Genomic DNA, 139,311 nt, shown 5'->3' on the forward strand with positions numbered 1-139,311 from the left:
CTGTTTTGGGGTGGCTGCCTAACTCTAGTGAAAATTCTTTCTATATTAACGAAAATGTGGTGTTTTAAATTCCTTAATGTTTTGCATTTTTAAAATTGTTTTTAAAGAAATATTCTAACTGCTTGCACTATTACTGTTCTTTGCCAGCCTTTTCAGGAGCCAAAAAAACAAAAACAAACAAACAAAAAAATACCCAGAGAAAAAACTTTCCTTCTTCCCCCTTCCTGATGATGAGTGAGAAGTATTGAGAACTTTCGGGGTCAGTGCCCTTCTAAACTCCCCTTCCCCCAATAATGCAGCTGTAGAATGAATGGTAAATGCAGCGGTTTGGATTCAGGCACAGCCCCAGGCTGCTGGCAGGTAATTTGATTCTTTCTCCTTTTTTTCATCACAAGGCTAACTTTACTTTCTTTTAAAAATTTCCTTTCTTTTATGTACTTTGAAGGCACCAATGGGTTTGTAATAACTTTGATTTCAAAAAACAATGTATAAACATATCTAGCAAATAATTTGGTTATAGAAAAAGTTTTGGGGGTAAAGTTTGAATTGGTTGGGATGAACCCAGGACTTTCTTTGGGGATTTGTTTTAGCCATTTAGATATCTCCATTCCTTGCATATATGTCTATAATTATTTCAGCTATTTTTTAGCTTTGTTTTTGTTTTGGGTTTGTATGTTTCTTCCATTGTGCTACTCTGGCTTAAGCTTTTTCAGGGGTTGGTGTTCCGAATACACAGTGAGCTCACAGTATAAAGACATCAATTAGGAGTTGACAGGTATGGAAAACTAGAGTTTTGAAAAGGTAAAATTAGGTTCTAGGTTATATATATATGGTAAAAACTCAACATAGCCTTCAGTTGACCTTAGTAGTGCTTCTCTTTCTGTGACTTCATTATAAAAGTGAAAGGTAATGAGACAAAAGATAATAGCATTTCAGTTATTTCAGGAGCAGCGTGATTTCAGAATTAATGATTTTAGCATTTCTGATACACTAATTCTAACGAAGAGATAGATGTCAGCCGTTTGAGATTATCATTAAATAATGGTTTAAATATTCAAAAGTTATAGGTTTGAACAGATTGGAGGGCATTTCTGAAGCACAAGATCTTGAAGCAGATTAATCAAGCCCATAAAACAAAGTTAATGGCAGGAACAGGAATACAGCTTACCCATTTTAGTAGCCTTCCTGTTAGTTAATATTACTATCCCTTCCTGTCTACCCCAGTCCCCTCCTTTTTCCTGTCCTTCCCAAAGTTCTAGCTCTAATATGAGTTATTATCATTATGGGAGATAATCCTCTTTCTGATAGGTAGAATTTTAGTGTCAGTAGTCAGGACCTTTTCAAGATACATTTCTCTTTGTATGTCCTATCCAAGGAGGCTGTAAGTCTAGTAACTCACTAGTTAGAGTATAGGAAATCCTGGCTTGTAATGCTGTTTCTACAGCTGAAGGCATAAAATAAGTCATAAACTTGTTTTGTGCTTCAGTTCACTCATATGAGGTAGGGACAGTCATTCCCCTAAGCATCTTAAGATAAAAATATTTGTCTTGAACTGAAATTTACCAACAAAGGAATCCTGGCTGCACTCCTGCAGTAATTTATGACGTATGGAAGGATCTTGTTCTCTTGCTGATGAGAATGGCTAGCATTAGCATGTGTGCACTCTGTGATTGCATGGGATGTGGAGGATTTTTGCACCTCCATTCCACTGCCCCGCCCCCAAGATCACTGCCATGTTAAAAATGATCTTGCTTTCAGATTTCACCATATTCAAACTATATTAGATGGTCCTTATATAGCATATATACCTGGCTGCTACTGTGGGGTTTGGGAACATGAGGGGTGGGGTGAATTGTTGTTGTTTTAGGTTTCAGTCAGACAGCCATCCCTGTGCCCCAGTTCCCAGAAGCACAGCAGGCCTCTAGGAGCATCCGTGGGAACGGCGCAGTCCTGACATCACCAACTCTCCTGCTCAGGCTCATCCCATATACAGAGGTCAAAGGGTGGGGCTTGAGATGGGGGAAGGAATGAGAAAGTAGAAACAATGTCACAGCCGGGCCACTGTTGACTAGCCTTTGGTGCTTATATGTCAGTGTTTGTTTTATTTTTTAAGTTCACAAAATACGTTTTTATTTTGGGGTAAAGGTAGTGGGAGGGTGGAACAAAAGCCATTATTACTAGTTCATCATTATCACTAGCTCATTCTTGCATATTGTTCTTTAGTAGCGAATAAAGAACAAATTTGAAACCTAGACTTCAATAATAAAGAGACTGGGAATAGAAATGAATCTCAGGATATAAAAAGACAAAACATTTATGTGGTATTAATTTCCAGTTCTACACCTGCTTTTACCTTTGTCACTCTCCCTTTTTTGCCCTAATTCTTTTATGTATGTATACAGTTTGAGGAAATGTGCATTTGTGGTCAGTCCTTTTAAAAGGACCTAATGAAATTACTACTCTTTTGCAAAAAATATACCCATTGCTTATATGGGCATACAAATGCTACCCTATTTTAAATGTAGGTGGCGTATGTGTTCGTGTTTTAATGTATTCAGAGCCATTGGGCAATAAGCAGTCCAGAACATGAAAACTCAAGCAGGTAAAGCGCCTAACACCCTTAGTTTCTAGAATTACTTTTAAAAACTCCTTTATTGCTGCATCTTCCACAAGTCTTTTGGTAGTCTCTGAACTTAAAATTTGGAGGAGTTGACTACCTAGTTAAAATTTTAAGTTATGCATTTATTATTTGTAGGGACAGTTGAAGAAGGAAAGTAACAGAAAAGGAATGGCTCCTTGAGATGGCAACTGCTGAGTGTCTAAATCTTTCCAGCTCCCCCTCCTCCAGCTTAGCATGAACATTGATCATACATGTTTTGATCTTCTGTGATTGGGATTTTTGTTGTTTTAACTTGGAGGGGAGGTTTCGGGGAAACAGGAACTTCATACACATGTGAAAATATGAAATGTTAAGGAATTTTTCTGTTTAATATGAATAGTAAGCAAGAACTTTTTCTATATACTCTTCTGCTGCAGCAGAGAAATAAACTGGTAGGTGGCAGCAGAAGAAAGAATTCTTCAGATTGATGGCTACTGACAAAATCTGCATAGGAGAAGAGATAGAGCATGACGTACCACGACAAGCAAAGGGGGCAAAAATGGAAACAGGACTACGATCCCTGATCTTGACTCTTAAATGGTAAGTTAATTTCAAGAATGTGTTTTCAATATGATACCAGTGTCCCGTAAGTCACTGTGGTGTGTAATCATGAATGCCTGTAAATTCTTGACGTAGGATGAATTTATCCTAACTGGGGTACTATCATTCTTTAATTTGGAAAAAAAAATTAGCAATATGTAAAATTAGGGATTTCCAGTATATTGATACATGTGAAACCTTTTTTTTTCCCCCAGCATTATTGAGGTATAACTGACAGATAAAATTGTAAGATGATGATTTGATATACATTGTGAAAGGATTCCCCCCCCATCGAGTTATTATCGTATCCAATATGTAGACCTTAATGATGGCAAAAATTATGCTATCTCACAGTAAATGTGATTTTTTTAAAAAATCTGCAAGGTAAATGAAATATGCATTGTTAATCATTTTGTAAAAATGAAAGTGTCCCCTTTTTAGTGTGAGTACTGGGGGGATAGCTACAGAAGTATGTCACTTTACAATATTTTGTGGTAAAAATGATCTTTTCTTCTGGCTGTCTCTTTCCTTTCTACTCCCATTTCCTTGTCACTGTACCTGCCCATCAGTTCTGTTCTGCATATTCACCTTTCTGTCTTGCTTATCTGTCTCTGCCCTTCTTCTCTTACTCTTTCTTCAGTTGTGCTTCTGCTTTCCTGGTTTGGTATCTCTCTCTTTAGTCATTCAGTCCCTCTGGATTTTATTTTTCCAATGTTGTCATTTTTTGTCTCTGCCTGCCTATTTCTCTATGTGTGTGTGTGTGTGTGTCCCCATTTTCATTTGTGTTCTCTCTGGTAAATAGCTCTATTTCCTTTCCATCAACAGCTGCCTTCAGCATGTGCATCAGTACCAGTATTGTGATTTTCTACATTTTAGAATTTGATGAGGCTGAATAAAAGAAATGAAGTGATATTTTGAATTCCCTAGATTTAAAGACTGTAATTTTCCATTCTTTTAGTAAGTTGCAGACCCGTTTATTCACTTAACTACTTGTTTTACTGTAGTATCTGTAGTAACAGATTGAACTACTGGCCTACAGAGGCCTACCATAGAAGTTTAGAATTTTTAAAGTGGAAAGCTTAGAGGTCATATACTGTAATCTTGGATTTACTGGTAAAGAAACTAACGTTCAGAGAAGTTAGTAACTTAACCAAGATTACAGAGCCAGGACTACATCTGAAGTGTCCTAACTGCCAATATGGTGCTCTTTGCATTATGTGCTGTGCATTCTTCAAAATCTGCTGTAGTACTGAATAAGTGAAGTGCTCTGCAATGAGACCGCTGTGAGTTAGAAAGAAAGTTGTCACTGTTTGGGCTTGTGGTTAGGATACTAAGGCAAGCTGTGGGCAGCCATTTTAGGTGGTTTGTACGTAGAATTAATGAGTACATCATTTACAGGGTTTGAGAATAAAAAAGTGTCCCTTGTTAAGAGAAGATGCAAAGAGGTTCTTTGCAATTTCTGGTCAAGAGAGAAGAGAAGTGGATCTCTTAGATCTATTATACCACTAACCCTCTACCTCTCCTCTGGCCTACCTTTATTTCTATTCTGGATAATGAATCAATCTGCAACAAAGGTAAAACATTATATTCTGAATTTTTTTTTTCTGACAGATTTTTAGGTTAGCAACGGGAAGTAGTTAAATGAACTTATTGTGCATACTTGGAATAAAGGATTTATAGTAACATGAAGCTAGAGTAACTGATACTATTGTTTAAATACATGGTGAATTCTGTTTCTTTTAAAAAAAATAGTATAGAAAGTCACCTTTTATTAAAAAATTGTTTAATGCTAAATACAGTTTTACATATATTAATATGGAACACAAGAATACATGCCTCAGTTAATATGGTTAGATTTCTAAACTTTTAAAAAGAGTTTTGTCACAAATTTTGGTTATTATATGGAGATGTCAGTGCTTTAGAACTGAAAGAAGAAGCTTGAAACTTAATCTGAACCAAAATTTATTGCTCATTATATAATTTATTGAAAATGTAGTCTTGAGCACTAGAGTAAGAGCATTTAAGTTTAATTTTGTTTGTTCAGGCATTTTGCTACAATAACTTTCTGTGATGTTTTAGAAAAAGTGTTCTTACCTCAATTTTTTCCTCTTGGTGCTAAAATAAAACACAATTGTCTATATTATAGGGTTGTCAAGGAGTAATATTACTGACACATCTTTTATAATGGTTGTATTTTTTAATATGAAATTCAGTGTCTAAAATTGGGTTGATTTTTGTAAAATATAAATTATCTCTATAGTACAGTTTAAATCAATCACTAGGAAAATATGCTTACCTGGATGTCTAACTGAAATAAGTCTCACAAAACTCCAGTGATAAAGACCAAAGTTTTGGCTTTTGTGTTGGCAGCATCTTGAAAAAGTAGGTAAAATAATGGACCTATAAATTGAACTGTTGATTCTAGAGAGAAGAAATTTCAGGAAATAAGAATAGTTTCTCCTGAAGAAGAGTCAAGTAAATCTGGGAAGTAAGGTTGCTCTTTTAAACCTGTTACAGGTTTAAGCTTTTAATTTTTAATGAATGATATACCTTAGTATACCTTTGTCAGCTGAGATCACCAAGATGAAATGTGGTAATTATAAAAAGGGTTATGATTCTTTTTGGCAATCTAGACAATTTGTATTTTTTTATTGTCACATTAGTTAATTTTCTTATTTTCCTTTTCTTTTTTTCTCATCCTAATTATAAAGACTGTTTAAAACTGTGATTTAAGTGAGCTCTGTGTGTTTCCCCCCTAGGTTCTTTTGATCTCGCAGAATGGATGAAGACTATATGTTTTTTCAAATGGAGGATAGAAGTACACAGAACAAGGAAGCAATAGCTCTAACCTGTTTAATTCAGTGTGCTTTCTAAAATAAAAACACCAGAACTGGAAATGAAATAGCATGGAGTATGGTTTGTTCTTTTTTTTTTTTTTTAATTTTTATTTATTTATTTATATTTATTTATTTTTTGGCTGTGTTGGGTCTTCGTTTCTGTGTGAGGGCTTTCTCCAGTTGCGGCGAGTGGGGGCCACTCTTCATCGCGGTGCACGGGCCTCTCACTGCCGCGGCCTCTCTTGTTGCGGAGCACAGGCTCTAGACGCACAGGCTCAGTAGTTGTGGCTCACGGGCTTAGTTGCTCCGTGGCATGTGGGATCCTCCCAGACCAGGGCTCTCAACCACTGCGCCACCAGGGAAGCCCTGGTTTGTTCTTTTGTCAGTTATTTCTGCTCACTCCATTTTGTATGGGTTCACTTCAGTCTGCATATCTAGACTTGATGTCTAGCTCCACACGTGTCATTCTCTTTTTTTCTTCACTTTTTGAAAGATTAAACTCCTTGGTTCTTGACAGACTGATCTCTCTATAAAATATTCTGATATGATTACTCCTTTTGGCACAAAGATAGGCACTAAAATGTGTATTATGTGGATTTTCTCCTGCCCCTTTCATCTCAGTTTATCTGTCCATGCTGAATAATTATTGCTATGTTTTTATCTCTGAAGAAATGCAGGCTTTTTTCTGTTTCACTCTGACAAGGCTCTAGCACACACTTGTCATAGCATTGCTCACTATATTTTAATCTTGTGACTGGAGACCATGTCTGACCTACTTTATTTGAACTATAGGGGATCTAATAATATACATGTGTATTCAGAGGCAGCCCTAGTACTTTTGACAAGATAGGCTTTGTAAGCTTTGACAAAATGGGCTTTGTAAGCAGATACTGATACAAATTCAGATTTCATTACTTACTGTTTAAATGGTCTTTGGACAAGTCACCTTCTGCAAGCCATAAAGGAGTGTTTGTAAAAAAAATGGGAAGAATTGTACCTACTTTGCTAGTCTAATGTGTAAGTATTAGCTAAGCTATAATACGTGTATATTTCTTAGCACACAGTTGAGCATTTAATAAATACTGTCTTTTAATTCTGTAAATTTTGGTTATTGAAATCTTATTCAAGACCTACCGAATCTTTTTTCATCTTGGAAGTCTGTAAGGTTTTCTTTCCTGATTTTCGTTTTTTAAAAAGTTAATTTATTCATTTATTTTTAGTACGTTGGTTCTTTGTTGCTACGTGGGCTATCTAGTTGTGGTGAGCGGGGGCTACTCTTCATTGCGGTGCGCGGGCTTTTCATTGTGGTGACTTCTTGTTGTGGAGCACAGCCTCTAGGTGCACAGGCTTCAGTAGTTGTGGCACTCGGGCTCAGTAGTTGTGGCTCGCGGGCTCTAGAGAGCAGGCTCAATAGTTGTGGCACGTGGGCTCAGTAGTTGTGGCATGTGGGCTCTAGAGCACAGGCTCAGTAGTTGTGGCACACGGGCTTAGTTGCTCTGCGGCATGTGGGATCTTCCCGGACCAGGGCTCAAACCCGGGTCCCCTGCATTGGCAGGTGGATTCTTAACCACTGCACCACCAGGGAAGTCCATGATTTCCTTTCAGTTTTCTTATTTAAGCTCCTTTTAAACTCTTTTGGTTGGATCATTTTGTGTGCGCGTGTGTGTGCGTATGTGTGTGTGTGTGTGTGTATGTGTGTGAGAGTTCTCCTAATATAGATGGATTATTCCTCATTCCCACATTTCATTGGCTGAGGAATTGTATATTTCTTTAAAAAACCTTTTATCTCATTTTTTTCCCAGGTTTTTCCCCCGTCAGCTCATAACATAAATATTCTTTTCTTGCTCTTAAACCGAGAGAATTTAGGAAAATGCATACCATGTACCATAAGGAATAGTTTAGGATAGTATGACTTGTTTTCCCAAAAATGACTTGAAGAGACTTAATATAAATATATTAAAACAAACAGAAGATTGGGATGAAGCCAAAATAGAGAAAAAAATAAGGTGAAAAAAAAGGGTTAAAACGCATATGCATGCTATCAGATCCTGTACATTTGCTCTGATAGAGGTGGACAGAATTGACAAAGAGTTGAATAAAATTAGAAAATTCATGGTAACCTTAAGATAGAAGCAGATATATTGTACAGGAAAAGCAATGTTTCCTGATCATGAGATGTCCCACAATGCAAATCAATATGACACTAAAATTTACTCCACTAAAGTCAGTCCAGTAAGAAGTCTTTTTGATGGTCTGAGCTGATCCCGTGATTAAATTTTCTCGAAGTGTCCTTCGAACCACCTATATCATGATCGCATGGATTATTTGTTAGGTTCCAGGGTCCTAAACCTGAATTTTTGGATTGCCAGGAGTCTGCTTTTTGACAAACTCCTTAAGTGACTTATTTATAATAATGTTTGAGAATCGCTACCCTAAATCTTGTCAGTGACGGTGCCTTTAAGAAACACTGCTCTTTGGAACAGGAATTTTACTCTCTGAAAGGACAAATTCTAAGTATTTTAGGCTTTGCCGTCCATATACAGTCTCTTGCTTAAAAAAAAAATAACCCTTTAAAAATGTAGAAACCATTCTTAGCTCAGTTTGTACAAAACAGGCTGATCCTTACTCTATAGAGGAATGGGTGGATTGAATATACCTTAGGCAATGATCCGTGAATTTTACTTCTCTAAATTGAGGCTTTGTTAGCAGTAGAGTTTGAGGTTATTTGCTGTGTTAGGAAAACAGATGAATTGAAATTCTTTGTAATGAACCAAGAATGGTGCTTTGGTAGTTACGGAAGGTGGAAAAGTTGATATTCTCGTTAGTGTAAGTAGAAATATCAGGACAGAAGGGCGTACGTTTCTAAAAATATTAAGACACCGAATCCTTCAAAGTTTTTCAGACTTGAAAGCTCAGTAAATAAGGACTTCAGTACTACAAACAGATGGCCTTAGTGGGTTGTTTAATTTTTTAGTTCTGTACTCAGCTACTAGTTACACAGGAAGAATAATTTAAAGGTGAGGGCTTCGTGAAACAGGCTTCTAGAGGTCGCCTGAGTACTCAGTTATTCCATGATCTCTAAAATGGTACATGGTATAAATTTGAGAGACAGTATGGATTAAGCCATTGAAATCTATGTTACTGAACGTTGTGTAGAGTCATGAGATGCGAATGGTTTTGGATAATCTCCCCCTCTTGTTTAATGATTGTTGTAATTTTAAAAGTTTATTGTTAGAGCTGGAGGCTGTTTGCTTCAGGTTTTCTTTTTTCCCAGCTTAATTGAGATATAATTGGCAAATCACATTGTATTAAAGTGTATAACAATGATTTGATGTGTGTAAGTATTGCAAGATATTTACCACAAGTTTAACATCCATCACCTCACATAGTTATAATTTTTTTTCTTGTAATAAGAACTTTTAACATCTACTCTCTTAGTAAATTTCAAATATACTATACAGTATTGTTAAGTGTAGTCACCATGTTGTACGTTACATCCCCAGGACTTTTTCATCTTATAACTGGAGGTTTATACCTTTTGACCACTTTCACCCATTTCCCCCATCCCCCAACCCCCAGTCTCTGGCAACCACAAATCTGATCTCTTCCTTTGAGGTGTTTCTTTTTTTCTTCTTTGAGATAGTCATTTTGTTTCCTTCAGGTGTATACCCAGAAGTGGAATTGCTGGATCATATGGCAGTTCTATTTTTTTAACTTTTTGAGGAACCTCCATACCGTTTTCCATAGTGGCTGCACCAACTTACATTCCCACCAGCAGGCACAAAGCTTCCCTTTGCTCCACATCCTCACCAGCATTCACCTACCTTTTTTTTTTTTTTTTGAGGATAGCCATTCTAACAAGTGTGAGATGACCTTCACTGGAGTTTTGATTTGCATTTTCCTGATGATTAGTGATGTTGAACACCTTTTCACGTATCTGTTGGCCACTTGTATGTCTTTGGAAGAATGTCTAATCAATTCCTCTGATCATTTTTTATGTTGGATTGTTTTTGCTATTGAGTTGTATTTATATTTTTTCAATATTAACCCCTTGTCAGATATTTGATTTGCACATATTCTGTTCAGTATGTTGCCTTTTCATTTTGTTGATGGTTTCCTTTGCTGTGCAGAACCTTTTTAGTTGGATGTGGTCCCACTTGTTTATTTTTGCTTTTGGTGTCTAATCCGAAAAATTATTGCCAAGACCAATGGCAAGGAGCTTACTACCTATTAGTTAAGGCCTAGAAACTCTTCTAGGAGTTTTATGTTTTCAACTCTTAAGTCTTTAATCCATTTTGAGTTAATATTTCTGTATTTCTGTATGTGTATAGTTTAAGGTAGGGGTTCAGTTTCAGTCTTTTTGCATGTGGCTGTCTAGTTTTCCCAACACCATTTATTGAAGAGACTGTCCTTTTCCCATTGTCTGTTCTTGGCTCCTCCATTGTAAATTAATTGACTATATATGTATGGGTTTATTTCTAGGCTCTCTATTCTGTTCCATTGGTTTATGTGTCTGTTGTTATGCCAACACCATACGGTTGTTTACTAAACCTTTGTGACCTGGTTAGAAATCAGGAAGTGTGCCTCCGGCTTTTGTTTTTTTCACATCAGGTTTTCTTGAAGAGATCTGAGTGGCACACCTGTGGCAAACACATTCCACCTCTGATATATGCTGCACAGATTTCTCCGCACATACGTTTGGGGAGCAGCCTGTCCACAGTTCCATGAACTTCTGACAAAAATGGCTGCATTGCATCATTTTCTACCAATGGTACCTAGAATACCATAAGGTCCACCAGATTATATGGCCCAACTTGCAGGGCTACCTGCATCACAGCCCGAATCTTCTACAGAGCCCTTTCTTGCTCCAGACCCTACTCAAACTAAGTTGCTTTTCATACCATCCAGTATATAGGCTGGGATAGTGTTTCTAGGCAAAATGTGTTGCCTCCATAATCTAGAGAGATCCACCAGGCATTGTGCGTGTTTCCATGTAGCAGGTGATGTAAATGTAACAAGTTGTGTTTTACTTTGTAGGGGATGTTCCAGATGGCTCTTGGTACAGGTCATCTAAAAACTTCATAGGAATGGCAGATCCCCAAATCTCTGTAGAGTTTATTTCCCACCCTCTGGAACACGTATCTCAGCAAGGCCTCTGGTATGCTAAGCTTCCTTTTGCTCATTTGTCCGATAAGCATGATGTCATTGATGTAATGCATTTATGTGATGTTCTGTGGAATGTCCAGATGGCCTATAATTTAGATTATATCATATCCTTGGAGCAAAGCTAAATGAATATTATCCATTCCATGTGGATGCAAACTATTTCTAGTCTTCTTTCCTGATGGAGATAGTGGGGGAAATTCACTTACCATACCAGTGGTTGTATATTATGTCCCTGAGCCCTAGTATCCCTGCTGTGTGCAGTCATTGGCTAGGAGTAAACCAGGAAGAGAGTGGCCTTGGTGCAGAATACGGAGGTGGATCCAAAAGAATGTCAGCTGGAGGCTGGCAAGCCAACTACATTTTTCACAGCGAGTTATAGGAGAGGTCTGATTGGCAAACTTGTATGACTGCCACAGTGCTCTTGGTAGATAAATAGTTCTCAAGAAGAGAATAAACTGAAAAGAAAAATCTACTGACACCTCTCCCACTCCTCCTGACCTTATTCCCTAGAGGGAATCACTGTTAATATTTTCTTGCATACCCTCCCAGTATTTCTGAATTTATTTTATAAGCATGTCTCTTTTTCTTAGCCCAATAGGATTATGATATAACCGTGTTCCATAACTTTACAATATATTATATTGAATATCTTGCCATACAAGTGTGTATACTACTACCTCAATTTTTCTAAACAGCTATATAAAATGCTATTATTTGCTCCTACCATAATTTAATTCCGTGGCTTAGTTACCTGAAATATCCCAGTATTCTTCCAATAGATTTTTGCTCTTTGTTTAAATTGTTACATGCAACCAAAGAGTTCTGATACAGGAAAGGAGACTGAGAACACGAAAATAAACTTTGACAGATTTTTCTTAGGATAACATTGAAAATAACTTGAACATAAATTGAGTGTTGCTAGAACACCTAATCTTTGGGGGGGAAATATATGTATACTAATGGTAAAAAATAGGACCTGGGAAAACTACAGCGAAGTTTTCCATGGTTATGTTCAAAGTGAATCCCACAATTTGGTCATGTGCTTAATTACCAAAGGATGGGAAAAAAAGACGTGAGTTGATTTTTAAAAAGTAATGGCTTGGTTCCAGAAACCAGGCAGAGTCTTGGATTGGCCTGAGTGACACTAGATCTAATGGAGGACAGCTGGCCCATAATAGGGATGTGGTAGGATTAAAGAATTGCCAAGTCTAATTAACATCCAGGGACTATAAAGTGCCAACAAGAATAGTGAAGTCATTTTATACCAGTTCAATAAAATCAACTGAGTATTTAAACACACACTCGGAATAGTTTCAAAATCCATATTTGGCATAATTAGGGTATCATAATAAAAGCAGAAAAAAAGGCTGCCAACCAATTCAATATTTTGAAAACAGTTTTAATTTTATTTCAGTATATACTCCATCTCCAGGAAAACCCATTTGAGTGAAAACACATGCCAACATTAGTCAGAAACATTTAATGTATTTGCTGACATAGGTAATAAACATTTTATAAGTTCAATTTATGTGTAAGATGAATTAGCATAATTCCAGACCACTTTATGTAAGGCATCTCTGCCAAAGAGCCTGAAATATACTGGGTCTAGTATACATTGGACCAGACCTGACTTTGGATAACATGAATATATTATACTTGGAGTAGATCTATACAGATTGCCCAGTTCAAGGAATTTGCAATGAAGTAAACTAATGAGACCAGTCAAGCCTATGATTTGTCCAATAATCTAATAACCCTAGCCTAATCACTTCACAAGTATTGTCAAAGTCAAGTTAGAACTGAGTCTAAATTTCAGCTTTGCCACATGCTAGTTCTGTGATTGTGTGGAAGTTAAGTTCTCTTTGCACCAATTTTTCTATGGCAAAAAGGATCAATGGTAGGTTTTTCTTTGATTTAAAAGTAAACCTAATAGCATTTGGAACATAATTGATGTTAAATAAATAGCTCATCTAGAATTTCTCCCCTTTGCACTGAAGGATAATGAAAGAACTATAAACGATAATCTCTGTCTTCCACTAGCCTGTAATTCAGCTGGGAGATGGAGAGAAGAAAAAATACTTGTGAACGATTAAAAACAAATTTGCATAATATCAACAGTAAAACGGTAATCCATAGAATGGGGGAAAATATTTACAAACCTATGTCTGATAAGGGATTAATATCTAGAATTGAGAATTTCTAAATTGCAACAACAGAAAAATAACTTAATTCAAAAATTGGCAAAGGACTTGAAAAGACGTTCTCCGAAGAACATGGAGAAACGGCCAGTAAGCACATGGAAAGATGCTAACTAACATCACTAATCGTGAGGGAAGTGCAAAACAAAACTACACTGAGATATCACTTCAGATCCATTAGGATGGCTAATGAGTTTTGGCGAGCTAGATCAGCCCCTCCTAATACACAATAGAGCGAGTTTCCCACAAGAATAAGAGGGAGGGGAGGGCAGTTTTCTTCCCTAAAAAGATAGAAGAGACAATGAATGGAATGAAAATGGGGAGTATTAATATAGAGACTATTATCTTGTTTTACTGGAGACAGTATTTGAAAGATTAAGACATAGATTTAGAGGATTTAAGTGACCTTCCAGTGGTTACATAGTAGCGAAGCCAAAATGTTAAAAAAGGTATCCTTAGGTTAACTCTTAGTCTCTGTTCTCAGAGTGGGGATTTCAAGCACTTTGGTCTGTTTTATGATGATCTGGTAAAGGGAAATTAATTGCAATAGCTCTGGATGCTCAGGAAGTGAGAAGAATGATATATCTTCCATTAAACCCCCAAGATGCCTATCCTCTGGTATACATGCTCTATCTCCCTTTAAATGGGACCTCTGAGTATGATGAACTATCATCTTGTGATTAGGTTATGTTATATGACAAAGGTACAGGGATTTTGCAACTCTTAAAACCTCTAATCAGTTGGCTTTAAATTAATCAAATGGGAGATTGTCCTTGGTGGGCTCAACCCAATCAGTTGGGCTGGTTAAAAGAAGCTCTAGAGGACAGAGAGGAGAAATTGGATTTGAAACAGCAGAGACACTCCTGTTGGCCTTGAAACAAACTGCCATGTGGAGGGGAGAAGAGAGGGCGAGGAACAGAGTCAGAAGGAACTGAATTCTACCAAGAAATTGCAAGAGGAGCCTGAGACTCAGATGAGATTGCAGCCTCATGACACCCTGAGAAGACCTGTGCCCAGACTCCCTACCCGTGACAACTGTGAGATAATAAATGTGAGTTGTTTTAAATCCCTAAATTTGTGGTAGTGAGTTATACAGCAATAGAAACCTAATACAAGTATCTTTATAGTAAAAATATGTATGTAAAATAAATATAAACTTACTATAAATATATATTTACATGTATTATATTTTCAGTATAAATAATGTTTTAATCTAATGTATAAATATACTTTGTTCTATATAAATATTTATAGTATATAGGCACTGTGGCAGATTTGTGCTGCCTTGTCTGATGGTGGGATAACATGTACTGGGCATAGCTTATAGCTTCCCAGGCACAGGGGTCTAGTACATTGAATGATTTAGGGCAGTAGCATTGTGTAATGGAAAGAGCAGTGGATTGAGAGACAGGAAATAGTATTCCGTGCTGCCTCAGCCATTGACTAATTGAGTAACCCTAGATAAATCACTTACTTTTGAGAAGCTTCAGTTTCCTCATCTGGAAAGGGAAGGAATTAGACTGGGTTAATTCTGATGTCCCTTCTAGCTCTAACCTATATTAAATGTGTCAGTTATATTGTATGTAGGATGTAGTTAAACCTGGAAGGGAGGATAAGCTTTCCAAAGTGGTGACACAAAAATATTCAAGAACAAAAATGTCCTGTGTGCGTACAAAGACCAGGTCCAAAAAGAGAAGCAGCAGGGACAAATTTATGAGAATGATGAGGGATGAGGACGGGGAGATTTGGGGGTGGGGGGAGGGATGGAAAGAGAATCTATAGGAGGTGAGTGTGAAAATAAAGGCAGACGTGAGTTTCTCCATGCAGCTGAGATGTGAGTTGTGAGAAATTGAACTTGCCAATTTATGGCCACTCAAAGGATGACAGGCAATAAATATTGTGTACCTTCTATAATTCTCTGGCCTAAATGGGAACACCAAGGTAATTACTACCTTGGAAAGCAAAAAACATGTTTTAGAACTGCTGTGGGTACTACGTGCTGCTCTATCTTGGGCAGATGGAGACCTCAGCCCACAAACTGCTGCCAGCTTCAAATGAGGTGGCCCACTGCATAGAACTCCACCCTTCTCAAGGCCAGGAGAATTGGTATTGGCAGATATCACAGAATGAAAGAATGGAGGAACCTCCAAGCAGTCTTCCTAGTAAGGTATATTTGAAAGAAAAATGAGATCTGATGTTATGAAAGAGGATTGAGTCTAGGACACATGTTTTTCTTCTTAGACAAAGAGACCTGTAAGTCTTTCTGCTTCAAAGACAAAACACAAGATGTGGTTGAAATGTACACACAAGGAATTAGGAGGTCCTCTGGGCTTTATTCATGTTTTCTCCTGCTTTTACTTATACTGTATAACTAATCTCTTCAGGATATTGAATGAAGAAGTTTCTTTTTAAGTCAACAATTATATAGGTGGATAAATACTTTTAGAAAAAAATTTTTGTTGCACTTTTTTTTTTGTTTTCATTTAAGAATGGTGGTATTGAGAGAGTTTCCCGGCAGTCCAGTGGTTAGGGCTCAGTGCTTTCACTGCCGAGAGCCAGGGTTCAATCCTTGGTCAGGGAACTAAGATCCCACAAGCCCAGCGATGCAGCCAAAAAATTTAAAAAAAAAAAAAATGGTTGTATTGAAACAGTTCTGGAGATGGATGGTGGTGATGGTTGTTGCACAGCAACGTGAATGCACTTAATACCACTGAACCGTACCCTTTAAAATGGTTAGAAGGGTAAATTTTACGTACAATTTGCCACAATTTTTTTTTTTAAAGTAAGTGGCACCTTATTTATTTATTTATTTATTTATTTATTTATTTATTTATTTATTTATTTTTGGCTGTGTTGGGTCTTCGTTTCTGTGCGAGGGCTTTCTGTAGTTGTGGCAAGCGGGGCCACTCTTCATCGCGGTGCGCGGGCCTCTCACTATCACGGCCTCTCTTGTTGCGGAGCACAGGCTCCAGACGCGCAGGCTCAGTAGTTGTGGCTCACGGGCCTAGTTGCTCCGCGGCACGTGGGATCCTCCCAGACCAGGGCTCGAACCCGTGTCCCCTGCATTGGCAGGCAGATTCTCAACCACTGCGCCACCAGGGAAGCCCCACAATTTTTTAAAAATTGAAAAGTTTGCAACACAGTTCTACCGTTAGTTTCTAAGGTCCCATTTCACATCTTCATCAGCATTAAAAATCTTGACAAATCGGTTTTTAAAGAAGAATGATGGTCTTATATAACAAGTCTTCAAATAATTCTAGTAGGAATAATATTTTCCAAGTACACATCCAAGCTCCCCCTGAAGTTCTGCTATTAGACATTTTTGCCCTTTGAAGTCATGTTTTTGAGGTATTTCAGGCTGAGCTTAATATCAGGTCCTGCTTCCCACAGTTTGCGTCACTGTATCCCCATCTCAGCCCAATCTCTAGGTTAAATTCTGCTCTTTGGTAAAACACATTAAATATCTCTCATCCAACAATAACACTTCGCATCAAATGATTTTTGTTACTGGCAAGACTCTGATATTATACTCCATTTTTGATAATTGGATTTCTGTTTTGTCTCCTGTGGCTGAGTGCCTGTTTTGTAACCTTCCTAATACCCTAAATGCTCTATGATTGGGCTCAGAGTTTCATCCAACAAATATTTAAGGGATCTACTATGTGCCACACACTATTTTAGATGTTTGGGTTAAATCCTTGCCATCATTTGCTTTATGGTACAGTAGGGGAAACAGATAGTAAATAGTAAATGTTCTTAAGCTGGAAGTGTGCCTGGAATGTTTGAGGAACAGCAATGAGGTCAGTATGGATGGAGCACAGAGAGCAATAGTGGAAGAAAGGTATTTAAGGACCAGATTAAGCGGGCCTTAAGATAACTGCAGAGACATTGTTTTATTTTGAGAGAAATTGAGAAGCATTGGACAGTTTTGAGCAGAGAAGTAATATGATCTAACTTACATTTTTAAAAGATCATTTTAGCTCCATTGTTGATAATAGACTCTGGACAGGTAGAAACAGGAAGACGACTGCAGTAATACTGGCAAGAGGACTTCAGCTTCTGGCCAAGATGAAGTAACAGAGACTGAATTTACCCTGCCATCTGAAACAACTGAAAAATAGGACATAGTATATATAACAGTGGTTTTCAAGCACTGGACATCAGTTAGCCCATGGTAATGATCCCTTAGAAATGGAAAACAACTCGGGTGAGCCCTGTGATTGCTCCATCTTACTACATGGGGAGTTTTCAGGTCACAGTGCAGGGGAAGGCAATCTTAAAGGAGCTTAGTGGGGCCACTGAGTTGAAGAAATGGAGTTGAGGGTTAGAGGCCCAGCCTGGTGGAATTCTCAGGGCAGAGTACCAGAGAGGAAAGATGACCACAGAGAGAGAATACAGAGATTTGCAGAGGGTCTTGCTGAGTTTTTCAGATGAGTCTTACCAGCATATGCATGTGAAGAAACTACCCAAGGGTAGCAAAAGAACCACCTGAAATTATTAGTAGGAATGGTCCCTGGGGCTCACAAAAGGACTGGAATAGTTTTATTCCCACCAGCCACAGTGGAAAACCCAAATATATCATGGGACAAAAAGTAGAGAACTCAGAAGGGTATTGCATCAGGAGTGGGAAAAAATTGCCACAGACTAAAAGCCATTCAGGAACTTCCCTGATGGTCCAGTGGGTAGGACTCCACGCCCCCAATGCAAGGGGGCCTGGGTTCGATCCTTGGTTGGGGAACTAGATCCTGCATGCATGCCGCAACTAAGAAGTCTGCATGCTACCACTGAAAGATCCCGCATGCCACAACAAAGATCCTGTGTGCTGCAGCTAAGACCCGATGCAGCCAAATACGTACATACATAAATAAATAAACAAATAAATAAAAGCCATTCAATCACACTTAACAAAGCTTAAAACCAAGCCTTACCAACAAGGACCTACTGTATAGCAAAGGGGACTCTACTCAATATTCTGTGATAACCTATATGAGAAAAGAATCTAATAAAGAATGAATATATGTATATGTATAATTGAATCACTTTGCTGTACACCTGAAACTAACAACATTGTAAATCAACTATACTCCAATAAAATTCAAATATTAAAAAGACAGGGCTTCCCTGGTGGCGCAGTGGTTGAGAATCTGCCTGCCAATGCAGGGGACACGGGTTCGAGCCCTGGTCTGGGAAGATCCCACATGCCACGGAGCAACTGGGCCCGTGAGCCACAAATACTGAGCCTGCGCGTCTGGAGCCTGTGCTCCGCAACAAGAGAGGCCGCGATGGTGTGAGGCCCGCGTACCGCGATGAAGAGTGGTCCCCGCTTGCCACAATTAGAGAAAGCCCTCGCAGAGAAACGAAGACCCAACACAGTCATAAATAAATAAATAAATAAATAAAAGAACGTAAAAAAAAAAGACAAAAAAAAGCAAGCCTTGATCACAGCTGGGGCAAACAACAGATTAACCAAAAACCGTAAAAGGGAAAAGCTGAAGAATGAATTGACCATAGGGGCTTTGAAAGCTTCAACATATTCCTGGAATCTAGGAGGCCATGTGCATGAGTCAGGCTGTGCACATGCTCAGGAAAGACCGTAAGGAAAAAAAAAAAAAAAAAGAAAAGAAAAAGGGAATTCCCTGGCGGTCCAGTGATTAGGATTTGGCACTTTCATTATTGTGGTGCTGGATTCAATCCCTGGTCAGGGAACTAAGATTCTGCAAGCCACACCCCACGACAAAAAAAAAAAAAAAAAAAGGAAAGACCTGAGAAGGCCCTAAGCTCTCACCTCTGACTGACCTTGAAACTCTGCACAAGCAGGAAGTGAAGGCAAAGATACTGTTGCAAACTGCCTGGCTAAATTTGAAGATATGCTCCAATATAACCACAGAGCTCCTCAGCAAGACTGAGAGATTTATTGGTTTAAGGACATTTTTTGCCTTAAAGAAATCTCTCTCCAGTTATTAGTTGACCACTAAGCTAACTGAGTAAGGACTTTGGTGGCTGCACACAAAAAAGAATATAGACTTTACAGAATCGGTACAGAAGAGTCACTAAACCATCAGCAATTACAAGAAGAAACAACAACGAACTGGGAAGAGGAGAGACTGACTGCCAGAGTTGCTACATTATATTACTTGAAATGCCCAGTTTCTGACAAAATGTTAGGACACATTAAATCAGCTATTTAAAATATTCAAAGAACTAAATGAAAACTTTGTCTAAAGAACTAAAGTTTGAGAACAATATCTCATCAAATAGAGAATACCAATAAAGAAATAAAAATTATAAAAGGAGCCAAACAGGAACTCTGGAGTTGAAAAATATAACACCTGAAAGGAAACAAGCACTAAAGGAAATTTGAGCAGGAATAAGAATCAGCAAACTTGAAGATAGGTCAATTGAGATTATACAGCATAAAGGTAGGAGGGAGTGGAGCTACGTAAGAGCAAAGTTTCTGTAAACTGTTGAAATTTATATTAATCCAAGTTAGATTGCTACCAATTAAGGTGTTAATAGTAATCCACAGAGCAACCACTAAACACATAATTTAAACATGCTGGGACGTAGTGAGAGAGTAGCATTGACATATATACACTACCAAATGTAAAATAGATAGCTAGTGGGAAGCAGCTGCATAGCACAGGGAGATCAGCTCGGTGCTTTGTGATGACCTAGAGGGGTGGGATAGGGAGGGTGGGAGGGAGACACAAGAGGGAGGGGATATGGGGATATATGTATATGTATAGCTGATTCACTTTGTTATACAGCAGAAGCTAACACACCATTGTAAAGCAATTATACTCCAATAAAGAAAAAAAAAATGTAGTAAAGAAACAAGGAAATTTAAGTGATATCTACAACAAAAGGGAATGCAGTAATGGAGGAATTGAGGAACAAAACGACATATAATAAGCAAATGGCAAAATGGCAGACATAAATCCTAACATCCTTTTTTTTTTCCTTTTAGCTTGTTTATTTTTTAATTTTTTCTTTTTTTTGGAATTTTATTTATTTTTTTATACAGCAGGTTCTTATTAGTTATCCATTTTATACATTAGTGTATATATGTCAATACCAATCTCCCAATTCATCACACAACCCCCCCTCCACCCCCCACCCCCACCACCTTCTCCCCTTGGTGTCCATACATTTGTTCTCTACGTCTGTGTCTCAATTTCTGCCCTGCAAACCGGTTCATCTGTACCATTTTTCTAGGTTCCACATATATACGTTAATATATGATATTTGTTTTCCTCTTTCTGACTTACTTCACTCTGTATGACAGTCTCTAGATTCATCCACGTCTCTACAAATGACCCGATTTCGTTCCTTTTTATGGCTGAGTAATATTCCATTGTATGTATGTACCACATCTTCTTTATCCATTTGTCTGTCGATGGGCATTTAGGTTGCTTCCATAACATGGCTATTGTAAATAGTGCTGCGTGAACATTGGGGTGCATGTGTCTTTTTTTTTTTTTTTTAAGATTTTTTTTTTTTAAAGGCATTGTTTACTTTGTTTATTTATTTATTTTTGGCTGTGTTGGGTCTTCGTTTCTCTGCGAGGGCTTTCTCTAGTTGTGGCAAGCGGGGGCCACTCTTCATCGCGGTGCGCGGGCCTCTCACCATCGCGGCCCCTCCCGTTGCAGGGCACAGGCTCCAGACGCGCAGGCTCAGTAATTGTGGCTCACGGGCCCAGTTGCTCCGCGGCATGTGGGATCTTCCCAGACCAGGGCTCGAACCCGTGTCCCCTGCATTGGCAGGCAGACTCTCAACCACTGCGCCACCAGGGAAGCCCCTCATGTGTCTTTTTGAATTATGGTTTTCTCTGGGTATATGCCCAGTAGTGGGATTGCTGGGTCATATGGTAATTCTATTTTTGGTTTTTTAAGGAACCTCCATACTGTTCTCCACAGTGGCTGTATCAATTTACATTCCCACCAACAGTGCAAGAGGGTTCCCTTTTCTCCACACCCTCTCCAGCATTTGTTGTTTGTAGATTTTCTGATGATGCCCATTCTAAATGGTGTGAGGTGATACCTCATTGTAGTTTTGATTTGCATTTCTCTAATAATTAGTGATGTTGAGCAGCTTTTCATGTGCTTCTTGGCCATCTGTATGTCTTTTTTGGAGACATGTCTATTTAGGTCTTCTGCCCATTTTTGGATTGGGTTGTTTGTTTTTTTAATATTGAGCTGCATGAGCTGTTTATATATTTTGGAGATTAATCCTTTGTCCGTTGATTCTTTTGCAAATATTTTCTCCCATTCTGAGGGTTGTCTTTTCGTCTTGTTTGTAGTTTCCTTTGCTGTGCAAAAGCTTTTAAGTTTCATTAGGTCCCATTTGTTTATTTTTGTTTTTATTTCCATTACTCTAGGAGGTGGATCCAAAAAGATCTTGCTGTGATTTATGTCAAAAGAGTGTTCTTCCTATGTTTTCCTCTAAGAGTTTTATACTGTCCAGTCTTACATTTAGGTCTCTAATCCATTTTGAGTTTATTTTTGTGTATGGTGTTAGGGAGTGTTCTAATTTCATTTTTACCTGAAGCTGTCCAGTTTTCCCAGCACCACTTATTCAAGAGACTGTCTTTTCCCCATTGTATATGCTTGCCTCCTTTGTCATAGATTAGTTAACCATAGGTGCATGGGTTTACCTCTGGGCTTTCTATCTTGTTCCATTGATCTATGTTTCTGTTTTTGTGCCAGAACCATATTGTCTTGATTACTGTAGCTTTATAGTGTAGTCTGAAGTGAGGGAGTCTGATTCCTCCAGCTCCATTTTTTCCCCTCAAGACTGCTTTTGCTATTTGGGGTCTTTTGTGTCTCCATACAAATTTTAAGATTTTTTGTTCTAGTTCTGTAAAAAATGCCATTGGTAATTTGATAGGGATTGCATTGAATCTGTAGATTGCTTTGGGTAGTATAGTCATTTTCACAGTATTGATTCTTCCAATCCAGGAACATGGTATATCTCTCCATCTGTTTGTATCATCTTTAATTTCTTTCATCAGTGTCTTTGAGTTTCCAGCATACAGGTCTTTTGTCTCCCTAGGTAGGTTTATTCCTAGGTATTTTATTCTTTTTGTTGCAATGGTAAATGGGAGTGTTTCCTTAATTTCTCTTTCAGATTTTTCATCATTAGTGTATAGGAATGCAAGAGATTTCTGTGCATTAATTTTGTATCCTGCAACTTTACCAAACTCATTGATTGGCTCTAGTAGTTTTCTGGTGGCATCTTTAGGATTCTCTATGTATAGTATCATGTCACCTGCAAACAGTGACAGTTTTACTTTTTTTCCAATTTGTATTTCTTTTATTTCTTTTTCTTCTCAGATTGCCATTGCTAGGACTTCCAAAACTATGTTGAATAATTGTGGTGAGAGTGGGCAACCTTGTCTTGTTCCTGATCTTAGAGGAAATGCTTTCAGTTTTTCACCACTGAGAATGATGCTTGCTGTGGGTTTGTCATATGTGGCCTTTATTATGTTGAGGTAGGTTCCCTATGCCCACTTTCTGGTGAGCTTTTATCATAAATGGGTGTTGAATTTTGTCAAAAGCTTTTTCTGCATCTATTGACATGATCATATAGTTTTTTCGGTGTATCACATTGATTGATTTGCATATATTGAAGAATCCTTACATTCCTGGGATAAATCCCACTTGATAATGGTGTATGATCCTTTTAATGTGTTGTTGGATGCTGTTTGCTGGTATTTTGTTGAGGATTTTTGCATCTATATTCATCAATGGTATTGGTCTGTAATTTTCTTTTTTTGTAGTATCTTTGTCTGGTTTTGGTATCAGGGTGATGGTGGCCTCATAGAATGAGTGTGGGAGTGTTCCTTCCTCTGCAACTTTTCGGAAGAGTTTGAGAAGGATGGGTGTAAGCTCTTCCCTAAATGTTTGATAGAATTCACCTGTGAAGCCATCTGGTCTTGGACTTTTGTTTGTTGGAAGATTTTTAATCACAGTTTCAATTTCATTACTTGTGATTGGTCTGTTTATATTTTCTATTTCTTCCTGGTTCAGTCTTGGAAGGTTATACCTTTCTAAGAATTTGTCCATTTCTTCCAGGTTGTCCATTTTATTGGCATAGAGTTGCTTGTAGTAGTCTCTTAGGATGCTTTGTATTTCTGCGGTGTCTGTTGTAACTTCTCCTTTTTCATTTCTAATTTTATTGATTTGAGTCCTCTCCCTCTTTTTCTTGATTAGTCTAGCTAAAGGTTTATCAATTTTGTTTATCTTCTCGAAGAACCAGCTTTTACTTTTATTGATCTTTGCTATTGTTTTCTTCGTTTCTATTTCATTTATTTCTGCTCTGATCTTTATGGTTTCTTTCCTTCTGCTAAATTTGGGTTTTGTTTTTTCCTCTTTCTCTAGTTCCTTTAGGTGTAAGGTTAGATTGTTTATTTGAGATTTTTCTTGTTTCTTGAGGTAGGCTTGTATTGCTATAAACTTCCCTCTTAGAACTGCTTTTGCTGCATCCCATAGGTTTTGGATTGTCGTGTTTTCATTGTCATTTGTCTCTAGGTATTTTCTGATTTCCTCTCTGATTTCTTCAGTGATCTCTTGGTTATTTAGTAACGTATTGTTTAGCCTCCATGTGTTTGTGTTTTTTATGATTTTTTCCCTGTAATTGATTTCTAATCTCATAGCGTTGTGGTCAGAAAAGATGCTTGATATGATTTCAATTTTCTTAAATTTACTGAGGCTTGATTTGTGACCCAAGATGTGATCTATCCTGGAGAATGTTCCGTGCACACTTGAGAAGAAAGTGTAATCTGCTGTTTTGGGATGGAATGTTCTACAAATATCAATTAAATCTATCTGGCCTATTGTGTCATTTAAAGCTTATGTTTTCTTATTAGTTTTCTGTCTGGATGATCTGTCCAGTGGTGTAAGTGAGGTGTTAAAGTCCCCCACTATTATTGTGTTACTATCGATTTCCTCTTTTATAGCTGTTAGCAGTTGCCTTATGTATTGAGATGCTCCTATGTTGGGTACATATATATTTATAATTGTTATATCTTCTTCTTGGATTTATCCCTTGATCATTATGTAGTGTCCTTCCTTGTCTCTTGTAATGTTCTTTGTTTTAAAGTCTATTTTATCTGATATGAGTATTGCTACTCCAGCTTTCTTTTCATTTCTATTTGCATGGAATATCTTTTTCCATCCCCTCACTTTCAGTCTGTATGTGTCCCGAGGTCTGCAGTGAGTCTCTTGTAGACAGCATATATATGGGTCTTGTTTTGGTATCCATTCAGCGAGCCTGTATCTTTTGGTTGGAGCATTTAATCCATTCACGTTTAAGGTAATTATTGATATGTATGTTCCTATTACCATGTTCTTAATTGTTTTGGGTTTTTTTTTTTTTAATTTATTTATTTATTTTTGGCTGTGTTGGGTCTTCGTTTCTGTGCGAGGGCTTTCTCTAGTTGCGGCAAGTGGGGGCCACTCTTCATTGCGGTGCACGGGCCTCTCACTCTTGTGGCCTCTATTGTTGCGGAGCACAGGCTCCAGACGCGCAGGCTAGGTAGTTTGTGGCTCACGGGCTTAGTTACTCCGTGGCATGTGGGATCCTCCCAGACCAGGGCTTGAACCCGTGTCCCCTGCATTGGCGGGCAGATTCTCAACCACTGCGCCACCAGGGAAGCCCTTGGGTTTGTTTTTATAGGTCCTTTTCTTCTCTTGTGTTTCCCACTTAGAGAAGTTCATTTAGCATTGTTGTAGAGCTGGTTTAGTGGTGCTGAATTCTCTTAGCTTTTGCTTGTCTGTAAAGCTTTTGATTTCTCCATCGAATCTGAATGAGATCCTTGCCGGGTGGAGTAATTTTGGTTGTAGGTTCTTCCCTTTCATCACTTTAAATATGTCATGCCACTCCCTTCTGGCTTGTAGAGTTTCTGCTGAAGAATCAGTTGTTAACCTTATGGGAGTTCCCTTGTATGTTATTTGTCATTTTTCCCTTGCTGCTTTCAATAATTTTTCTTTGTCTTTAATTTTTGCCAATTTGATTACTATGTGTCTTGGCGTGTTTCTCCTTTGGTTTATCTTGTATGAGACTCTCTGTGCTTCCTAGAGTTGGGTGGCTATTTCCTTTCCCATGTTAGGGAAGTTTTCGACTATAATCTCTTCAAATATTTTCTTGGGTCCTTTCTCTCTCTCTTCTCCTTCTGGGACCCCTATAATGTGAATGTTGTTGTGTTTAATGTTGTCCCAGCGGTCTCTTAGGCTGTCTTCATTTCTTTTCATTCTTTTTTCTTTAGTCTGTTCTGCAGTAGTGAATTCCACCATTCTATCTTCCAGGTCACTTATCCCTTCTTCTGCCTCAGTTATTCTGCTATTGATTCCTTCTAGTGTATTTTTCATTTCAGTTATTGTATTGTTCACCTCTGTTTGTTTGTTCTTTAATTCTTCTAAGTCTTTGTTAAACATTTCTTGCATTTTCTCGATCTTTGCCTCCATTCTTTTTCCGAGGTCCTGGATCATCTTCACTATCATTATTCTGAATTCTTTTTCTGGAAGGTTTCCTATCTCCACTTCATTTAGTTGTTTTTCTGGGGTTTTTCCTTGTTCCTTCATCTGGTACATAGCCCTCTGCCTTTTCATTTTGTCTATCTTTCTGTGAATGTGGTTTTTGTTCCACAGGCTGCAGGATTGTAGTTCTTCTTGCTTTTGCTGTCTGCCCTCTGGTGGATGAGGCTATCTAAGAGGCTTGTGGAAGTTTCCTGATGGGAGGAACTGGTGGTGGGTAGAATTGTGTGTTGCTCTGGTGGGCAGAGCTCAGTAAAACTTTAATCTGCTTGTCTGCTGACGGGTGGGACTGGGTTCCTTCCCTGTTGGTTGTTTGGTCTGAGGCAAGCCAACACTGGATCCTATCCGGGTTCCTTGGTGGGGCTAATGGTGGACTCTGGGAGGACTCACGCCAGGGAGCACTTCCCAAAACTTCTGCTGCCAGTGTCCTTGTCGTCATGATGAGCCACAGTCACCCCCACCTCTGCAGGAGACCCTCCAACACCAGCAGGTAGGTCTGGTTCAGTCTCCTATGGGGTCACTGCTCCTTCCCCTGGGTCCCGATGCGCACACTACTCTGTGTGTGCCCTCCAAGAGTGGAGTCTTTGTTTCCCCCAGCCCCGTCGAAGTCCTGCAATCAAATCCCGCTGGACTTCAAAGTCTGATTCTCTAGGAATTCCTCCTCCCGTTGCTGGACCCCCAGGTTGGGAAGCCTGAGGTGGGGCTCAGAACCTTCACTCCAGTGGGTGGACTTCTGTGGTATAAGTGCTCTCCACTTTGTGAGTCACCCACCCAGCAGTTATGGGATTTGATTTTTTTGTGATTGCGCCCCTCCTACTGTCTCATTGTGGCTTCTCCTTTGTCTTTGGATGTGGGGTATCTTTTTTGGTGAGTTCCAGTGTCTTCCTGTCGATGACTGTTCAGCAGTTAGTTGTGATTCTGGTGTTCTCACAAGAGGGAGTGACCTAACTTATCCTTTAATACATTAAATGTAAGTAGATTATATTATCAAAAGGCTGAAATTGGCATACGGCTATATAAAAGGAAAAAAGTGATCCAGTGATACGTTGTCACTTTTGATTCAAAGATGCAAGTAGGCCCGAAGTGAAAGGACAGAAAAAGATATGCCATGAAACAGTAATCAAATGAGAGCTAGAGTAACTATACTAATATTAGACAATACAGACTTTCAGACAAAAATTGTTACTAGAGACCAAAAAAAGGACATAATGACAAAAGGTCAATCTATGAAGAAGAAATAACGATTATAAATATATGCACCTAATAACAGGTCTGAAAAACAAGCAAGAAATGTACAAAATTGAAGGAAGAAATAGACAATTCAACAATAATAGCTGTAGAATTTAGTATCCCACTTTCAATAATGGATAGAACAACCACAAGGAAAATCAACAAGGAAATAGACTTGAACAACAGTACATCTAACAGACATCCATGGAACACTTCAACACCCAGCAGCAGCAAAATACATTTTCTCTAGTGCATATAAAACATTGTTCAGGATAGAATATATGCTTTTCAACTTCAGAATCTCTATTTAGGTCCTTTAAAAACTTTCTATCTCTTTATTGATATTCTCTATTTGATGAGACATCATTCCCATACATTCTTCAGCTCTTTAGGCATGATTTCTGTTAGCTCTTTGATCGTATTTAAAGTAATTGACCCAAAGTCTTTATCTAGTAAGTACAACATCTGGGCTTCTTCAGGGACTTTTTCTTTCTTTCTTCCTTTCTTCCTTCCTTCCTTCCTTCCTTCCTTTCTTTCCTTATTTCTTTCTTTCTTCCTTCCTTCCTTCCTTTCCTTTCTTTTTTCTTTCTTTTTTCTTTCTTTCTGTTTTCTTTCTTTCTTTCTTTCTTTCTTTCTTTCTTTTTTCTTCTTTCTTTCTTTCTTTCTTTTTTCTTTCTTTCTCTTTCTTTCTGGCTGTGTTGGGTCTTCGTTGCTGCACACGGGCTTTCTCTAGTTGCAGTGAGCCAGGGGCTACTCTTTGTTGCAGTGAGTGGGCTTCTCATTTCTCATTGCGGTGGCTTCTCTTGTTGTGGAGCATGGGCTCTAGCCACACAGGCTTCAGTAGTTGTGGCACACGGGCTCAGTAGTTGTGGCTTGAGGGCTCTAGAGTGCAGGCTCAGTAGTTGTGGCGCACGGGCTTAGTTGCTCCGTGGCATGTGGTATCTTCCCGGACCAGGGCTCGAACCCATGTCCCCTGCACTGGCAGGTGGATTCTTAACCACTGAGCCACTAGGGAAATCCCAGAGACTATTTCTATTGATTGTTGTTTTTTTTTTCCCCTGTGTATAGGTGATACTTTCTTGTTTCTCATATTTTTTTTTTATTAAACATCTCAAATAATAATATGTGGCAGCTCGGGAAAGCAGATTCTCCTGCCTCCTCAGGGTTTATCATTTTGCAACTTCTTAGACTAGTTATTTGTTTGTTTAGTGGCTTTTTCAAATAATTCCAAAGAATTTTTCAGTGTCAGAGTTTTTCAGAGTCCCTATGGATATCTCATGCCTCAGCTTTTCTTGTTAAGCTTTCTGGTTAGTCTACTGTGTGTGTCAACATCTCAGGCAGCTGTGATGTTGAAACATTCCGGAAAAGCTCTTCCCTCCCTCCCTAAGGTGGTTAGTACCAGGCAAGTTTGTGTGAAGTTGAATAAAGAGCCTTTCCAGTGCTCTTCCAGGGAACCCCTAGCAGATAGATCAAATAATGACATTTTTTTGGGAATGAGATCCTTTCTGCTCCCTGCCAGTATTAGAAATGCAGGCTGTTATTTTAAGGCTGCCATGGAACTGGGGGGATGGGACTAAGGTGAGTTAAAATGCCACAAGGCTCATTGCTGTTACCAGGGTTCAGCTCTTTTTCTTAACTAAATGTTCCTTGGATTGCTGAAAGCCTTAGGTTAATTTTGAATTCTAGAGCTGATTCTGGCCATTCTTGCCAGGCTTTTTGGTTGCTTTTGTGGAGGGACAAACTTTTGGAGGTTCTGACTGTATGATTTTTGCTGAAATCACCTTAATTAGGCCTTTTTGCTCTCATTATTTTTTTCATTCATTCCTATTTATTAAATGCCTACCACAGCCAGACACAGTTCTAAGAGGCCTGAGGATACAGTGTGTTCTTCCCTGGGGCTCACATGTTATATAACCACAGTAATAAAATAGTGGCTGGTGGTATAATGTAATTTTATCCAGTATCTTGCTGTGAAGAATTTGTGTCCTGTTGGTTAAGTAGTCAACAAAAATGTATTGAATGCTTACAATGTGCCCAGCATTGCTGACTTTCCAGGAAAACTTTTGTTCCACTCTTACATCAATCCCTTATAGTCTAGTTCTCCAGAAGGAAGGTTATACTTCACAGGAAGCACTTACATCTGTTCTGCTACCTCTCCCCCTCCTCCCCCCTCCCCCAAATAGTCCAGTCAGATTCAAAAAGAGTGGCTTAGTATGTATAAGACAGTGCCTCATAGTCAAAATAATATGGTTAGGCCTGAGGAGGAAGGTCCTGACTTTCAAAAAAGAAGATTTTCTTTTGTTGAGGCAGGGGGGTGGTGGGTGGGTGGTAAAGGATTTAAAGTTAAAAAGTAAGAACGATAAAGGCATAATGAAAACCTGTATGAAAGAGGTTCCCTGAAACTTCTCAATTACACAGTATACTCCTTTGAACTTTTCCTTATAACTCTAACCCAGCCCACAGGTCTGTCTTCTAAATGAGTAATACCTGTAGCATGCTTTAGGTACTAAATCATATGCTATTTAAGGCATTTCTTTAGTATTTTTCTTATTTGTTATTAGACTTTTTGTGTGTATCTTATGTTATGAAATATTTTCTTTGAAGTCAAAGAAAAGGTCTTCAAATATTTCCCCTATTATGTCTGACATGCTGAAGGTGTTTTATATATATAAATCAAATACACACACACACATACACACACACACACGATTTATAATTGGCTCATGTGATTGTGGAGACATGTCCAAAATCTCCAGGGTCAGCTGGCACACTGGACACTAGCTACAAACACAGTCACACTCTGAGGCACTGATTGATTGGGGTTAGTGCCTCAACATATAAATTTTGAGGGGACACAATCCATTCTATAACATTGATCAATAGATAGTTGTTGAAAAAATGTCCTTTTCCCAAGTATAATCTGAGCACGTGATCTCTCTGTTTCTCCTTTGCCTCTTTTATTAGGGACTTTCAGTTTTCTTTCATTTCTTGCTTAGGAAACTAAATGCTGGTTCAGGTACTGTCGAAGCTTGGGTGGGGTTGGGTGGCAACTGCATTTGCCCTGATGCATTCATATTTGAACGTTGACATATTGCGTAGTTCACTTGAATGGGTTTGGGAAAGAAAGAATTGAACCTATAATTAGTAGGGAAGGGTGGAGGAGACCCAGAGGTAAGCAAGGAGTGGCCCCAGCTCTGGGTGGTTTTTCCCTTGCTTTTCCTCAATAATATGACTTGCTTTGGTTACTTCCTGCTCTCCAGAGGTAGAGTCTCAGATCAGCAGACCTACAGTGGGACAGAAACAGGCCTTTCTCTGCTGACTTCCTCTGGAATGAGGAGAGCAGAAAGCTGGCTTGCTGAGAATATCATAGTACTAATGTGTATCCTAGGAGACTACCAAGTAAAGAGAGCTACTCACATTTTGGACAGCAAAGTATTCAAAGAAAATGTTAGCAGAGGGAAGACCAAAGAATATGTGTGAAAAAGTGGCAATAATCTGGAAATGAGAAAATAACATCCTGGAGTAGAAGGGTGTGGGACAAAATATAAAATATATAGAAAAGGATCAGGAAAGCTGGGATGAAATAAAAAAAATTCCAAACACACCAGGACAAATTTTTTCCTTAGTTGTACTGAGTACTTATTACCACTATTTTTTTGTTTATTTTTTTTGAGGGTGAATAGGAAATTTTTATGAGTACTCCTTAGTTATGCCTAAGATAATACATAGAATACTATAATGAGCTATTAGGATAAGATAATAAGATAATCTATAATTATATGATATACTATTGATATAATTCTTACTCCAGAAATACTTTTATTGTTTACAGTAAAAGGTCCATGGACAAGAACTCTTTCAGATAATATATTATGACATCTATTTAGGCTAACACCCTCAAGTCAGGATTCTAATACCCAAACAAAACCAAGTGAGCTAACTCTTTACAAAATACCCTTTAACACAGCTGCTTTATCTGTTTGTACCACATGATATGCCAACCATAAGACTTTATGCAGCCTAACTTTTGGAGATTTTTACACCCTCAACATTTTCCCCTGCCAAATTCCAGGCATATTATCAGGCTGTTAACTACATTTAAATAGATTTTTAAATGGATCAGAAAAGAAAAAATAATTGGTGGGCCAATTTGACTGACAAGAGTGGTAAAGGAAAATAAACAACTTCCAATGGAAGATCAGTTAGGCTTCTACAGAGGAGCTGGTATTACTGGAGCTGGGCGATTCTCCTTACACAGAAAGCAGAGACAGAGTGATGGACAAAGGAGAGACAGAACTTGCTAAAATCAAGCTTCAATCATGTTCCTATCACATGCCAGTGTTACAGGCAAACCACATTCATGGGGACTTCAGGGAGTGTTTATGCTCTGGAGTTTATTCAAATTCAGCTGCAGTTTGATTGAAATTGAGAGCAGAAACGGTTTCCTGATTTTAACTCAAAGTAGTGTATTTGGGCTATATTAGTATTAATATAATACTTAACTAGTGAAACATGTTTGAAGTTTCTTTTTCTCCCCAACCTTATTGAGATATAATGGATAAATAACAATGTGTATGATGAAGGCATATAATGTGACGATTTGATAAATGTATATGTTGGTAAATGATTACCACAGTAAGGTGAGTTACCACATCCATCACCTCACATAGTTATCATTTTGTGTGTATACGGTGAGAATATTTAAGATCTGTTCTCTTTGCAAATTTCAAATAGACAATACTGTATTGCTAACCATAGTCATCATGCTGTACATTACATCCCCAGAACTTATTCATCTTATAACTGAAAATTTGTACCCTTTGGCCAACATCTCCCCATTTCTCCCACTCCCCAGCTCCTGGCAACCACCATTTTACTCTGTGTCTATGAGTTTGAGTTTTTTAGATTCCACACATAATTGAGATAACACAGTATTTGTCTCTCTCCATATGACATTTCACTTAGCATAATGCCCTCAAGGTACATCCATGACATCTCAAATGGCAGGATTTCCTTCTTTTTATGGCTGAAAGTATTCCATTGTGTATATATATATATGTATATACATATACCACATTTTCTATATCCATTCATCCACTGATGGGCACTTAGGTTGTTTCCATGTCTTGGCTATTGTGAGTAATGCTGTGCTGAACATAGGGGTCCAGATGAACCTTAGCAATAGTGATTTCATTTCCTTTTGATATATGTGATATATATATAAGTGGGATTGCTGGATCATATGGTAGTTCTACTTTTAATTTTTTGAGGAACCTCCATACTGTTTTCCATAGTGGCTGCACCAATTTACATTCCCATCAACAGTGAACAAGGGTTCCCATTTTTCCACATCGTTGCCAACACTTTTTGTCTTTTTGATAATAGCCATCCTAACAAGTGTGAGACAATATCTCATTGCAGTTTTGATTTGCATTTCGCTGAAGATTTGTGATGTTGAACACCTTTTCATGTACCTGTTGGCCATTTCTATGTCTTTGGGAAAATGTCTATTCAGGTTCTTTGCCCATTTTTTTTTTTTTTTTTTTGGCCACACTGCACAGCTTGTGGGATCTTAGTTCCCTGACCAGGGATCAAACCCGTGCCCCCTGCAGTGGAAGCATGGAGTCCTAACCACTGGACCACCAGGGAATTCCCTCTTTTGCCCATTTTTAAAATTCAATTGTTTTTGCTATTGAGTTGTATAAGTTCCTATATATAGTGGATATTCACTCCTTATCAGATATATAGTTTGCAGATATTTTCTCCCATTCCATAGGTTGCCTTTTTATTTTGTTGATTATTTCTTTTGCTCTGAAGAAACTATTTCATTTGATGTATTGTTTATTTTTGCTTTTGTTACTTATGCTTTGGGTGTCATATCCAAAAAATTATTGCTAAGACCAAAGTCAACGAGCTTTTCCCCTATGTTTTCTTATAGGAATTTATGGCTTCAGATCTTATGTTTAAGTCTTTAATTAATTTCAATTTTTGTGAATGTCGTAAGATAGTATTCCAATTTCATTCTTTTGCATGTGAATATCCAGTTTTCCCAACACCATGTGAAAAGACTATATCTTTCCCAGTGAGTATTCTTGGATCCCTTGCCAAATATTAGTTGACTGTATATGCATGGGCTTATTTCTGGGCTCTCAATTCAGTTTCATTGGTCTATGTGTCTGTTTTTATGTTAGTACTATACTGTTTTGTTTACTATAGCTTTGTAATGTAGTTTAAAAATCAGAACGTGTGATGCCTCCAGCTTCGTTCTTCTTTCTCAAGATTGCTTTGGCTATTTGGGGTCTTCTGTGGTTTCATATGAATTTTAGGAGTGTTTGTTCTATTGCTATAAAAGTGCCATTGGAATTTTGCTAAAGATCACATTGAATCTACAGATTGCTTTGGAAAGTGTGGGCATTTTGACAATATTAGTAATTCTGATCCATGTATATGAGCTATCTTTCCATTTATTTGTGTCTTCTTCAATTTCTTTCATTAATGTCTTATAGTTTTCAGTGTACAGATCTTTCACCTCCTTAGTTAAATTTACTGCTATGTATTTTATTGTTTTTGATGCTGTTGTAAATGGGATTGTTTCAATTTTTTTTAGATAATTTGTTTTTTGAAATTTCTAAAGTCATGACTGGCCCTATCAGCAGTTAGAAAGCTATCTGACACTACCCTTCATGGTCACCTCAGGGAGGGGTAGATAGAAAAGGAAAAGGTTGGTTTAGGATAGAAGCATATACTTAAAAGGAAGTAGTTATTAATAATAGAAAGAAGATGAAATATAGTTCAGGATATCTCAGAATTCTGATTTCATGTTTCTCTAAATTGGTATTCATTTTCATATAAACTTTCTGTAGACTATGATTGTATTTGTAATAAAACTGATTATTTACTTAAGAATTTATTTAATGTAGAATAAAACGTAAATTTGATGTACTGGTACTCCCTTCTGTCCACATCAGTCAGAGCCTGCAAGAATCAACCACAAAATGTTCCATACCTAACAAAAAGCTTTGGCATGTGCATGTATGTGTGTGCCTATTGTGTGTATTTGTCCTAGGATCCCACAAGCCACGCAGTGGCACAGCCCTGGGAAAAAAAACAAAAAACAAAAACCAGCAACAAATACAAAATTGCAACTGAGAAAAGTGTTACAAAAAACTTGTAAGAGATTTTATTAAAGGAATTTGCACAAGTAAATGGATGTCAGAGGAGGTCTTTGTGAGCAGAACTTCCCTCAGACCCTGGGAAGTGGGCTCCTGCCCAGGTTCTGTGCCTCAGTGGACCCAAACTTTGGAATGCTTTCCTCAAAAATTTACAAGTCCCATTCTGATGCCTGGGACAAGCTGAGGCTGTAGGAATGAGGGGAACATGGACGGATTATTTTAAACTGTAGATAGGAGTTCCGTAGTACATTCCTAACAAGGAGCTGATGGGATATTTATGGACGATCCAATCATGATCTCATCAATACCCACCAGTATTGACTGATTAACTGAAGGTTCCTAGGTGCCAGGTACTATATTAAATGTGGGAGATACAATAATTAGCAAAACAGGGTCCCTGCCCTTACAGCTTATATAGTCTGACTGTGCACACTGGAGAGGTTTCCAAATGAATTTAGATGTGACTCTTACATTCTGGGCCTTCGAATGCTAACTACTCCAGGGTGTAGGTTTAAGTTAATATTCACTGTTTTCCTTATGCATCATTGCTTATATGGTTATATCTTAAAGAAAATTGTAGACAATAAAGTACAGAGGCAGCCCTTTGTATTTTTCTGAGCAATTCTCCTTTCCCATCAAGGGAGAGTTCATTTGGATTCATTTCACACGGACCTCATTAATGTTGGCATCTTATTTCTTCTATCCCATATGGTTACTATTTTCATTTTATTCCAGGTAGCAAAGTACCAAACTAGAGAAGTCCTGGGAGGACCAAACTACAAGAGACAGAGGATGAAGAGAGAAGGAAGACAGTTTCATGGCCTCTTTCTTTTTAAAAAAATTTTTTATTTTTAAATTTTTTATTGAGGTATAGTTGATTTACAATGTCGAGTTAATTTATGCTGTACAGCAAAGTGATTCAGATATATCTATATCTATATCTATATCTATATCTATCTATCTATCTATCTATCTATCTATATATATATATCTTCTTTTTTAAAAATATTCTTTTCCATTATGGTTTATCATAGGATATTGAATATGGTTCTCTGTGCTATACAGTAAGACCTTGTTGTTTATCCATTCTATATATAATAGCTTACATCTGCTAATCTCAGCCCCCCACTCCAACCCTCCATCCCTCCCCCAACCCCCTCCCCCTGGAGTCTCTTGGCCTCTTTCTATTGGGCTTTGGTGGGAGCAGTGCAGAAGAGAGTTTGACATTCTGTGCCTTTATTATCAGAACTTTGCTCTAAACTCCAGGAAGTCTTTCTGACTAAACTACTCTTAGAGCCAACATTACAGTGCAGTTCTCAAAGCTGCTGGACCAGCAGCATCGGCATCACCTGAGAACTTGTTCAAAATGCAAATTCTCAAGCCCAGCTACAGACCAATGAATCAAAAACTCTGGGACTGGGGCCCAGCAAGATGTATTTCAACAAACATTTTTTTGTGTCTCCCTTATTAATAAATCAATTAAGACAAAAGATGGGTTCTTCTCCCTATAGTATATGAAGTATGTGAAGTTACCTATAAGAAAGAATAATTAGTTAATAATGCCACAAATCATAAAGTCATACCAAACAAGAGCCCCTAAGAGGGAAGGACCATTGAAAGGGTTTGGGAGAGCAGGAGCCAAGTGAATTATTTTGAAGGTAATGAAGAGATGGATAGGATGAAGGATAATTTTTGCCCTTTACTCCTCATTTATGTGTTTATACTGAGTACCCAAGCTAGGAGAAGGAAGACGGATAAGCTTTAATTCTCACTCTAAAGAGTTTGACAGTATGGGTGGGGAAAAGAGGCATGTAAAGTAAGTGACAAGACAAGGTAGATAATGCTGTGGTCAATTCACTAGGTAGTGAAGTTTGGGGTAGAGAAAAAAGGAATTGGTTCTGTCTGGAGCAGTGGAGTATATGAGGTGGATTAGAAATGCCTTCATAGAGGTATTAGTTGAATCTGGAAGGACAATGAGAAATTCTCCCAGTAGAGAAGAAAAGGCAATTCAGGCAAAGGGAATGGCATGGGCAAAACCATACGTATGAAGAAGCAGTCTTTCAGGTTTTTTCCATCTGCTTTGCTGTGTCACTCTGCCTTCTGCTGATCATGTGGAACCCTCAATGCCCCAAACAGAAGTAAACATCTTTCTACAGATCTTTTTCTTTTTAATGAAAGTTGCAAGTTTTTTAATTTAAGAAATACTAGAACTAATTTAATTTGTCCTATTTTTTCCAACCTCCAGATCTTTATTGATTATCAATTATTATATTTTAATTTTTAATTGCATTAAAATACATAACATAAAATGTACCCTCTTCACCATTTCTAAGTGTACACAGTTCAGTATATTCACATTGTTATGTCACAAGTCCACAGAGTTTGCCTTATTTTACTCTTCAAAATGTTAATTGCTTGAAAGTTGCTAACCCTACGAAAGGGTGCTCCATCATAATTTTTAATAACACTAAAGCAAAATTTGCAGAAAGCTTACTATGTGCCAGACACTGTGCTAGGCACTTTCCATTCATCAAGTCATTTGATTTTTATACCAACTCTATAATATAGGTGCTATTATTGTTCTCATTTTATAGATGAGGAAACAAAAGCACAGAGAGGTTAACAACTTGTCATGGGTCACACAACTAATAAATGGCATCCTCTGTACAGATTCTTTGCACAATTATCTTTCTTCTGCAAGATTGGTGTCTTATGGTTGCTGGAGCAGTAAATAGATGTTTTAAATCTCCCTTAGCAGTGAAGTCAACTTCCTAGGTATCCAAGTTAAATACATGCAATGTAAATAAGCACCCCTCCCTAGCTTAGGTATTACTATCTTTTCATTGCATAGCTAATATATTATTGGACGTGCATAGCTGGAACCATACCTGTCTCCATTCTCACTTCTCTTTTAGATCCACATGGTTGGAAAATGTTCAGCAGAATCCCAAAGTTAAAAAATCTTATAAACTAAAATCAAAGGGCCAGGGTAAAAGAAGATTCTTGGCTGAAGAGAATGAAGGTGTATTTCTGTGATTTTAGAAAAGCTGTGAGAAGTAGACATGTGTAGTGGTGGGCCCTGAACATGTTACAAAGGGAAGAAGAGGGGAAAAATTTAGAATCAGAAAATTCAAAATAGGAGGAGAGAAGGAAAAGGTGCCAAAGGAAGTATGCTAAGCAGGTTCTATAAACTTTCTTTCTTCATTTTTCAGTTCCTTTGTTTTGACATGTAAAACATTACCTCTACATTACAGCTCAGAATGAATTATATTTTTGCTTTAGGCAGTCATTTATCTTTTAGAGTGATTAAAAATTGATTTAAATGCCTTTTATATTTTATTTGATATCATTTCCAGAGATCTTCATTTATTTGTGCAGTTTCTGTATGGTGTGTTATCCCAGGGATTGGCATTTACTTTTTTCTGTAGATAATCAATCAGATAGTAAATAATGCAGGCTTTGCATACAACATAGTTTCTAATAATCCCGCAAATCTACTATAGCACAAAATAGACACTGATAATATGTAAACAAATGAATATTACTGTGCTCCAATAAAACTTTATTTACAAAACCCGTGAAAGGCTGGATATGACGAACAGGCCATAGTTTGTCAACCCCTGTTTTATCTTCTGCCTTAATTAAGAGCTCCCTTTAATATTGCTTGTAGCATAGATCTGCTGGCAGTAAATTCTCTCAGCTTTTGTTTGTCTGAAAAACTCTTTTTCCCCTTCATTATTGAAAGATATTTTTGCTGGGTACAGAATGCTGATTTCCATTTTTTTCCCCCTCCTTTTAGTACTTTAAAGATGTCAATCCACTGTCTTCTGGATAATATTGTTTTTCATGAGGAGTTTGCTGTAATTCTTTTTTTTTTTTTTAGGTAATGTGCCTTTTTTTCTCTGGCCACCTCCAAGACTCCCTATTTATCTCTGGTTTAGAGAAGTTTGAACATGATGGATTAGGTGTGTTTTATTTTAGCATTTATCCTGCTTGGACTTCTCTATGATTCCTGGATCTATTGTTTGATGTTTTTCGTTACTTTTGGAAAACTCTCATGTGTTATCTCTTCAAACATTTCTTCTGCTTGTTCTTTCTCTCTTCTTCTAGGATTCCAATAACTTGTACATTAAACCATTTGATATTGTCCCACAGCTCTTGGATACTCTGTTCTATTTGTTTCTCCTCTTTTCTCTTGATGTTTCAGTTTGGGTAATTCCTAGTGACCTACCTTCAAGGTAGGTATTGGTTTATTATTTCCTCAGCTGTGTCAGGTTTACTAATGAGCCTTTAGGAGGAGCTGCTCATCTCTGATACCATAGTTTTTATTTTCAGCATTTTTATCTGACTTTATCACTTATGTCTTTATTCTCAAATTCCCTATCTGTTCATGGATGTTGTCCACCTTCTTCATTAGATCTTTTATTAAGATTGCTCCCAGCCATTTGAAAGTCCTTCTTTGATACTACTAACATGTAGATCATCTCTGAACCTGGTTCTGTTAATTGCTTTGTATTCTGAAGACAGGTGGTTGTATTCTTTGTTATTTTTCTTTTGGTAGATTATATAATTTTTGATTGAATGCCAGACATCTTGTGTAGAATAGGAGGGATTTAGGTAAACACTATTTGTGCCTCTTCTCAGGCAGTTTAGCATGGTGGATAGAGTCAATCTAGTTAAAAGGTGAGGTGGAGTTAGGTTTTGCTATTGCCAAGATTACTTCCAGTGCACCATAAGCTTCAAATTCCTCTTACAGTATCTTATGCTTAGGGTGGGGTCTGGAATGCTGGAAAGATTTCTCAGTGTTTGTTCTCTGCCCTCAACTCTCAACCTTCTTTATACACCTTGTAGGAGTATACAGAGGTAGTTTCTCTCCATATTCATGCTCCTCTGCCAGTGGCAGACTGCTACTACTAGTCACTTGGTGTTTGCTAGGGTAGTGGTGAGGGGTAGGGTGGTTCTCTGTGGTCCTCTTCATTTTCAGTCTTAGGTAGTTTTTATATACCTGGACATTGGAGAATGAGATTTCTCAGGATTCCTGCCTCTACTCCCTGCCTACCTCTGCTGTGTATCTGTGGCAGGTCTTGTGTGGGAAAGATTTTCCTGCCCCTCCTTCAGTTTTAGGAGACCTCTGAAAGTACTGGCCTAGAACTCTTGGCTGAGGACTGTTTCTTTTCCCTCCCCCAGGGTAGATTTTTTCCCCCTCTATCCTTCTCTTGGCAACAATGGGTTTTTACCTGTGCAACAATGCGGGCAACAGTATTTGCTTCTCCTCCCCAGAGGCTTAAGACTTTTGAGAGAAGAGTATGGGCATCTGGGCCCTTTCCTGCAGTGATAGATAATATTGTCCACTCTGCCTGTACTACTAAGAGAGACTTAATTTAGTCTGTCATCCTCTCCTAGTCTTTCTTGTGAGCACCTGGTCAAGGTCTTGGAAAAGAACCCGTGAGTAACTACAAACTTCCCTTGCTTCTGTGGCACACAGAGGTTTTTTTGGTAGTTACTCAAGCCCACATAGACCTTTAGTAGTTCATTAAAACTTTAGCTGTATTTTTCTTACTTGCTTCTATGATGGCCCAAATACTTCCCATGTTCTGGCACAGATGAGACAGTCCACACATCCAGTCTCTGCTCTGGAGGAACTGTGTCTCCTTAGATTTCAGGCTACTTAGTTGAGCTGCAGCCTTGACTCAGCTCTCAGATTCAACTTTTTGGTTCAAGAAAAGTTGTGATTTTGCAGTTTGTCTGGCTTTTCCTCACTGCCAGGGAGACAGAAATGCTCTCTCCAGTTTTTTACATCTATAAAGGAAGTGGAAATTCCTAAAAATTGTTTTGTATCATATTTCCTCCCCCCACCCCTTCAGTTAGTATTGCAAACAATTCCTTTTGTCCTGAAAACATTATTTTAAATGGCTGAATAGAATTGCTTTGTATTAATATGGCAGTTTATTCAACCAAGCTCATATTATTGGGCATTGTAATAGACTTAATGTTTTATTTTCCCAGCATCTTTACCCCAACTCACTTCTTTCTTCCTTTTTTTTAAACTGTGATTTTCTTCCTCCCTCCCTTCCTTTCTCCCTCCCTCCCTCCCTGCCTCTCTCCCTCCTTCATTCCGGCTGCACCGGGTCTTAGTTGTGGCACACAGGATCTTTTAGTTGCAGCATTTGAACTCTTAGTTGTGGCATGCATGTGGGATCTAGTTCCCCAACCAGGGATTGAACCCAGGCCCCCTGCAATGGGAGCGTGGAATCTTACCCACTGGACCACCAGGGAAGTCCACAACCCACTTCTTTCTTTAGAGAATTTCTCCTCCCCAATTCCATGTGGCTCTATGGGGCTGTCAATCACAGTAGCCTATCACTCAGGCCTCAGAATGACCCAGGAACTCCCAGTCATAGTAGCCTGGCTACAATGATTGATTCAGAAGTGAGCATGTGAAAGGAGGAACAAAATCTTCAGAAATTTCTCTAACTTAGATGAAAATTTTTATCTACCAGGATCCTAGAGCTGGAGATTCTGGATTGATGACTCACAGCTGCCATCTTTCCCACCACTTGAAGGAAATCCTATGTGCGGCAGGAGATGAGCAAATAAGACAGAAAGATTGGGGGGGGTGGTGGATAATGAGTCCTGGCAGAATCAAGACTCTAATTCCAGGTCATGAAGTTTTCAGAGTTTCTCTGGTTCATTTCTTTCTTTGTCTGATCCTCCCCAGTTATTCAAAACTCTTTTTTTTTTTTTTTTTTTTAAATCAGTCATCAATTTTATACACATCACTGTATACAAAACTCTTTTTTTGTTTAAGTTGGCTTGATTTGGGTTGGTCATTGGTCCTAGAAAGTATCCTCACTAATTTATACTTTAGGTGGCTTTCAAGTCTTGCCATTATAAAGAACACTGGGAAGAATCTCAAGAGTGGACACATTTTCTGCATACGTGCCTGCTCTCATTCCCCATAAAAATACATTCCCAGAATAGGAGTGACTAGGTCAAAGAATATGCAAATCTGAAAGGCTCTTGATGTGTATTGTGAAATTGCCCTTTAAGATTGTCGCCTTTGTATTTCTTCTATGAGTTTGTATGTTCCTATTTCCATACAGTCACAATAATACTTATTATTAATCAAAAAAATTCCCAATTAAATAAATGTATACTACTTTTGTATTGATACTGCTCCCATTCCTGTGCTCCCAAATATGTCTTTTTTTAAATGATTTATTTATTTATTTATTTTGGCTGCGTTGGGTCTTCATTGCTGCGCGTGGGCTTTCTCTAGTTGCAGCGAGCGGGGGCTACTCTTCGTTGCGGTGCGCGGGCTTCTCATTGTCATGGCTTCTCTTGCTGGGGAGCACGGGCTCTAGGCATGTGGGCTTCAGTAGTTGTGGCTCGCGGGCTGTAGAGCGCAGGCTCAGTAGTTGGGGCACACGGGCGGGCTTCGTTGCTCCGCGGCATGTGGGATCTTCCCAGACCAGGGCTCAAACCCACGTCCCCTGCATTGGCAGGCAGACTCCTAATCACTGTGCCACCAGGGAAGTCCCCCAAATAAGTCTTAATAGAATAATAAAAAGAGAAAAAAAGATCCAATGGGGATGGGAATTTAGAATGAAGCCAGAAAAAAGGGAAGGATCTAAAATGTGTTCTGAGAGCTTTACCGCTATGAATACTCAGCACGTTTTTTTTTTCCCCAAACAGGTTTTATAGACTGGCTGAGCCAGTGTGAATGTTTCAGGGAGAAAGAAATTTGAGGAAGTGAATAGAAGCCCTACCCTGGTATACCACCTCCGCCTGAGGCCCCAAAAGGTGACTGGCTGTGGCATCAGCCATAGCTCCATATATATGTGGGTGAGCAGACCTCTGGTTCCTGGTCCTGAGGAGTCTATCCCACCCACAAAGATGTGGGCTCAACTCCTTTTAGGAGTATTGGCCTTATTGCCAGCCATGGCAGAAAAAAGCCTCCTGTAAGTGGATGGTGTCAGCGTTGATTTAGGGCAGGCGGCTTCTTCGTCTATCCTTCTCAAATATAACTGTGGGGAACAGGAGATAGCCTCTGGTTTATTTTAATTTCCTTCTCATCTTTTCCCTTCTTTGGTTTCACTTTTCCTTTACCCAGAGAGAAAAGGTAAGATGACAGGAAGAAACTTTAAAAAAAAAAAACGATATTAAAATATAGTAGCCTCCCAGTACCCTGTTCTCTGTAAGAGAACTAATTTCCTCCTTGGTACCCTAGGTCCAGGTTCTCAATGATGGTCTACTGGTGGGAGGTTTAAGGCTGTACACTGAGTTATTTGTTGCTTTTCTGCTTCTCCCTTATAGAAAATAAGGTTCATAAAGACAGGGGCTTGGTCTGTTTAATTCATTGCTATATGCTGAGTGCTCAGAAGAGGGATTAATTTTGTATTAAATAGATGAATCATTACTGCCCTGAAATCCTTTTGCTTCTTCAATAGAAACTACCTGGTGACATTACCAGCCCAGCTTAAGTTCCCTTCTACTCAGAAGGTTTGTTTGGATCTGAGCCCTGGGTACAGTGATGTAAAATTTACTGTTAGTCTGGAGACCAAGGGCAAGACCCTCACATTGATAGAACATTCTGGATCGAAGACGGGGCACTTACATTGCAAGTCCTTTTTGGTAAGTACAGGCTTAGCCCAACTGTAGTCCTCAACTTTCCTATTCTCCTCCCTGGGTATTCACTATAATTTCTCTTTAAGTATGTTTTCTGTAATTTTACTTTTGCCATGGCCTTTAAACCTATCTCTCCTAAACTTCAATTCCTGGACATAACTTCTGATATTATTCTCTGGCAACTTTTTAATGGCTCTACCCTTGCTACCCCCATCTAACTCATTTCTTTCCTTTGATTCTCCCTCTTGGGTTGAGACGGGTTGATTCTGTTCCCCCAGTCTCCTACTCCTCCCAGAGCTCCCTTTTCTTGGCCAGGTACCTGTTCCTTCTGGTGGCATAGAAGAAGTAGCCACGGTCCAGGTGAGAGGAACTGGAAATAAAATCAACTTTGAGGAGAGGAAAAAGGTTCTAATTCAGAGGCAGCAGAATGGCATCTTTATACAAACTGACAAACCTGTCTATAACCCAGGGCAGCAAGGTAAGAGGCACACAGATAGGATGAGACAAAAGCCTGGGAAGAGCTGCACCCATCGGTAGAGGGGCTTTGCAGGTTGGTGGCAGGCTGATGGACCAAGGAAGAGAGGGGGGTCTGGAGGGATGAAGGGTTATGTGTGTTGAATACATGCAGTACTACAAACGCGAAAGACTAGTTGGTGGAGTTGCTACTGTGTGTGTGTATCTAAAACAAAATACAGGGAATTCCCCTGGTGGTCCAGTGATTAGGACTCGGTGCTTTCACTGCTGTGGGCCTGGGTTTGATCCCTGGCCGGGGAACTAAGATTCCACAAGCCGAGTGGTGCGGCCAAAAACACAAATAAGTCAATAAATAAAATAAAACAAAATACACATTTCTCTTGGAATGGAATTTGGCAGGTGTAACTGGATTCCTGGTTCTCACAGAAAGCTGCTTGTGTACAAATCAGAAAACATCACCAAGGGCATTTGGCCGGAGCCCTGTGATTCGTATTTGTTCCTTCTGCCTTAGAAGGGGATTCCATTCTGAGGTTTCAAAGTCAGGAGCCATGAAGAAAAACTGTTTGGGGCGTGAGCTCTCTCTCAGACTAGGTTTTATTACAAAAGTAAAACCTGATGGGATTTTGCTGACTAAGAAGTATGTGTGAGGAAGCATAAAGGGTGGAAGAAAGAAAGATTCTGAGAGGGGAAAAAAAAATCCCCTTTGCTAATGATGCCTGTTTCCTTCTAGTGCATTTTCGCATCGTCACCCTCACCAGCAACTTTGTTCCAGTGAATGACCAGGTGAGAATTTAGTTGGGAAGAGGGACAGGGAAAGGGAAAGGGGTAGGGCTGACTGAGAGAGAACAGGGAAGAGGAGAAGAGATTCTTTCCAGGGGGGGAGGCCCTCTAGGTGCAGAACGCTTGTGGGAACTGGAGTTCTAGACTCCTGGCACACATCCAAATCGTCCCCGCCCTTGTCTGCCTGAAAACATGCAGAGGCATCTAGCTGTCATGTTTGATAGCTGAGAACATCAATTAGGTTAACATTCCTGAGAGATGGTTCCATTTGCTGCTGTTTTTTAAAAGAGTTTCTTGCAAACTTCAAGACTTTCCCTCCAGGAGTGACACCTAGTGGCTTTGCAGTTCAAATACTAAGAAATAATTCAGGAGTGTATTTAACAGATGGAAGAAATAAGAATATCCACCCCCACCATCTTTTTTTTTTTTTTCTTGCTATGAGGCAAGGTAATTTATAGAGCAGACAGTTCTTTTAAGGCAAAGTTCTGTTGCCAAAGGTAAAAATGTGGTAACGTTTGGTGAATACTTAAATTTTCCTTGAACTACCTGATTGCTAGAATCATTAGCCTTATGATAGGTTTGCTCTCAATTTTTTTTTTTCTTGTGTCATTTCTAAGTGCTTTTGAAAGACCTCTCAGACACTCCTGGCTGTCTTCTTTTTCCTTCAGTTACAGCCCATGTATTCAAATGAAAATTTTAAAGATAATTTTGGAGAAAGCATTACTTATATTTCCATCTCCATGTTTTCAGAACTGCTGTTTCCTTTCCCAGTGCACAGGGAAGCTATAAGCTTATTATTAATCGGTAGCCTCCTCCAACCACTACTTTCTTTCCCGATTTAGAATTCTTTTCAGTTTCTTCTTCCTATCAGCTGTATTCTTTATCAGTTGGGTATAATATTAAGTACTTACTTCTTAAACGGAGTGTTGATTCCAGAGCTGAAAAGAGGGTATGCAAGGGTTAAAGTGTAGCCACAGCCAGTTATTTTAGACTCTACTGCCCCCTGGAGGTTGATCTCATTAGCTACCCCTGTTACATTATCTTTCCTCAGCTCAAATTGGGCCGAATTGCTGAGAGGTGCCCTGATTTCCATAGCTATGCTCTATTTCTGTTGTCAAATTACTCCTTCTTCCTCCTCACACCATTTCTTTAGTCAGCCCCCGCTCCAAGTTCCAACTTGAAATACTGAAAATTTGAAACACTGAATTTGAAACTCCAAATGAAACACTGAAATTAACTAAACATTTTTTACTAGGTAACAGAGTGGCAAAAATTGTGAGTTTACAAAGCTCAAGATTTTATCCTCAAGCAACTGAAGCATACATGATACTAACTGATTCTATCTAGCTTGGTTGCTACACCCATTTATTCAGAAACCTCAGGCAGCTTCCAGTGCAAATGCTATCTTCCTAGTTGAACACTTGTTTCCTTCCAGAGACTGCTTCTGCCTGACTCGTGTCCAAATCTGCTTCTTGACTCCCTGCGTGAGAAAAGTACTTTGCTATCTGAGGAACTGGTCTTTTTTTGTTTGTTGTGTTTTTTTTGTAGAATTTATAGCAATCCACAGTAATCTCAGTGATACTTGCCTCCTTATTGTGTAAAGAGCCCGGTTTGTACATGTCCTATTCTTCCCTTCAGGAAGGAGGGCAGAATATTCTCCCCACCCCTTAACTGCCACCCCAAATGTGCCACTTTGGCATGTGGATTATTTTGAGCTGAAGGCAATCAAGGTCCCAGAGAGTCAGGAGAAACTTTTACTTCTTTCTTAAATGCCTAAAAGAATGTAGATGGGGGTGGGGGTGGGGTGTATGGGTGTGACTGGGCCAGAAAGAGAGCTATTACCTAACTTTTTTTTCCTTTCCAGTTTTATTGAGATATAATTGGCATACAGTACTGTGTAAGTTTAAGGTGTACAATATAATGATTTGACTTACATCATGAAACAATTATCACAATAAGGTTAGTGAACATCTATCATCTCATATAGATACAAAATTAAGGAAGTAGAAAAAAATTTTCCTTGTGATGAGAACTCTTAGGATTTAATCTCTTAGCAACTTCCATATATAACACGCAGCAGTGTGAATTATATTTATCAGGTTATATATTACATCCCTAGTACTTATGTTTCCTGTAACTGGAAGTTTGTATCTTTTGACCATCTTCATACAATTCCCCATCCCCTCATCCCCTGACTTGGTAGCAAAAAAATCTGATCTTTTTCTTTGCCACGCCACATGGCTTGCAGGATCTTAGTTCCCTGACCAGGGATTGAACCCAGGCCTTTGGCAGTGAAAGCGCCGAGTCCTAATCGTGTACTGCCAGGGAATTCCCAAATCTGATCTTTTTCTATGTGTTTGTTTGTTTTTTAAGTATAATTGACCTACAACACTATGTTAGTACCTGTTACATCACATAATGATTTGATATTGCTAAACATTTCAAACTGATCTCCATAAGTCCAGTTGTCATCTGTCACCCTACAAAAATATTACATAGATTTGGACTATGCTCCCCACACTGTACATTTCATACCCATGACTCATTTATTTTGCAGCTGGAAATTTGCACCTCTTAATCACCCTCACCTATTTCTTTCCTTTCTGCACCCCACACCCCTCTGACAACGACCAGTTTGTTCTCTGTATCTATGACTCTGTTTCTGTTTTGTTATTCTTGTTCATTTGTTTTGTTTTTTAGATTTCACATATATGTGAAATCGTACAGTATTTGTCTTTCTCTGTCTGGCTTATTTCACTTAGCATAATGCCCTCTAGGTCCATCCATGTTGTTGCAAATGGCAAGACTTCATTCTTTTTTATGGCTGAGTAATATGCCATTATATATATATATATATATATATATATATATATATATATATATATATATATATATATATATATATATATATATATATTACATCTTCTTTTTAAAATTTTTTGGTTGCATTGGGTCTTCATTGCTGCGTGGGCTTTCTCTAGTTGTGGCGAATGGGGGCTACTCTTTGTTGCGCTGCACAGGCTTCTCACTGTGGTGGCTTCTCTTGTTGTGGAGCACGGGCTCTAGGCATGCAGGCTTCAGTAGCTGCAGTGCGTGGACTCAGTAGTTGTGGCTCGGGGGCTCTAGAGCACAGGCTCAGTAGTTGTGGCACATGGGCTTAGTTGCTCCGTGGCATGTTGGATCTTCCCGGACCAGGGCTTGAATCCATGTCCCCTGCATTGCCAGGCGGATTCTTAACCACTGTGCCACCAGGGAAGTCCTGCCCATTTTTTGTTTTTTTTTATCGGGTTGCTTTTTTTGATGTTGAGTTGTATGAAATCTTTGTATATTTTGGATATTAACCCTTTATCAGATATATCATTTGCAAATATCTTCTCCCATTCAGTAGGCAGCCTTTTCATTTTGTTGATAGTTTCCTTCACTGTGAAAAAGCTTTTTAGTTTGATGTAGTGCCATTAAAATTTTTTTCCTTTTTCTTCCCTTACCTGAGGAGACATATCCAAAAAATAATTACTAAGACCAATGTCAAAGAGTTTACAGCCTATGTTTTCTTCTAGAATTTTTATGGTTTCAGGTTTAACATTTAAGTCTTTAATCCATTTTGAATTTATTTTTGTGTATGGTGTGAGAGAGTAGACTACTTTGATTCTTTTGCATGTAGCTGTCCAGCTTTCCCAGTGCCATTTATTGAAGAGGATGTCTTTTCCCCATTATATATTCTTACCTCCTTTGTTGTAGATTAATTGCCCATATACGTGTGGGCTCATTTCTGGGCTCTCTATTCTATTCCATTGATCTATGTATCTGGTTTTGTGCCAGTACCATGCCATTTTGATTACTATAGGTTTGTAGTATAGTTTGAAATCAGGGAGCATGATGCCTGCAGCTTTGTTCTTCTTTCTCAAGATTGTTTTGGCTATTTGGCGTCTATTGTGTTTCCATACAAATTTTAGAATTATTTATTCTAGTTCTGTGAAAAATGCCATTGGTATTTTGATAGGGATTGCATTGAGTCTGTAGATTGCCTTGGGTAGTATGGTCATTTTAACAATATTAATTCTTCCAATCCATGAACATGTTATATCTTTCCATTGTTTGTATCATCTTCAATTTCTTTTATCAGTGTCTTATAGTTTTCTGAGTACTGGTCTTTTACATCCTCAGATTTATTCCTAGGTATTTTATTCTTTTTGATGTGATTGTAATTGGGATCATTTTCTTAATTTCTCTTTCTGATAGTGTATAGAAATGAAACAGATTTCTGTGTATTAATTTTGTATCTGTAACCTTACTAAATTTATTGGTGAGTTTTAGTTATTTTTTTGGTGGCATCTTTAGGATTTTCTATGTATAGTATCATGCTGTCTATAAACAATGACAGTTTTACTTCTTGCTTTCTGATTTGGATTCCTTTTATTACTTTTTCTTGTCTGATTGCTGTGACTAGGACTTCCAATTCTATGTTGAATAAAAGTTTTGAGAGTGGGAATCAATGTCTTGTTCCTGATCTTAGAGGAAGTGCTTTCAGCTTTTCACTGTTGAGTATGATGTTAGCTGTGGGCTTGTCATATATGGCCTTTATTATGTTGAGGTATGTTCCCTCTATACCCACTTTGTTGAGAGTTTTTTTTTAATTATAAATGGATGTTTAATCTTGTCAAAAGCTTTTTATGTGTCTATTGAGATGGTCACGTGATTTTTATTCTTCAATTTGTTTGGTGTTTCACATTGATTGATTTGTGGGTATTGAATCATCCTTGCATCCTTAGGATAAATTCCACTTGATCATGTTGTATGATCCTTTTAATGTACTGTTGGATTTGGCTTGCTAACATTTTACTGAAGATTTTTGCATCCATGTTCATCAGTGATATTGGCCTTTAATTTTCTTTTTTTGTGATATCTTTGTCTGGTTTTGGTATCAGGGTGATGCTGACCTCGTAGAATAAGTTGTAAAGCATTCCTTCCTCTGCAATTTTTTGGAATAGTTTGAGAACTCTTCTCTAAATGTTTGATAGAAGTCATCTGTGAAGCCATCTGGTCCTGGAGTTCTGTGTGTTGGGAGTTTTTTTTAAATTACTGATTCAATTTTATTAATGATAATTGGTCTGTTCATATTTTCTATTTCTTCCAGTTTAGTCTTGGGAGATTGTACAGTTCTAGAAATTTGTCCATTTCTTCTAGGTTGTCCATTTTATTGATGGGTGATTATTCATGGTAATCTCTTACAAACCTTTGTATTTCTGTGGTGTTGATTGTCACTTCTCCTTTTTCATTTTTGGTTTTATTAATTTGGGCCCTCTCTTTTTTTTCTTGATGAGTCTGGCTAAAGGCTTATCAATTTGTTTATCTTTTTTGAGGAATCAGCTCTTAGTTTCATTGATCTTTTCTATTTTTTTTTTTTTTTTGCCTCTATTTCATTTATTTCTGCTCTGATCTTTATAATTTCCTTCCACTAACTTTGGGTTCTGTTTGTTCTTCTTTTCTAGTTCCTTTAGGTGTAAGGTTAGGTTGTGGGGTTTTTTTGAGATTTTTCTTATTTCCTGAGGTAGGCTTGTATTACTATAAACTTCCCTCTTAGAATTGCTTTTGCTGCATCCCATAGATTTTGTATCATTGTGTTTTTGGTTTTGTTTGTCTCCAAGTATTTTATTTTTTGATTTTTTTCAGTGATCCATTGGTTGTCTAATAACCTGTTGGTTAGCCTCCATGGGTTTATGTTTTTTGTTGTTTTTTTCTTGTAGTTGATTTTTAGTCTCATAGTGTCATGGTTGAAAAAGATACTTGATATGATTTCAGTTTTCTTAAATTTATTGAGATTCTTTTTGTGGCCTATCATGTGTCTATCATGCTATAATGTTCAATGTGCTCTTGAAAAGAATGTGTATTTGGCTGCTTTTGGATAGAATGTTCTATATTATATTATATATATAAATATATATATATATGTTCATATATATATGAACATATATATGTTCATTTGGTCTAATAAGTCATTTAAAGCCAGTGTTTCCCTACTGAGTGTCTTTCTGGATGACCTGTCCATTGATGTACATGGGGTGTTAAAGTCCCCTACTATTATTGTGTTACTGTCAATTCCTCCCTTTATGTCTGTTAATATTTGCTTTATTTATTTAGGTGCCTGCATCTTTTAAAAGTATATCTTAAATAATCATCATATTATTATAACACCTTAGAAAATTAACAATAATTATTTAATATCATTTAATGTTCAGTTCTAATTTTTCCAAATAACTGAGTTTTTTTTTTCCAAACTATGATCTGATCAAATTCATGCATTACATTTGATTGTTACATTTTAAAAATTTCTCTTAATCGAAACAAATCCCCCTTATTTTCATATTAGATTGACTTTTTTTTTGAGAGAGAGAGTGAGAGAGAGATCAGGCTAGATGACTTATAGAATGTTCCCATTCTGGAATATGATATTGACTTTTGAGGAAGCCTAGTTGTCTTATGGAATATTTGATATTCTTGATTTGCCTGATTATTTCCTTACTGTGTAATAGAACTTGTTCCTTTATCTTCTGGAAGTAGCTCTGAAGTCTTAATTAGGTTTAAGCTAAACTTTCGGTAAAAATATTTGGTGAAAGAAAAATAGGTAATGCTGTGAACCTCAAATACATCTCTGGAGGCACATAATGTCAGGTTGTCCCGTTATTAGTGATGGTGAGTTTGATTACTTAGTTAAGGTGATGACAGCCTAATTTCTCCAATGATAAGGTGTGTCCTTTTTTTGAAATTAGCAAGTAATTTTGGGGTGACACTTTGACAACTAGCACAATGACTCATTCTCCAATTAAACTTAGTGGTTTTAATATCCATTTGCCTGAGGAAATTGTACATGATCCTTTGATGGAGCTCTTTTAAACATTTTTTTTAAAAGAAATTATTTTGCAGTGCTTGAAAGGTTCCTGCCCACTGGCATTCAGAAAGTGGAGGAGGAGGCCAGGAGAACGTCAGCTACCAAGAAGAAGTTTAAACATGGTGGAGCCTCCAGATACTAATATTTTCTCTTAGGGCATGTTGTGGAAGAGCTCAGTCACAGAGCACTGATGGATGCTGAGGGTCTGAAGTTCCATTTCTTCAAATTTTTTGGAGACTGGCAATCCCTTTAGGAAAGCTCTTCCTTCTCCTCCCCCAGCCAATAAGCCTTTGCCCCACTGTTACTCTTACCAGGGCACAAAAGAGACATTTAGAAAGGAAGGAGTGGGCAACAGAGAAAGAGAGAGACCTTCGTGAACTTTTTGCTTTCAGCAAGCCTATCCTTATTGAAAGTTCTTCTTTAACCCATATTATCTGGTTTTCCTTTTCAGTACACCATTGTGGAACTGCAAGTAAGTAGAAGTTTCTTTTTCTTTTCTGTCAGTTGTGGAGAAGGTGGTTGGTGCTAAAGCTTGAAGTCAGCAACGACTCTGAGATCTTGGCCCAGAGCCTGAGACTCTGCACCAGCACAAAGTACCTGCAATCCCACCTAAGCTGTGCCTGTTCTCTTGCCTCTGCCCACCCTGCCCCTCTCAGTGTTAAACCTCTGTAAATAAGGACACCAACCTCTATAGTGATGAACCTTCCTACTCTGATGCCTGTACGTTCTCTGCACTGTGTCAATCCAACGAGGATTGGTTCTGTACTCTTAGTCTTTGGGTTGGCTATTATCACAGACACTCAACCATTGAACATGACAAGAATACCTGTGAGAAGTATTAAGAAGGTGAAATTCCTCACAGCTTCCCCTCCATTTTTCTGTCAAATTACCTATCATTCAGGTATCTTACAATCAGTCCCCTCAGCATTGCCCCACTTAAGGACCAAGAATAATCACTCTTTGTAAAGGGCATCCTAAATCCCACTTTCTGAAACATGATAACATTTTAAAGGACTCAGTCTGATCGTTTGAATCCACAAGGGCCCTTTTCTTCCTGGACACAGACCATGGGGGTCATGAGCAATGGGTGGGATTCTTTAGGTTCTTTTTGCTTCTTTACATGCTTTCTGCAGTGCAGGGTGGGAATCAAAGAGGCAGGCACGTCATGGGATTTCTTTTTAATGGACACAGGATCCAAACAACAATAGGATTGCACAGTGGCTGAACGTGGTGCCCAAGGAAGGCATTGTAGATCTGTCCTTCCAACTGGCACCAGAGGCGACGCTGGGCACCTACAGTGTGGCTGTGGAAGATGGCAAGACCTTTGGCACCTTCAGTGTGGAAGAATATGGTAGGTGGGAGACTTAGTAGGTCAAAGTGTTGGACATAATCTTTTTTTATTTTTTAATTTATTTTATTTTATTTATTTTTGGCTGTGTTGGGTCTTCGTTTCTGTGCGAGGGCTTTCTCCAGTTGTGGCGAGTGGGGCCACTCTTCATCGCGGTGCATGGGCCTCTCACTATCGCGGCCTCTCTAGTTGCGGAGCACAGGCTCCAGACGTGCAGGCTCAGTAGTTGTGGCTCACGGGCCTTGTTGCTCCGCGGCATGTGGGATCCTCCCAGACCAGGGCTCGAACCCGTGTCCCCCGCACTGGCAGGCAGACTCCCAACCACTGCGCCACCAGGGAAGCCCGGACATAATCTTGTGTCAAAATCAGCAAAGGTCAAGTAAAATCTACTATGGAACTAGGTCCAAGATGGCAGAAGATTTGACTTCCAGTGGACCTTGAGCCTCCTTATACACTCATTGTAATACATTAGCATAAGCTAAGTGGCACACCCACCAGAGCCATGACAGTTCCGAGGCTGACCATCAGAAATCAAAAAGTGGACAGTGGCCCAATTCCTGGAAATCTCTGCCCCGTCCCCAAAATAGTTGGAATAATCCTCCCACTCATTATGAAATTACCCAGCCCATAAAAACTAACTGCCCCATATTCTTGGGCCTCTCGCCTTCTGAGATGGGCCACACTCTGTGGAGTGTGTTTCTCTCTAAATAAATCCACTTCTTACCTAGAAACAAAAAAAACCCAGAGGGATTATTTATTCATTTTAGTGCTAAACCGGCTAATAACTTCAGGAGCATTTTACCTTAATAATGCCCCGTTAATTTAACTAGCTAATTAATTATCACTGCTTTATACCCCTCTACTTTAAACTACCTTTTTGACCACTACCTATATGGTCAAACCTTCTTCCTCTTTGTTTTCCATCTCTCTCCAGTGCTGCCTAAGTTTAAGTTGGAAGTGGTGGAACCCAAACAGTTATCAATGGTAGAAGACTCTTTCTTAGTGAAAATTTGCTGTCGGTAAGAATAAAGCTCTGGATCCAGTGAGGATTAAAGCTATATTGAGAGATGTTGTGAGGGAGTGTTATGGAAAGAGGGATTGTGGAGGTAGCAGCTAAACCTTGGGATGCTTTATGTAGTCCAGAGTCACGAGTTCTGCAAGAACGCATGTTCTAATTGTGTTTCTGTCCTTACTTTCCACTGCTCTCTCAGCCAGCATGACTGATTTAGTGTCTGCTTTGTACAGAGCACAATATTGAATCCCATGGGGAAATAGGAGTAAGGAAAAAGAAAGACACTGTTGTTGTCCTTTGGATGATATTTATTGTGAAATGGCAATACTCTAAGGTTTTGAGCAAAGCAGGGATGTGAATGAGAGCTGGAGAAGGCTAGGACTGTCAGAGTACTTCCAGAGGTGGGAATGTGAGAGAGAAGGAAAAGTGTTGTTTGGGGGAGGAGGGTTGGATCGTAAGTAGAATTGCCCAACTCTGACTCCTCATGCTTTTCTGGGTTAGGTACACCTATGGAAAGCCTGTGCTAGGGGCAGTGAAGGTATCAGTGTGTCAAAAGGCATATAATTACGGGTATCGAGAGCCAGAAGGGGAACACCTACCTGACAGATGCAAGAATATCTCTGGAAAGGTGAGTAAAAGGGATGTAGAAAGGAACCTTAATTCCTATGTCCTAAAGAGTAAGTAAGCACCAATATAGAAAAGTGGTTAAAAACAAACAAACAAAAACCCAAAGTAGAAAGCATTTCACATGGTTATTATCCCAGTTCCAAAGAACCAGGCAGTCTTTTTTTATCCCCACAAAAGATAAAGCCTTTTAGAATCTGCCTTGGAATCAAGAAATTAACCTAAACCATTGGGAGATAAAATTTTCCTGTTCTGAAGTGGGTTCTTTTCTCCTCATATCTTGGAACTTCCAAGTTGCTTTATGATTATATATGTGTGGGTGTATACTTCATGTTATGGGATGGGGTTTCTATCTTAAAAATGGAGAAATGAAAGTATAGAGATGAGAAATTATTTTCTTCTACAGGAAGAAATGGAAATTTCTTCCATCATGAAATGGAAGTAAAGATTAGGTTATTCATCCTCTCTCTCTCCCTCTCTCTCTCTCTCTGACTGTGTCACTAGACTGACAAAGCAGGATGCGTCTCAGCTTCTGTGGCCATGTCTACCTTCAGCCTCACTGGGCATTCTTACCACCAGGACATCAATATCGTGGCTACTATCGTGGAGGAAGGGACAGGTAAGTGAGATGCTCCTTGGTTCATTAAGAAAAGAGAAAGGGAAAGAGCTGTCCCAGAGACAGACCTACTCAGAGGACTCAAGACCCACCCTCATCGCTGTTTGGAAGGGACTCTGTTCCTAGTTCACAGTCAAAGGGAAGTGCCAGATTCCCTCTGCCATCCACTCCCTGTTTCTCCAAAAGTTTGGGGAGGAGGAGTTGGTTTGGATCTTTGGCCAGAAATATATTCAGCTCCCTACTTCCAGTGACACCATCCTTTCAGGGATTTTATGTTAAACATGAAGGTGAGGATATCAGGTTTTTAGATCATCATACATCTGGTTTCCCTCTGCAGGAGTGGAAGCCAATACCACTCGGGATATCTTCATTTATGCACAAACGGAATCAATGACATTTGAAGACACCAGTGATTATTATTACCCTAATTTCCCCTTCAGTGGAAAGGTATGTTAAAACTTGTCTCTGCACAGACCAAAAAATGCTTAACCATCCACTGTCACCTCCTTCCTGTACACATATAATAATAGCTAACTTAGCATTGTTCGAAGTACTTTATGTGTATTCACTTGTTTAATCTTTACAACAATCCTGAGTTAGGCACTCTTATTGGCCCTATTTTACAAATAAGGAGGCTGAGGCACAGAGAGGTGAAGTGATTTTCCCAAGGTCATAAGCTCATAAGTGTTAACTATGATCAAAGCCAGGCAACCTGCCTCTCGAGTATGTGCTTAACTCCTTGCACTGTGTGTCCTTAATCTCATATGAGATGTGCCTTGAATATTAATGTGACTTCAGTGCCCTTCCTAATGCCAGGGGTTCACATTCTCATGTTTAAATCTTTGAATTTTAGAGCTGCAGGTTATCTGGAGAGATCATCTAGTCTGAGCTTCTGCATCTAGGCAAGGTTAATATCAAGCTTCCTGTGACAGAGAGCCATTTATAGCTCCTTAAGCATTGTTTTTAGCGATTTAAAAATTGGTAGTGTTTTCTTGCTGATTCCTAGCAATCTACCCCTCTCTCCAGCTTAGCTTTCTTCACTTCCCAAACAACTCCTTAACACAAGAATGTTGTACATATTTAGATCCATTTATTCCTTAGTCATCTTTTCTCTAGACCAAGAGTAGATGTGGACTTTCTTAGAGCCTAAGGATTATACAATTTAGGAGTGGAAGGGGACTCTCTGTAGGAAAATGAAAGCAAAAAAAATGTACAGAGCCTTGGCAGGGGTGTATGCAAATGAAGGGCCCTGACGCTTGATAAGCCATGTGGCAAATCTACTTCTGCTCCAGGCCAAGCTACTTCTGTGTGTTTCTCAGTTCCTCATAGATCCTACTTTCCAACCCCTGAATCACATTTACCTTTCTCTGGACTCTTTCCTGAAATGTATTCTTACAGTTTCAAGCTTACACTAAACCTGACTCTAATGCCCTAATGACCTTCACCCCTCAGATAAGAGTTAGGGGCCATGATGGCTCCCCCCTCAAGCATCATTCAGTGTTTCTGGTGATTGGTGACAAAAATGGAACCATCAAGCAGACCCTAACTACTGACAACGAAGGTCTTGCTCCCTTCAAGCTGGACACGGTTAATTGGGACAGGAAAGACATTTCTCTGGAGGTAAGCACTGGGAGGTCCAGCTTTCCAGCAAGGAAGACCTCCCTGAAGGAAAACGTCAAAATTTTCCTTTTCCCCCCACTACACCACCACCCACCACCCCTGGGGAATTCCATCTCCCCCATTCACCAATCCTGCCCTTCAGTTGACAAAAAGTTTTTCTTAGATCCCATTTTTAATACCAATCAGATAAATGACCTTCAGATAAAAATTGCTATTTCTACTAATTCATTTTATAACTTAACTCCATCTCTGTCTGATCCTTTATTTGAAATCAGATTAGGGAGGAAAAAGTGGTTCAGAGTCATCTTCTTCCTCCTATTCCCCTTTTCCCTCTTTCTGTTACTCATTGAAATAACAAGAGAATTCTAGGTTTTGCATAACTTATAGGGAAGGTTACTTGTATCAGTTATCAATTGCCACACACTACTGCTTAGCAGACAACTACAGAACTTTAGTGTACACAACAGGAAGCGTTTATTGCTCCTGTAGCTGGGTAGACAGAAGGGCAGCTCTACCGATCTTGGTGGACTTCCTTATGTCTGTGGGTCAGCTGACTGTAGGCTGGCGCTCCACACATCTCACGATCCACCGAGCTAGCCCAGGTATATTCCCATGGCAGTGAAGAGATGCAAGAGCAAAAGCAGACATGCAAGAGCAAAAGCAGACGTGCAAGGGCTTTTCTAAGTCTCTACTTATCTTGTGTGTGCTAACACCCATTCCCAAAAACAAGTCACATGGTAGGTCCACAGTTAGACTAAAAGGGCACACTTGGTAAAGTGGACTTCCCTGGTGGTGCGGCAGTTCAGACTCTGCGCTCCCAATGCAGGGAGGCTGGGTTCGATCCCTGGTCATGGAACTAGATCCCACATGCACGCTTCAACTAAGAGTTCGAATGCCACAACTAAGGAGCCCGCCGGCCGCAACTAAGGAGCACGCGTGCCTCAACTAAGGAGCCTGCTTGCCCCAACTAAGACCTGGTGCAACCAAATAAAATAAATAAAATTAAGAAAAAAAACCTATAAAAAAGGATGTTGCTATGGGGAGGGATGAAGAATTGAAGCCTTTAATGCAATCATCCAGCTACACTACTCAAGCAAATACATATTATTTCTGCTGTGGCTAATTTACCTATTTCTGTACTCTAGGCATCATTCGATCACTCCACTTAGAACTGATTATTATCCTCTATACCTAGTTTTCTTACCTCTGAGATATATCCTTTAATTTCTTAGTCATAGTTATCTCTTCCCTGCATCAGTCTGTGAAGGTATATCATCCACAATTTCCTATTTCCTGGTAACTATAATTCAGCCCTTATTTTACTCCCCTTTGTATCAACATGCTGCTGCATATAACCACTATTATGGACTCCTCAAATATTCTTGGTTGAACCTCTAGTGAAATATCTACATGCCACTCTTAGGCAGTACAGATTTGAGAATCATAACAAGTCCATGGGGTCAATACGGTTGGGGTACATGAATTTTAAGGCCTTTTTTTCTCTCTCTCTCTTTCTCAGGCCAGGTTCCAATTGGAAGAAATGGCATATAGTCCAGAAAGAATGTCTCATTACTATGAAAATGCCTACCTGTACCTGCAGCCCTTCTACAACACAACTCACAGCTTCCTTGGCCTCCAGCGGCCAAATGGCATCTTGGAATGTGGCCGGCCCCAGGAAGTGCTGGTGGATTATTACATCGATCCAGCTGATGTGGAACCTGACCAGGAAGTCATCTTCTCCTACTATGTGAGACTGGGAAATGGGGATGGGTGAGAGTGTGTTGGGAAGGAAAGGGAATAAAGACAGTGAGCTAGACGGGGTGAACAGACAGTCTGGATAGAGATATAATGCAAGCCACGTAGGTAATTTCTAAATTTTTAGAAGCCACCATAAAAAAATTAAAAGAACAGAGGAAACTAACTTTTAAAATATAGTTTGTCTAACCTAGTATATCCAACATATGATCATTTCCACATGAAGTCAACATAAAAAATTATTAATAGATATTTTACATTCTGTGTTTCAGCTGCATTGCAAATCTTTGAAACTCAAAGTATGTATTTTATACTTAAAGGAGTTTGGACTAGTTACATTTCACGGGCTCCAGTAGTCACCTGTGGCCAGTGGCTACTGTGTTAATATAGGTATAAAAGGTGGGGGGAAATGGGGAATAAAGAGATTTTGAACAGGAGTCCAGGGAAATTGTGTGGGGAAATAAAACTAGGAATAAATGAGACAATGTTGCTGACCAGGGCTGAAAGGGAGCCTGGTGGATGGGTAGCAGGGAGGATGAGGAGGGGATGGGGACTCAGAATAAATTTCATTCTGTGTTTCATTGGTCAGTATTTTTAAATAGATGACATAGGGTTAAAAATTAACATTGATAGCAGCTCTGCTGGGGAAATAAAGTCACAACTTGTAACCTGAAAGAAATGTAAAGGTAAGCAGTTTTACTGGTCATCTTGATGATCGTGAGGAACTTAGACTCAGGTGAACTTTGGGTTTGATGGTCTCTTTATTCCCTTATCATCTCCTTAAAGTCTCTGAGAGAATTTCTCCCCCTGAATCATTCCAGTGTCTTCATCAAGTTAAAACAATCATCCTAAATAACAGAATGAGGAGAGGTAGGTGGGAAATAATAAGGCAGAATGATAATACATGTACTGTCTTCGGGACAGAAGTGTGGCGAGGCCTAGGAGAAAAGTGGAGTTGGGACTGATCAGTGTGGAGGATAGTCTGAGAAACTGGCCATAGGGCCCTTGACTGGAGCCTGAGATGCCTGCCTGCTTAGAAACCATCTCAGCGAATTCAGTTTCAAGGGAGAGTGAAGAGGAAGGGAGAGTTAAAAAGAGATTTCTCCTCCAGAGAGTCAAATGTCAGAAGGACTCAAGACAATTTCAAGGTATACTCATTTCCACTGAATTTTAAAAAAAAATTTTTTATTGATGTATAGTTGATTTACAGTGTTGTGTTAGTTTCAGGTGTACAGCAAAGTGATTCAGTTTTATTTATATATATATATATATATATATATAAAATTTGTATATATATAAATTCTTTTTCAGATTCTTTTCCCTTATAGGTTATTACAAAATATTTATAGTTCTCTGTGCTATGCAATATGTACTTGTTGGTTATTTATTTTATATATAGTAGTGTGTATATATTAGTCCCAAACTCCTAATTTATCCCCAACCCCTTTACCCTCCACCGAATTTTCAATTGAGTGATAATTTTTAAAAGGTTGTAAGAAACAGAAACAGACTCACAGACATAGAGATCAGACTTGTGGTTGCCAAGGAGAGGGGGGAGGGAGAGGGATGGACTGGGAGTTTGGGGCTGGTAGATGCACGCTATTACATTTAGAATGGATAAACAACAAGGTCCTACTGTAGAGCATAGGGAACTATATCTAATCTCCTGCGATGAACCATAATGGAAAAGAATATAAAAAAAGAATGTCTGTATGTGTATAACTGAGTCACTTTGCTGCACAGCAGAGATTGGCCCGACATAGTAAATCAACTACACTTCAATAAAAAAAATTTTTTTTAAATAAAAGTTTGCAAGGATGGATTTTAGTAGACTTTATGTTACAAGGATTATAAAAGAATAAAACTTAGAGATCTTCAAGAAATGGTGTCAGCTGTCTAGTCTCTCTGGCTCCGAGGCAGTGGTGGCCTTTGTCTCCTCCCACCCACCCCGTGGTTCTCGCAGACCTCCAACTGGAGGAAGAGTCATCAGGGCTCTTGGTACCATCCAACATTTGACAAGCGGAAGGATGCTCCACGAAGTACTGACCTGGGCTCCAGAACTACGAAAGGAGCCTCTCCTTACGGAGAGATGCAGGGATTGGGCCAAGGCTAAACTCCTCTAACTTCTATGTTGTTGATGACTTCTTTTTCTCTTCCTTAGTTAATAGGGAAAGGGAATTTGGAGATGGAGGGGCAGAAACACCTGAAGTCTAAGAGGGAAGGTGAGTGTTCATGCATCTCTTGGAAGACTTAAACTTTACATTTCCAAGAAATAGTTCTTATACTAGAAGCAAGAGTAAGAGCAATGAGAACAGACCATAACAGTAACCACAGAGGAATAGGATAGTGTGAAGCAACCTGCACCATGAGGCCTGCAGCTGGCTCAGGAAGAAATGCAAACACAGGGTTGGATGTCATTGGTAGGTGAGTGTGTACTCCCATTCCTGAATATCCCCTCTTCCCTTTCAGGACTGGAAGGCTCCTTCTCTCTCTCATTGACCTTCAACTCCAGACTAGCCCCTAATCCTTCCCTGGTGATGTATGCCATTTTTCCCGGTGGAGGTGTTATAGCAGACAAAATTCAGTTCTCAGTGGAGATGTGCTTTGACAATCAGGTAAAATGGCAGTTGAAGAGGGTGAAGGAAATGTCTGGACATAGAGAGAGAGCCTGTGTATGCTGGGGTTGGAGATAAGGCAGGGGCGGGGAAAGAAGGAGTTAATATTGAAGCTGGATATCATGTTCTCTATCTTTTGCATGGTTTGTTGAACTCTCTAGCTCTCCCGCTTCTTTTAAAAGGTCATTCTGGGAAGTCACATGTTCTGTATAGCTATTCCACAAATTCTCTTTCTTTCTACTTTCTGTCTTTGAAACTTTCTACATTATTGTACCGTGCTGCTTAGTTTTTCCAATTGTATTACAAGACCCTGTTTCTAAAGGGCAATACTTTACAAAGAAAAATCAGTATAAAAATGAAGGAGTGGGCTGGGGACCGTACTTAGGGCATATGGGTGATGACTGTTTCTCCTCCTCTCCAGTCTGACCTGATCCCCACATTATCCATTTCTCTTCCCCAGGTTTCCCTTGGCTTCTCACCTTCCCAGCAGCTTCCAGGAGCAGATGTGGACCTGCAGCTGCAGGCAGCTCCCCAGTCCCTGTGTGCGATCCGGGCCGTGGATGAGAGCGTCTTGCTGCTTAGACCAGAGAGCGAGCTGAGCAACAGCTCCGTGAGTGGTCTGCTGACATGGTGGCAAGAGGGAGTCAACAGAGAAGACAGACTGACCGCATCAGAATTAAGAGATGGATTCCAGGCAGTGGGAAAGAGAGTCTCAGGGAAATATTGCATCTCCACAAGGTGGTAGCAAAGCTGGTATGGAAATGAAGGTAGAAATGATGATATGGGGACTTCCCTGGCAGTCCAGTGGTTAGGACTCTGTGTTTTCACTGCCATGGGCCCGGGTTCAATCCCTGGTCAGGGAACTAAGATCCCGCAAGCCATGCGGCATGGTCAAAGGAAAAAAAAAAAAAAAGAGAGAAAGAAATGATGATATGAGAAGGACACGGTTAATACGGTCACAGCGGTCAGTACCGGGAAAGATGAAATAGGAGATAAGGGTGACAGATTATGAAAAAAGATGAACTAGAGGAAGGGGTTATGATGGAAGAAATTCTGGAATAATGAAGAGAAATAATACAAGAGCAGTAAACTGTGCCACCAGAATCAGAATCTGAGAGAAGTTTCTCAGCTGATTTCACTATGTCAATATTTTATTTTCTTAAGAAAAAAAAAATTTATTTCCTTTTCTGTCTTTTCTCAGGTCTATAGAATGTTCCCATTCTGGTACGGTTACTACCCCTATCAGGTGGATGAATATGATGAGTGTCCAGGGCCTGCCCCATGGGACTTTCCCCCGCCCCTCACTGATGCAGTGCCCGAGGAGCGTTGGCGCAGGCGTTCTACCATGTGGAGGCCTTGGTTCCCTGAAAGCATAGATGTTTTCCGTTTTTTCAAGGTAGATGTTCTTACCCATTTTGTTCTCATAGAAACAATTGTGGTGGGAGGGGGAAAGGAAAGCTCACATCTAATAAAGCAGGCAGAGTCATATGGGCACTGGCAGGGGCAAAATCGTGAAAGAAACTCCTGATGGGTAAGGCAGCCTCACTTGGTCCTCATGCTTGTAGAAGTCACCTACTGTCTGAGGCTATACACTAGTCCTCTCTCTGGGGTCTCCAAACATTGACTTCCATGGGATCAGCCAAGAAGGAAAAAAAAATGAAGAAAGGTAGACCAGAAGTCTCTATTATGAAAGATACTGCACCTATTTTATCCACAGAAGTTTGGGATGCTTTGGCCCACATCTGACCAGGAGGTCTCTGAGGTCAGGAAGTGGGTCTTGTTCATCTTTGTATTCTCTATAATGCCTGATCCTTCATAATGCTCAATATATTTTTGTTGAATTGATTGAGCTGATATGGTCTCTGCCCTTAAAAAGTTCAGTCCAAATCAAATAATAAGGATACAGTGACTAATATTTGGAAGAAGTATTAAACATATTGAACGATGAAATAAGTGGAATACTACTAATCAGCCAAAAAAAAGAATAAAATCTTGCCATTTGCAACAACCTGGATGGACCTTGAGGGCATTATGCTAAGTGAAATAAGTCAGACAGAGAAAGACAAATATCATTTGATCTCACTTATGTGTGGAACCTAACAACAACAAAAACAACAGCAACGAAACAAGCTCATAGATACAGAGAATAGATGGGTAGTTGCTAGAGGTGGGAGGTGGAGGGGGTAAAATGGGTGAAGGTAGTCACAAGGTACAAACTTCCAGTTATAAAATACGTAAGTCTTGGGAATGTAATGTACAGCATAGTGACTATAGTTAGTGTTACTGTATAGCATATTTGAAAGTTGCTAGAGAATAGATCTTAAAAGTCCTCATCACAAGAAGAAAATTTTTTGTAATTATATATGGTAATGGATGTTAACTAGACTTATTGTGGTGATCATTTTGCAAAAACGTATGTATATGTGTGTATATACATATGCATAATACATCTATCTATCTATCTATATATAAACACAATGAGATAAGTTTAATTGAAAAGCTTTCACACTAGCTGGAATAGAAGTGAACCAGTTTTGGTGGCTGGGTATTGGTCTCGCAATTAATAGGCAATGAATGTGTTGGTTTAACCCTTTGAGGGTGAAATTTCTAGGCTGTAGCCCTTGTAGTAAGGGAGAGGACCCCCTTAACTCTTCATTCTCTGGTCCCTTTGGTGCCTATCAGGAGGTGGGCCTGAAAATACTGTCCAACGCCAAAGTCAAGAAGCCAATAGATTGCAGCTACGAAATTTCAGAACACAGCACTGCAACGGGAGGTAAGCTGCCTCTGTGGCTTGCAGATTCACTGAGATATTTAGCATCATGGAACTCTGAAAGGTCCCTCTTTGCCTCCTATTCTTGCACTGAGCCAGTAGCCAGAATGATAATGGATTGTGGGTTATAGATGAAGGCAGTTTCCCTAGGATCTCACTCTCTCTCTGTCTCTGGGGAGGGCTTTTGAAGCCTGAAGCCCTTATCTACTCATTCCCTGGCCAGACGTCCGTGTCTGTCATTTCCCCTGATAGTCTCATGACCAGTCAGTTCCTCAGTGGTCCTTCCTCCTCATCTCTCTCTTTTTTTCAAAAAAACTAATTAATTTATTTATCTTTTTATTTTTGGCTGCGTTGGGTCTTCATTGCTGCTCATGGGCTTTCTCTATTTGCGGCGAGCGGGGGCTACTTTTCTTTGAGGTGGCTTCTCTTGTTGCGGAGCACGGGCTCTAGGCGTGCGGGCTCCATTAGTTGTGGCACGAGGGCTCCGTAGTTGTGGCTCTCGGGCTCTAGAGCGCAGGCTCACTAGTTGTCCTCATCTCAGACTGGATGTTCTCTGCTTCCCTCTGAATTTCTTGCTGGTTTTCTCTCCACCTCAGTTTATCACATGACATAAGTCTTCTGCTTTTTCCCTTGTTCTTAGTCTCCTTAGAAGTCCATGAAAATGTTTCAGCGCATCGGGTGGAAACTTTAAGTCAGCCAGAGGATTCTCAGGTTCGCCAGTACTTCCCGGAGACTTGGCTCTGGGATCTGTTTCCTGTTGGGTAAGTGATGCCTAAAAGGTATAACAAAATTATATATACAGTGTAGATTCAGCAGAGAACTCAGACTCAGATAATTTCTAATGAACCTAAGTCTCAAGCCAAGAAGGTTTAATGGGGATATGAGCACGTGTTTCTTTCCCTGGATTCTTAAACAGTTATATACAATCACTCAAAACAAATTCACACGTCTTCACATTTGCTCAGTGCAGACAGTGCATTCTCACTGCAGGGCCATGCAAACGGAAAGACACATCTTGACATGAGTTTGGTTCTTGCCCACTGCTTACCCGCTCGTTTTGACAAACCCTAAGAAGGCATATTCTCACCGATTCAGAGGGCACTGGGCTCTCTTACAGATATGTTTGCACACAGATGCCCACCCACACATACTCCCTCTCCTCACATCCTCAGACTCCCCCCCTTCTCCCATACTTGTACATCCTCACTTGAAGATTCACACTCTGAGATTCATGTGGGCCACCATTTCGATTGCCTTTTTGCTTTTTCCCCCACGCACAACAGCAACGAAATATTCACTTCTGCAGACAAATTTGTAGCTTAATTCCCAAATGCCTTTCTCCTGCTGTCTGCTTCACCTGGGTTCTTGTATTCTCACAGTAACTCAGGGAAGGAGTCTGTCCACGTCACAGTTCCTGATACCATCACCACATGGAAGGCCATGACTTTTTGCACTTCCCAGTCCAGAGGCTTTGGTCTTTCACCCACTGTTGGACTGACTGCCTTCAAGCCATTCTTTGTTGATCTGACTCTCCCTTACTCGGTAGTTCGCGGAGAATCCTTTCGTCTTACTGCCACCATCTTCAATTATCTGAAGGAGTGCATCAGGGTAAGAGCTGGGGATGCAAGAAGCAGGTGTCAGTCCCTAAACTGGAAGCATACCAATTTTCCCCGAGAAAGAAATGAGATGTCGGTGTCTCTGCCCCCATATTTTCCTAAACCTCTGTGTATTGTCTCCTTTACTCCGACCCTTTATCACTCAAATATCCTCTTCAGGTTCAGACTAAGCTGGCTAAATCAGAGGAGTACCAGGTGGAACCAGGGACAGACTCTCAGGCCTCCAGCTGTCTCTGTGCTGATGAATCAAAATCCTATCACTGGAATATCACAGCTGTCAAACTGGGTAAGAGAAGGAAGTGGCAGATGGGCAAGGAAAGCACAGAGACTGAGAACTCTACCCTTTCCTCTACTGTATTTGCTTTGTTTTCTCTTTCCTCTTTGTATTTGCCTCTATTTTTCTCCCTCCTAATTCTATGTTATAAAAAAATAAGCGAATATTCTTTGATAGATGACCAAAACATTATCCACACTGGACTATTTTGAGAGTGAAAGAGGGAGATTTTAATATTTACGCCAGGACAAGAGATAATGTTACTAGTCAAATACTTACTATGGGCTATGGGCCAGGCACTGTCCTAACTGTTTTACATGAATTAACTCATTTAATCATCACAATAATCCTATGAGATGTCATTTGCTCTTGGATTAAGTCCTTGCAACTCAAAGTACAGTCTTTTGGTGTATTAGTTATCTACTGCTGCTTAACAAATTACCCTAAAATTTAGCAGCTTAAAAGAACAAACATTTACTATCACACAGTTTCTGTGGGTCAGTAATTTGTGCAGTGTAGCTGGATGCCTCTTGCCCAAGGTCTCTCATGAAGTTCAGCCAGGGCTGTGTTCTCATCCAAAGACTTGCCCAGGAGAGAACCCACATCCAAGCTCATTCCAAAGCCTTTGATCCTCATGGACTGTCAGACTGAAGGCTGCAGTTCTTGGCCTCAGGTGTTGGCTAGTGGCCTCCTTCAGTTTCCCATCACATGAATCTCCCCACTGGGCTGCCTCATGACATGACAGCTGGCTTCCTCCAGAGTTCGTGGCTTGAGAGGAAGAGTGCACCTGAGACAGAAGCTGCAGTGTTTTTTTTTGTTTTTTTTTTTTAAGAAATTCACGTTCTTTTATTTATTTATTTATTTATTTATTTATTTATTTATTTATTTATGAATGACTGTGTTGAGTCTTCGTTTCTGTGCGAGGGCTTTCTCTAGTTGCAGCGAGTGGGGACCACTCTTCATCGCGGTGCGCGGGCCTCTCACCATCGCGGCCTCTCTTGTTGTGGAGCACAGGCTCCAGACGCGCAGGCTCAGTAATTGTGGCTCACGGGCCCAGTTGCTCCACGGCATGTGGGATCTTCCCAGACCAGGGCTCGAACCCGTGTCCCCTGCATTGGCAGGCAGATTCTCAACCACTGCGCCACCAGGGAAGCCCTGCAGTGTTTTTTATAACCTAAGCTCAGCTGTGACATCTCATTGCTTCTGCCCTATCCTCTCCATTAGAAGCGAATCACTAAATCCAGCCCACAGGCAAGAAGAGGGGATTACACAACAGTGTAAATATCAGGAGGTAGGGATCACTGGGGTCCCTTAGAGGCCACCTACCGCAGAATGTGGGCTCCACCTCAGATCTACTGAAATAGAGTTTGTATTGTAACAGACAAGAGCCGCAGGTGATTTGTATGCCATTAAGTTTAAGAAGCACTAATCTAGAGGGGAAGAGACCTCATTGGTACCTCTGCCAATAGGGCTGATGTCTTCCTTTTGCCCTCTTTCTTCTCAGGTCATGTAAACTTCACTGTGAGCACTAAGATTCTGGACAGCAATGAACTCTGTGGGGACCAGAAGGGGTTTGTTCCAGAAAAGGGCCAGAGTGACACACTCATCAAACCAGTTCTGGTCAAGGTGAGTTTCCTGCAGGCCTAGCTTCAGAGGTAGAGGCAGCAACCGAGCCAGGGATGGTCAGTGTGTGTCTAACCGTGTCAGTCTCTTGCAGCAGTCTTACTCCAACGCCAATCAGGCAGCTCACCTTTATCCTTCCCTGACCCCCTTCTGCCCTTAACTACTTGCTTAACCCATACTGATGGTCTATGGAAGTACCTAATACAGTACCTGTTACTTTGTAGACACTCAATGAATGTTAGTTTCTCCTAAGAAAATCCCTAATGTCATCATTCGCTGCTTCCTGTCATCATGAACCCCACTGTCAATCCTGTCTCTTAGAAGTTTCCTAAACTTATCCTTAGCTCTAGCCCAGAAAGAATTTTACTGAGAGGCCCCTCCCTGGGTTGAAATGGAGTCCTTCTGAATGTCAAAGAGAAGCTCTGTTCTCTCCAGTTCTGAGTGAAGCCCTGGAGCACAGGCAGGGCCTCTTCTCCCCATTTCCCTTCCCCTTCCTATTCCTTCAGTGCCACCTGCCCTGATACTCATCTATGTTTTTTCACCCATCCTTGTCTCTCTCCATGTCAGCCGGAAGGAGTCCTTGTGGAGAAGACACACAGCTCACTGTTGTGCTCCAAAGGTGGGTGAACACAGAGAGGGGTTGGTGTGAGAATTCCCTTAGCAACAGGAGGTCTTCTTAGGCAAAAGGAGGAATATACAGGACAAGAAGAAATAGGAGAGTCTAGGGGTGCCATTCCCAATGGGGCCAAGTAGCTGAAAGGCATGATGAAGAAGAGAAAATGTACAGCACAATTATGGCTCTCGCTGGAATTTATTTTCAGCAAAGACCACTGTGAATAGGGTAAAAAAATCTACCTCCAACCCACGGAAAGCACTGGGTACAGAAAACCCTGGATTATGGCAAGTTTTTCTGTGGTTTGGGCGTGAGAACCCCCACTATTTCCACCTTTTATTGTTTTACCTTTTCTCTGCCCCTCATAGGAAAAATGGCTTCAGAATCCATCTCCCTGGAGGTCCCTGTGGATGTTGTTCGTGATTCAGCCAAGGCTTATGTTTCTGTTCTGGGTAAGCAACCAGAGATTCTTGGCTCCAAAAGGAAAAATGGGGCCAGAGGCTGCCAAGGTGTGGCATGGGTTGAGGCCTATGGCCCTATCTGGAGGAAGGTATGGTAGATTAGAAGTGATGAAGGAAGAAGAGCTTATTTTACAAAGTGGGCAAATACAGCCTGTGCAGTGCAGATGGAGTTAGACAGACGTATACTCTGGTTAAAAACAGAAAAGAGTCTGGGCAGGAGGAAGTTAAAGGTCGTTGAAGCTTGATATGTATTTAGGTTTAGGTCTATAAATTGGGTGGAGGGGAGCCGAAATGTTTGCAGGAACCATTTAAAAATGAGGACTTCATATATTTGAATACAGTTTTGGGAAGATTCAACCATATTTACATAGGACATGCCACTTCTTTAGGCAAGGAGAGGGAGCAAATAGAAAAACATGAGCTTGAAAGTTGTATCGAACTGGCTTAGGATCCCAGTTCTGCCATTTAATAGCCATGTGACCTTGGATAAGTTAATGAACAATTTCGATCCTTCTTTTCCCTTCTGTAAGACAGTGATAATAACCTACCTTTCAGGACTGGTGTAAAGATTAAATATAATAAATTTCCCAGCACAATATCTAGCCCATAGTAGAAGGCCTATACATGTTAGTTTCTTTCTGTACTCTAACCCCCTACCCAGATCCCTTCCAGGTGAAAATGTCTCCGTTTTGGCTGTATTTGATTCATACCTCTGGAATAGCACTCACCTCACTGTATTATAGCTCACTGTCTCTGTCTGTCTTCCACACTGCATTGAGGGATCCTTGAGGACAAGGGCCACGTCTTTTTCATTTTTGTTCTTAGTACAGTTCCTGCAGTTGACTTTCAGTACATATTTGCACATTTGAGTTGAACTCAATGACTAAAATGCAGATGTTCATGAGTCACTTATGTCAGGCTTACTGGCTTGTGAAGTATATGGAGGGGTCAAGAGACATAACGAGGAAAAGCGTATCAGGAGTGTGTGTGTGCTTGGGAGAGACTTGGTGATTTGGAGGGTGATGTATTTATATGCAGTGGAGGCACTTAGAGATTGAGACTAAGCATTGCAGGTTTTATTACAAACCTCATCAGCTTCTTGAAAGCCATGAACGCCCTCAGGTGGCCTACATACCTCTCTGTGTACTCCAGCACCTTGTACATACCTGATATTATATATGTTATACTTGCTTATAATAAATTAGCATTGCAATGTATTGTAACTGTTTGCCCCCCCTGACTATGGGCTCTTCGAGGTGGAGGCTCTTGCCCCCCAGGTCACAGAGTAGAGACTCCCTAAATGATAGTGAATACGTGTTTGTTAAATGTATGAGAATAACTCTTAAGGGTTCCTTCTTCTGCCACCACCTTCCTTCCCTCTCCTTTTGGATCCCAGGGGACATCATGGGCACAGCCCTGAAGAACCTAGACAGTCTGGTGCAGATGCCATATGGCTGTGGGGAGCAGAACATGGTCTTGTTCGCTCCCATCATTTACGTCTTGCAGTACCTGGAGACGACAGGGATGCTGACTGAGGAAATCAGGTCTCGAGCAGTGGGTTTCCTGAAGCTGGGTGAGTTGGTGTTCACTCTTGGACACCTTGTCTAGCGCCTATGATCGGTGATAAGACTCAGGGAAGTTCAGCCCCTGAAGTGTCCCTCATCCTTGAAGGCCATGGGGGTGTTTTTTGAAGTTATCACTGTCATCTAAAACCACATCTGGCTTCCCAGGGTACCAGAGGGAGCTGATGTACAAACACAGCACCGGCTCCTACAGTGCCTTTGGGGAGAACGATGAAAATGGAAACACATGGTAATGTTGTCCAGTCCCCCATGAGTTCTGTACCCCAGAGCATAATTCCTGAACCCTCTGGAATTATTCCTCTACCTCTCCCCTTAACCCCATTCCTTCTTGCTTTCTATCCTCTACCACTTTAATACTGTTTATTTCAGCTTCATGTATGGTCAAGCACCTTACCCTTCTCTCTGACCTTGTACCTCCCAGCTCTTGTCCCCATGAATGCCAATTAATGCCTCCCTTTTCCAAGCTTCCTATGGCATTATGTTTCCTCAACTTCCCTTCTGGAACCATTCAACAGAATAAACTGTAGAACTATTGCACCCTCCCCTGGAAATCCACCGTCATGCCACATTTCCCTCTTTACCCATACAGGCTGACAGCCTTTGTCACCAAATGCTTTGGCCAGGCTCAGAAACTCATCTTCATTGATGACAAGAACATCCAGGACGCTCTCACGTGGATGGCAGGAAACCAGCTCTCCGATGGCTGCTATGCCAACGTGGGGGAGCTCTTCCACACAGCTATGAAGGTGCGGACCTGCCCAGGGGCCCACAGCCCACTACTGTGTCTGGGAGGGACTTGTACCTCTGAGTGAGCAGAAGCAAGAGAGCACCGGCCTGAGAGTCAGTTCTTCAGGTCTCAGGCCTGGCTCTGGGTGACCTTGGTCAATATTCGTAACCAGTCTGAGCATTCAGCTTCCACATCTGTAAAATGAGAATATGTACTAGAATATGGTTCTCAAAGTATGGTCCCCAGATCAGCAGCATCGGCACCACCTGAGAACTTGTTTGAAATGCAAGTTCCAGGGACTTCCCTGGTGGTCCAAGTGTTTAAGACTTCGCCTTCCAGTGCAGCCGGGTATGGGTTCTATCCCTGGTCGGGGACCTAAGATCCCACATGCCTTGCGGCTAAAAAAACAAAATATAAAACAGAAGCAATATTGTAACAAATTCAATAAAGACTTTAAAAATCTTTTTTTTTTTAAATCAAAAAAACCTTAAAAAAAAAAAAGAAATACAAATTCCAGCTCTCACCCCAGACCTACTCTGAGGAACTCTGGGAGTAAGGGCAGCAACTGTGTTTTAACAAGCCCTCTGGGTGACCCTGATACTTGCTAAAGTTTGAGAACCACTGGACTAGAAGATCTCTGAGCCTTTTCCTATTTCCCTAAGTCTGAAGCAAAGCCATTGCCTCTGGTGGGGACTCCTAGACAGCTCAGTGTCTTTTGTAAGGGGTTTACTCTCTGGCAGGCACTAAGTACTCTATCTGATATTCATATTTAATGTTTACAACAAATCAACATGCTAAGCACTGGCATATCATTATTAATTCCATTTTACAGATGAAGAAACTAGGTGCAGGGGTTAAGTAAATTGCCTGAGGTGAATGCTAGTGGGCGGCAGGACTGTAATTTGAACCACAGCGCTTGGACTCCAGAGGCACTGTTCCCGCCCATTCACTGCACTGCCTGACCTTTCCCAACACAGGGCAAGGTGTCGGGGTGCAGGCAGCTTGTTCAATTCAGAACAGACCGAGTGAGAGAAAGACTGTACCAACTTTCCTAGAGGAATCATTATTGCTATTCCAGGACCTGGATTAAAAATCTTGAGCACTGGGACTTCCCTGGAGGTCCGGTGGTTAGGACTCTGCGCTTCCACTGCAGGGGGCATGGGTTCAATCCCTGGTCTGGGAACTAAGATCCCGCATGCCGTGCGTTGCAGCCGGAAAAGAAAAAAAATTCAATTAAAAAAAAATCTTGAGCATTGAAAACCAAATCTCTATATGATTCATTAGTGTTCCTTATGCAGGATCTTCCCAGTGTCCCCCATACGGGGGAGTAGTACAAGCCAGGATGTGACTAGAACAAGACCCTAGAGGTTTTTCTTCCTCCTGTCTTACCAGAGCCAGCCAGTCTCTCAAGAAACCCATCATTTATGTTGTCAAGCTTGGTGGTTCGGTCCTTACCGGGAGCTCCAGAGTTAAACCCAGCTTATTAGTTGTGTATTTTTTTTTTTATACATTTATTTATTTTATTATTTTATTTTGTTGACTGCGTTGGGTCTTCGTTGCTGCGCGCGGGCTTTCTCTAGTTGCGGCGAGCGGGGGCTGCTCTTCGTTGTGGTGCTCGGGCTTCTCATTGCGGTGGCTTCTCTTGTTGCGGAGCACGGGCTCTAGGTGCGTGGCTTCAGTAGTTGTGGCTCGTGGGCTCAGTAGTTGTGGCTCGCGGGCTCTAGAGTGCAGGCTCAGTAGTTGTGGCGCACGGGCTTAGTTGCTCCGCGACATGTGGGATCTTCCCGGACCAGGGCTCAAACCCTTGTCCCCTGCATTGGCAGGCGGGTTCTTAACCACTGTGCCACCAGGGAAGCCCACAGTTGTGTACTCTTGAACAAACTATTTAACCATTTTAAGTGTTTGTACTCTTATCTATAGAACAAAGATAGTAATTTAGATTACATATATTTTTTTAAAAATTGCTAATATCCTTCTGTGAAAGGCATTAATCAGGGAAGGTGTTACCTATTCTCCTCTGGAGAAGAAGCTGGGCTTTATGCCACTTGAGGGAAACGTCCATTTGGGGGAGGCTCAGATTCAGTAAAAAATCTGAGAATAAGAGATTTTCTCCTTATCCCAACTCCCTCCCCCCACTTTTTTTAAAACCTGTTATCCTTCCTAACACCTTATCTTGGGTTTCCTAAATACCCACTCAGAGCTGAAGACCTCATGTTACTTCTTGCAGGTTACCGTATAAGGCTGTGCAGTTATTGAAGTCCAGCCAGTTCTCCCCTCCACTGTGTGTCCTGGAGGCTTGGGGCTGTGGTCAGCCTGTGGAAAGGAGCGCTTCTTTTTTTTTTTTTTTTTAAATATTTATTTATTTATTTGCCTGTGCCGGGTCTTAGTTACGGCACTCAGGATCTTTGTTGCCGCTTGTGGCATCTTTAGTTGAGGCACGAGGGATCCAGTTCCCTGACCAGGGATGGAACCTGGGCCCCCTGCGTTGGGAGCTCGGAGTCTTAACCACTGGACCACCAGGGAGGTCCCAGGAGTGCTTTTTAAAAAGTAATAATAATAATTCATCCGTTCAGAGGGGACACATTTCTGCAACGTGCATGCAATTCTTCATGTGCTGGCTGCTGCCCTGACTTCCTGTCTCCGTTTCCATCCAGGGTGGAGTCGATGACAAGGTCTCCTTGACTGCCTACATCACGGCTGCGTTGCTGGAGATGGGAAAGACCACAGATGTGAGTTTCTCTAGCTCCTCCCCTTGACAGTCTCCTGATCATGCCTGTTTCTAGAGAAAGTCACCTATTTTTGTCCCTAGCCAGCCTTTTAAACTCAAAAGAGGATATGATGATTTCCTTATCACTGCCCCTTTTAAAAGGAATGCCTTATAAATTCAGTTCTTCATCTTCACTTTTTAGGACCCGATGGTGAGTCAGGGTCTGCAGTGTCTCAATCGTTCCGTCTCCTCCACCACCAACCCCTACACACAGGCCCTACTAGCTTATACTTTCACTCTGGCTGGGAAAATGGACATCAGAAACATTCTTCTTGAAAAGCTAGATCGACAGGCTATCATCTCAGGTATGTTGGCCATGTTAGGAATTTTTTGCTTTCTTGTTTTTATTTTATTTATTTATTTTTGGCCATGCTATGTGGCTTGTGGGATTGAACCTGGGCCCACCGCAGTGAAAACGCTGAGTCCTAACCACTGGACCACCAGGGAAATCCCAGGAGTTTTTTGAAATTGTGAAAATATGTGAAAAATTTCCCTAGTCTCCATAGTCCCACATATATTCAATTCTAGGATTCATTTTAGTAAAAGTTAAGTCATAAAATCATTGTTAACAGTTTTGCAGGAAAGCCCCTGAAAGTCCTCAAAGGCATGTTATATTTTTAACATGAAGAGAAAATAGATGGTAGAAACTAGTCAGAAAACGTATTGGCATTGGAGAACCACCCTTTTGCAGATATTTAACAATTCTTTGGTGTAAAATCATGGAGTTTGATGGGGTACGACTTGAACTTGGAGATTTCTCAAGGTCCTTTTCAAACTTTTGGATGTATTTAGAATAATATTTGATATTCTGGGAACTCCCTGGTGGTCCAGGGGTTAGGACTCGGCGCTTTCATTGCTGAGGGTAGAGGTTCAATCTCCAGCCGGGGAACTAAGATCCCGCAAGTGACGTGGTGTGGCCAAAAAAAAAAAAAAAAAGTATTCGATATTCTAACAGATCTTGTAAATACAATATTAATGAATTTTATTTACCTAGCTGTTTATTTAAAATTATACTTCCAGGCAGAAATTTAATCTCAGCTTTCATCTATACGAATGTCATTGCCGAGTTGTCCTCTCATATGGGCTCTGGGTAGTTTTTTGGCCTGTGTATAAGCAGCTCTAGTCGTGGAATGGGGATCTCAGACGGTGGGTGGAGTTATATCTGCTCAGGTGTATATCAGTTTAATGTGATTAACTCTTCTCCATTATCTTGCATGGCAGGCTGACATGTTTTCTTTTGTTCTTCCACTTAGATTGCCTCCTGTGGGCTATGTATTTATTATCTCTAACCTTATATTTAGTTAGACTTCTAGCTTCCACTCTTCTCATTTCTACTTGCTGTTCGTTGTCTTCAAGTTACCTGCCATTGTGGCTGTCATAGAGTCGGGATTTGGTCTCATATTTTATTTGCTCGCCCTCATTAGCATTTCTTCTATGGTTTCTCAGAGTTCTTATGCGTGTTCTGCCGTTTTTATTCTTCTTAAAATGTTAGACCTTTGATTAAGGAAAATAAATGCTGAAAATTAATAAAATTTTGTAAGCCAAAAAAAAAAAAAAAGACCCCAAACACATAAAATTCTTAAAAGAAGTTTCTACTTACCTATCTCCATTAACATAAGAATTTATAAATTAACAAGGGAGGTTCTGATATCATTGCTGGAGGCATTTATTGATGCTCCCAGCTTTACCCTGGGGAATTATGTGCGGGTGTACACACTCACACACACATCCTTGCATGGACATGGTGGCCAATAAATCAGAAGATTTGAGAAATATTTTTTTCTAACTCACGATTAATTTTTGGTTGGTACTTTCTCTGGTTTAAGGTGTAGCATTTACAAAGTGAATATGGGAAAGTCATTTCCTTCTAAGACTTTCCTAAGTATGTGTTTTTCTCCATAGGAACGTCCTTTCACTGGAGCCACAAACCTACTCCGTCATTGGATGACAGCCCTTGGTCTGAGCCTGAGGCTGTAGATGTGGAACTTACGGCATATGTGTTGTTGACCTTGCTCAGCAAAGCCAACTTGACTCAAAATGAGATAAAGAAGGCCACTGGCATAGTGGCTTGGTTGGTCAAGCAGCAAAATGCATATGGAGGGTTCTCCTCCACTCAGGTAAGTAGCCTGCTCTTCTGCCACTCATCAGGTAGGGTTAGATCCCATGTGGAGAGAGAGGAAAAACCAGGATTAGATCTCGTGTGGAGAGAGAGGAAAAACTATTGCCCTTGCCCTCTAGGTCCAGGGACTAATCACTCTATAGAAAGGGAGAAAATCATGCGAAAAATATATAGAAGGGTTCATGAAATTAGGTCATTTGAGCACATAAATAGTACTCTATGCATTTAAGTCTCTTTCTTTGTAGAGTATGAAACATCATGAAATCTATGTTCTACATGTAAAGAGGACATGTATAATTATGGCTAGATTTACATAGTCACAAACTAGAAAGCCAGTTATGGGGTCTGTAAGCATCAAAGCAAGATTTTACAGGTATACCTCCTATTTCAGGTATTGGAAAGCTGGTAAGATAGAGTCTTTAAAAAGTTTACAACCTAGAAAGAAAGCTAGGAAAAGTTGTATATATTACATAGCAGGATCTGGTTACAGAACAAAGATACAAAAGTTACAAAATATTGAATTTCAAGAGGGAGAGCGACCTCATATCAGCTTGAGGGGTAAGAAAAGTCTTCACAGGGGAATGGCACTTGAGGGAGATCTAAAGGGACATGTAATAATTTTAGGCAACTATTGAAAGGAAGGGGGAATAGTCTGAGTAGAGACACCCATTTGCAAAACCGTAGAATGGCTGTTGGGAAAACTGGTTTAGCTGAAGCATAAAGGGACTTAGTTGAAAAGGTAAGGTAGCTTCATATTATGAAGGGCCTTGCATGTCAGGCTCAGTTTCTGCCTAATTCTGAGGAGCCATTAATTTTTTTAAACTTTGTTTCAGAAAGATTAATCTGTCCCTTGGATATGGGATGATTTAGAGGAGAGAGACACTGGATTTGAAGAGATCAGGAGACTATTTCATTTGTCTAGGTTAGGGGTAAAGAGAAATCGAATTGGTGGGGTGGCAGTAGGGAAAAAAGGAGGTGGAATTGTATGATAAATTCAAATAATGTCATAAAAATCATCTTAGATGATCACAGAGAGAATAGCCATTAATTCATTTGTTCTGTAAATAGTATTAAATCCCTACTCTTTCCACGTCACTGATGATACAGAGGTAAACAAGAAAACACATTTTTTGTTCTCATAGCGATTATAGTATGACTTGTTGAAATTAGGGCCAGTTTCACTGAGGATGTAACATGTAAAGTAGACCTGGAAGAATGAACAGATTTTAATAGATGGAGTGCCTGGTGTAGATGTTAAGAGATGATGTTAAGACCTTGCATATGGTAATGACTTAATTGGAATTTTAAAAAGTTATATGGTACTATGTTTCCTTGTTTCAGGGAAATTCTTGGCCAAAGATCAGGAAAGATTTCCTTCTTCTTGCTGAGCCCTAAATAATCATAATATATAATTTTAGAAAGCAGAGGATGGAATGTTTAGAATTCTCCGTGACAGATATATGCCAGAGTTGCTTTTCAATAAAATCCTTGGCTATTACAAGAAGTCACATATCACCCACTTTGGTTTTTAGGTGATGGTGAGGTCCCATTCCTTGAATTGTCTCCACATGTCCAAGGAATAAAGAAAGCCCTCCTGGGCTCCAGGTCACAGAGCATAGACAAAAAGTTGTTTGTAGATGGCCAAGCTGCACAGATATAACTTGTTCACAGCTTCCCCTGGGTTGATACCTGTCTTCCTATCTTTATATGACAGTGTGATGTCTAAATATGACTGTTCTTTTTTGTTTGGGATAGGGAGAAGTGGGGTTCCTTTATTATGCAGTAGATATTTGACAAAGTTTCGAGCATACAGAAATTCCATAACACAGAGTGAGATATGACAATTTTGCAGAATATCTCATTCTTTTTTTCTTTCCTCCGGTTGTAATTTATATAAATCATGTTTTCAGAAAGGAAAGGCTCACACTTTTTACGTGATGCCATGCTCTCTTAGAAACAGTTTATCTGTCTTATTCCCGGATGAAGAAAAGATTGTCACATGTCATAATGGCTAAGAAGCTTTGTCCTTCAAGGAGGGGTTTTCCAAGAATCCCCTGATACCCTGTGCCACAGAAGATCATTATGCAATTAAATAACTTTGAAGAGCATGCAATTTTTAGGGTTATCAAGTTACTGCTGTTTCTTCCCCAAATAAGGAAATTGCAAAATATATATTGAGCAGTGATCCACTCACTTTTTGTTTTTGGTTTTTTTTTTACCAATTAAAAAAAAATTGGAGTATAGTTGCTTTACCATGTTGCATAAGTTTCAGCTGTACAGCAAAGTGAATCAGTTATACGTATAGATATATATATACTCTTTTTTGGATTCTCTTCGATCCACTTACTTCTAACAATAGCCCGTTCTGAAGCTAGGTTTCATTGCTGAATATAAATATATGAAATTAGCCTAACGACCCATGAGTGTTCAAGAATGACTTGATGGTGATTCTCTATGCAGGTAAGATATTATGATTTCTACGTTAGCTTCCCCAGCATTGGTGAATGTGGTTCTTAGATACTTAGAGGAGGTATCATCCAAGCTAGTGAACAACAATCAGGTGTGTAGGTTACAGGGTTGTTGGAGGTTAGTTCCAATGGCCCACAAAACAGTAAGCATATGCCTGATGCCTGATTGTTTTCCTCAGGATACTGTAGTTGCTCTCCAAGCTCTTGCCAAGTATGCCACTACTGTCTATGTGCTGTCTGAGGAAGTCAACCTGGCTGTAAAATCCGCTCAGAATTTCCAGCACACTTTCAACGTTCAAGCTGCCAACCGGTTGGTGTTTCAGCAGGAGACTCTGCCCGATATCCCCGGGGTGTACACCTTGGAGGCCTCAGGCCAGGGCTGTGTCTATGTGCAGGTAAGCAGGGCTCCAGGAGGACTAGTGTGCGTTGGGAAGGAGAGTCTGAGGGCATCTCTGCCTCTAGTAGAACCTTCTCTCATCTACCTTATTTGCAAGGAAAGTCGTTCGAACCGTACCCTCTTTTTATTTTTTATTTCTTTTTTATTGGAGTAAAGTTGCTTTACAATGTTGTGTTACTTTCTGCTGTACAGCAAAGTGAATCAGCCACATGTATACATCTATCCCCTCTTCCTTGGATTTCCTTCCCATTTAGGTCATCACAGAGCACTGAGTAGTGTTTCCTGTGCTGTACAGTCGGTTCTCATTAGTTATCTATCAAACAGAACAATCTTTAAAATCCTTCCCAACTCTGATCTGGTTATCTGTTTCCTCCAACTAGACGGTGCTGAGATATAATATTCTGCCTCCTAAAAGTGTGGAGGCCTTTAATCTTAGTGTGGAAATAGCGAAAGCTCGGTGTGAGCAACGTACTTCACCTCGATCCTTGGCTCTGACCATCCATACCAGGTGAGGACAGCGGAGGTGCGGTGGGGGGCACCTAGACCATGGAAGCTGAGCTGGAGAGAGAGAGAGAGAGAGAGAGAGAGAGAGAGAGAGAGTGTGTGTGTGTGTGTGTGTGTGTGTGTGTGTGTGTGTGTTGCAGATGCACAGTGTGCCGAGAGGGAAGATAATGGACTCACACAGGTTTGCTTCTTTCTGCCCTCAGTTATGTGGGGAGTCGCAGCTCTTCCAATATGGTTATTGTGGAAGTAAAGATGCTTTCCGGGTTCAGTCCCATGGAAGGCACCAAACAGTTAGTAAGTTGCTTCTGTTTTCTATCTCTGAGGGGGGCTTATTATTATAGCTTTTAATTATCATTAAAAAGCTGGTGAAATGGGCATCATGGTTTATACATACAACTCATGATTGTATTATCTAAATGGGCTACAAAGGTGCACCAGATATATGATATGGAACCTGTTATAGTCTTGGTTCCTTTTTCTTACCTTTTCCACAGTATATATTGTTTCTGCAACCATGGCAGAGCTTTGGAAGATTACTTCTAGGGGATAGGAAAGGCTCTGGCTATCAGTCTCCTTTTTTTTCTCCTTTCTTATTCAGCTTCTCCAGCAATCACTGGTGAAGAAGGTTGAATCTGGACCTGACACACTCAACATCTACTTGGAAGAGGTAGGGATCAGGAACCGAACCAAAGAGCTTGATCGCTTATGTGTCTTTTCAACTTCCCTTCTAATGTACATGTACTAGTGTCACACACACGAGGACGAGGAACCTGGGAGATGGAGTTCACAACCACGAGATGAACTCTACTGGTGTACCATAACATACCCCTTTGCATCTCCAGGACAGCACTATCTAACAGATACAAAATGGGAGCCATCTGTGTTCTTTAAAAATTTCTAGTAGCCACATTAAAAAAATTAAAGAGAAACCGATAAAATTAATTTACTTATATATTTTATTCAATTTTATATACCCAAAATGTTTTTTTATTTCACCATGTAATTAACATACACAAGTGTGAATGAGGTATCTACATTTTTTTTTTTTTCTTACTACATCTTTGAAATCCAGTACGTGTTTTACACCGACAGTACATCTCACTTCTGACTGGCCACATTTCAAGTGCTTAATACCCACATGCAACATGACAGCTCTGGAGAATAACAGAGTGGTTAATAGCCGAGGCTCTGATGCCAGAGTGCTTGGGTTAAAATCCTGGTTCTAACATTGGCTGCAATTGTTGGATGATTGTTTCCTCATCTGTAGAATGAGGGTAGGTAGTGGTAAAAATAGTTACCTATCTCACAGAGTGGTTGAAAGAATTAAGTGACTTAAGACATGAAAAGATATTTGGAATTGTACCTGGTATGGAGTAAACCCTCCATAAACATTAGCAATTATTATTATTATTTTATAATGTAATGTTAATGTTAATTAATTTTCATTAGACATTGTATGTAACTTTTCATTTCAACCAAATAAGGAGTTCTCAAGGACTAGTAGTATTCTAAAAACTGTTACGATGCTTATTTCATCATACTCTATTTAGCACAAGGAAGAAAGGTGGCATTATTATATAACTGACAGACAAGACTATCTCCAATTAAAATTAACTGTTGTTAGTAATGTTTTCCACTCCCACACCAATTCATCTTACTGTAGTTTTCTTATCTGCCAGGGGGTGGCTCTTTAGGGTAAGTCCTGTATAGTTTCTTTTGAGACAACTCTGGTTAGTGTATCAGGAAAAACCCTGAAATCATGATATTGTAGTTGTTTAAACATTTTGCAAAGTTTATGATGCTTTCATACACACCTTCTTTGAGTCTCACACGGCACCCCTCCTTCTACGTAAGGAGGCTGAGGCTGAATTGATAAGAGTGAGTGTGCTTGTCAAGTCATCCTGTTTGTCAGTGTCCAAGCTGGGAGTAGCACCTGGGGATTCTAATTTCCATGACACCATTCCTGAGACTGCAATGGCGGGCCGGTCAGTGTATCCAGCCAGCTTTGTCAGCTTCTAATCTGAGACATCAAGTCGAATGGTCTAAAAGCCAACCGTCATGATTATATCTGTGACTATTTCCTTTTTCTATGTATCTTCTCCCCTTTTGTCTTGATCAGCATCACCAGAGGACAATCTGATTCACATTTAACAAGTTATTCTTGCTTTTATTCCTCTTCTCTGTTGTTTTTTGTTATTTGCTTGCTTGGTTTGGGGGGGTCTGTTTCATTAATTTCTTCATTATTTCTTTTCTTTATTTTGGGCTGAAGGGAAGGGGAAAGGACATTTTTTGTTATTTGTCTAACTTCTTAAGTTGAATGCCGATTTGTTTATTTTTAGTCTTTCTTATTTTCTGATGAATATGAACTATAAATTTCCCTCTAAGTATATTCTGTCTTTGTCCCACAATTTTTGACAAGCATTGTTTTTATTACCATTTAGTTCTATATCTTAATTTTGGGGGAAATTCATGGGCTATTTAAAGCCATCTTTTTGTTACTAATTTCTAATTTTATTGCATTATGGTCTGAGATCATGATAGTGAGCCTCTGAAATGCATAGAAGTTTCTTTTGTGACCTAATATATGGTCTTTTTTGGAAATGTTCATTGTGTGCTCCAAAAGAATGTCCATTCCCTTTCTCTTGGGTATGGATTTGATCTAGATCTAAAAGTCCAAGATGATTATTTCTGTTGTTCATGTCTTTGTTAACTCTGCTTATTTTTCTGCTCAATCTATCAGTTTTGGAAAAGGGCTTGTTAAAATTTCTAATTACAATTATTGATTTGTCCTTTATCCATTTATCTATGCAATTCTGTCAGTTGTTTCTTGATATATTTTCCAACTATATAATTAGGTATGTATATGTTATGAACATATCTTTTTCAGTTTTCCTTTTATTAGTATACACTGTGCTTCTTTTACACTAATTATATATGTGTGTGTGTGTGTGTGTGTGTATATATATATATATATATATTTCTCTGCTTTAGATTTCTACGTACACATGCACTTTTTTTTTTTTTTTGCCTGAGATTCTATTTGGTCAGATATTAAGCCTGCTATCCCAGCTTTCTTTTGGTTTATATTAGTCATTTACTTTAAATCTTTATGGTAACTAAATGATCAACGAGAACAGTGGTTCCAAAGATTTTTTTCCAGGACCCCTCTCTACTCTTAAATGACCTCAAAGAGCTTGTGGTGATGTGGGTTACATTTACCGACATTTAACTTATTAGAAATTAAAACTGAGAAAAATACTAAAGTATTTATTGTCATTTAAAAACAACAAAGATAAACTCACTACATTTTTTTTTTTTAAACATCTTTATTGAAGTATAATTGCCTTACAATAGTGTGTTAGCTTCTGCTTTATAACAAAGTGAATCAGTTATACATATACAATATGTTCCCATTTCTCTTCCCTCTTGCATCTCCCTCCCTCCCACCCTCCCCATCCCACCCCTCTAGGTGGTCACAAAGCACCGAGCTGATCTCCCTGTGCTATGCGGCTGCTTCCCACTAGCTATCTATTTTACATTTGGTAGTGTATATATGTCCATGACACTCTCTTACCCTGTCACATCTCACCCCACCCCCTCCCCATATCCTCAAGTCCATTCTCTAGTAGGTCTGTGTCTTTATTCCCGTCTTGCCACTAGGTTCTTCATGGCCTTTTTTTTTTTTTTTTTTTTCCTTAGATTCCGTATATATGTGTTAGCATACTGTATTTGTTTTTCTCTTTCTGACTTACTTCACTCTGTATGACAGACTCTAACTCCATCCAAACTCACTACATTTTAATATAATATTTTATGAAAAATGTATTTCCCAAAAAAAAAAAAATGAGAATAGCAGATTGTTTTATGTTTTTGCTTTAATATTTAGCTTAATCAAAGAGAGTAAAATTCTCCCATCTGCTTCTGCATTCAATCTGTTGCAATATCACACATCAGGTAGCTCCCTTACACTAGTACAATGAAAGAGAATGAGAGTGAAAAAGGCAAATAACGTCTTAGTATTATTCCAAAAAGAGTTCTGATCTCACAGGCTGCCAGATACAGTCTTAAGGATCCCTGAGAGTTCCTGGACCATGCTTTTAGAAGCACTGTACCTAAAGAAATCTCTTTGGAAATATCTTCCAATTAGGTGTTTCTAACTTCTTATTTAAATTTACAACATAGGGACTTCCCTGGCGGTCCAGTGGTTAGGACTCAACTCCTCCACTGCAGGGGTCACAGGTTTGATCCCTGGTTGGGAAACTAAGATCCTGCAAGCCACGCTGTGCAGCAAAAATAAAATAAAAGTAAATAAATACATAAATTTACAACATAAATCTTATTTTCTTTTTATATTAGATTAATTTATGCAATTGTTTTGAACTCTCCATTTATTCACTTATTCAACAAATATTTATTGAGCCACCAATATATGCCAGATACTATTCGACATGATAGAGATGCAGCAGTAAAAACAGTAGACATGACCCCTGCCCTCATGGATTTGATATTCTAATGGAGAGACAAGCAATATACAAATTTTAAAAGTACATATATATGTGCACACACACACACATATTCAGGAATAATTTTAGTAGTAATCAGTACTACGCAGGAGTGTGGTGGGGCTAGGCCAGGATGTGATTGTTTTAAAGTAACGTGGTCAGGGGACTTCCCTGGCCGTCCAGTGGTTAAGACTCCGCCTTCCAATGCAGGGGGTGCGGGTTCCATCCCTGGTCGGGGAAGCTAAGATCCCACATGCCGCGGCCAAAAAACCAAAACAGAAAAAAACCCAGAAGCAATATTGTAACAAATTCAATAAAGACTTTAAAAATGGTCCACGTCAAAAAAATCTTAAAACCATAAATAGATAAAGTAAGGTGGTCAGGAAAGGCCTCTCTGAGGAGACGTCATTTGATCAGAGACCTGAATGAAGAGAGAAAGGCGATCGGGAGCATACAGGTGTTGGAGTGAAGTGGAAGCCTCCGTTCCTTTGGCCACTTCACTTAATTTAGTGGAGGAGCCACGGGTTAGAGTAGACCAAGAACAAACCCATTTTACAGAAGGACCAGGAAGCGGTAAGATGCTAAGAAGAAAAAGCCAGGAAGACAGCAGGAGGCAATATTAGGAGTGGCATAGAGCAGAGGTAGAAGGGCTTCCGAAAATCTGTGTGAAGACAGCAAGAGTCTTTTAACCTCCACCTGACAGAGATGTTATTTTCACTTTTGTTTTAATGTGATGTTTGTCTGTCTTCCCCACAGCTTAGTAAGAAGACTCAGACCTATACCTTCACCATCAGCCAAAGCCTGTTGGTCACCAACCTCAAACCAGCAACCATCAAAGTCTATGACTACTACCTACCAGGTGATGGCCAAGATTTATCTGCATCTCGCAACATACTTCTACCTCATTCTTCATGATATCTTTCTTAATTTTACGGATACTCCTTTCCAAGCCAAGTGCACATAATTACATTATCTGATCTCCTAAAGCATTTTAAATCAATTACATGCCACTTAAAAAAGTCTTCTGCACTAGACATATTTTATACAACGTGGTCCATAGACTGAAAGAACGATGTTTTCTAAAGACTAACTATTCTTAATATTTTTGCTGCAATGACTAATTTACTACAAGTGTGCAAATATTAGTCATTGGAAACTTGCTGTAATTCTGAATGTGCTCATAACCTGTAGAAATCTTTTGAAGAGGGTTAAAGCAGTAACTTTTATGTAGTATTTTCTCTCTGAATGTATTAGGCCTGCAATATAATAATATATGTCATTTAATTTTACAGATGAACAGGCAACAATTCAGTATTCTGATCCCTGTGAATGAGGTAAGCCCAGAAGAAAGAAGGCTGGGCTTTTGGGGTAGGGTGGCAGTATTCAGAAGTTAAGGAGACGTTCTTCTGAGTTAAGGGTATTATCTTTTGGAAGCTTATTTTTGATAAAGTGGACTTTACTTTTTTGTCCTGAACTCTTTTATTAAAAAAAACTGAGGTATAGTTGTTGTACAATATGTCCTAAACTCTTGAAGAGAGAATAATCATCTCCATAGTTCACATCAGAAAAAGTTAATAGTGGCATTTGTATGAGGGGTTCTATGTGATTTTTAAAAACAGTATTTTCTTTTTTTGGCTGAAAATTTTCCTAATTATTACATTATATATCTTTTTATATAAAAATACTAAGACAAAAGTACAGATTACCTGATTCTACTTCCCTGAGATAACACTCTAATAATCCCATTGTGTGTTTTGTGAGATTTTTTTTTACTAGTCAGGAAAAAACTCCTCTATCATTGTGAAGACCTTCTGTGTATCATGATGTCTTCTGTCTTTGTTTTTTCCCTCCAGGATAGAAGATGGAAAGAGACTAAATGAATTCTCCACGACATTACTGGACAGCATTCTTTTGTCTCTTAAAGCAGAACCCGTTCAATCAAACAATTTGGTTTCTCTTGTTAAAAAACAAAATGCAGGACTTCCCTGGGAGTCCAGTGGTTAAGACTCCACGCTTCCACTGCAGGGAGTGTGTGTTCAATCCCTGGTCAAGGAACTAAGATCCCACATGCTACGTGGTACGGCCAAAAAAAAAAAAGCAACCAAATAAAATTGAAAATCGAATGGGTTCTATTAGGTGATTTATGAATTGAGCAGCATTTCTTCTAGCAACCAGAAGGGTGCTCCAAGGGGTTGTACAAAATTGAAGGTGTTTATATAAAGAAGGGTAGGGCAAAGGAGCTCTTAGCAAAAGAAAAGAAAGAATTTTTTTTAGGCCACGACATCTTTTTGGGGGGACTGAGGGGGAGGGAATGGCAAGGGTTTTATGGCATAGATTGCCTCTCCTTCCTCTGGGGGATGGAGAAGGCCCACGTGGCAGATGACCTTGTTGGTGCTGACTGGAAAACTCCAGACTAGTTGATTAAGATTACATTCCTGGGGAAGGTGGAAATGGCAGTTAGGTCAGGTATTAAATCTAGATTTGGTATCAGGGGCTTTAGCACAAGTGACACCATTTTGGGCCTGTGGTTTTTCTCTTTAACACTCTGATTGACTAGTGAGTGGGTAACAGATGGGTAGGCCTGAACCTCAGCTACTTTCTACGACTTCACAGATGCACAGGTGCCGGAATAAAGGGCTGGGGAAGATGGGCTAGGAATCATCACACAAAGGAGGAATTATATGGGAAAGCTCCTTGGGGTAGGGTCATTGGTTTAACTATTCTGTTGAGCCATTTAGGAGACTCTCCAGAGAGGAGATGGTGGTAGAGGGTGTTCCAGGGAAGATAAAAATGTCTTCCTGGAGGTTAAATCTAAGGGAAGATGTAATTTAGGTCTTTGGGAGTAGACTAAAAAGATTTTTTTCTTTTCTTTGAAAAGAAAATCTGTGTGCTCGACTCTGTGCATATTTCTGTGGTTACCAAAGGTTCTGTTTAAAGATATGGTTATTCTTTAACAAAAACTCACGATTTGGCTTCTTCCTTAAACCTTTTGACCCAGACTTCGCAAAGAATCGAGTCAAGTATTCAGAGAGAGGTCCAAAGAGAATCCTAATTAAGGGACTGTGTTCAGCCAGTCTGTCACCGCAGGGCAAGCAGTGATTGATAACAAGAAAAGTGGCTGGCCACAATTCCCTATCATCTCTGCTTTTCTCCGGCCTGATCCCCCCAGCCTTTTCCCACTTGGGATACCTATCATGGTGTAAACTCTTCCTTGGGGCAATGCTTTTGTTTTGGAAACAAGTTTGGAGGCAATGGGATGGGGGTTGGGGAGCGATAAGTGATATTTAAACAGAGAAGATGCTCTAGGTAATTACACCCTTTTACTTTGGATGTCCACGCACTGATCTTGCTCTTCTTAGATCAGAAACTCTGACCAGAAGAGTCAGGGAAAAGTAAGTCCATGATGTAGATATTTCCCTAAACCCAAGGCCACGCTCGCATAAACCATTTGTTCCTTACCTCCTCCACCCTAGACTTTGCCCTGCTCCTCTTAGGAGTTCCCAAAGTGAGAGAAGATGGGGAACATACCCAAAGGAGGTCATCCCTAAGCCTGTCTTACCCTTCGGTATGATGGGAAGAGAACAGAGAACTCTAGAGAAAAGAGAGCAGTCATGAACGCTCCTCCCACACAGTGAAAGCCCCACCCCCCCCTGTACTTTTGGGTCTGTAGCTCCTGCCAAAACTTCCCATTTTTTTTGCAATGGAAGGAGGTGGTGGTCCTCAAGATTTAAGAAGTTATATCTGGTCAAAAAAACATATCAAATGATTACAAAAACTATTCTTGTGTCTTTGGGGTTGAAAGAATATCTTATGATTTAATATTATAAACTACACTGAAAAAGGGAATGTTCATGAGAAAATTTACATTCTTCAACTTACTGAAATATAAACATTTGTGCATATTTGAGAAGCAAGGTGATTTTAAGGTTTAAGTAGTGTTTAGCATTAAAGTGACACTTAGTGTTCTAGTATTTATAGTTAAGTATTCAATACAGGCATTTATTGGATGCCAGGTACTTTGCCAGGCCTGGGAATACAGAGATAAATAAAGTAAGGCTTCTGGGACTTCCCTGGTGGACAGTGGTTGAGAATCTGCCTGCCAATGCAGGGGACATGGGTTCGAGCCCTGGTCCGGGAAGATGCCACGTGCCGCGGAGCAGCTAAACCCATGCGCCACAGCTACTGAAGCCCGCGCGCCTAGAGCCTGTGCTCTACAACAAGAGAAGCCACCGCAATGAGAAGCCCGCGCACTGCAACGAAGAGTAGCTCCCACTCACCGCAACTAGAGAAAGCCCTCGTGCAACAACAAAGACCCAACGCAGCCAAAAACAAATAAATAAAATAAATAAATTTATTTAAAAAAAAAAAAAAGGTTTCTATCCTTAAGGAGCTCACAGACTATTGGAGTGAGAAAAAAACCAAATCAACAGTCATGATATAGTGAGACAAAAATATAATGATAGAAAAAAGTACATAAAGCTATGGGAGTACATAGGAGAGGTACCTTCCCAGACTGAGCTGACGGGGTGGTCAGGAAAGGCTTCTCCAGGTTGGTCCCTGAGCTGGATGAGCAACAACCAGAAAAAGAGGGAGCAAGTTTGGGCAAAGTGATCTACGTGCGAAAGGCAAAGAGGTGGAAGAAGGCTGGTATTTCCCCAGAGTAGTTCAATGTACTCCTGGATGATGTGTGTGTGATTGTGTGTGTGTGTCTGTGTCTGTGTGTGTGTCTGTGCGTAAGTAGAGAGAGGTTAGGTCACGAATTGCTTTTTAGAAAGATTATTCTAGGGACTTCCCTGGTGGTCCCGTGGTTAAGACTCTGCACTCCCAATGCGGGGGGCCCAGGCTCAATCCCTGGTCAGGGAACTAGATTCCACATGCTGCAATTAAACGATCCCGTGTGCTGCAACTAAGACCCAGTGCAGCCAAATAAATAAATAAATAAATAAATAAATAAATAAATAAATAAATAAATAAATAAATAAATAAATAAATAATTGGGGAAAAGAAAAAAAACTATCAAGGAATTCCCCAGCAGTCCAGTGGTTAGGACTCCATGCTTCCACGGCCAGGGGCCCAGGTTCGATCCCTGGTCAGGGAACTAAGATCTCACAAGCTGCATGATGTGGCCAAAAAAGAAAAAAAAAAAACCTATCAAACGTGTGTATTCTATTGATAATACATCATCTTTTTGTGGGAGGTATAGCTTAACTTTAGTTAACAAGTGTCCACAGGAGACATGTTTTCTGTGTGTGTGTGGAGGTAAGTGGATTGGTGGGGGTGTGCATGGAGGGTTAGAAAGGTGGAGAGAAAGAGAAAAAAATTAAAAAGATAGAAAAAGACAACTATAAAATTACAAGGCTTAGATAAGAAGTCATCTAAAACTGAGGTTTTTAAATCTTTTTTCTACTGTACCATGAATGAGATGACATTTTCACATGCCATCCTTGCCCTGACTCATCTCTATAAGGAGACCCAGGATTATCTCTAATTCTGGCTTCCAGCATTAATTTACCCACTTAACAAAATATAAGAGTACAACCTCTATGGACAGCAATTTTGCAATAGTTACTGAAATATAAAACATGCACATATTTTGACCTAACAATTACACGTTAAGGAATTCATTTTACAGTTATGCTTGCATCTATGTGTATTGATACATGTTTAAGAATATTGTGGCTGTAAAATACTACAAATAACAAAAATGTTTATCAATGTATCTATATTATATAACAAAGATGCCAATTCAACATAGCTACACAAGGGAATACTATGCAATTGTTAAAGAAGAATATGGCAGCTCTACGCAGCCTCTTATAGAATAACCTCTAAGGTCTATTCTTAGGCCCCAATCCTTGGAGGTACCTTTGTTGTCTTTCTTTTTTCTCACATCCCACATCACATCCATTACGTCAGTAAATCCTATTGGCCCTAGCTTCAAAATATATCCAGTACCTGACCACTTCTCACCTCTTCCAATGTTATCACTCCACTCTACTGCAGATGCTTCCTGACTGGTCCCCATCCTTGTCTCTCATGCCTGTTCTTATCACAGCAGCCAGAGCGATCCTGTTAAAAAATGTAAATCAGATCATATTACTCCTCTACTCAAATCCTCCCAACATTTCTCAGCCAGAGGAAAAGCTGATGTCAGGTTTTATAATCATTACTTGCTTCCTCCCTCCCTCCTCCAGTCCTCCCTTGGCACTCCCACACTTCTTTACACCTCTGACCTCATCTCCCTCTCCTCCCTTCCCGTCTCACTCTGGTCCAGACACACTGCGCTTGCTCTTCCTGTAGGGGAGGGAAAAGTTTCCTTGATCCTCTTGAGGTTTCTGGCTGGGTCTGAAAGTTAAACTGACAGATTAACAGAAGAAAAGCATACACATTTATTTAATATAATTTTGATGTGACTAGGGAGCCTTCATAAGGAAATGAAGACCTGTAGAAATGGCTAAACCCACATATTTTTATGCTAGGTTTGATGAAGAGTGGACAGTCAAGGAGAAATCTGACAGGTCAAAGGGTATGAGGGAAATGTCGAAAACTGGGAGGAACTCAGCAAGACCTGTTTGTTCGGCCCCTTCTTGGCATCTCTGGCTTCAGAGGTAAGGATGTTCCTTTCCTCCAGGTACAGTATAGGGAGAGCGCTTCTCAAATGAGGGTTTATAACCTGTTTCAAAGGAGAAGGGCAGGGAGAAGTTCACTCTGCCCTTCTTGTTTCTGCTGTTTCCTTCTTGTTTTCTGCTGACCTTCTTGTTTCCGCCTTCAGCTTAAAATATTCAATATGCCAAGATGTCATATTTTGGAGTATCGTGCCCTGAACCGCATGGTTCCTCTAACGCACTGGCACATGATCCCTCTGCCTGGAGCAAATATACACATGGCTGCCTCTCTTCCCTTCATCTCTCTTCTTAAGTACCGTCTTCTCTGTGAGGTCTTCCCTGACAACTGTATTTAAATTCTAGCCCTATACCCAAATTCCCCCAACGCTTTTCCATTTAAAAATTTTCCTCTATTGCATTTGCCATCATTAACATTCCATAGATTTTAGGTTTTATTTGTTTACTGTTCTTCTCCCCCACTAGAATGCAGCCTCCATGAAGGTAAGAATTCTTGCCTGTTTTGTCTACTGATGGACATGCATGAGAGAAAAAAGTGACTGTCTTATAGTAGGTCCTCAAACTATTTTTGTTGAATACTCGATATATGGAGGACTTAGATGTAGGGTATAAACTACAGAAAAGAGTTAAGGATGATTCCAACATGTCTTTGTCTTGACATCTGGGATTGCCATTTTCTAAGCTGAGGAAGTCTGAGGGAAGAACAGGTTTGCTGCAATTGCTGGTGGTCTGCCATCCATGTCTCTAGAATGCAGTCAGGAAGGAAAACTCAGGCAGGGAGCTTGGATGGGGAGATCTGTTCTCCCTGACTTTGCCAACTCTGACAGTTTCTTTACTCGGATTTATAGTTGTCAAAAAAATGATCCGAAAATTAGAAATAGAGGGAAGAGGTTCCTAGGTGTTCTTTCAGTTTAGTGCTGGGCTTGTGCCTTGCATTGATTTCCTATTGACTGAGTTATTTTACAACCCTGAAGAGGCAGAGATTAACTCAAACCTGCAAACAGTTCCTCTCCAGTAGTGGAAAAGATAATCCTTAAGGTTATGGGTCATGGTCGAATATGACATTCACCAATTTTCTACTCAACTCAGCAATCTTCTCTAACATCCCTTTATTAAATTGCCTGTAAACATCCAGCTTCTCGAATGCACTTTTAACTGATTTTAGTACCTCACTGGTTCTTTCATTAATTAACAAGTGATATGAAATCTTTGATACATGTTCATTTTATTTTTGTATGAGAGTTATGATTCTACCTTTTTGAAACTTACACTTGAATGGCGTTTTCACAGAACTGAAAAGCTGCCACTCAAAATGATTCCTGAGCACTTTCTCATTGATTAGCCCAAGCATGTGATACAATAACTTCTCCAGTTGTTAGCAAACAAAGGAGTAAAGAAGTTGGCAGCTGGCTGGACTTTAGGAGGCAGAAAAGGTGTTAAGATTAGCTTCTGTTTTTTGAAATACCGGTTAGCTTCTGTGTTCACTTTCTCTTGCTGCTGTAACAATGTGCCACAAGCTTAGTGGTTGAAAACAACACAGATTTATTATCTTACAGTTCTGTAGATCAGAAGTCTGACATGCATCTCACTGGGTGAAAACCAAGGTGCTATCAGGAGGCTTTTGTGGATGCGCTAGTGAAGAATCCATTTCCTTTTTTGTTGGTTTGTTTCCAGCTTCTAGAGGCTTCCTGCATTGCTCAGCATATGGTCCCCTTTCACCTTCAAAGCCAGCAATGGCAGGATGCGTCCTTGTCCCATCACATCTCTCAACCTGTCTCTTCTGCCTCTCCATTAACACTTTAAAGGGCTCTTATAATTAATTACATTGGGCTCATCCAGATAATCTAGGATAATCTTCCTATGTTAAGGTCAGGTGATTAACAACAGTCAACCAATAAAATAATGTAGGAGGTTGCAAATAAAAGTTTATTTGGGGGACTTCCCTGGTGGCACAGTGGTTAAGAATCCGCCTGCCAATGCAGGGGACATGGGTTTGAGCCCTGGTCCAGGAAGATCCCACATGCCACGGAGCAACTAAGCCCGTGTGCCACAACTACTGAGCCTGTGAGCCACAACTACTGAGCCCACATGCCACAACTACTGAAGTCCACGTGCCTAGAGCCCATGCTCCGCAACAAGAGAAGCCACCACGATGAGAAGTCCGCACGCGGCAACGAAGAGTAGCCCATGCTCGCCTCAACTAGAGAAAGCCCGCACGCAGCAACAAAGACCCAACACAGCCAGCAATAAATAAATTAATTAATTAAAAAAAAATTTTAGTTGGGATCTTAAGAATTGCAATTCAGGAGACACATTATTCTGGTAGTCCCAAAAGGATGTTCCAAGGAAGAGAAAGAGTCAGGGGCTTTTAAAGACAAAAAGTCATGAGATTGTTAAAAGCTGCCTGGCGAGAATCGTGATTGGCTCTGATGCGAGTCAGAAAATCATTGTCCTTTAGGAATCATGAGTTGTTTTAGGCTGAGGGCCCCATAAGTATCTTGAGTTTCTAGCAGGTGTTTTGGATGACTTCATCAGGTCAAAAGGTCAAATTCCATCCAGGCGGAGATGTGCATAAGTCATACTTCCTTAATGACCTCCCAGTTCCATTTTAGAGAGCTCTCTTAGCAATAGCAACCCCATTTTGATTTTCCTTTCACACAGCATTATATCCATCTGCAGCTTTAATTCCCCTTTGTCATACCATAACACAGTCATAGGCTTCATGGACGAGGACATCTTTTGGGGCCATTACCTGCTTATCATAGTTTATAAGCCGACAAGGGAGAAAACAGAGAATTTAGGAAAGTGATATATACATCTCTCTTCTTTATTTTTTGCTTCGACATCTCCCCAGTATCTATGTAGACTGATCACCAGAGTTATTTCCCTTGTTAACAAAGGCAGGTGGGCCTTCCATTAAGGGTATTTACGATGGCAAATGCCAAACATCTTTGTTCAAATGTTTATGTGTGTGCTAAGCATTTTAAATAGATCTTTTGCACTATTCTATTTTTCACACTGAAAGACGTGATATAGTTGAGCTTTGGAGTCAGACAGACCTGAATTTAAATTCTGACTCAATTACTTACAACTCCCATGAACTCTGAGCAAGTTACCTGATCTTCCTAGCTTTAAATTAAGGATAAACTGTAAATTAAGGATTAACAATAGCTACCAGAAAAGGTTATGGAGAGGGCAGGAGAAGTTCCATCTTGGGCCTAGAAACTTATTTCAAAAAATTTATTTAGTATAATTCTGATGTGACATGGGAGACTTCATAAAGAGATGAAGACTCAAAGAAACAGACGGGTATATTTTTAGGCCAGGTTTGATGAAGCGGCGACAGGCATGGAGGGATAACACAGGTTAAAGAGTACGAGGTAATTGCAGTGACAGCGAAGTTTAGCAAGGCCTGTTTGTTAGGATTCTTCTTTGTGTCCTTTTGTCTTCAGAGATAAGGATTCTCCTTCCCTCCCAGGGCACCTCTCACATGAGGGTTTTATTACTTGTTTCAAGGAAGAAGAGAGAGGAAAGAAGGAGATCAGACTGACTTTCCTGCTTCTGCCATTTTCTCAAATTCCTTCAGCTTAAGATACTCAATACGCCAAGATGCTATATTTTGGGGTAGTGTGTCCTGAACACCACTATGGGTATTAGTGATGAGAAGTGAGAGGTATTCTTTTTTTTTTTTTTTGCTTAACAGCAAACGTTTATTTCTCAAGGTTCTGAAGGCTGGAAGTCCAAGATCAAGATGCCGACAGACTCAGTGTCTGGTGAGACCCCTCTTCCTGGTTCATAGACAGTGTCTTCTCACTGTGTGAGAGGTATTCTTATATCTTTTAATTCCACATATTTTTTTTCAGTTGAGAGAAGGGCAAGCACCTAGAAAATTAATTCAGTTAATCAATATTTATTGGATATCTTCTATTTGCCAGGGATTATGAAATGCCCCTCTTTTATATTCATCTTTTAGCCTTCAATTTTTTCCACTTAAAATTGAGGGGATTGCATAATTTTAAAGTTTTTTTTTTTTGCTTTAAAAATATTAGCGTCTATAAATTTTCTTAATCTTCATTTTCTCCCAACTAGACCTAGAAGTGGCATACACAATTGTGGTGGGATAGGGGTGGGATGTGTATGGTGGTTCACATCCACAATTGGTTAAAGTAAAGTTTGATTTTTTTCCCTACTTCCTCCCATCCACATTTGCATAAAAATGTGATCACACATGCTTACTTACTTGGTTATTTGTAAATACATGGCAGTAACACCTCTCTTCCTTCACAATTCATTGAACATTGCTAGGCTTAGAAGAGAAGCTTGAAGAATGCTCATTCAATGTTCAGTTGATGTGCAAAATTATATTACTTTCTATTTGTTTTAGTTGCTGCCAAACAGTTGATTTCCTTCAAATCCTGATCTTTCTTTATTCAGATAAGTTTGCAGGGGGAGGGCTTCCATTTCTACACACCAGATAGAATGCATTTCCTTTTCACCTATTTAGGCTAATGGCTTTTCAGTGTTATGCAGAGTAAAGAAATTATTTGGCTTCTATTCAGAAGACAATTTGGTTTGAAAAAGAAAAGGCTAATTCCAGCATAATCATTAAATGAAAATGACAAAGTTTAGCACAAATTTAAAAAAAAAACCAAAAAACAAAAAGAGAAAGAAAGAAAGAAAAGTCAGTTGAAGACTTTCTAGGAATCACAAATTGTTCCGCTCTGTTTAGGTTTAGATAAGCTTTTCAGTATTTCCCAAACTGATAGTCTTTGACAAGGATTTTCTTATGGGTGGAGGTTTTCCTAATACTTCACTTTGCTGTTAATAAATTTCTTTTTTAAGCTGAATTTGTCTTTGGAAAATTGGTTAGACTTATGACCCTGGAAGTCTGGTCTGTCTTGGAGAGAGAAATGAACTGGAAAAGAATTACTGTGAAGTGAGGGATACAAGCCTTTAACATATGAAAATTAAAATAATGGCCCATAATCAATACAACATGCTTTGTGACAGAGTATTTGTAGACTAGATTTATATCAGAAATTCAACAAAATTACACATCATCACTACCTTATCCCCTAACATCATCTAAATGTATAACTTTTAGTAAATGTAGGGGTCCATGACCCAGAAAATAAAAAAAATAATCTTTAGAGATAGAATGAAATTATATGCAATAGTAGTGATTGTGTTCCACTTCTAATGGGGCTGAAGTGGCCATGTACCCTCCAGGTATGAAATCCCATAGGCTATTGGAAAAATGAGTGCATACCCTCTGGCATCTGGATTCCTTCTCCTTGGGATATGTTACAGGCCTTCTTTAAACACTTCACAGTGATAATTCTCCCATGGAAACATGAATAATGTTTCTTGACCTCAACGTCATATAATCTAAAAATTGTCTATAGATAGAACTTTTTCACTGGTGCCAGGAAATCAGCTTAGGCTCACTATATCCATTCTAAGCCTCCGAAAGAGAGCTTTAAACTTCTTTGGCATGCCAAAAATCTAGGTTTGAATTAAATGACTAATGCTTTACCTAGTTTTTACCACGACTTCTCTCTGCCAGAATCTTTTCAATTCATCCTCAGCCAAAGCTGTCATCCATCCTGGCAATGTACCTTTTCACCTCCCCACACGTCATGTCTTTGCTTTTCCAGTCCTTTGGCTGCCCTCCTGTTTCTTCCCTCACATACTTGTCTGACTGGTTCCTAGAAGCTTGGCTGAGATTTTTCTCTGCCATAAATCTGGCTACCACAAATTAAGGGCCCGGTGCCAAAACACACCTCTCTCAATGAAAATCTAAATAGATCTAATATATAAACAAAGAGAATACTTCTATTTTCTTTCTAAAAATAAATCATGCCTTGGCTTTTAAAGGAGAGAATGAAGAGCAGGTTGACAGAGAAAATAACTGGTTAGAACAGAGGTTAGGAAAAGACTTGAGGTAAGAATAGTTACTCAACCATGATAATATCAGAAAAAGCAACAACCGTATTTATCCACAAGGCAGTCCCTCGCCCCATCCGTAAAGGCTAATGAGGGCAGTTATCTTTGTTCCGTGCACTGATGTAATCTAAGCCTTCAAAACCTGAGCTGCACATAGTAGGTGCTCTAGAAATATTTGCCGCATGTTCAAAGACTAAGAGAATTAAAAACTGATAAAAAATGACAAAGGCCACAGCTTCACCAAATGTTTAGCCTTCCCAAACACAGCCCCATTGTTCTATTCTCTTTATACCCCAAGGCTTCTCCCTTGTTTTTGTCGTTCTCTTTTACATACATATTTAAATCTAAGAACGAACACACACACACACACACACACACACACACACACCCCACACACACCCCCCCCCCAAATCCCTGAAATAACAGGCTGAAATGTGTTATTCAAAGCAAGTTATATTGGGCTGTTGCTTTTAAAGGAATGTCAACTCCTAACGGGTTTACTGTTTCTGTACAGCTTTCCCGCCTTCTCCGAGTGGAGGTGAGGGATGAGGAATGAAACAAACAACATTCTCTCTCCTTTTCCTCAATCTTTTTCTGTCCTTTTCTCTCCTCTCCTCGGCTTTATTTCCTTTCCCCGTCTGCCGTTTCTCTAGGGTCGCTGCTTGGTTTTCTCCCGCTCAGCCTGTTGGTCTCTTTGATCCTTTCTTTCTATCCCTTATTCCCAGAAGCTCCAGAAAAATACCTTCTTTTTTCCCCTTTTCCACGTCACTTCCCTCCCTTCTCCCATCTCCCTCTCCTTCTCTGTGAGAGGTGAGTTCCCCGCTAGAGGCCAGCACTTTCTCCGTTTCGTCCCTCCCACCGGCGAGCAGAACTCGGAAAGAAAGAAGGGGAAAAAAGAGGAGAAAGAGCGAGAGAGGGGAAAAAAAACACAAAAAACCCCGGGGCCTAAGCGCGGAGGCCCGGCAGCAGCGTCGTCATGGCAACGGGCGCCGGCAGGAAACGAGGGACTCGCGGGAGGGAGGGGGTAGGGCGCCGAGGGGAGGGGGAGGGACGGGGGAGGGGTCCGGCTGCCCCGGAAGCACCTCCCCGCCAGCCCCCTCCTCCAGCCCGGCCCGCAGCCCCCGGCCTGCAGCCCCCACCCTCTCGGCCCGGCAGGAAGTGACAGGCCCCGAGCGAGCCCCGGAGGCCTGGCGGAGCCGCGGCCGGCCCGCACCCGGAGCGGCGGGAGGGGCGGGGAGCCACGGCCGCGCCGGGCGCCTCCCACCCCGCTCTCGGCGCCCCCGCCCCTCCAGGAAGGGGAGGAGGCGAGGGGAGCCCGCCGCGGAGGCCGAGCGAGCCCCCCGCCCAGCCCGGCGCCGGGGGACCCCGGCACGTGAGGTGGACGCCCCCCCGAGAGCACTCGGGTGCAGAGCCAGGCGCGGAGGTAAGCGGGCGGCCGCGGGCCGGGCAGGGGCAGGACCTCCGGGGGCTTGGCTGCGCGGGGATGTTTCTTCCGCCACCTCGGGCTGTGGAACGCCCCAGGTACCTCCCCCGGCGTCTTTCCCTGCCTACCTCAGGCGCTCGCTCTGCGGTCCTTCCCTCTGCCTGTCCAGCCTCTCGCTCTTGTGTTCATTTCTCTGTGCTCTCCGTCCGTCACCCGAGTTGCTTCTGACCGCTCCTTCTCTCATTCATTTTCCCGTCTCTGACTTTGGCTTTCCCATCCAGGCATGCTGTCTAGTTATCTCCCTGCTTTTTCTGGTCCGCTGGTTTCCTCAGCCTCCAGTTCCTCGACTTCTGTCTGTCTCCCCGCTATCAGTAAGCACATTTCTCCGCTCACTTGGGTCGGTTCACTGCTGGCACCGCTCAGTCGACCCCCCTCCCGCGGTGTGATCGATCCCTCTTGCGAACGTCGTTCTCATCCAGGTTCTAGGTACAACAGGGACCCCTGGGGCGTCTCCTCTCCCTCTTCTTCACATGGCTTCCATTTCTTTGGCACAGCCTTCCCCGAACCAACCCCCTCCTCCCGCCCCCCTTCCTATGCCCCATCCTTCCTACGAGACAGTTTCGTGCTTGGGGAAATTGATTTCCTCCAACTCTTGGCTCGGTAGGCCCAGTACCGGGTCCACTTCAATATCCTCTTCCAGCTCCGTGCCAAAGGTCTGCTCCAACCCAACCACACACACCCAAATGCTGCCTTTCAGGATGACCGTGGTTTAGTTACTTTGGGGACCTCTATGGGTCAGCTTCTCTTTCTCTTCCAGTTAAATTCTGAAAATTTAAATTCACTGTGCTTCCCAAACTTTTTGTTATCTTCGCTTTCTGTATTTAATTTTACAGTCCCAACACTGATCACTGATGAATAGATTTATGTGCCTGGGATCCAAGAATCCTGGTTTTGATGACAGTTTCTCCTGATTTTATTAAAAACTTTAAGCTGGTCCCTTTCCACCTCTTTTCTGTTTCTCACTCTGAAAAATTAATAAGACTTCCATTTTGGGGGGAGATGAGGGATCATACGTTTTATTAGCATTTTCACCCATGAAGGGAATTAATGTCCCCCCCAGCTAGTAAAGGGGTCTCCTCCTGTCTCTGGGTCCAGTGAACTAAGTCCGGTGATCTATATAGCTATGCCGTGCTGCCTCTAACCCTTACCCGCTTTTTTTCTTCACATGCTGATAATGAGGATTCATGGGTCTGTATCTGTTTAGTGCTTTAATATTTTGGCAAAAGATGTGGGGAGAAGATAGACTAGACTTGAAGCCAGTATGATTTCTCCTGTGTACTTCTTGGGTTATATCCATGTTTGCAATAACATTTGCTATTCCTGTGCAACTGAATTCTTGGGGGGGATAACGATGCAATCAGATGATACTGGGAATGGAATCATGAAAAATCTCCCCAACTTTATTTCCAAGCCTAAGCGTTTTGATTTTATTTACTTTGTTTTGAATGCAGTCATTAAAATAGATCCACCCTAATAAAACTGTCGACACCCCTTAGCAGAAATTCTGGTTTGATGTTTACATTCCAAAACCAAATTGTGCTGTGCTGACCGTTATTTATAGTGGCTCCACGCCTCAAAAGTAGACAATATAGTATTTAGGTTTAACAGAAGAGGGGAAAAAAAAGAATGAACAAAAAAACCTTATTGTCATTTAGTGCTGCTTCGAAGGCATGTTTCTTCCTACTTCTCATCTGTCTCTTTGCTTGGTTCTTAGCAATGTTTTCATGTCTTTTTGCGAATTTTAGTGTAGACCCCAGAGGGTAAATTCTGACTACTTTAGTGGACTCAAAAGTTGAATCTTATTTTCTTGAAGATCTTCATTGTTGTCTTTACTATGTTTAATACCTGTAAGTCATTTGTTAAAATGATGTATTATACTTACTTGTGAAGCCTTCCTTGCAAACAGGGAAACTGAGGTTATAAGAAGGGAAAGTGACATGTCCAAGGTGTTACTAGTAGCCTGAGTGGGAACCAGACAGCTCTTCGGGCGATATGGGCTGTAGGCTAGTTCTTCTGTCTCCTAGTTTTATGACTTTCTATGATGCATTCAGTGTATTGATATCTGTATCTTAAGCCCCTCCTCCATAAAATAATGACAATGAGTACTCAAAGTGAGTGACACTGCCTTAATCATAGATTGTTTTCGGTTTGAAGAAGCATGTCCTAGTGTAAAGGTTTGATACTTAACTGGGACAAGTTTAACTTCAGAAAACCTCATTTCCACAGTTGTAAAGTGGGGATAGATAATTATATTTCCTGTAAAGCACTGAGAGATAATGGAGGTGAAGAGCCTAGCCCAGTGAGAGGAGGCACCTAGTGGCTTCTCAGTAAACGGTGACCATTGTTAATAAGATGACGCTGATAATGGTGTTGCACATGCGGAGAGAGATGAGATAACAGTAAATTTTAAATGGGACGATTTTGAACTATTTAAAAGTGTTATGGGGATATAAGGTGGCCTTACTATTATGAGGAACCGTCTTACATTCTGGCCATTTTATATTTAATGGCATGAGGGAATATGTAAAAGTTGTTTATTTTGAGACACTGCTTAGCTTCAGAAGATGGTGTGGGGAAGTTATGGTTATAAGAGTATATTGAAGATTTGGTAGTTACTAAACCGGAGAAATCATTCATGGTTTATGGAAGAAGAGGAAGGTTCTTAGAAAACTTGAATAATAACATGAAATGGTAGTTTGAGATCAGGTGTAAATTTTGATCCTTTGCTGCTTCCATCTAGGTCTTGAGTCCGAGCGCCAGCCTCGGGCACCCTGGACCTCTATCATGGAGACTGAGAGTGAGCAGAACTCCAACTCCACCAATGGGAGTCCCGGCTCTGGGGGCAGCGCTCGGCCCCAGATAGCTCAGATGTCGCTGTATGAACGGCAAGCGGTCCAGGTGAGGCTCAGCTCTGAGGGGCTGTGATCTGTGAGCACTGGCTTGGGGCGGGCAAGGATGCAGGAAGATAATTGCCCTTGGTTCCTTTCCAGCAAACGGGGGCAGTTGGATTAGGTGACAACTAAGGTCCCTTCCAGTTCTGAGAGTCTTAGGAGTTCTCAACAGTTTGAGCAAGCAGGCAGAATGAGATTCAGTCTTTAAGGTTTTTATACCATTCAGTTCATGTTGCTAGATTCTAACTAACCATTTCTCTTCATGGATTGTCAGGTTTTTAATTTTTGGTCTTTCTTGAAAATCACCCTGAGCAATGGAAGTTAAGAACTTTTACTTAAAATATTTTAGCTACTAGAATAACTATGCACATCCTAAGACTGGTTCTAATTATGAAGAAAAATACAGTAATATCCTGAAGTTAATGTTAAAACTGAATTACCAGTATCATCTCGATAAGCACCCATTAGTATTATGCTGTAGATGTTTGAAAATGCCACTTACTTGAAAATTTTACCTGATACGGTCTTTCATAAGTCACCATTTACTCTATTTTTCATCATATCCAACCTCTTAGGATTCTGTCACCTTTATTGTATCCCTAGAATATGGTCTTTTATTTTCTTCTTCTCTTTACATTAATCAACATCCCATTTATTTTCAAACCAGTTTAGTCCTAATTCTTTGTTATATCGTATATTTCCAGATTCCGTTTTGGGAAATAAGAGTTCATGTGAGTTACACTGCTTTACTTTTCAAGCATAGAGCACAGCAGAATTAACTGCTTGTCTACTTTTTTAAGGACTTACTGGTTCTAATATAAAAATGGACGAAGCAGATGTTGACAATTTAACCAGATACCCGTCTTCCTTTGTTTCCCTCCTTCCCGTATGTCCCTTTTAGAGGATCACAGTGATTTCCATAGCATAGGAGTTAGGAGTGATTCTTCTTTTTTCCTGGCCACGCCGCGCGGCATGCGGGGTCCTAGTTCCCCGACCAGGGATCGAACCCGTGCCCCCTGCGTTGGGAGCGCGGAGTCTTAAGCACTGGGCCGCCAGGCACGTCCCAGGAGTGATTCATTCTAAGTGGATGGATCCCCGCTCTTTCTTCCTAGGCTCTGCAGGCACTGCAGCGTCAGCCCAACGCGGCTCAGTATTTCCACCAGTTCATGCTCCAGCAGCAGCTCAGCAATGCCCAGCTGCATAGCCTGGCCGCCGTCCAGCAGGTGAGAGGTCAGCAGCTAGCTGGCCCAGCGGGGAGGGAACAGGCACTACAGGTGGGTCGGGGCGCGCTACACCCTCCGCTGAGCCAGGCCGGAAGCAGTCTCCTCTGCCGCCTGTCCTCCTGTAGGAGGATGAAGGGACCTTAGTGTCTGGGCTCGCAGTAAGAACTGTGGGGAAACTACCTTTTAGAGGTAACATGGCTTTGTGCTAGACCTGTACCGTCCAGTGTGGTAGCCGTTAGCCACAGGTAGCTACTGAACACTTAAAATACGGCTAGTGCAAATGGAGGTGTGTGAAAAGATTTTGGATTTCAGAGACTTAGTATGAAAAAAAATTTCAGTAGTTTGTTTTATGTTGGTTACACGTTGAAATGAGATAGATCAGCTTGAATAAAGTAAATTATTAAAGTTTACTTCTCCTGTTTCTTTTCACTTTTTGAGAAATGTTCCTACTAGATGATATATGTGGCTCGTATTCTATTTGTATTGATGGGGCAGCACTGGGCTGGACTTAGCAGTGACTCACGACGTGACCTGACCAAAGTTTCTTGCAGCTAAAAGAAAGTGGGAGGAAGAGAACGGGTTGCCTGCCTGCCCCGGGCGGGTCCTGTGGGAGTTATTGGGTTAGCATATGTGACAACATGAGGGTAACTGGGATTGTGAAGACACTCGTCCTCGCTCCATAGTAGAGGCTCTCAATTCTTACCCGAAATCTCTATTATATTTTGTGCCTGTGATCTATTACTGGCAGGTTCAGAGCCTTTTCCTTCATTGTCTCTGCTCTTTCTTGTCTTCTTTCCCCTCTAACAGGCCACGATTGCTGCCAGTCGGCAGGCCAGCTCCCCCAACACCAGCAGCGCCCAGCAGCAGAGCACCACCACCCAGGCCTCCGTGAGTACTGCTCCTCCCCTCCGAGGGGCTTTCCTCTCCGGGTTAAACTACTTTGTGCTGCTGATCTGAGAGTGTTTATTGAGCCATCCACGGTATTTACTGCCCTTCTGTAGAGAATATTAGTAAAATGGAAAGTAACCAGCTTGGATCTATATAGGAGTCTTAACGAGGAGGTCTAAGAAAGGAGGAGGAAAGTCCTGCGTAGGCGGTAGCAGAGCCTTGAATGAGAAGTAAGATCGGTTCCGTTTCGTCCCTTTGCCTTCTCAACTGTTACGCTGGTGGTTAGGGACTGGTTTGGTGATACCCTCCAGTAGCTGGGATGACAGTAATGGATAGCAAGGTATTATTCATTTCCTCCTGACTCTGTGAAAGTGGGGTACTCTGTTCTTGACCGCGTCACTCTGAATTTGTCAGTCGTGTATATTTCCTTTTACATCTTCCCAGTCCTGAGTCCTGGTTCCTTTCTGTACCACACAGATCAATCTGGCCACCACGTCGGCCGCCCAGCTCATCAGCCGATCCCAGAGTGTGAGCTCTCCCAGTGCTACCACTTTGACCCAATCTGTGCTTCTGGGGAACACCACCTCCCCACCCCTCAACCAGTCCCAGGCCCAGATGTATCTACGGGTAAGCCAAAGCCACAGCCGCTATTGCCCCAGGGGCATAAATGTCCTGTGACTTACTGAGTGAAAGCTTTTTTTTTTTTTTTTTTTTTTGGCTGCACCACGCAGCTTTTGGGATGTTAGCTGCCCGACTAGGGATTGAACCGGGGCCCGCAGTAGTGAAAGCGCCGAGTCCTAACCACTGGACCACCAGGGAATGCCCAGAGTGAAAGCTGTTTTATTTAATCATGGTTACCCAGATGTGTTAAGACAAGCTGATCTACTTCCTATGCCTTACTTAACCTCTAGAAGTGATGCTTAGTGTTTACAGGTAGCCTGCAGATTATTGAGATCCTAAGTTAGAAGATGTTCACCTTAGTATTTGAGAAATTTGCGTCAGATAATAGTCTAATCTTTAAACCTATGACTCAAGTACACGAATCCTAACTGTTATCTCTTGGCCTGTCTACTTACTATATATAAACACTTGCTCCGGAATCCTCATTGTCTCAACCTCTTTGATGTTTGATTCTTTGTTATCAGTGTATAGTTTTATACACATTCTAGGTTTTCTTCGGATGATTCATCGCATGTGGAGAATGAGGGTCTCCTGGGTTGGTGTGGAAAGGGGCAGGGCTTAGCTGTTTCGTATCTTCTGTTTATTTTGTCTTGTGGTCCTTCCCTTCCGTTTCTTCTGTCTCTCTTCTTTTCCTCTTGTTCTCTTTCCTCTGCTCTTCCTCTTCCTCCTCTCCTTGCCAGCCACAGCTGGGAAACCTATTGCAGGTAAACCGGACCCTGGGCCGGAATGTGCCTCTAGCCTCCCAGCTCATCCTGATGCCTAACGGGGCGGTGGCCGCGGTCCAGCAGGAGGCGCCATCTGCCCAGTCTCCGGGAGTTCACACAGATGCCGATCAGGTCAGTGGCAACCACGTGACCTGTGGACGGACACTGGGGAGGGCGAAGGGAATGGCCTCGGACCAGGGCCCACCCTTCCACCCCATTACCACTTTACCACTTTTCAGAATCCTTTTTTAAAAAAATTTCTGTAGAACTTGAATACCTTATACCTTTTTAGTTCTTTGAGTTAGGAAGGGAAGTAGACTTGAGTGGAAACAGCCCTGTGGATGTGGGAAGCCTTATTCTTAATACAGGACAGATGTCCTTACCCTTCTTTTAGCCCTCCATGGCTCAGTTTTATTCAGGAAGTCTTAGTTCTCTCTTCTTGCAGTACTGTCTCTGTAAGGTAAGGGATGGTTGAGGGAATTCTAGTTAGACACACGTGACGCTGACCTGGCTGAGTTGCTGGCAGAACACTTGATTCCTTGTCTTTATGAGTTACTGTAGCTCTCAACCTTCAGCAGTCTGTTTCTGCTCACTGTGTTCCCAGTAAAGTCTTCCTCACCAGTGCTTCCCATGCCTTATCTGCAATATGTGTGTGTGTGTGTGTGTATACATATATATAGAGCCTGAATGCTTTAGCTTCTTATGGGTGGGATATAAAATGGGATCTTATAGTACTCGTTTCATTCTTTTAGTTTATCAGTCAGCAAGTAAATATTGAGCTCTTTCTGTTGATGTGCTCAGGTATATACTAGAAACTGGGGGATTGAAAAATGAGTCAAGTCTTCAAAGAGCTTAGAGAAGAAAGAAGTGCAAAAGTAAACAGTACCAACTTTGATGCAGGAGTTTAGGGAAGAGTTGCCTGCATTTCTTTTCAGTGACTTTTAGGAACATGAGCAGATTCTTAAAGGACGGGTAGGATTTGGTTTGGAGTAAGAAGAACACTGGAGAGAGAACAGTATGTGTAAAGGCCTATCTCATGTACGTGACCGTGATTTGGGGATGAGTGAATAAAGTGGAGACAGCAGGCCTGTGGCTGGAAAGGTCGTTGTTAGGGAGAAGTCTGAAAGCCAGGTAACTTCACAGGTAGCAGTGGCACTGCTGGCTTGAACAGCAGATTGATAGGGTCAGGAAACTCCTTGAGAAAGAATCATTTAGGAACACGTGCCTGGAGAAGAAAGAGAAATGAGAGAACCTGCTAAGAAAACTGTTGAGGTCATTTAGTGACAAGGTAAGGCCTTTGGTTTAGACTACAGTGATAGCCGTGGAATCAGAGGGTGAGGTGGAGCCTGCTTCCATAGCAATTCTTTCATTTATCCATCTATTTATTCATCAGATATTTGTGTGTCAGTGTGTGGAGGGACAGAGTAGTGGTTGAAAGTGGGAATCTGATGTTTGGGTCAGATTCCAACTCCATGACTTAGTGTGACCCCTGCAAATGGCCTAACATTTTTGGCCACAATTTCTTCATCTATTAAATAGTTATAAAATACCTACCTCAGAGTGTGTTGTGAGGACCAAGGGAGTTGATGTGTGTAAGCGTTTGAACAGTGCCTGGACACAGCATAGTGAGGGTTTACGAGTTTAGCCCTCATTATGATCAGATATCAGACATTCCTTGGCCTTGAATGTCCAAGGTCATGATCACTGGACTGATGGAGATGACACATCATCAAAGCACATTGAACAGATAATCACCTGAATAGTTTAATAATTGCTTCATTAGAAAGTACAGAGAGCTGGGACTTCCCTGGTGGTGCAGTGGTTAAGAATCCGCCTGCCAATGCAGGGGACACGGGTTGCAGCCCTGGTCCTTGAAGATCCCACATGCCGCGGAGCAACTAAGCCCGTGCGCCACAACTACTGAGCCTGCGCTCTAGAGCCCGTGAGCCACAACTACTGAGCCCATGTGCTGCAACTACTGAAGCCCGCCTGCCTAGAGCTCGTGCTCCGCAACAAGAGAAGCCACCGCAATGAGAAGCCCTCGTACCACAACGAAGAGTAGCCCCCGCTCGCCGCAACTAGAGAAAGCCCGTGCACGGCAACGAAGACCCAACTCAGCCAAAAATAAATAAACAAATAAATAAATTTATTAAAAAAAAAAAAGTACAGAGTGCTCTGAAAACATAGAAAGGGACTTAATTTAGCCTTGGGATGGGGGTGGAAGTCAAGAAGGCCTTCCCGAGGAGATGGCAGTTAAATGGGGGCCTGTAGAAGTTAGTCAGGGGAAGACATGGAATGAGAGTGAAGGCAGGGTCCCCCCCATGTCCAGAGACCTGAGGAGGGAAGAGACTTTGTATATTTGAGGCACTAAAAGAAGACCCGTGTTCCTGGAGCCTGGCGATGGGGGATGGAGATGGCACTGGGGAGGTGGGAGAAACTAATCTTGCAGGGCCTTGGGGACTGTGTTTAGGATTTGGGGCTCTATGTGAAGGCCAGTGGGAAACGGCAGTGACCTGGAGACTTGAGGGTTTAAAAAAAATTTTTTTTTATTTTAAGGACTATGTTGGCTCCTCTGGAGAATAAATGGAAATGGTGTGAGTGTGAATATAGGGAGAAAAACAGTGTTATAAGAGTTTAGGGGAAAGATGGTGTTTGGATTAGGTGGTAGCAATGTAGATGGACAGAAATGAGTAGATTGGAGAAAAACTTAGAAGACCATTGGAAAGGGAGGCCTGACCCAGTGAATGGGGGATGGGGGGAGGTGCCAGAGCTGGGATCTGACACGGCCGTGAGGGGCCAGGAGTGCTGTGAATGCGATGAAAAATGCTGGGGAAGTGGACGCAGGGTGAAGTTCACTTTAGGATGTGCTGACCTAGAAGTGCTTGTGAGCCGCCCATGAGGAGGTATTGGGTCAGCAGTGTGATGTACACAGTGCCCAGCTCAGAGGAGAGGTCTGACTGAGTTGGAGATGAACAGACAGGAGTAGTGTGCATGGAGATGATAAGAGAAGTCAAGCACCGGAAATCGCTTGGGGAGCTGGTACGGATTGAGAAGAGAAAAGCCTTCAGGCTGGAGCCCCGAGGTTTAGAACGAGCCCTTAGAAAATGGAGCAGCCCCAGGTGGAGTAGAGGGTGGTGGGCTGGCAGAGGGGAATAGGCGAGAGTGACAGAGACAAGATCTGGATTGTGCAGTGTCACGAAGACAAGGGCGCCGAATGTTACGAAAGTGGAGAGGGTCCTCTGTCCAGTGCAGTGGAGAGGGCGGGAGAGCTGGACTTAGGTCTGTGGGTGGAGAGCCCTTCCAGGGGAGTCAGGGGCTGAAGCCAGAGGAGCAGTGTGACTTGAGGAGTGACTGGGTGGTGGGAATTGGTGCGGTGATTGTAAACAATTATGAAGAGATGAGCAGGAGCAGGAGAGGAGGGTGAAGCTGGGGTTGGGAATGGGGTTCAGGCTTGGTGGTGACGGGAGGGAACCGGTAGAGGAGAGGCTGAAGAGAAGGAAAGAATCGAGAAGGAGGAGGGGATGGGATCCTTAGCCTGGAGAAGGACGGCCCTTTGGTAGGAGGAAGGAGAGGAGGAGAGGGGGTGGCAAGTGATGGGAGCAGGTACAGGGGCAGGTTTGGTGGAACTGCTGAAGCGTCTTCACATCTAGTGGTTTTATTGTCTCTGCTGGAGTGAACAGTGACAGGGGAAAGAGGAAGTGGTCCTGAGGTACAAGGAGAGGAGGAAAGTTTTAAATAGCCATTATGGAAAGAAAGCTGATTAGAAAAAAACAATATAATTGCCAGGTAGTATATAAGCGCCCCAGCACCCAATCCTGATGATTCTTGTAAATCTCTCTCAAAAGCTATTACCTCTTTTTCTTTATTACTGTTGTCTGAATTCGGGTTCTTTTTGTTTTTCACCTGAATTACTGTACTAGTTTCCTAACTGGTCTCTTGACTTCAGCCATATCTACTTCTAATCCTCCTCCACATTACTATCAGAATAAGTTTTTTAATGAGAAGATATATGTTGTCACTAACGTTATTTTTAATTGTACCTCCGGTATACAGAATGTGATAAATCATAATCCTTGGCTCACGGCCTCCTCTCATCAATGGTCCATTAATGGTCCACTTTTTAAAAATATTTACTCAATAAGTTTTAATCATGCAATAAGCCATCCCCAGTTCCATCCACTGCCTCCCCTTACCCATGATTCCTAGGTTCATCCTTCCCTGTGTCCCTTTTTATATAGTTTTACTGCCTTTATGTATATTTCTAAAATGTACTTTTATTATGGAACATTTCAGACATAAACAAAAATATAAAGAAATATGAACCTCCATGTACTTAACCATCCAGCTTCAGCATTTATAAACATGTGGCCAGTCTCTCCAGACCCCTTCCCTTCACCTGTGGATTACTTAGAAGCAAATTCCAGATACTATATCATTTATATATATATATATACACACACACACATATATATACACACACATATATGTATAATTTATATTTAAATTTATAAGGTACTTGTGTTGTACTTGTGTTGTCTACAGTCTTTTTGGGAATGATTTCTTAATAGCTTACTGTCAAAATCCATCTATATTGTTGTATGTCATTGTACTTTATTCATTTTGATTTCTATGTAATATTCCAGTGTGTAAATATACTACACATCTTCATTCATCTTCTCTTCTGATTATGGCCATTCGGTTGGTTTCCAGGTTTTTATTATTATGACTAGTGCTGCTGTGACCATTCTTACACAAGCCACCCATTGTATACAGCGAGCATTTCTCTTATGGGATTCCTGGGTTATTAGAGGGTGTGTGAATATTCACCTTTGGGATATGATGCCAAACTGTTTTCCAAAGTGGTTGTACTGATTTATACTTTCATCAGCAGTGTTTGAAAGAATGGTTTCAACTATAGATTTGACCATGATGATTCTGACGCATATTCTTCAGTGGCTTCCTGTAATGCATTAAGTGCTCATCGTTCCTTCTCTCCATTCATACCTTGGAGCACTTACTCTCTGTCAGGCACTGTGCTAGGTGCTGGGAATATAACAATGAAGAAGATGGAGAAACTTTGTTTCCAAAGTAAAGTTGAGGCTCTCTTTCTTTTAACACACCAGGCCCTTGGAGATCTGGCCTCTTTCTAGCCTCAGCCTACCTTCCTAGCTTCATTTCTTGCCATTTCCTCTAATTCACCCCAAACATAATGAAATATTTAGAATTTCCAAAAATGCTGTGCTCTTTCTTGGCTCAGTGGTCTTGCAGTGTTGTCACCTATGTCTTCAAACCCCTGCCTTCACTATTACCTGTTGGTTCTCAGCTCAGACATCACCTGTTTTAGGCCGTCTTCGCTAATCTCCCTAGTCTGAGTTAATCTCCTCTCTGTGCTCGTGTAGCACTGTGTGCCTATCTGTGCGTAGTGTAATTTGGTTTTCTTGTCTTTTTTAGTAGAAAGTACTCATTAAAAGCAGGGGCTCGTGTCTTTCATCTCTGCATTCCCAGTATCCAGTGTGGTACCTGAAGCATAGTAGATGTTTTGTAGATGTTGAATGAATGAATGGAGAGGAGAGGGAAAATCGGAGACATTTTGAAGGAATAAAATAACCAAACTAGATGATGGATTTGATAGTGAGTGAAGGAGACTGAAAAATCAAATATGACTTGAGTCCCTCCCTGGGAAGGTCTTCACTGTGTACATTTGTACAGGAGGGGGTACGAGTTGAGGGGGGCTGTGGAATATCTGTAGCTGTCGTCACTGCTTCGGAATCAGTCACAAATCTTTGACCTGAGTGCCCCCTGTTCCCCTTTTCTCAGTCTGTCTTTTACTTCTTATCTTTCAGGTGCAGAACTTGGCAGTCAGGAACCAACAGGCCTCAGCCCAAGGACCCCAAATGCAAGGCTCCGCTCAGAAGGCCATTCCTCCTGGAGCCTCCCCTGTCTCCAGCCTCTCCCAGGCCTCTAGCCAGGCCCTCGCTGTGGCTCAGGCTTCCTCTGGGGCCTCAGGCCAGTCCCTCAACCTTAGTCAAGCTGGTGGAGGCAGTGGGAATAGCATCCCAGGGTCCATGGGTCCAGGTAGCCAGGCACCTGGGGGCTTGGGTCAGTTGCCTTCCTCAGGAATGGGTGGTGGTGGGAGCTGTCCCAGGAAGGGCACAGGAGTGGTGCAGCCCTTGCCTGCGGCCCAGGCAGTGACTGTGAGTCAGGGCAGCCAGACAGAAGCAGAAAGTGCAGCGGCCAAGAAGGCAGAAGCAGATGGGACTGGTCAGCAGAGCGTGGGCATGAACCTGACACGGACAGCCACACCTGCTCCCAGCCAGACCCTTATTAGCTCAGGTAAGCTGTCACCTCTCATAACGTCATTGTTCTCTCGGCACTTGTTTGAAATCGTCAGAGTACATATCTTTGCCTTTTTTCCTGCTTGTGTTGGTCCTGGACTAGTGGAAGGAAAGAGAATCACATCAGCCTTGATCCAGGGAGACAGGACGACAGGTAACAGAGATGGATCTTGTCTGTTTCCACCAGGCAGCAGTCAGTTTACAAGTTGCCTTGTCCTCTCTTTCTTAGGTCCTGAGTTCTTCAGTTTACTCACCCTACCCATTCATTCACTTGGTTCCTTTTGAGTTGCCTACTGTGTTCTAGGAGGTGCTGGGACACATCTTTGGAAAACAGACTCCTGCTCACGGAGCTTACAGTTTAGCATAAGGGATGCGTTTAATGCTGGTTAGTTGGCCCAGTGTAGAGTAGAGACTGTATAGGTGCCTTATAGCACTTAGGATGAGCAAATAGAGCCATGGTTTAATACAGTCAACTTGTGATCGTCTGTATCAATGATGAGGATAAAAAAGAATAAATAATAATAATAACCCAAAATAGTTCTTGCTCTCAGGCGGTGTTTAGAGTTAGATGTGTGCACCTTACTTGGTAATGTTTATTTTTGCCTTCCTTGTTTCTAGTTCTTTAGTTGTTGCTATATTTGAATAATGTACTCACAAAATGTAACAGTCAATTATCAGTTTAATACCTAGTATTTACACACTGTAGCACTTCTGTTACCGAAGTGCTTTCATTTCACATATATCCTCTGGACACTCTGGTAGAGTATGGAGTGGGGAGATCCCAACTCCAGTTTACAGTGGAGAAAACTGGGTAAAGCCCGAGCTCGCAGCTGCTGACTCGTAAGACTTGTTCTCATAGGCGGTGACCCAAACTGATAAATCTTGGAGACCGAGGCATTCACGGGAAGATGTTGGTATCCTTACCTCTGTGGACGTTTATTCTTTCAGTGACCGCTAAGTGTTTCTCATGTGTCAGGCCCTGGGCTGGGTTCCAGGGATGTAAAAATGAATGAAACATGGCCTCAGTGCTTGAGGAGCTGAGTCTAATCATGGAGAGGATGGGGCCCGCCGTTGTCCTTGCTGAGTGCAAAGTAACAGGATTTAAGTAAAGCAAAAAAATAAAAGTTAGATAAATGCAAGAAATTACCGAGGACCGTTAACTGCTCGAGCAAGAGTGGTCTGTCGCGGAAACCTTGAAGGCTGGAGGTAGCTGGTAACGGCAGACTCGGAGCAAAGGGTGTGAGCCAAGCAGCCGCCCGGGCCCCTCCAGGCTCGCCTTCCATTCACCGTCTGGGTCCGCCTCGGAAGGGTGCTCTGGCTTCCCATTCCTGGTGCTGCCGCTGATTTTCTGCCCCCCTCCCTCTCTGTCACTTCGGGCTGTCCCCGCAGCCACCTACACGCAGATCCAGCCCCACTCCCTGATCCAGCAGCAGCAGCAGATCCACCTGCAGCAGAAGCAGGTGGTGATCCAGCAGCAGATCGCCATCCACCACCAGCAGCAGTTCCCGCACCGCCAGGCGCAGCTGCTGCACACGGCCACCCACCTCCAGCTGGCCCAGCAGCAGCAGCAGCAGCAGCAGCAGCAGCAGCAGCAGGCCGCGCCCCTCCCTGCCCCCCCGCCCCCTCAGGGCCCCCCCGCCCAGCAGGCCCCGCCTTCGCAGTCCCAGCAGCCAGCCCAGACTCTGGTTGTCCAGCCCATGCTGCAGTCTTCGCCCTTGTCGCTCCCTCCTGACCCAGCCCCCAAGCCCCCCGTCCCCATCCAGTCCAAGCCACCTGTGGCCCCTGTCAAGCCTCCTCAGCTGGGGGCTGCTAAGATGTCAGCCACCCAGCAACCTCCGCCCCACATCCCCGTGCAAGTCGTGGGCACCCGACAGCCAGGTACAGCCCAGGCCCAGGCTTTGGGGCTGGCCCAGCTGGCAGCTGCCGTGCCTGCTTCCCGGGGGATGCCAGGCACAGTGCAGCCTGGCCAGGCCCACTTGGCCTCCTCGCCGCCTTCATCCCAGCCCGCTGGTGCGCTGCAGGAGGGCCCGCCTGCGTTGGCCTCGGGGATGACCCTGGCTCCTGTGCAGGGGACGGCGCATGTGGTGAAGGGGGCGGCTACCGCCTCCTCACCTGTTGTGGCCCAGGTCCCTGCCGCCTTCTACATGCAGTCTGTGCACCTGCCGGTGAGTGACGCCTGAGGGCTTTGAGGGCACTATCGTCCCTGAGAGGACCTGAGCTTAATTTAGGAGGGGAATAAGGAGTTAGGCAGGTTAAGATACTGGTATTGATCACTGCTTCTTTTGTAAGAGAGAGACATTAGTGCAGATAATACCTGAAGTTCATACTCCTAAATTTGCCACTGAAATTCTGTGTTTTGGGATCTGTACTAAGTTATATCAAGATATAGCCTTAACCACCAAAATTGATTTTTAGAAAAACAGTAGTTCGTGGTTGGGCTGTTGATGAACCCAGGGTCTCCAGGTCTATGTGAGGACCTGGAGAAAATGTTGTATTTTTTGTCTTGATGTAAAAGTTACACTTCTTGGGAATGACCAGAAATTTTACTCTACTGTGGGAAGTATACAAATTGGGGAATCTAGAACTAAGAAAATTTTCTCTGACAGTATGGCAATAATTGTGCTTCTTTATTGTCCTTCATTCATAAATCTTTTCTTTCCTGTTCTTCACTGTATAGGGCAAACCCCAGACATTGCCCGTAAAACGCAAGGCTGAGTCAGAGGAGGAGAGAGACGATATCTCCACGTTGAGTTCAATGCTTCCTGCGAAGGCGTCTCCGGTCGTAGAGAGCCCGAAGGCCATGGAGGAGAAGGGCGGTCTTGGAGGTGAGTAACTGACTTCTGCAGTGCTGCTGGAGCACACAGAAATTAGAGGAAAGTTCTGAGTGAGCTGAAAGATCACTCTGCCTCAGTAGGCCTGGTGGAGTAGATCCAAACACAGGGAATCCAGGGTGAATGACCAAAAGGGAACATGTATTACTGTGGAAGATCAGGCTGACTTGGCTCATAGATGGATCAGCTAGGTCATCCCCTATCTGTTCCTCAATCTTGTGTTTATTTTCCAGACAAAGCTGAACCAGTGACCAGTGTGAATGCTAGTACCCCGAGCAGTGATGTAGTAGCCTTGGCTCCTGCCCCGTCAGCACCGCCTCCCACGCTGGCCATGGTGTCCAGACAGATGGGTGACTCCAAGCCCCCACAGGCCATCGTGAAGCCCCAGATTCTCACCCACATCATTGAAGGCTTCGTTATCCAGGAAGGAGCAGAACCTTTTCCGGTGAGGGCAGGGCCAGAAGGTGGGGCTTGGTCGGGTTGTTGTCTTTTCAAACTCCACGAAATCAAAAGGCTCAGAACTATTTAATTATTAGCGAATGGTTCAATTCTGTTGTTTGTATGGTTAGTTGTAAAGAAGGAAGTGAAGAGAAGAAAGAATATGTAGACTAGAAAGTGAAAATATTGGGAAGAGGAGAAGAAAAGGAAAAAAGTGACCTCTAAAGCTGTCATGTTTAGTTAGACAAATTAGGTTGTTTTGTAGTGAAGAAAATTGTGGTAGAGAAGTTAAGAGACTTTTCTGGATACCATGAGTTGCAGAACCAGGACTTAGAACATAAGTATCTTGACTCCTAGTATGTTCCCTGCAATTTAGGAAGGAAAAGGACAAAATAGGGAGCCCAGGTGGGAACCTGTTCTCCAGTGGCTTATCTGAAAAAAGCCAGTTAGAGGCTCTTGATTGCTATATTGAAAATGGTTCTCTCTGCATCGGACTTGGTCATTAACTCAGAAATCTGGGCAAAGACATGGTGGTGAAAAATGGTGGGGAAAGCTATAGGGAAGCAGAAAGGAATTAGGCTAACTTAACTAACCTTTTTCTGGGACAGGTGGGTTGTTCTCAGTTACTGAAAGAGTCTGAGAAGCCACTGCAGACTGGCCTCGTGACAGGGCTGAATGAGAATCAGTCGGGTGGCCCCTTAGGTGGGGACAGCCCATCTACTGGTAAGTATTTATTTAGAGACCCATCTGGGGAAGGAGGCTGATGGAGATGTGTTTGAGGACTTAGTGTAAAATAGGAATTATCTATTTAAAGTGGGAATTACGTGAAGTCCATCCACGCTGAGAAACCAGAAACCACATCATATAACACAATACGTAGACTCACACAAAAGTTGTTCCATAGGATAGAATTAAGGGGAATTTTATCAAGCTAGAGTAATCTGTTGAATTATTTACTATAAGGATATATTTTTCTTTTTTTTTTTTAAATTAATTTATTTATTTACTTTTGGCTGTGTTGGGTCTTCGTTTCTGTGCGAGGGCTTTCTCTAGTTGCGGCGAGTGGGGGTCACTCTTCATCGCGGTGCGCGGGCCTCTCACTATCACGGCCTCTCTTGTCGCGGAGCACAGGCTCCAGACCCGCGGCCTCAGTAATTGTGGCTCACGGGCCCAGTTGCTCCGTGGCATGTGGGATCTTCCCAGACCAGGGCTCGAACCCGTGTCCCCTGCATTGGCAGGCAGACTCTCAACCACTGCGCCACCAGGGAAGCCCAGGATATATTTTTCAAAAGACGATCTAAAATAGGCTATTTCTGGGAATTCCCTGGCGGTTCCGTGGTTAGGACTCCACGCTTCCACTGCAGGGGGCACGGGTTTGATCCCTGGTCGGGGAACTAAGATCCTACATGTCGCAGGGTGCGGCCAAAAAAAAAAAGGCTATATCTTAATTTCCAGTTCTCCTTATTCTAGATTCTGTAATACATGTTAAGGAGTCCTGTTCACACTTCCCCCCCTGCTTTGGGAAACTTCTGTGGGAGAGAGGTCTTATGTCTTTCCAGGCATTAGTAATCTTTTCCTCTCTCCTGTTCAGAAATGCAGTCTTGTCTGAAATCTGAGATTATGAGTCAGGATAAAATTAGTCATTTAAAGTGGAAATCGTCTGGCTTAAGGTTAGGAAGACTGTGATGTTCTCGAGGGACAGTTCTTTACGGTTTTGGATCTTGAACTCTGTCTTAGGGATTCTCAATTAGGTTGAGTAGGTCTTTGGGGGGAACCCTGAGAGTAATTAGAGTCCAGCGCTGGGCCTGATGGGGGCCTGAGTGGCAGCAGAAACCAATGCAGCCCTCCGGCGCTGCCTTGTTTTCAGAGCTAGATAAGAAGGCGAACCTCCTGAAGTGCGAGTACTGTGGGAAGTACGCCCCTGCAGAGCAGTTTCGCGGCTCCAAGAGATTCTGCTCCATGACTTGCGCGAAGAGGTACTGTAGGCACCGCGCCTCACCCACCTCCATCTAACCTTACACCCCTTCCCTAGGATCTGCTCAAGGCTCGTAGTTAACGTCTCCTTTGCTTTCATTCCCTTCCCCAAATCGGCCCTTAAAATGCCAATTCACATTTAGTGCAGGGGAGCAAGGCGGTCTTCTCTGGCAGCACTCATGACCTCCTGTACGTGCCCTGACCCATAGGTATAATGTGAGCTGTAGCCACCAATTCCGGCTGAAGAGGAAAAAGATGAAAGAGTTTCAAGAAGCCAACTATGCCCGCGTTCGCCGGCGCGGACCCCGCCGCAGCTCCTCCGACATCGCCCGTGCCAAGATCCAGGGCAAGCGTCACCGGGTGAGCTGCCGGTGCGGGGCGCACTACCTCAGAAATGGGCCTTTTTCCTCCCTCTTCCCCACAGGGCAGTTCCTTTGCCCAGCTAAAAAGAGTATGAGACCAGAACTCCGGTTTTGCGTTGATTGCCTTACTCCAGATTCCAAGAGATCCTGACCTCTTTGTCTCTTCTCACCTTACTGGTTGCCTGTCCGTTAATCCTTATGCCGTGTTTGAGGAGGGAAAATCTAGGGCAGTCCTTGGCAGAAGGGGAGAACCGAGAGAGGGATACAGTTCACACTCGAAAGGCACTCGAGAGCGGACTGGTGACTTCGGGCATTTGCACGTGAAGTACAGATTATTTCACTTGTGCTAAGATTAGTTTTTCCTCTGTGCCCAATAGTAATCCAAACCCAGGGTGGCTGGGGAGAGGAGAGGGAAACCTCATGACACTGTTACTCGTGACCTCACTGTTTTGCGGTTTTTTCTGTAGGGTCAAGAGGACTCTAGCCGGGGTTCAGATAATTCCAGTTATGATGAAGCACTCTCTCCAACATCTCCTGGGCCTTTATCCGTGCGAGCGGGGCATGGAGAACGTGACCTGGGGAACCCCAATACAGCTCCGCCTACACCAGAATTACATGGCATCAACCCTGTGTTCCTGTCCAGTAATCCTAGCCGTTGGAGCGTAGAGGAGGTGTATGAGTTTATTGCTTCTCTACAAGGTATCGCGGGCCTGTCCACCAGAACCCAGGTCACCTATATTGCTTCATTTTCCTAGTTTTCTTTAGGTCATCCCACAGGGGCTTTTGTAACTGGAAATGTTAACGGACTTAAGCAGGAGAGGCTTAAGTATGGTATGACGAAGGCTCTACTCTTGGTATTTATTCCGGTTACTTGTCCACAGCCTGGTTTCCCAGTTTTCCTGGGTTGACTGTCCTCTGCTATGTCAGTAATTTTGCAACAGTTGATTTTCATCTATGATTCTTAATAATAATTTTTAGATAAAGTGTTTTTTTATGTGTGATTAATTGTGATACCCACCATGGATAAAAGACTTTTCTCAGTGGAGAAGGGGATTAGGAAATAATGGGCCATTGTTGCCCTGCTCTCTTCAAGGCAGGATTGTTTATAAGCGATTCTTTTTTTTTTTTTTTAATAAATTTATTTATTTATTTAATTAATTAATTTTTGGCTGCGTTGGGTCTTCGTTGCTGCTCACGGGCTTTCTCTAGTTGCGGTGAGCGGGGGCTGCTCCTCGCTGCGGTGCACGGGCTTCTCATTGTGGTGGCTTCTCGTTGTGGAGCACGGGCTCTGGGCGCGTGGGCTCTAGGTGCGTGGGCCTCAGCAGTTGCAGCGTGTGGGCTCAGCGGTTGTGGCTTGCAGGCTCAGTAGTTGTGGCGCACGGGCTTAGTTGCTTTGCGGCATGTGGGATCTTCCCGGACCAGGGATCGAACCCACGTCCCCTGCATTGGCAGGCGGATTCTTAACCACTGCGCCGCCAGGGAAGTCCCTCCCTGTCTTGGCTCTTTTTGTTTTTATAAACAGCCAGTTGCTCTGATTTCATTTTGCTTCCAAAGCTTGCCATCTCAGGCCACTGTATTACTGAATTTAGGACAAGTACTTTGGTGCTACCGTGTAGTTTCTCATACATATTCCCACCATTTCCTTCTAGGCTGCCAAGAGATTGCAGAGGAGTTTCGTTCCCAGGAGATTGATGGACAGGCCCTTTTATTACTTAAAGAGGAACATCTTATGAGTGCCATGAACATCAAGCTGGGCCCTGCCCTCAAGATCTGCGCCAAGATAAACGTCCTCAAGGAGACCTAAGGTGGCCCTCTTGCACGAACCAGCCTAAGGCAGACACTCCCCACTGTCCAGGTTATAACCTGGTGCCAGCAGAGACTTCACAGGGAAGACAGAGCTGTTCCAATTATGTATGTCTTCTGTAGAGGGGATTACTGAGACAGGGAAGACAAGTGCAAGAATTGGTCGCTGGTGCTACATGGTGGCGGCTTTGACATTTCTCTGGGTTCTACTTTACTTTTTAAATCTTTACGATTCTCACCTACCCTAATCCAATCTTTATAACAGAGGCAGTCTGGAGAACTAGGACTGCTCGGCCTTATCCCGGAGCGGAGTGTCTAGCCAGGGTCAGAATTCTCCTAGAGGAGCAATGTACAGTATGGTGAGGCGAGGAAATGGGTGGAATGTAGGTGTGCCTCCGCAGTGGGGGAGCTAGGGTTTTCTAGCTTGTGTGACACAAGCAGCAAAATCTGGCACTCCCTCTTCCCTCTGGATCGTCTGACTGTAGCTGTGGCCCAGAGTTTTGTTGTCACTCCCTTAGTACTGGATATTTTCTCCTGCATCCGCGGCAGGGTCACCAGCCAGGGTAGAGACTGGGTTGGCATCATTCTGATTTGCTGCAGGGACTAAAAGTTTTGGGCACACATGTGGCTGTTGTCTTTCTTTCCGCATCCCCCTGCTCCTTTCCAGTTTATCTGTTGTCTCCTACCCCACCTTTCTTTTCCATTCCAACTCTGCTCTGTCCTATAGCTTTATAAAGCAGGAGCGCGTGGGACTGAGGTCAGGAATAGAAGTACCTGCCTTAGGCGCTATACCTTATACAACAAAAATATTAAATATTTTTTTTCCTCCTCAGTAAAAGGATGAAAATTGGTCTCAGTTGTCTCTTACTCCATCATTCCAGTGTATCTACCCTCTTCTTTCACACAAATGACTAGGCCAATGTGGTTTTTTTTTTTTTAATCTTTTAACTGTTTTTGTACCAAAAAATGTATATATTTTTTGCATTTTTAAAACACCAGAGTGTGGGGGAGGGATGCAAACAAATAACAAAAAAGATGCTTTTATGACATTATTTTCCCTGTTTAGAAAGAAGAAAAAAAATCATTCCAATAGTATTTAAAAGTCCAAAGATGAAATCATTTCATTTCCTTCTCTAAAGGCTAAAAAAGGCCCCTGCCTGTTGATTCCATCCTCCTGTGTCCAGTGGAGCCATGTTACTCTTCAGTGGCCCAGGCTCACTATCACACAAAGATCAGGCCAGGTTTCTGGGCACATGGCCTGAACAGAAAGGTGGAAGCATCAGAAGATTAAGACCGTCTCCCCACAGAAATAAGGTCGTGGGCAAGAAGACACGTCCCTGAGCCAGAAAAAGGGACACGTGCCGCAGCCGCCACAGCCAGGGCGGAAGATGGCAGAGCCCTGGATGTCCCACTTCTGCTTCCATTCCCTTTCCAGAAGACTGGGGGCAAAAAAAAAAAAAAAAAAAGTCAAAATGACATGCCTATGAAGGAAAGTGCAACATGTTTAGACATACTGATTGATAGAGGGAACGTTTCAGGAATAAGAAAAGCTTTGCCAGCTTTGACTGCAAGTGGGAGAAGAAAGCCATCAAGGAGATCCCACTACAAGGTAAACAGACTTCCCTTTTCTGGAACCCCGGCAGCATAGGAGGTCAATTTCAACATCCCTTTCCAATGGACTGGATTTCTGGATTAGGCATTTTGGCTGCAGATGGACCAATAACCTAAGACTACAATCCAGGTCCTAGCTCCAGCTATAAAGTCACTCCAATGCCAGCAAATGAGGTTTGGTACCTCGTCATCCTCTAATTGGGAAATTTCAAATTTTCCCATCCTAATCCCAGAGGTGGGAGAATTAAGTCTACGACATCACCAGGCTCAAAGCAAATGGCAGTACTTGGACTACAGCCAAGTGGTCAGTGCAGAATAGTTCCAAGCAGCAAGAAATGACATCCAGGTTCTCATGGAGACTACTGTAGGGTACAGAGCAACAGCATGAAAGCAATATCAAACCTTGTATAAATAATGTTTCGTTGCTTTTGTTTTTTTTAAATTAAAGAAATCCAGTGTCTCAAAAACTTGTGAAAATGTGTTTAAAAAAGGAAGGGTCAGGGAGCCTGCTACACCCTTTTGCTCATGATAACTCCCCTACTTGTACTTTCTGATACCAAGAGACCATGCAACAGCCTCTGCTGTCATTGGCCCTATTATATTATCTCTGTCCTACAACTAACTGTACCTCTCAGGAGGGAAAACAAATAATAGGGAACAAAGGGAAGGCATTTCTACTACTGACAAGTGGACGCAAACGAAAAGCAAACCGGAAAGCGAGAGCAATATTAAGGGGGAGATGAGAGACTGGAGCGGAGGCTGCTTAAGAAACCTGGCTGAGGATGCTTTGGTTTGGGGGCTGAAGAAGCTGGACATTTAAAGTGCAATCACATCGGTAATAAATGATCATCCCTTTCTTCTGACTCCTCCCCCAGCTGGTCATCCCCCACACCACGATATGCAGCAGGCACGTTTCGGGGTTTAGATCGGCACACAAAGTCACAACCATCCTGCAGGGGGAAAGGAAAGGAAGGAAACGATCATTTGAAATCAGCAGCTTTCAGGTGGGCAGAGTATGTTTATGGTCCAAGAATGTGGCAGGAACTGGTTTTCTCCAGGGATAATGAAGAGAAAACCCCAAAGCTCCAAGGATCAGCCTGAATCGAATGTGGGGAAGAGCAGACAGGTTCTAACTTGGCCTCACCCTTTCCTCACCTAGGCCCCTTAAGAGCTGTATCAGGATCCCAAATCTCAGCAAAAGGACTGCTCTTCCAGCCAAGCCTTAGCAAGGCCAGACACTAAGATGCTATGTTGCTTATCTGTACTAGGGCAACCAACTGTCTTGGTTTGCTGGGACTTTTGCGGTTTTAGCACCCAATGTCCTGTGTCTCAGGAAACCCCTCAGTCTGGGCAAACCAGGATGGCTGGTCATTCAACCTTGTCTGTAGGCCACGGACTCAGCCAGCTGCCCTGTTACTTACTGCTACCAGGTTGCCAAGATCCTGCCAGAAGGCCAAGTGGGGAAACTGCTCCATTCCTTTGGCTCCCACCACCAGTCGCTGGTACAGGAACCCCCCGATGATATAGACAGCGATCAGCGATGCAAACCTGTTGAGGGAGAAAGACATCTATACTCAAAAACCAAGAAATAGTAAGACTCAGATACTAAAGATAACCTCTGTATTCATTGTTACCTGTTTCCTAAGCTGTGTTCCATAAAAACGAAAGGGAAAAGAAAAAGGGGGTGGTCAGTTGAATGAACAAGGGGGCTGGTAGGTCCTTAGAAAACCAATTAAGAGTGTCAGTCTGAGAAAACCAAAATGATCAGAATAAAATAAGACAGAGTTTGTGACTCTGACTTAGGGCTGAGAACAGTCACCATTAGATATACAACTCCATTTCTTTCAAAGTTCTAATAATCTAATGGCAGCGTATTAAAAACTGTCCAGCCCTCCAGCAGGGAAAAAACCCTACCTCCAAATGCAAATATTTATTGGGGACAAAACATTAAGTCATTTTTTTAAACTTGCACAGAGTTTAAAGAGGATTTTTTACAAATTATAGTATAACATATACATGTACACTATTTGTACCTATAGACCTCCAAGTAATTGTGGAGTTTAAAAAAAAAAAAGGTTTGGACTGATAAAGGAAAAAGTACTCACGTGACAAGTAAGATAGAACCCACGCTGAGGTGGGAGATCTCTGGGGAACAGGCCAGGCTGCTGTCTATCTCAAAGAGGTAGAAACAATCTTGGACTTTGCCTCGCTCCTCAAACACAGGGTTAAAGTTGTCCTGATGACAAGAGGACAGAACACAACATTTATGTTGTGTCTGACACCTGTCTGAAAAAAGCACAAACCCACAAAACCCCCAAAACATTTGCCTTCTCCTGGTTCAAAACCTTCTCTTCCATGTATGATGGAACACGGGTGCCTATGACTCAGGGAAAAGCTGAACTTCTCGTTTTATCTCCTCCGTCCCAATTATTTTGTTCCCTCTGGACAGTCTCTCCCACCTCAGGCCAGTCCTTTCATCTCCTCTCTAGGCTCCTAGGCCCCAGGGTGCCTCACCGCTAGGGTGTGTCGATTGCAGGAGATCATCACCACTGCCCGACGCTGCTCCTTGCCACAGTGACTGTCATATTCATCACCCCCTTTATAGATCAGCATGATCCAATTACCTGAGGAGGGACAAGGAAAATGGAGCTTCGGGGTGCGGGAAAAGCAGAGGCAGACCTGGGCACTGTGGTAGAGTGGAAGTGAGTTCAATGAAATTGGCTGTAATTAAAATAACCCTTTCAGGATGAGCTCTGTATATCAGAAACAGCAGCTAAACCTTGCTCCTTTATAACAGCTGTGTGTTCCCTTATTAAGACGACTAAGAATCAGACAGTCATACAAGAATAACCTTAATTTTCCACAAAAATTAAGGCAATTGATAGTGCAAATACAATTATGATCCATACCTTAATCATGACTCACATTTTCCAAATACCTGCTAACATCAAAAGAAGAGGTTCCATACAATTACTGGGTGGCAAGGGAAAGCCTAAGATCATAAAGTCGCCACAGATAAATTCAAAGTGGATGATTTTGAAGACTGGGGGGCATTTTTCCTTCTTTAGTATTTACTGTGTTCAAATTTCTTTTGCAAAGTATCATTTGATCGATAATCACGTGAGGTGAATCAGGTAAGGACTGTGCTTCCAATTTTGCATATGAGAAAACAAAATCAAAAAGGTGAAATGATTTTTCAAAGTCACAGGACAAATAAATATGAGCTGGATCAAAAATCCAGTCTTCTGACCCCTAGCCCCAAACTCTTGACGTTGTTTTTTATTATGTTATTTACAGGAGCAACAATGTGCAATGAATAATTTACTTATCTGCTTAAGGGAGGAAAACAGACCATAGTTGCTCACATAGTCCTTTCCAGCAATATGATTTTATGACTTCTGAGAAATATTATCAACATAACTCAACATGGTGGGGAAATTTTTGTAGACTGACTGGTTTGCAAAAAAGCTTGATCTCACTTTAAAACAAACACATAAACGTCCTGAGCCTTGGCTGTGGAGGAGCTGTGGAACTAGGTATCCTGTGGTTTGCAGGTGTCTCAGGTGAACTGAACCACACATACCGTATGGTATACACTGAAGAGACTGGGAAGGGCTGAGACATACAGGATTATCAGAGGGATCAACAGGGAGAATCTTACTTCCATTGAAGATCTGAGTCTTGTTGAGTCTCCCTACTACTGTCTCCTTCCCATTACTTTTGTTGATCTGCACCAGGCCTGCCCCAGAGGTGTGGTTGCCAGCTTCTCGGCACACCCGGAACATGTAGATATACACGTCTGTGCCCTGGCCCACGGTGCTCTCAAAGCTGTGAGGAGAAGTGAGAAGGAAGAAGACAGTTACAGCTGTCAGCCTTAGGAAGAGCAGTTTCCTTTTTAACAACAACAACAATGGCGCACTCAACTTATTTATCTGACGTCATGGCTAAACGTCCTAGTGAATAATATCTGTTGTATCATGAGATATCCATGACCCAGGCAGAACACCCTAACTGTTGATGATGACTGATTAAAATACAGCATCCAAGACAGCTAGTATTCTAGATATTTCTAGAATAATTGCTCTAGACTATGCTAAAACATTAGCTACTACATCCCCCTGAGTAAGGTCTACGTTCATGAGATACACCCTCCTTCCTTAAAGATTATCTTCAGATTTATATACCAGAAGATTCCCGACACTTATGATGACGCAGTAGGCCTAAATATGTTCATCTGATACTTCTAAATATCGAGGCATCAAATAATGCTTTTTAGTTCCTATGAGCTGGTTTCTTGGATCCAGTCTTGGAAACCGCTACTCTTCTGCATAAGGTACCTGCACACGGCTGCTGAACCGTGGGCTGAGCACGTGCTCTATATCATGAAGGAAAGCAAGACAGCACGGCCAAATAAGACTAATACTGCTAAAGTTCAGATTAGAACCGTCTCTCAGAGGAGGTTATGATACATGTATCCCCCCTATGTTTGGTAGTAATACTAAAATAAAATCAGTAAGAGGAGGAAGAGATTCTTTAATAAAGTTACCTCCTTAGGCCCATTAAGATTCTTCTCATTTACCTTTTGTTAAACAGCGGCGTCAGCCTCTTCAGTAGAGCCAACTCTTTCTCTGACTCTTTATCCTTTTCTCCTACCAGGTCGCATGTTTTTTCTTCGGTCTGCCAGGATTCTCTTACTGCCACAGCCAGCAGCAGCAGCAGGAGCAGGCCAGTTCTCCAGGAGCTGTAATGGGGGAACATCCTTTTGGGAGAGGGAGTGTGTGTGTTAGGGAAAGAGGCAGAGGATCGGGAGAGAAGGGAAAGAAAGAAAGCATATGAATGTGTCATAAATGAATGGTATTTTTTTAACCTTTTAATCTTCCACCCACCACCTATTATTTTACACTAGCCAGTTTTCTTCATTATTATGATGCTGGGCTTTATTTTCTTGTCTCCATTTCAAGTTCTGTTTTCCCCATTATTTAATATTCAGAATTGGAATCTTAAGTCTCCAGGTTTCTCTTTTTCTTTTTAAAACTTACTTCAAAAGCTTCTTCCTAGCTGACTCCCTTGCCTGACACCACTGGTCACCTCCTGTCCTTCTCGTGCTCCTTTCATGTGCATTCAACAAAGAGGACGGCATTGGCCTTGGTGAAGAGTTAGTGTCTACAGATTGTTGTTGAGATTTCTGCAAGGTGCGCACAAAAAAAGAATATCTAGACTTCTAAGCTGTATTGGGAGAAAAACACATTTTTGGTCCTAGAAACTGTCAGAAGAACCAATCTATGGCCTAGAGAATACTTAAGTGTGACCAATGAACAGTATTTTGATTATGCAGAAACTATAAGATTCTTTGGCGTATGCAACCAATATTACCTTTTAATATCCCTGTGCCAAGAGCACCTGTGTTAGGAAACCCATATATAGATATACATATATGTACGTATATACACACATGCACATATATATCTATCACCTGTGTCGGGAAACTATATATCAATCACTTTCAGTCTAATTCATAGGTAAGTTCTTCAGAACAAACTATGGGGCTGAGAAGAGGGAAAGGAAAGAACAAAAAGAATTAAATTATGACAGCCTGGTGGAGACATCCTTGCCTCTTTACCATTTGGTGAGAAATTAGATTGAGATGTCTCATTATTTAGAGTTCAATACTAGTTCATAAATACTGCTTAAACCAGTGGCCCTCCATAAGATAATACTCGAATTACAATTGACACTTGATAAGGGCTAGTTGGAAGTTATTAAGAAAGATGTAAAATAGAGAAAGAGACTTGAATACTTTGGGACCTAAGTCCTCATTTTAATATTCAGGAGCATCTAACAGTCTTTGTTCATATTCACCATAAGAATGATGAACAGAGATAAACACAGCCACAGCACCTAAAACTCGACATCTACCTGTTCTGATGTCTCACCTCTGAAAAATCATTCAATCATTTAAATGACAGGAAGAACAAAATTCACTAGGTCCAAATGAGTGGTTTGAATAAGTATTCCAAAACCCACCTCAGGCTCTACAAGTCATGAACCTCAAGAGTTTCTAGCTTCCAATTGCTGATGACTCTTGGGAATCATCACGTCACTTTACAATTTAGCAAATCCAATTCATCTGATGCTTGTACTGCTTTAGGAATGGAAACATGCGGCTCTGTTTCCCAAACTCATTTTCTTTTCTCTAATTCCATCTTTACACCCGGGATACACTGACTTACCCTTTCAAAAGAATTCACTTTGGTATCCATTAATGATCCCTTAGGCCATCGCTACTTGTTAATTTTATAACAGTATCACCAATTTTTCTGATACAAAGATTCAATTCTTCCAAACTTTTCTCACTTATGATAAAATGCTTCCATACTACAAGTCTGGACTTCGGTTTGAATACTCTTTTAAAGTCCTCTAATTCTTTGTCATGCTGGGCTACTGACTCCACTGCATTTTTAGCATATAAAACTTAAAACAGGCAGAACTTAATGGGTACTAATAGGTACCTGAATAAATTTTCTCCACTCTCCTAAACAAACTTACGGTTCTTTTTTTGTATGTCTGATCTCATTTATTTGTTACTCTTAGAACATCTCGTTTTTGACTGGACTCAGACTTAGAGGTAGAAGCTCTCAGAGGACAGCCTCCGTCTCTTGGCAATCTGTTCCTGGTGTTCTTCTTTGGCCTCCTTCATTCTCTTGGCCAAGAGTTTAGCATATTCTGCAGCCTCTTCCTTATTTTCTTGGTATGCTGTTTCTTCAGAGCAATATGCTGACATTTGTGCTGCAGAACACGTGGAGTAACAAGACGCTGAGTCTTGTGTGCTTTGGTCCTAGGTTTCTTACCTTCTTTGTTTAGGGGTCCTCTCACAATATACTGGCGGACATAGAGAGAGACTGAAAAGTTTGTGGATTCTGCTAGCTCTTTTGGGCCCCAGCTGACGAGGCGAAGTTGTATCTGTGAGTCCAGGAATATGCTTCTCCCCTTTTTCCACTATGACCAAATTGAGAACACTCAGATTGGCATCCACAGTGCAACCCCGTACAGATTTGTGCTTTCTTTCTCCAGTCCTCCTTAGTCTGTAACAGGAATGCCCCTTACCCAGTAGCGGGTAGACTCTACCATGGGTCCAGACACCTGCTTCATGGGGAAAACCTTGTTTGTTGTTCCCACCGATTCAGAACACATAACCCTTCCATTCTTCACCCAGAGCATCAGCGGCAACTTCTGTGGCCATATGCTTCTCACAAAAGGTATGAAGTTTTTGTTCATCATCCACTTCAGTGAGTCTCTGGCAGCCATTGGCTGGGAAAGAGATGTTCAACTTCATCCTGAAGTGGCCAACCGCCTCTGAGGCACCATGATACAGAGCTAAACGAACTTACATTTGACATTCTTTTTTTAAAGTTTATTTTATTTATTTATTTTTGGCTGTGTTGGGTCTTCATTACTGCGCGTGGGCTTTCTCTAGTTGCAGTGAGCGGGGGCTACTCTTTGTCGCGGTGCGCGGGCTTCTCATTGCGGTGGCTTCTCTCGTTGCAGAGCATGGGCTCTAGGTGCGTGGGCTTCAGTAGTTGTGGCGCACCGGCTTAGTTGCTCCGTGGCCATGTGGGATCTTCCCGGACCAGGGATCGAACACATGTCCCCTGCATTGGCAGGCGGATTCTTAACCACTGCGCCACCAGGGAAGTCCCACATTTGACATTCCGTTTCCCACATTCCACTAGGGCAACCAATACTTGGGAAGTCATCTCCCCGACTTGGTGTACTCCAAACATGAATTCATTGTAGTAATGTTAATAAGGTGTTTCCATAGAATAAGTATAGCCAGCCACAAAGTCTGAGGCCCCCATAAACACATACAAAGCATCAATAGGAAACACTTAATAGAGTGCTTGCCTTTTGCTAGGCATTTAACATACATTAACGAATTAAGCCTTATAAAAACCCTATGCAGTAAATACAATGACTGTCCTTATTTTACAGAGGAGAAAACTAGACACAGCTAGTGGAGTGACACAGACAGTGCAGCTCTGAGCTCATGGTCTACACTTAACCATTCCTTTCACACTAAGTTTTTGGGGGATCAGAGTAGGCAGCCAAAGTCTTGCTTTCATTTTGACAAAGCAAGAAGGGGAAGTGACCCCTCACACAGTTCACTAAACAGGAGGCGGAATAAAGAACTCAGACCTCAAACTCCTACCTTCTCTAAATTAACTCACTGCTCCACACAACTTGACCAGCTGACTAAAATGAAATAAGAGGCTCCTTTTATTAGATTGATTAAGCATGACATTTTCTTTATATTCTCTCAGGACCCAATTTGAAATTTCAACTTTCTGTGCTTTCAATATTCTTTTATCCAGGACCATTTTCTGGAGGGATGCTCACACAGAAGGCTGTGTTCTTTGGCTTCAAAGTTAGTTCCTTATCTGTTAACAGTTGATGATTTCTTTTCCCAAATTAGAACAAAGACTCTCACAAAACTGGGAAAGGATGAAGGGCTGAACACCCTGCAGTCAGCATTAGTTGAGTTGAACTAGCTTTCCTTTAATTATTCGTTCAAAAAGATAGGAGATAAAAAGAGATATATTCTTCTCTTTCCTGCTTAAGGTTTGGCTACATTTGAGCTGCTTCTCTTTGATTCAGTGGCATATGCTCTAAGTGCTTTATCTAGATTATGTTCGTCAATCTTCACAACCCAGAAAAGTAGGTATAATTTCTCCCATTTTACAGATGAGGAAACTGATTCCTACAGAGCTTAAGTTACTTGCCTTAGGTTATCCAAGTATTAAACATGTATGAAGTTATTAGTAAGGCAACTTGAATGAGTCATGGTATAAAGCTATTTTCTGATAAATAAAGGAGTGCAAAAATGTATTGGTAAGAGTATGAAATCCAAGGGCTGGGTAGTTCCTTTTTACATCTAATTGTGCTACAATTAGATTCTCAAGGTGCAAGACTTTGTCCGAGATACTTTGGAAACAAGCGGCAGGACTTAAAGATTTTGAAGAATCCCTTTCAATTTTCTTGTTCTACAACGATAGATCCATACGGTTAAGGCTAAAAAATTCTCCTCCAATGGGATGACCAATGACTAAGCCAGGAATTGGGAAGCACTTTACATCACTGGGCCTCTGTACCACGCACTTCCCCCGCTCCTTAAGACTAGCCATGACCATTTTCTGTTTTTCGGTGGAATTTCTACTTTCTTCTCTCTGGCTCATTTCTGATGCGACGGCCCTTATCTCCTGTCTCCAGCAGCCCACACTTTCAGAAGAGCAGCCCTAACTAGCTGAACCACCCAAGGTTGAAAAGCCTTAAGGAAGCAGCTCTATGGCCCAAGGGCGGAAGCTCCCTCCAAAGAGGAACGCAAATCCCTCTATTGGCGACTCTTCGTACCATACACTCATCTCCCTCAAACTTCTTCCAAGCTTCCAGACATTTGCGTCCCGTCTAGTTTCCCGACTTTCCAAATGCTTAGGGCCATACCCTCTACAAATGATGCCACCTGACCTCCCTCTACGATGCGGGCCAAAATCCCGTCTACGGGTATCCAGTAACACCTCGAACGGACTCCAGACTTAGCGACCTTCCTTTCCCTGCCTTCCAAACTCTGGTCTTGGAGATCCTTTCTCCCTTGGCGACTCTGTAACTCCCCAACCTTACGCCTCCGCCTTTCTACCCTCAGGCTCCTTAGCTGGATTTTTGGGCTAGAACCCGGGCCAAGGGAGACTTAGCGATCCCGGCCCCCGTCACAGCCACGAGGCGTGAGCGCTCTCCAGCCCACTCCTCCTCCACGCCCCTCATACTCACGTGTCACGGGCAAAGGGAGCAGCCACAGCTCAGAATCCCCGGCCGAGTACCTGCTCGCGGCTGGGAGACAGGACCAGAGAGGGGTCGGCCGCAGACCCCGGTTCCAGAGCTCGCGGCAGAGCCAGCGACCCCACGAGCGCCTCGCTACGCTCCACTCCGGGAACCGGAAACAGGAAGTGCCGGGCGGCCGCTGGGCAACTGCTCCTCCCACTAGACCCCGCGGCATGTCACCGTAGAACCCTTTCGCCCCTTTCCCCTTCCCGGCCTCTCAGATCATCCCGGACGCTGATTGGCCAGGACCGTGGGCGTTAGGCTCCGCCCTCGCGGCATCAACTCCAATCCCTATCGAGATTTGCAAGTTTAGTTCCACCTTTGGGGGTCGCCTTTCTACTGACTGGGGTGCCAGACTCCCACCTCTTGGCCTCTCGGCTCGGGCCCCTGTCACGCGGGGTCACGCGGGGGTCACGCGCGGTCAGGCGCCAGGCTCGCTCCCTGGTAGGTTGGACCGGAGGGCGGCGGAAGTGGAAATGCGGGGCGGGGCCCGATCCGCAGGCCGCAGCGGGAGCTGTAGTTCTCGAGCTGGTTGCTGCCTCAGGACGTCTGCCGCCTGAGGGGGACGCTGGTTCGCTGTGTGCTGGCCCCGAGTCGCGTTGTCCCTAGAGGATAGTGGAGAGCGACTGGGTCGTGGTCCTCCTGGCTTTCTTACCGTCACTTTTGTTCTTTACGTCCTGTCTCCGGTTTAGCACCTTGAGGTGCGGCAGGGGTTACTATTCCAGTTAGCCTTATCATCCCTCCGGCATTTTGTTTGATAAACACTATGCAACCACTTCTGCTGACCGAGACAAGTCAATTTTTGGTCTTTGCGCCTTTGCTAAGATCCTTTGCGGTGTCTCTCACATGTGGCGTCTTAGCCGCGTGTGGAAGTCCTACCCGTTCATAGAACTCGGTTCAGAGGCGCCTGTGACTCCTGGACTCACCCTCTTCAGCTGGAACCGTTTCGTCCTCCCAGTGCCCGCTGGCTGCTCGCACCTGGCTTTAGTCTGGTTTCTTTCTGCTTTGATTCCTCCGTTGCATTTGCGTGTGCCTCCCACCGTCTCCTCGGATGGGGACTGGATTTTGCTTCCTCCTTGTGCTCACCAGAGTTAGAACAGCGTTTTGAATCGAATAATAATAGAAGCTGACGCTGTGAGAAGCCCGCCCTGTTGTACGTGCTTTAAACGAGTATCAACTCACTTCACCTTCACGACCAGCTTACTGAGGAGGTATCTTATCCCCATTTTACAGATGAATAAATTAAAGGCGACAGGGGCTAAGGGACTTACCCCGGGCCCCACAGCTACTAAGTTATGGAGTCAGTATTCCGGCTCCATCATTTAGGGATAAGTTAGTTATATAGGGTGTGTATACAGTCCAGAGTTCATGCTCTCGACACTGCGTTATACTGACTCTAGGATCCTGCATTTGTTTATTAACTGGTACGTTCAATTCAGGCTAGGTGGTATATTTGGGTTGGGTTTGGATGTGTCTTCAAGTAAAAAATACGAAAATTGAAAGATGAGTTGCTTTCTAATAATAAAAGTAACTTGTCTACGGACACATACACACTACTATATATAGATTAGATAACTAATAAGAATCTACTGAACGGCACAGAGAACTCTATTCAATACTCTGTAATGACCTATATGGGAAAAGAATCTAAAAAAAGAGCGGATATACGTGTGTCTATAACTGACTCACTTTGCTGTACAGCAGAAACTAACACAATGTAAATCAACTGTACTCCAATAAAAATATTAAGTAAGCGGTTGTAGGAGGTTCCTAAAATCAAATGTTGAGGCTGCCTCCTCTTTAGTATATGCAGAAAAGGGAAGGGTGCTTGAAAGAAAGGGTGCTTTGAATGCTTGCTTCAATTCATGGCTTTTTGTGAAAATTGTCCCAGACCTGCTCTTTTGTCGACTCTGAGGTGGGAGCTCTGTTGGGAATGCCTTTTTTAACCTCTCAAGAGCTTTGTCCTGGGTGAGTTTTTTGTTACAGGTTTTGCTGTGGTTTCACTGTCGAATACACTCTACCTGCTCACGTTTTCTGATCTGCTTAGCAATCTTTTGATATTTGTTTGGTAGTTTCTCAGTCCCATTATGCATGTATTCAATTTGCCATCTTGAACTAGATTTCAATTTTGAACTTTTATTGATGCCCTCCTTTAAAAAATGATCATATTTAACATATTTCCAGGACTAAATATATTTTTGGTTTTGGTAATTTTCAATTTTAATATATCAATAAATTAAAAATTTTAGAAAAGATGCAAGAAGAGTACAAAGAACTCTTGTATACACTCTACCTAGATTTGCCAAGTATTTACATGTTGCCCCATTTGTTTTACTGGTCTCTCTCTCTCCCCCCCCCCCATCCTCCCTACACATACACACACACACACACACACACACACACACACACACACACACTTTTATTTTGAACAATTTGAGGGTAAGTTCCCCATTACCACTAAGTACATTATGTGTATTTCCTAAGAATAAAGGCATTCTTACATTACCACAGTATAATTATCAAAATTAGGAACTATAGCACTTTTTTACCCTTTCCCAACCACAGAAGCAAAGCCAGAGTCACACACTGCGATTAGTTGTCATTTTTCTTTATCTTACTTGACCTTGAAATTTGGAAAAGTACAGGTCACTTATTTTGTAGAATGTCTCTCATTTTGGTTTGGTCTGATGTTGCCTCCTGATTTAGGGATGCATTTCTTGATAGGACTAAGAGGGAAATAATGATCCTGTATCACTCAGCATCCAATCAGAAGACAGATACCACATGAGTGATTTTAAGGAAAAATTTAGTATAAAGAATTGTTTTTTAGTAAAAAATAATTACTAAAAGGGGTAAGAGAGGACTGTAAGTTACACACAAGTCTTATAGAAGTAGGAACTACAAAATGCAGCTACTACCTTGAGGGCTGAAGATGGGTTAACAAGGAAGTAACTTAGAAACTTAAAGGAAGTGCTACCTTTCCACCCACAGGGGAGAGATTCAGACCTCTGAAGAAAGGGTGTGGTTCCTGCCACAGGAACATGCAGCCCACTGATGAGGTGAGAGAAAAAGTGCTGGAGGCTGTGGGTCACTGCGTCACTGTTGAACTGTCAGTGGGAGCCTCTTCATGGTGGCTTCTTTGGACTTGTCCCCATCATTTTTTGAGCAGTTCTTTACTTTTGGGCACATAGATGTTCCATGTGGATCTTGAACTTTTCTTACCCTAGAATCAGTCATATCTCGAAGATGGCCTGGTTCCTTTTAGTGGAGAAGGGTATTGAGAAACCAAGATCTGATTACAGTGTGTGTTTATTGCTACTTGTGTGTCCTTGCTTTGGTCCCTCTCAGCAGACAGTTAGGAAATCTATATATCTTTCCAAGAGTGGGAAATCAGCTCCCATTATATTCAATATATTTATATGTTTGTTCACACATGAGAAAACACTGGAAGTAATTTTACTGGAAGTAAAGCAAGCCTACTAATTAGAGTTCAATGTTTGTTTAAAGTTTCATTTTTTGTTGTTGAGGTAAAATGTATAAATCATGAAATTCACAACGCTTTTTAAAATTTATTTATTTATTTATGGCTGTGTTGGGTCTTCGTTGCTGCACGCGGGCCTTCTCTAGTTGTGGCGAATGGGGGCTCCTCTTCCTTGTGGTGCGCGGGTTTCTCATTGCTGTGGCTTCTCTTGTTGCGGAGCATGGGCTCCAGGCACGCGGGCCTCAGTAGTTGTGGCACATGGGTTCAGTACTTGTGGCTCGTGGGCTCTAGAGCGCAGGCTCAGTAGTTGTGGTGCACAGGCTTAGTTGCTCTGCGGCATGTGGGATCTTCCCGGACCGGGGCTTGAACCCGTGTCCCCTGCATTGGCAGGCAGATTCTTGACCACTGTACCACCAGGGAAGTCCCGCAACTCTTAGGTATAGAATTCAGTGAATCTTGACAAATGCGTCATAATTGTAACCTCCCTCTAATCAAGACTTAGCAGATTTTCATCACCCAAGAAAATTTCCTCATGCCCTTTTCCAGTCATTCTCCTAGGCCTAGAGGCAACTATTGCTCTGAAATTTTTACCATAGATTAATTCTGTCTCTTCCAGAATTTCATATAAAATTGAATCATATACTATGTTTGGTTTCTTTCACTCAATATGATGTCTGTGAGGTTCTGTTGTTGCATATATAAGTAACAAGGTTTTTCTCTTTTTTTGGCTGGATAGTATTATATTGTATGAATATTTCACAACTTGTTGATCTATTCTTTTGATGGGCATTTAGGTTGTATCTATGTTTTCTTCCAAGAAGCTTTATAGTTTTAGCTTTTATGTTTGTATCTGTAATCAGTTTTTTAAAGTTTTTTTTTTTAATATTTATTTTGTTTATTTGGTTGTGCTGGGTCTTAGTCGTAGCAGCTGGGCTCCTTAGTTGTGGCTCACGGGCTTCTTAGTTGTGGCATGCGAACTCTTAGTTGCAGCATGCATGTGGGATCTAGTTCCCTGACCAGGGATCAAACCTGGGCCCCCTGCATTGGGAGCACAGAGTCTTAACCTCTGCGCCACCAGGGAAGTCCCTGTAATCAATTTTGAATTAATTTTTTTGTATTGTTGAGGTAGGGTCGAGGTCAGTTTTTTTCCCACATGGATGTATAGGTCTTCCAGTAATGTTTGTTCACTTTTCTTTCTCCCTTAAGTTGCTTTGGAACTTTGTTGAAAATCAGTTGACTATATACATGTGATTCTGTTTCTGGACTTAATTCTGTTCCATTGATCTCTTTGTTCATTATTATGCCAACAACACACTGTCTTGATTCTTCTAGCTTTATAAGTATTGAAGTAAGTTAGTGTAAATCTTCCTTGTTTTTTCAAGATTGTTTTGGCATTTCCATAAATATGTTTAGAATCAACCTGTCAATTTCTATTTTAAAAATCTTGCTGGAATTATAATTGGGATTAATGTGAATCTAAAGGTAAATTTGAGGAAAATTGACATTTTAACAAAGTTGAATTTTACAATCCATGGATAGGATACATTCCCTATTTATTTAGGTCTTATCTAATTTCTTTCAGCTATATTTTATAGTTTTCAGTGTAGAGGTCTTACATGTCATTTGTTACATTTATTCCCAAGTACTCATATTTTGATGCTTTTATAACTGAAAATATTGTGAAAATTTTTTTTTACTAATGTTTGCTAGTAGTGTATAAAAATGCAGTTGATTTTTGTATTTTGACCTATATCCTGTAACCTTGCTAAATTTACTTATTTTGGCAGTTGCTTCTTTCTTTTGAACTTCTGGCCATCATGGTGTAGCTGGGACTGGATTTATTTTCTCATCTGAAACAACTGGGAAACGAAAATATATGAAACAGTGGTTTTCAGATACTGGACAACAGGCAGTACAAGACAGTAATTCCTGAGAGAAGGAAAATAAGGTGAGCCCCTGCTTACCCCTGCTGACAGTTGCCTCTGCTTACTAATTCTTGCCAAAAAGCAAGCCTCAAAAGGATCAAACTGGTACCAAGTAACTTAACTGTGTCCAATAACAAAAGCCAACAATTTTGAAAAGAGCTCAAGACAATTTGGCACCAACAGCATAAAATTCACAATGTCTGGAATCCAGCAAAAGATTATCAGGCATGCAAAGGAGGCAAATATAACCCATAACCAGGAGAAAAATCAGTCATTAGAAACTGAACCAGAAATGACAAAGATGAAAGAATTTGCAGAAAGGATGTTAGAATAGCTATTATAAATACACTTCATATGTTCAGTAGATAAGAGGAAAATTGAACATTATAAAGAGAAAAAGGCAAGATATTTAAAAAATAAACCAAATTATGCTTCCACAGATGAGAAATACAATATCTGAAACGATGCAATGAAAATATACTGAATGGAATCAACAGTAGACTAGAAACTACAGAAGGAAAGGTTAATTAAAAAAAAATTTATTTATTTATTTATTTATTTATTTTTGCTGCATCGGGTCTTAGTTGCGGCATGCAGAATCTTCGCTGGGTCTTACGGAATCTTTTGTTGCAGCACACGGGCTTCTCTCTAGTTGTGGTGAGTGGGCTCCAGAGTGTGTGGACTCTGTAGTTGCAGTGTGCAGGCTCTCAAGTTGTGGCACATGGGCTTAGTTGCCCCGTGACATGTGGGGTCTTAGTTCCCCGACGAGGGATTGAACCCGTGTCCCCTGCATTGGAAGGCAGATTCTTAACCACTGGACCACCAGGGAAGTCCCAGGAAAGTTAATTAACTTGAAGACATATCATTAGAAAATATCCAAAATAAACACATGAGGAAAAAAGACCCTCCCCCTCCAAAAAAACCAAAAAAAACCCAGAACTTCAGTTACTTATGGTACAATATCAAGCAATCTAATATATTTAAAATTAAAGCTTCAGAAAGAGGACAGAAAATATATTGGCCAAAATTTTTCAGAATTTGATGAAAACTATAAATTTACAAATCAGAGATACTCAATGAATATCAAGCAGAAGAAACATGGAGACACATTATTATCAAGCTGTTGAAAATCAGTGATAAATAGAACATCCTAAAAGCAGCCAGAGGGGAAAAAAACACAGTGGCATAGTTCACATCAGAAACTATGCAAGTCAGACAAAATTAGACACCTGTAAAGTACTTTTGTGGGGGAGGAGAACCCTGTCAACCTAGAATTGCTGATGGCACAGTGGTTAAGAATCTGCCTGCCAATGCAGGGGACATGGGTTCAAGCCTTGGTCCGGGAAGATCTCACATGCCACGGAGCAACTAGGCCTGTGCGCCACAACTACTGAGCCCGTGTGCCACAACTACCGAAACCTGTGTGCCTAGAGCCAGTGCTCCGTAACAAGAGAAGCCACCATAGTGAGAAGCCCATGCACTGCAACGAAGAGTAGCCCCTGCTCACTGCAACTAGAGAAAGCCCACGTGCAGCAATGAAGACCCAACGCAGCCAAAAATAAAAATAAATAAATTTAAAAAAAAATGAAGGCAAATTAAAATTTTTTTCGGATGAACAAAAGATGAGGAATTCATTGCAAACAGACCACTAAAATACATATTAAAGGAAGTTCTTCTTCCAGAAGGAAAATTATACCACATGGGAATTTAGAATTATGTAAGGAAATGAAGAACTTTAGCGATGATAAATATGAGTATAAATATAAAACACTTTTGTTCTAATTTTAAAAGATACCTTTAAAAGATTAATGCCTGGTTAAAAGAAAAATATTAACAATCTATTGTGGAATTTATAACGTAGGTAGAAGTAAAATGTTTGACAATGGCCAGGGAGAGGGAGAGAAAGTATACTATTGTAAGGTTCATTTGATATACATGAAGTGGTATAATATTATTTGGAGGAAGAATGTGATTAAAGATATAATGGAGACTCTAGAGCATCAAAAAAAAGAAAAAGAAAAAAGAAAGAAAAAGAAAAGGGAGTTCCCTGGTGGCCTAGTGGTTAGGATTCTGGGCTTTCACTGCCATGGTCCAGGTTCAATCCCTCGTCAGGGAACTGAGATCCCGCAAGCCACATGGAGCAGCCAAAAAAATTAAAAAAGGAAAGAAGGAATGAAGGGAGAAGGAAAAGAGGAAACAAGGAAAGAGAAAGTTATAACTGATATACCAATAAGGGAGATAAAATGGAATCATAAAAGACATTCAATTTTATAAAAAAGATCAGGAAAATAGGGAAAAAATGAACAAAATAAATTAAACACATAAATAGCAAGATAGTAGATATAAGGTTACCTATAATGATAATCACATGATCTAAAATGGCCTAAATACTCCAATTAAAAGGCAGAGATTATCAGATTAGATAAAAGAAAAAAAGTAAGACCCAAGTATATGCTTTCTGGGAAAACAAACAAACAAAAAATAAATAAAAGGATGGAAATAATTATACCATGCAAACACTAATCCAAAAAAAGCTAGAATGCCTATATTAATTAGACAAAGTAGATTTTAGAACAAGGAATATTACCATGGATAAAGAGGGACATTTCTTAAGGATAAAAGAATCAGATCATCAAGAGGACACGTGTTTGTAGCTAATAACAGCTTTAAAATACGTGAAGCAAAATCTGAGAGAATTTGAGAGAAAAAGACAAATAGACAATTATAGTTGGAGATTTCAATATCCTCTTCTCATAATTAACATAGTCAGAAAATCTGCAGTGATATAGGAGACTTGAACAGCACCATCAACTAACTTGACTAATTGACATTAATTCGCTTGCCACCCCTTCTGTGAATAAAGTTTTATTGGAACACAGACACACATACTTGTTTATATTTATCCGTGTCTGCTTTTGTACTATAATGGCTGAGTTGAGTACTTGTGAGAAGACCATATTGCCAGAAAAGCCTGAGATATTTACTATGTGGCCTTTTACAGAAAATGTTTTCTGACCCCTGACCTAGATGAAAAGAACAAATTTATTGAAAGACACAAACTACTGAGGTTTACTCAAGAAAAAATACATAATTGAATATCTCACTATCCATTAAATAAATTGAATTTATAGTTAAAAGCTTCCCATAAAGAAAACTTTAGGCCCAGATGGCTTCACTGGTAAATTCTACTATCTTTTGATCTTTTATTTATTATTCTTGTCTAGTTCTTTCTGTACAGTGTTGAATAGAAATGGTAAAATTAGACATTCTTGCTTTGTTCTTGGAAAAACCACACTTTGTCATGATGAATTACCTCTTTTATGTTCTTCTGGATTTGATTTGCTGATAGTTTTTTTGTTTGTTTTTTTTTTAAGGATTTTGATGTCTATATTTATGAGGGTTGGGGTCTGTAATTTACGTACTTGTAATTTTTTCTCAGGGTCATGATGGCCTCCTAAAATAAGTTGGAGGGTGTACTTTCATTTTCTGTTTTCTGAAGGGATTGTGTTATTTATTCCATAAAGTTTGATGTAATATGCTGTTTGAAGTCGTCTGAACATGAAGCTTTCTTTTTCTTTCTTTTTTTTAAATTGAATTATAGTTGATTTACAATGTTGTGCCAGTCTCTACTGTACAGCAAAGTGACTACAAAACAGAAGCTTTCTTTTTTTAAAATTAAATTTAAATTTTTATATTATTTTTTAATTAATTTTTTTTATTGGAGTAGAGTTGATTTACACTGTTGTGTTAGTTTCTGTTGTACAGCAGAGTGGGTCAGTTACACATATATGCACTCTTTTTTTAGATTCTATTCCCATATAGGTCATTACAGAGTATTGAATAGAGTTCCCTCTGCTGTACAGTAGGTTGTTTTTAGTTATCTATTTTATATATAGTAGTGTGTATATGTCAATCTCAATATCCCAATTTATACCCCCCCCTTCACCCTTGGTAAACAGAAGCTTTCTTAATGGGAAGGTTTGTACTAACAAATTCAATTTTTTGAGTGAAAAGAGAGTTATTCAAAAATTTCTTCTTGTGTCAGTTTGGTAAATTATGTTTTCCAAGGAATTTTTCCATTTTATCTACATTGTTAAATTTATTGGTATATAGATATAATATTCCTTTATTATCCTTTTAATGTCTTTAAAATCTATAGAGATATACTCTCTTTATTCTTGATATTCATAATTTGAGCCCTCTCTGTTTCTTGATCAGTCTTGTTAAAAGTTTATCAATCAGTAATCTTATCAAAGAACCAAATTTTGGCTTTGTTAATTTTTCTATTGCTTGGTTTTTAAAAATTTTATTGATTTCAGATTTTAAAATTCTGATCTGCTTACTTTGGTTTTAATTTGCTCTTCTTTTTCTATCTTCTTAAACTTGATTGTTTATTTAAAATCTTTCTACTTTTGTATTCATTTAAAGCTATAACATTCCCTCCAAGCCTCTGTTTTAGCTGTGTTCTACAAATTTTTCTATTGTGTTTTTATAATAATTTAGTTTGATATATTTTCTAATTTTCACCCATGTATTATTTAGAAATGTGTGTATTTTTTTTAGATGTACAAAAAGTCATCTTAATTCTTCTAAGAGAACTTAATTTTCTGTTTTTTTCCCCTTTTAAATTATTTTTATTATTATATCAATGGAAAAGTCTCAGGTTAAAAATAGTGGATTTTTAACACTACTCTCTAACACTTTAATTTTTTATATTTATTTTTTTGAGATATAATTGACATATAACAATTGTATTAGTTTTGGGTGCACAGTGTATGATTTGATACATGTATACAATTTGAAATGATTACCATAATAAGTTTACTTAACATTCATTACCACACAGTTACAATTTGTTTTTCTTGTATTGAGAACTTTTACAATTTACTCTCTTAACAACTTGTAAGTATATAATACAATATTGTTAACTATAGTCACCATTCTGTATATTACATCTGCAGGACTTCCTTGTAACTGGTAGATTGTACCTTTTGACTACCTTCACTCATTTCCCCCATCTCTACTCCCCACCTCTGGCAATCCCCAACCTGTTCTCTATATCTATGAGTTCGGGTTTCTTTTTTCTTTAGATACCACATGTAAGTGAGATCATACAGTATTTGTC

At 41.1% G+C, this 139,311-nt stretch overlaps 3 protein-coding genes and 1 pseudogene across 7 annotated transcripts; 2 read left to right on the forward strand and 2 right to left on the reverse strand.

Moving 5' to 3' along the window:
- The first annotated feature begins 42,215 nt into the window (after nucleotides 1-42,215).
- Nucleotides 42,216-85,238, forward strand: A2ML1 (alpha-2-macroglobulin like 1). The gene is made up of 36 exons (XM_059935273.1): nucleotides 42,216-42,296; nucleotides 42,786-42,969; nucleotides 43,279-43,441; nucleotides 44,168-44,220; nucleotides 51,555-51,575; nucleotides 52,295-52,454; nucleotides 53,386-53,470; nucleotides 53,965-54,091; nucleotides 54,592-54,706; nucleotides 55,041-55,150; nucleotides 56,156-56,323; nucleotides 57,843-58,070; nucleotides 60,240-60,300; nucleotides 60,548-60,693; nucleotides 61,154-61,303; nucleotides 61,895-62,089; nucleotides 63,376-63,466; nucleotides 64,104-64,224; nucleotides 64,843-65,071; nucleotides 65,239-65,365; nucleotides 66,858-66,979; nucleotides 67,544-67,595; nucleotides 67,958-68,041; nucleotides 69,447-69,623; nucleotides 69,781-69,862; nucleotides 70,223-70,379; nucleotides 73,015-73,089; nucleotides 73,270-73,432; nucleotides 75,030-75,244; nucleotides 77,894-78,109; nucleotides 78,492-78,619; nucleotides 78,819-78,909; nucleotides 79,214-79,282; nucleotides 83,874-83,976; nucleotides 84,410-84,451; nucleotides 84,971-85,238. The coding sequence occupies exons 1-35, from the start codon at nucleotides 42,232-42,234 to the stop codon at nucleotides 84,448-84,450; spliced, it is 4,374 nt and encodes a 1,457-aa protein (XP_059791256.1). The 5' UTR covers nucleotides 42,216-42,231; the 3' UTR covers nucleotide 84,451; nucleotides 84,971-85,238.
- An 11,478-nt stretch (nucleotides 85,239-96,716) lies between these two features.
- Nucleotides 96,717-118,772, forward strand: PHC1 (polyhomeotic homolog 1). 3 transcript variants are annotated; one of them, XM_059935276.1, is made up of 15 exons: nucleotides 96,717-97,109; nucleotides 99,910-100,067; nucleotides 101,173-101,283; nucleotides 102,091-102,171; nucleotides 102,649-102,798; nucleotides 103,533-103,688; nucleotides 109,400-109,889; nucleotides 111,281-112,056; nucleotides 112,569-112,716; nucleotides 112,956-113,167; nucleotides 113,769-113,883; nucleotides 115,028-115,136; nucleotides 115,344-115,494; nucleotides 115,964-116,195; nucleotides 117,146-118,772. In XM_059935276.1, exons 2-15 carry the CDS (start codon nucleotides 99,954-99,956, stop codon nucleotides 117,298-117,300), a joined length of 3,000 nt encoding a protein of 999 aa, XP_059791259.1. In that variant the 5' UTR covers nucleotides 96,717-97,109; nucleotides 99,910-99,953; the 3' UTR covers nucleotides 117,301-118,772. The 3 variants fall into 3 exon arrangements, with proteins under 3 accessions (XP_059791259.1, XP_059791260.1, XP_059791261.1); XM_059935277.1 differs by having other exon boundaries at nucleotides 103,557-103,688; XM_059935278.1 differs by lacking the exon at nucleotides 103,533-103,688.
- Nucleotides 118,213-129,554, reverse strand: M6PR (mannose-6-phosphate receptor, cation dependent). 3 transcript variants are annotated; one of them, XM_059935279.1, is made up of 9 exons: nucleotides 128,730-129,554; nucleotides 123,950-124,095; nucleotides 123,490-123,669; nucleotides 122,572-122,738; nucleotides 121,425-121,534; nucleotides 121,016-121,146; nucleotides 120,332-120,458; nucleotides 119,742-119,860; nucleotides 118,213-118,738 (listed from the first exon to the last, which is right to left on the reverse strand). In XM_059935279.1, exons 2-9 carry the CDS (start codon nucleotides 124,048-124,050, stop codon nucleotides 118,579-118,581), a joined length of 1,095 nt encoding a protein of 364 aa, XP_059791262.1. In that variant the 5' UTR covers nucleotides 124,051-124,095; nucleotides 128,730-129,554; the 3' UTR covers nucleotides 118,213-118,578. The 3 variants fall into 3 exon arrangements, with proteins under 3 accessions (XP_059791262.1, XP_059791263.1, XP_059791265.1); XM_059935280.1 differs by lacking the exon at nucleotides 123,950-124,095 and having other exon boundaries at nucleotides 118,215-118,738; nucleotides 128,730-129,548; XM_059935282.1 differs by having other exon boundaries at nucleotides 118,649-119,860; nucleotides 128,730-129,540.
- On the reverse strand, nucleotides 124,128-128,705 carry LOC132372983 (small ribosomal subunit protein eS6-like; annotated as a pseudogene).
- Nucleotides 129,555-139,311: the final 9,757 nt, after the last annotated feature.

This window comes from Balaenoptera ricei, chromosome 10 (assembly GCF_028023285.1).
Source record: "Balaenoptera ricei isolate mBalRic1 chromosome 10, mBalRic1.hap2, whole genome shotgun sequence".
NCBI lineage: Eukaryota > Metazoa > Chordata > Mammalia > Artiodactyla > Balaenopteridae > Balaenoptera > Balaenoptera ricei.

What these genes read in the sequence shown, in the direction of transcription:
- M6PR (XM_059935279.1), bottom strand. Translation starts at nt 124,050, where the DNA reads ATGCCGTCCTCTTTGTTGAATGCACATGAAAGGAGCACGAGAAGGACA. An exon ending in ACGCCGCTGTTTAACAAAAG is followed by an intron (nt 122,739 to 123,489) that starts GTAAATGAGAAG and finishes TTCTCCTCACAG; the next exon opens with CTTTGAGAGCACCGTGGGCC. An exon ending in GACTCAGATCTTCAATGGAA is followed by an intron (nt 121,535 to 122,571) that starts GTAAGATTCTCC and finishes GTCCCTCCTCAG; the next exon opens with GTAATTGGATCATGCTGATC.
- PHC1 (XM_059935276.1), top strand. Translation starts at nt 99,954, where the DNA reads ATGGAGACTGAGAGTGAGCAGAACTCCAACTCCACCAATGGGAGTCCC. An exon ending in AGGCCCAGATGTATCTACGG is followed by an intron (nt 102,799 to 103,532) that starts GTAAGCCAAAGC and finishes TCTCCTTGCCAG; the next exon opens with CCACAGCTGGGAAACCTATT. An exon ending in CCAGACCCTTATTAGCTCAG is followed by an intron (nt 109,890 to 111,280) that starts GTAAGCTGTCAC and finishes CTGTCCCCGCAG; the next exon opens with CCACCTACACGCAGATCCAG.
- A2ML1 (XM_059935273.1), top strand. Translation starts at nt 42,232, where the DNA reads ATGTGGGCTCAACTCCTTTTAGGAGTATTGGCCTTATTGCCAGCCATG. An exon ending in CTTCAGTGTGGAAGAATATG is followed by an intron (nt 52,455 to 53,385) that starts GTAGGTGGGAGA and finishes ATCTCTCTCCAG; the next exon opens with TGCTGCCTAAGTTTAAGTTG. An exon ending in GCGAGCTGAGCAACAGCTCC is followed by an intron (nt 61,304 to 61,894) that starts GTGAGTGGTCTG and finishes GTCTTTTCTCAG; the next exon opens with GTCTATAGAATGTTCCCATT.